At 46.8% G+C, this 106,236-nt stretch overlaps 3 protein-coding genes across 12 annotated transcripts; 1 reads left to right on the plus strand and 2 right to left on the minus strand.

Annotated features, from left to right (window-relative positions):
- Positions 1–14,551: 14,551 nt before the first annotated feature.
- On the minus strand, positions 14,552–20,699 carry LOC148005336 (uncharacterized). Its single transcript, XM_087555002.1, has 3 exons — positions 20,651–20,699; positions 19,521–19,937; positions 14,552–15,253 (listed from the first exon to the last, which is right to left on the minus strand). Exons 1-3 carry the CDS (start codon positions 20,697–20,699, stop codon positions 15,012–15,014), a joined length of 708 nt encoding a protein of 235 aa, XP_087411128.1. The 3' UTR covers positions 14,552–15,011.
- On the plus strand, positions 19,692–68,990 carry Plekhh1 (pleckstrin homology, MyTH4 and FERM domain containing H1). Its single transcript, NM_001395591.1, is given in 29 exon segments — positions 19,692–19,942; positions 30,266–30,426; positions 38,375–38,437; positions 39,386–39,535; positions 42,668–42,751; positions 44,831–44,912; positions 45,008–45,759; positions 48,991–49,069; positions 49,611–49,702; positions 51,358–51,508; positions 51,690–51,817; positions 53,537–53,647; positions 54,567–54,653; positions 54,953–55,114; positions 55,809–55,889; positions 56,197–56,379; positions 56,746–56,854; positions 57,640–57,752; positions 58,418–58,594; positions 58,921–59,018; positions 60,479–60,656; positions 61,120–61,275; positions 62,201–62,301; positions 62,931–63,072; positions 63,899–64,041; positions 64,123–64,252; positions 66,009–66,098; positions 66,341–66,487; positions 66,800–68,990. Coding segments are annotated over 28 exon segments (4,068 nt in total). The 5' UTR covers positions 19,692–19,942; positions 30,266–30,303; the 3' UTR covers positions 66,956–68,990.
- Positions 48,711–77,415, minus strand: Pigh (phosphatidylinositol glycan anchor biosynthesis, class H). Of its 10 annotated transcripts, none has more exons than XM_087553860.1 (5): positions 77,205–77,415; positions 72,723–72,932; positions 70,842–70,925; positions 64,441–64,473; positions 48,711–49,155 (listed from the first exon to the last, which is right to left on the minus strand). In XM_087553860.1, the coding sequence occupies exons 1-5, from the start codon at positions 77,382–77,384 to the stop codon at positions 49,033–49,035; spliced, it is 630 nt and encodes a 209-aa protein (XP_087409986.1). In that variant the 5' UTR covers positions 77,385–77,415; the 3' UTR covers positions 48,711–49,032.
- Between the last annotated feature and the right edge of the window lie 28,821 nt (positions 77,416–106,236).

Raw genomic sequence — 106,236 nt, forward strand, 5'->3', positions numbered from 1 at the left:
CACTGTGGGTATTATGAAGGTTCAGGCTACCAGAGATCCACACTTCACATGGTGTTGCATACCCGCTGTGTGCCCTCAATATGTTTCACACAAGTTAATCATTGAAGCAGGAAGCAGGCAGACCAGGTCGGTTTATTTGCTTTTTGTTTTGTTTTGTTTTTTTAATCATCATCTTCACTACCACTACCACCACCACCACCACCACCACCACCACCACCACCACCACCACCACCACCACCACCATCATCAACATCATCGTCATCATATTCATTATTGTTATTATTCTCATTTCTAAGATGGAGAAACCGAGGCCCGTGAAAAACTAGCATTTGCCTCAATCAAGGCCTGGGCCACCCAGGTTCGCAATTTGGTTTGTAAAGAGTAAATGAAATATGTTCTTTCAGAGGTCTTCTTGGGAGTTGCAAAACGATGGACGTCACAGTAAAAACAATAAAAGAACAGGAGCAAAAACCCTTGGCAATTTAGAATTCAGCAACCGGGAAATCAGCTCAATGTCCCTGAGTTCTGATCGGCTGCTCAACTGCTTGTGGATCCTGCAGGAAACAGGAATGAAATTTCCCTCTCAGGCATCAACCATGAGTCCTGGTGCAGGGTACTTCAGCCAAGAGGAACATACAATCTTGAAGGCCTATAATAACATGTGGGAAGGAAGGTTTTTTTGGATAGGTACGGTCTTGAATTCCTCATCCTGTGCCCACCTGCCCAATGCTGGGATTACTGGAAGGCCTCAACAGGTCTCCATGGAAGTGTCTGGATGTCCTTTTTTAAAAAAAATCAGAAAGAGCAGTCTTCCACAATTCTCACCATACCTGATGAGTGCCTGATCCCAGAGGTCTGGTGGTTGCTTCTTCACACATTTGTGTGCAAGTGTGGGCTTACCCCCCACCCTTGCACAAATGGGGTACTGGGAGAACTAAATTAAAAGCCTGCACACATGCAGTGTGGAAAAAGGGGGGTGGGAGAAATTTAAGGAGAGGGATGACTGTATTGGTCAGAGTTCTCTAGAGAATCAGAACTGGTAGAAAAACATATAGGGAATTTATTGGCTTGGCTTACAGGCTGTGGTCTAGCTAGTCCACAAATGGTTGTCTCCCAACAGAGGGTCCAAGAATCCAATAGTTGTTCAGTCCACAAGGCTGGCTGTCTCACCTGGTCTCAGTGTACATCAGGATCCAGTAGAAGTAGGCTCTAAAGCAGTGAGGAATGACTTTGCAGCAGGAGAGATGCGCGTGCCGGTGAGAGTGAGAGCAAGCAGGCAAAAAGCAAAGAGCTTCTTTTCCCCCTGACCTTTATCTAGGCTGCCACGAGAAGGCGTGGCCCAGTTTTATGGAGGGTCCTATAACCTCAAAAGAGACAACCAAGAAAAACCCCTCACAGGTGTGCTCAGCTGCTTGGGTTTTTGGTTAATCCCAGATGCTGTCAGGTTGGCAACCAAGAATATCCATCACGGGGTTGGGGATTTAGCTCAGTGGTAGAGCGCTTGCCTAGCAAGCGCAAGGCCCTGGTCCCCAGCTCTAGGGAAAAAAAAAATCCATCACAATGACCAAAGAAACTGTAACACTTACTTCCTTAAAAAAAAAACCCACAACCCATCCACCCCCCAAAAACCCAGAAACATGTGTTTGAGTTTTTGCCTAATTGTATGTGTGCTATATTCATGCCTCGTGCTCTCACACACACATGAGACCACAAAAGAACATCGGAACCCCTGGTACTTAGCTACGGACTGTTGTGAGTGGCCATGTGGGTGCAGGGAACCTGACCTAGGTCCTCTGCAAGAGCAGCAAGTGCTCTTAATGGCTGAAGCATCTCCTTAACCCCACTTACCCCATATTTATAATGCGCCAGAAGGACAGAAGTCTCGGAAGATCGAGGCAACACAAGTGTAAGGAAAGGATCCCAGACTTCATTCCTGGTCTTACCCCTCTCAAGACAGGGAACCAGGCTGCCCTTCTACTTTCTGAAGCTAACTGGATGGATCCCGTGTCTTCCCTTGATTGCCTAATGAGAGCACAGATCTCCATCGGTCTTCTGGCCCTAGCCAGGGTATTCAAGGCTCAACAAGGACACATCTTTAAAGTGGAGTGGGCAGTGTAGACCAGGGGCTTTAAGCCCATTCCCATACATACTCTGTTCTTCAGTAAGGACGGAGAGTGGAGCTGGGGATGAAACTGGGTGGTAGTGCCCGTGACTGCTATGTGTGAGTCTGGACTCCATCTAATACCATGGGGGCAAGCACTGGAGTTCAAGTACAAAGGATAGGCATTATCTTGGGCTCCTCACATCAGTAGAGGAAGTAGATAGCTGCGGGGTGGGAGTGATGAGAGCTATTGGCCTTCCTTATCTTCTGTGCAGTAGAGACGCTATCACCTACATTATGAATATGATGCAATAATCTAATGACATAATACGTGGGAAGTCCTGAACAGTCCAGCATAGATTTCCAACAACGGAAATTGTGTTCTGTTGGGAGGAAAGCAGGGAGAAGAACTACAAGCACTCACATGGGCTATATACACTGGGCCTTGTCAAGAAGACACAGACCACTCCGAACTCAGACAAGTCAGCCAGAAGTGATCTCCTTAAACCTAGCAGCAAGGTCAAGCTGATGGGGGGTATCCTCTACACCCCTTGCTGTAGAACAAACTCCTCGAGTCCTCATTGTGTTTGGCAGCCGTTTGGCTTTCTTCTGGGCTCTGGGAGGCAGCACTCTACAGAGGAAGGAAGGTGTTAGGAGCTGCAGGCAGCCAGCTCTGAATTCCCGGAAACTTAGCTATTGGGTCCGGTAGGTACAGTCCCTAGTGCCAGCAATATTTTTAGGGGCCCACAAAAATGCATTTTTTACAATAAAAAATGGATGCAAAAAATAAACTTTGAGGCCAAAGAAAATGTTTTCATGCAATATTAATATTTTCCTCCTTAGTCTGGAACAGGATGCCAATGGCAGGGTACAACGGAAGAGAGTCAGCGACTGAGACTTGGACTTAGCACCGTGCAATCTCTGTTCACCTCTCCCTCGGGCTTAGTGACATGATCAGGATTTTCCTCCCTTCTTTAAAAGGGATCATTTCCTCCTAGCAACAGTTTACACAGCTGACCTCTCTCTGGGCAGGGCAGCTATTTCTATCCCTCATTACATAAATGAGGAAATCAAATCTGAGAGAGGGTGTGTACTTTGACCCAGGTTACACTGCGAGTGAAAGCAGGATATAACTTGGGTCCTTCAGCATCCTAACCGTGATCTCTCCACCTGTTTATGAGAGATAAAACCACTCATAAACAGGACAGAGCAGTCTGCGGCAACAGGGAACCTAAAAATAGCATCTGTAGCAGTGAGTGGGTCCCCCGGCTTTTCTACCAAAGGATGCTGAGTCCTGTGTGCTGTGGTGTGGGGAGGAACTGGCGACGTGGGCCCAGCTGAAGGTAAGCACCATAAAATCATGGCCACAGTGACTCAAGTAAGCCCTGAGGGACCCTGAGAGAAACCAAGACCCAGCATCCATACAGACGGACAGTATCAGCCCCCTTTTGCTTCTTGTCTTAGAAAGCCAATGGAGCAGTGTGGTGAGCCGTACAGACATATATTTTTTACACACAATCCTGAAATATATATTCATATTCCTATTCATATTCCAGGGACACGACTGTCCTTGCCATGCAAGCCTGGGGAGCACAGTTTGGATCTCCAGGACGTCACGTAAGTGTGAAGGGCTTGCCTGTAATTTCAGCCCAAGAAGTCTGAGAGAATCTGATCTCCAGAACAAACAGCACGCAAGGCTGGCCAGGTCAGTGAGCTCTGAGTTCAAGTGAGAGACTTTTTGCCTCAGGAAATGAAGTAGAAGAAAATGATTCCTGAAATCAACCTGGGGCTTCCACATCCATAAGCAAATAGGTTCACCCATAAACATGCAAAAACATGCATACCCAAATGACACCACACATACACACATCAAAATTGGAGGGGGTGATGTCTTAATTAGAATTTTTGCGACATACCAGGCCTGAATTTGAACTCAGACTCCACATCCTAGTTGGATGTCTTAAGGCAGCTCATCTTGCTCCAACCATTTCTTCATCTGCAAAGTGGACATAGCAACAATACCCACCCTAGGATGTTATGTGCATAAGATGATACGTTAAAGATGCCTTGTACAGTACTGGGCACAAAGTACCTAATAGCACCAATACATCGCCATGGAAAATCCCTGCCATAGTCAAGAGTTATCTTTACACATCCTTTCTACCACCATGATGCAAAAATAAAAACGTTTTAAGTATCTATGTAGCCTCTCATATGTCTTGCATGCATTAAGTTCTTAGGCATATTTTCTGAAGGACATGGGATTTCTGCTTTTCCTACAAAGCAAACCACCCATAAAGGACTTACTCTTATCTCTAGCATAAGGAATGTTCTTGGTGAAGGGAATCAGAAAGATCTCTTTATGCTTGTTAAAGAGGACTAGTTCCCTGGCGGTTGCCGTCTGGAGAGATGTGGCTCAAGAGAGTAATTTCTGTGGAGATTGGCCTGCAGCCAGATAAGAAAGGGTCTGGGCACAGAACCTGGAGGCTAAGAAAGGAACACACAGTCTATGGAAGATGTGTGGTAGGAGAGAAGTGAGGCAGAAACAGAAAGAACATGTATTTGGATGGGCTTTCTGGGGAAACAAGTTAGGTGGTGGGGGAGCAGGTATATGGTTCTTTATTTCTATTGGGGTGCTTAATGAATGGGCATTTGCTTTATTTAATGTTGACAAAAGCTGATAGAATGATTGCCTCCACAAATAAGTCATAGAAACATTACCTATTTGAAAGAACAATACTGTTAATTACAAAAGTTAGTGGTAAAACTCAAGCAGTGGTTACTGGTCAAATCTACTTTGGTAGCTCTAAACTGTACTTGCTAATTTTTAAGCAAATGACAAATACCAGTTCAGCTTTCCTAACACTTCAGAGTCTACATAAACTTGATTCTGTGCAGAAGGCAGAGAGAATAGAGTGAGGTCATCAATAATTAACCCAAAGGCATAATTTTCCAAACAACTTTTAGTAACAGCTTATAACTGCGTGAGTGTCTACAGCTATACAAAACTCAAAGCGATCTATTTTTCTACCTGAGATCGAAACAAGATTTTTTTTCATATCTGAACATAATTCTTAGTATTGAGGTAAATCTGAATTCCCACGATACACCCTGCTTTAAGGAGGAAGTCTCCTATCTCACATCTATGTACATCTTTTTTTTTTTTTTTTGGTTCTTTTTTTCGGAGCTGGGGATCGAACCCAGGGCCTTGTGCTTCCTAGGCAAGCGCTCTACCACTGCGCTAAATCCCCAACCTCTATGTACATCTTTTAAAGGCTGCTGACAACTTCATGAAGTTCACAGGCCTGCAATGGGACCCTGCTATGGCTCACTGTATGAGAGTAAAAGGCACTCATTTATACAGTGTCCCTGCACGTGCAATATGAAACAGGACCCAAGAACCTACGTATATACACAAATCACTAAGGGCTCAGAAGTGAAGCTCACTTCTGAAAAACTCACTGTACTCTCCTTTAGACCAGAAGCTAAAAAACAGTGATGCAAAACAAAACACATGTATGAAAGCTCCTGCCCCAAGCAGTGAACTGTTTTGTTTTTTGTTTTGTTTTGTTTTGTTGTTTTTGTGACCCATAGTTTCTTTAATGAGTCAACTTCATTTCTTGTTCCTTCCTCTTGCTCTTTACCACAAAACCAAAAAACCAACCAACACCAAACCAACCAACCAATAATGGCAAAAGCTATATATACAGGGGCCTGCTTCCTGGCTCTTGGCCAAGGCTTCCAAATCTTGAACACAAAGAGAAGCTAAATGACAAGGTGGAGAGATTGTGTGATGTCAGCGGCCTGTGAGAGTGAACTGAGGAAGACTGTAAGGACACCGGAGCAAGAACCCACCCCAAAAGACAGACAGTAAGGACGGAGGGGGGCATTCCTCCTCCCACCCTTCTCTCATAGTCTTTCAAACTCTGAATAAGAAATGACTCAGCAGGAGCTCGAGACTGAGTTAACAGGTAAAGAAGTACAACCAGCAGGGCTTTAGCCGTCAATGAGTTTCTCTGCTCTTGCATTGGCAATGCCAATACGATTCCTGTTGGTGTCAGGCTTTTCTGTGAGCTTCTGTATTTGCTGGGTTTGAGCATCAATTTCATTGCCCATATCCAGAGCCATGTTCTTTAGGTCACCTAGGATGCTGCCCACTTGAGTCAGGTTCTCTTCCAACGCATCTTCCCTGGCATCATCAGTTATACGTGTAATGTATCCACCGCCGGCTGCTCCTGAAGGCTGCTGAGGCTGACCATTTGTTACCCGTCTTGGTTGCTTAGATTCTACATTGTTAGGTGAGTCGTCTCCACCATCTCCCCATGTTGCCAGATCAGACTCTGGTCACTGGGCTTGAGATGCACATAAAAGGAGAAAACATTCCCACCAACTGTCTTCCAACCTCTGTGCATCCTCGGTGTCCAACGCAAAAAAGTCAGTAAGGAAGTCCTTGAGTGTTTGTAAAGCCTCAGAGTAGTAAAAAGGGAAATGGTGGCCAGGTTCAAAGGCTCCTTGGGGGTGGGGGGGTTGGGGGTGGCATGCAGCTTAATCCCAGCACTTGAGAGACAGAGACAGGAGGATCTCCGTGAGTTTGAAGCTTGCATGGTCTACAGAGTGAGTTCCAGGACAGCCAGGGCTGCACAGAGAAACCCTGTCTCAAAGGACAAACAACAACAAAAACACAAACACAGAAACTAGCAAAAAAACATTAAGATCTGGGGACATAATCAAGGTGTGATCGTGGGGACTGGGATGGGCACTTTCACAGAGCTCAAAAATAATTCATCTTTCTACTTCGAGGGTGTGTTCCTGCCCCAGCCCTTGGAGGAATAAATAAATAAATATTTAAGAACAAAGGTGCTATAGATGCTGTGCAGGTTTGGGTGTGGGCATACATTTTCACCTGCTTCCGGTGAATACCAAGGTCGTTCTAACTATGTAGCCCAGACTGGCCTCCACCTGCCTCAGGGATTGACTACAGGTCTGCCTTCACTCTTGGGTACTTCGGGATATCCAGAAGTCAGGAAGTCATGTCCTCTGCTTTCCTTACTTTCTTTCTATTGTTAGAAAGAAAATATAGGGGGTTGGGGATTTAGCTCAGTGGTAGAGCGCTTGCCTAGGAAGCGCAAGGCCCTGGGTTCGGTCCCCAGCCCCGAGAAAAAAAAAATATAGTGGGTAATAACCATACACGCTGAGTCTGAAAATAAGTAAATCATGATTCAATGCTGTCCTGACTGGTTTTATGTGTCAACTTGACACTAGCTGGAGTTATCACAGAGAAAGGAGCCTCCTTTGAGGAAATGCCTCTATGAGACCCAGCATTTTCTCAGTTAGTGATCAAGTGGGGAGGGCTCCTTGTGGGTGGTACCATCCCTGGGCTGGTGGTCTTGGGTTCTATAAGAGAGCAAGCTGAGCAAGCCAGGGGAAGCAAGCCAGTAAGCAGCATCCCTCCATGGCCTCTGCATCAGCTCCTGCTTCCTGACCTGCTTGAGTTCCAGTCCTGACTTCCTTTGGTGATGAGCAGCAATGTGGAAGTGTAAGCTGAGTAAACCCTTTCCTCCCCAACTTGCTTCTTGGTCATGATGTTTGTGCAGGAATAGAGACCCTGACTAAGACGTATACCAACGTGAATTATTCATAAAGCATTAAAATATTAGTCACAACCTTGAAAATTAGTTCAGACTCAGAAGGCTAGCAGTAAATTAAGAAAGTATAAGTCAAAGCTAAAGAAGTAACAGAGGCTGGAGCTATAGCTCCGTTTATGAAGAGCTAGCCTAGCTTCACAAAGCCCTGCTTTGGTCCCCAGCACCACACAAAGTGGGAGCGGTGGCACATACCTTGTTACCTCAGTCCGGGAAACCCAAGTACTTTGAGAGGTAGAGACAAGAGGAAAATTTCAAGGTCCTTGGCTAAACAGCAAATTCAATGCCAGCTTCTAATAAAACTAGGTCTTAAATAATTAAAGAAAATATGATGTAACTGGGAAAACTGCAAAACAAGAATAGGAACACATTGAGACCACATCACTTTAGACTTCTAAGTGTGGGTTCAACTGGGAAGGCTGTAAATCTTTGGGAGGAGAAAGTTGACTTGAACACCTAAGAATCATGGGAGAGCTCCATTACACACACACACACACACACACACACACACACACACACACACACACACACTGTCTCTGTCTCCGTGTCTCTGTCTCTCTCTGTCTCTCTCTGTCTCTCTGTCTCTCCCCCCCCACCCTGAACTTCCATTCCAACTCTGCTGCTGTCCTTTCTGACCCAGCAGTCAATCCAGATGCTAGGCATATTTAACAGAATTTCTATCCTAGAGATTAAAAACTGAACTCTAAGCTGGTCACCTCCCCTTTGTGCCTCCCTTTGCCAGGATACAGGGAGAGCAATCGTCTGAGGAGGGACAAAGGAGTATTGTTAGGGGAGCCTGGTTATGAGAGGGCTTTGCAACTAAAAGCTTTTCGGCTGCTGTCTAAGACTTCTCCCCCCCAGGGGACACTGTGTGCTTGTCCCAACTTTACCATATCAGTTCAAAGGGAAATTTCAGCCAGACAGAGCGATTACAGAAAGGTATCTTGGGACTTGGCAACATTAATAGGCTAAGAATTTCTATCATGATATCTCATCCAAGCCCAGATTACCAGCTCTACCAGGTCCTGGGATGAGGTAGAACGGGATTTTTTTTTTTTTTTTTGAGAACTGCATCAAGAGATTTTCCCCTTAGGAGCTGGTTGAGAGCAGACTGGCCTGGGGCTCCAAGATACATGGATTGCATCATAAAAAGTAGGGTAAAACCTAGCTCTCTTCTTGTCCATGCTCTTCTAGAACTCAGTCACCTTAAGGAAAAGATGCATGATCCAACAGAGTCTGCCTTGTCTGGGAAATTAGTTCAGCTAAGACATTTCATTAGCTTCGGATGCTAGTTAATAAATACACATTTGCTGCCTGTTCTCTTTTGCTTCAGACTGTGCTGTGTTGAGGACTAGGCTCTAGAAATGTCTATTCAACATCCACCAATGTGTAGTACGTTTTACTAAAGATTTAGAGCCCACAGGTAGCAAAGATTTACACCTATGTATTAGGGCAGAGAAGAACCGCTACAAGATGGTTTGTAACTTAGTCCAGCTCCAAGAGAATTCAAATTCTCCACCTGCTGTGTAGTGAGGAGCCTGAGGTTACGGCTTCTATCACAGGGCTGACTCCATAGGCAGGCTGTATCTGTACCACACATAAACTCTCTGATTTGAGCTCACAGTTGACCAGCATCTACACATCTCCCTTTCCCTCAAAACACTATGGCTCCTTTTTCTGGCTCCCATCTCAGGTCTAGGTCAGACACAGTCTTCACAAAGGGGTGTGGGAAAGGACGGTAACATCTTTGGTAGGATTTTTCCCCTTCTCTATAGGCCTGAGCAGTGATGGCCAATATATAGAGGTATGGCTTCCCCCATAGAAGAGCAGGGGGAGGTCTGGGATTAGGGAAGGGAAAACTTGGGGTTTCTAGGGACTCAGAGGAAGAGTAAAGTGGGGAGGACCTTTCATAATGAATATGTTTAGAAGATAGCCTAGAAAGAGAACTGCTATCCATTTGGGGTACCCTCCTGCAACCCCAGCATTTAAGAGTGGAGGAAAGAGAATCACCTTAGGTTTGAGACCTTGTCTGCAGGAGGAGGTCCTCACAGTGTGGGAATGCATTCGTGTAATCCTAGTTGGAAACAGGATGGTGAGGATTCAAGGCCAGAACTGGGAGCTAGCTCATGAAGGAGAAAAAAAGCACCCAAAACAAAAAACAACCAACAATAACAAAACCCGACTAGCCTGCTACATATACACCTAATGACCTTAGTTTGGGCCTCCAGAACTGTAATCCTGGAGGCCCCACAGGAAACAGGAAGCAGAGACAGGAGAGCCTCCAGAAGCTTGACAGTCAGCTACTCCAAGCTACTCCAGCAGACAAACCCAAAGTCTGCTCTGACCTACACATGTGCTCCATGACATGTGTGCACCTGTACCTACGTATAAAAAATGCACACACATGCATATTATACAGATGAAAAAAATCATTAAAATATTTTAAAGGAATTTAAAACCAGCCCTGGAGACATTCCAGGTTACATACTAGGTTACATAAAACTGTATCTCAAAACAAAAACCTCAAGACAAATGCCTCGTTCAATGGTTTGTGATGACCCCTCGTTTGCCATAGGATGTATGAGAGACTGTTAATATTTCTTCATGTTCTCTCTTTTTCACCATTTAGATCTAAACTGGCATCCTCAACATACGCTAGAACTTGTGGGCTCCAATCCCTACCATAACTGATGATTGAGCTTGACTGTACCCCGGTGCTAAGATCAAAGGAAGGACCATCGTGGGATCAGGGGGACAGTTAGGAGTAAGGGTGAGTATGGATGATAATGGACTGGCGAGAAGAGACAGAAGGGACGTGGGCTCAGGACTTCCTCCTCCAAACCTCCAGCTATGCTTCTCCCCTGAATACTCTAGGCCAGGCCTCTGGGCCACACCCAGCCAGCCAGCACAAGCTTCCTTCTTTTCTCGAGTGCAGAAAGTGGCTGAAAACAGCCTTTCACTGGTAGGATATGAGATGGGCTTGGACTAGAAATAAAAGCCCAATGTAACTCTGTCCCTAGACTTGTGTCTGCTTATTTAATACTTGGGCAACGGCCAGACCACAAGAACACAGTGTATAATAGGAGCCCGGTAATGCTCTTGTGGTCATAGTTTAATTGCTTTGAAGAGATAATAGGAGACCCACACAATAATAGAGTCATGTGAGTCCCCTCTGACCTAAAATTGATTCCTAACTCCCCCAGATCCCTGCTGCCATATTCCTCTCCAGGATCTTATCCAGCTGGAGACGGGATCTAAAGGGCTGGCACTAACCCCGAGGGGTGGGGCCACATTTGCTTTCGGACAGGGAACTGTGGCTTTATTGAATTGCTTGTCAACTTCCCCTAATCTCAGCTTTCTCCCTTTCTCATGAGATCAATACTTTTTAAACATTTTAGTAGCTTTTATTAGAAAATGATTCATGCTTCTTGTAAAAATGTTTGAATAATATAGAAAAGAACAAAACAGAAACTCAAAAGAAAACATATTGAAATTCTTTACCCAAGGATAAATCATTCTGTGTGTGTGGGGGGGCTCCATATATGTTCATACATCATATTCTACATACTTTTTATCATGTTTGCTTTAATTCAGTTCTTTGGGAATCTCATATAATGTATTTTGACAGTATTTGTTCCCATTCCCAGCTCCCCTCCTTCCAACTCACCCAACTTCATTTTCTTTCTGGCTTAAAACAACCTTTTTTACATCTATTTACTCCATTTCTTGTGTATGAATATTTTCCCTGCATGCATGTCTATGTACCACATGCAGGCCCAATACCCTGAGAGGTCAGAAAAGGGTGCTGAATTCCCAGGACCTGGAGTTATAATGTTTAGAGCCAACATTTGGTTGCTGGGAAATGAACCCTGGTCCTCTACTAGAGCAATTAACACTGCGAACCATTCTTCCAGGCCTTCTCTTTTTCTAGTCTATATACTTTTTAAAAAGTTGTTTTACACAGCATCAAGCAATGACTATATTTCCATTTCAATAAATATCGTCCATCGCCTTAAAGTTTAATAATGTGTGGTGTTTGTTTTGTAGTTGAATCACCATATAAGAATGCTTATTTACTAAGGTTTGCATCCTCCCCCCATCCCTTTATTCTCTTCTCATTGCTGTTCTAACTACTGAGGACATCTCTCATTCTTTTCTTAACAAGAGGGGGTTGGGGATTTAGCTCAGTGGTAGAGCGCTTGCCTAGGAAGCGCAAGGCCCTGGGTTCGATCCCCAGCTCCGAAAAAAAAAATCTTAACAAGATGTGGTGATCTGAATATGAATGGCTGCTGTAGGCTTGAATGTTTGAATGGTCCTCGGGTAGAACTGTTTGGTAAGGATAAGGAGGTGTGGTCATGCTGGAGAAGGTGTGTCACTCTGGTGGTGGGCTTTGAGTTTTCAAAAGACTCGCTCCATTCTTTTTGTGCTCTCTGCCTCCTGCTTGCAGCTTTGAGACGTTAACTCTCAGCTGTCCCTACTACTACAATGCTTTTTCTTTGCCGTTGCAGGCTCTAACCCTCTGAAACCATAAGTCCAATTAAACGGTTTCTTTTATAAGTTGTCTTTTCACGGTGTTTTATCACAGCAATAGAAACGAAATGCATGATCTATGAGAAATATTCAGTGCCCAAGAAAGGGCATAGAGATCACACACTGACACACCAGCAAAAGCTGAGGTTTGGGGTAAAGACCCTAGGGGAAATCGTCATCTTCCTTTTATAGAGTTTCTGGTCTTATATTTATGACTACACTTGTACATTACTATTTGACCGGCATGAGTGGCAAATGTATTTCAGGAACCTTATTTTCAGCATCACAGTGAGTTTATTTCTCAAAAGTTTTGCTTCTCAAATGAATCGCAACTTTCGCAAGAGTGTCTTTCGTTTCTGGAGAGCCTGGGTCCATAAAAGTATAAACTCTATGTCCAGGAAACCTGTGCTTTCAGGATCAGAACATTCCAGAAGCCACCTGAGTGTTTCCCCAATGGAACACAGAGCAATAAGGAGTACTTGAAAGAGGCAACGGCTTGGGGTCATCCCAAGAGCAGTGCCATCCTAGGACAACTCTTCTGCTCCACCTACACCCACCCTCCCTCTGTAAGTCTGAAGTCTGTGAGCCACCTACTTGATTTCTCTGGTTGGGCTGCCTTGAAAGGGAAGCAGTGGCTTCTCTCTGGACCTGAACTAAGAAGTTCAGAGTCTAGACATCTAAAAATTCCATGTTTAATTTTTTAAAAAAAGTTTTAGAAGGGGTTGGGGATTTGGCTCAGTGGTAGAGCGCTTGCCTAGCAAGCGCAAGGCCCTGGGTTTGGTCCCCAGCTCCGAGAAAAAAAAAAGTTTTAGAGATTTATTTTCGTGTGTGTGTGTGTGTGTGTGTGTGTGTGTGTGTGTGTGTGTGTGCATGTTTGTCTCTGTGTAGGTATGTGCACATGTGTGCAGGTGCCTGTGCAGGCAATGGGTATCAGATACCTCTGGAGCTGGAGTCACACGTGTTTGTGAGCCACCCGATGTGGGTGCTGGGAACTGAACTTGGTTCTCTTTGAGAATGGACTGCACTCTTAACTGAAGCATCTCTCCAGCCCCCAAATCCCCTTTTTAAAGTAACATTGCACGTGCCCTGCCCATAAATTCCAAAAAAGCTCATTTCCGCCCATGCCTCCAGAGGCGTGAAGCTAGGAACTCTCATCCCAGCTCTGCATCCCGTGCAGTTATTGCTAGATGAGTAAAGATGGCGTCTCGGTGTGCGCTGAGGGGAGAGAAGGTTCCTTCCATCTTTGCAAGTGACACCCTCGTCTCTCCCTGGCAGCCAGTGCTGGAGTTTGAACCCAGGCCCTGCCACATGCTAAGTAAGTGCTCTATCCCGGAACTACACCCCCAGCCTTACCCTTAGTGTCTCAGTATCACTAAGTTCCCCTGCTCCTCTGAGATTACATAATGGTGAATAGAAGGAGCTGGGTCTCACCTAGAGTAAGTGCTGTGGGTTGCCTGTTCAATCCCTGCCGGTCTGTAGAAAAACAAGAATGGGAACATAACTTAGTGAAGAGTTGAAAGTCTTCACTTTGGGCTAGGGATGTGGTTGGGTTGGCAAAGTGCCTTTCTAGCATGTACAAAGCTCTGCTTTCAGTTTCTAGGACCACACAATTGAAGTAGCACTCAGGAGGTACATGCGGGATAATAAAAGTCCAAAGTCATTCTCTGCTACACAGTGATTTTGAGCCCAACCTGGGCTACACAAGACCCTTTCTTTAAAAAAGTTCCTTTTTAAGTGGAGATTACAGTTACTAACATCTATGTTTGAAGGTTGATCAAAGCACACAGTGGTCAAATCAAAAGAGAACTGATCTGGCCCTTGACCTGCCTGGGAGTCAGAATGCTGGAGCTCTGGGTCCTTTGGGAAAGCAAACGGGCCACCATGGCCACTAGATGGCACTGGGAGATAGCCTCTCATATCTCTCTGGGTCACGCCTAGAAGAGGGAGGACAGGTTAGATGTGAGTTGACCACTAGAAATGGCAGACAGTGTCCAGGAAGGCACGAGGCTGGTGAGTGGAGAACGCAACAGCTTAAGTGTTAAGCCAATAAAGGAGATAGCCTCTCTGTTCTTTTCTAACCAAACCAGAGTGACCAGACCTATTGTTCCCTGAAGTAGGCCCCAGCAGTGACCAAAGGCATGCTCAGCCTTTGGAATAGTCAGGCACAGCAGGGCCTGAGTCCTGGTTTGACTGCATTTCTGCTACCTTAGTCTACTCTGCTCACGAAACGGAGGTAAAAACAGCTCCAGGCACAGAGAATTGTGAGAACTAAGATCACTCCTTTGTAAGTGTTTTCTTTATTTTTCTTCTTAAGGTTCTCATTCAAACGCTTTATAAACTGCTCAGCAGATGCCTGGGAGAACATGCTCACCCCTCAGTGTTAAATATGTATTTCTCGATGAGAAAATCAGAGCAAGCCCTGGAGTGGCTGGCTGTGTCCCGGGTATGATTAGTGATGTTGCCTTTATTCCCAGGTGGACATTCTGACACTAGCCAGAAGCGGGCTTTGTCCTCCTCCCCAACCCTGGCCCTCCTTAAGTGTCCATCATCTATCAATGAGGACGGGAACCATAGAAGCTGGCCTTGGTTTCACAGATTAACAGAGGCATGAGAACCTGGGAGACCGTCCTCAGATCATAACAAAGAGACTGAGCAAGCACTAGTGTGCACACCCTGTGGGCTGTGTAGGCCCCCACACACCAGATCATAGGGCTCTTCCTATTAGAGCAAACAAGGGCTCAGAGGAGGGCCAGCCAGGGAGCCTGGTGAAGTCCGTCAAGATCCAGCTGTTTGGGACTGGTCTCTGCTCCGCACTTCCCGTTTCCTGGCTTCCAGTGGAACTGCAGCAGACAAGACTCGAACATAAAAGTCAGACCCCGAGTTTCCCAGACCTCTAGTCCAGATGAGCTTATGGAAGAAGACGTGGAGTCAGGTTGGTGAGGTAGAGGGTCGGACCTCTTCAGCTTGTGCCTGTCATGGGCTGAACAGATCACAATGTCAGAGCTAAGCTAAGAGCTAGAGCAGCAATTTCAACTCTAACCAGGATGCCAGAATTTACATGCTGTCACCTGAAAACTTGTAGATTTGACATTGCCATATACTTACCACAGAAAAGGAGCCAAAGGCCATACGACTAGCTCTGTAACTGACTTGAATTTTCTTGGCTTCTTTCCCAGGGTTTCTCCCAGCATGGAGAACCTGCCACCCACTTAGAACAGCTCATCCCTTCCTGAGTTGATCTGAGCAGGCCTTTGTTTTTATCTTCGATGAGAGATGAGAGAAAAACAGGCCACGTAAAACTGCAATACAAGCCCTGGGATGATCTAGAACTGGCTAGATATGCCTGGTCCTCATTTTCTACAGTCCACAACTCAGCTTATTTTTCCCTTTCTTCTGTTCTCATCGCACTGAGCCGCCCCTGCCTGGCTCCTTCTTGCCCACAGCTGCACTGGGCAGATCATTTTGCATTGACATAATGTTGTAATTATATCCGTTCTACCCTGTGTTTCCATCTGGGGCTGCTATTCTCTGAGGCAATCACAGAAATGTCAGAATATGATGTCTGGTCTACTAGTCAATACAGACACCCGACGAGCCCTGAGAAAGAGAAAACACAGCATCCTATGCACCCCCAGGTCTGCTGATTCAAAAGGCCATTGGTGGGACCTGGAATCTAGGGTTTTAATCAGTGCTCTCAGAATGTTATAATGTGAAGTCAGATTGGAAATCTGTCTATCAACTCTTCAGGGTCTTCCTTGGCCAGAGTCCCTTTCCATCCCATCCTGTCTTGTTTCCTTTAGCATCGTGGCAATCCTTTCTGCCTTTATTCCTTCAGGATCGCTTTTCATTGAAGAACAATTCCTACATGCTTATAATACGCCAGACACTAGGACAGGCCTTTGATCTCCACCATTTTAGGAAATGACTGACTCCTGTTTTACAGAGGAAAAGGCCTGACTTCCCCATCCTCTGTCTGGCTCCCTCTGACTCCGCAGATCATGTAGCTATGTGTGGTCCATCCTGCATCCTCTGGACTAGCCAGGAGTCTAGGGTAGACATATGGTGCTCTAAAGTCTATCTTCTGAACAGCAGGTAGTTAAGACATGTATTGGCGAGCAGCTGGATGGGCAGGTGGGAGAACAGGGAATACTAGAAGTGGGGACACCTTTTGCTCATCTGCCTTCAACATTCATTCATTCATTCATTCATTCATCCTCAACCCCACCTCCAGACCTTCCATCGGACACTTCTCTGCATGTCCAATCACTGTTCATCTAGGCCACCTTAAGACGATGACCCCAATCTTGGCTCAACTCCATAATTCCCTAGCTGCCCCCAAAGGTTCAGCAGTAAATGACCTCTTGACTTCCCTAAGGACTACTATGCTCTACCCCTGGCTATGAGGCAGAGGTTAGACTAGGACTATCCCTACTTCCCCATTCCTAGAAACCTGGGTTTCTCCCTGCTTTCTCCTCTGCTTATCCCTCTCTAATCTTCTAAAAGCAGTGGGCAGAAGGAAGGCTGCATTGATTCGAGCAGGTATTAGTGAATGGAGGGGGCCTGGTTCTTTGCAGCCCAGGACCTGCTCAGAGAAAACAGGCAGTCTCAGGAGAACATGACTTGCTAATCACTCTGTAATTCTAGAGTTCTGGAGTTCTCCTGTTTCTCCATCCAGGAGAGACGGGAATTGCAGTCCTGTAACAAAGGGGCTCTTTAAGAGCAGATAGCGGTCTTGACCATTTTTATATCCCCCTACCCCAGACTTTACTAGAGCGTCTGGGAAACATTTGACCTCCAGAAAATATTTGTTCAAAGATCAAATAACAAAAGCTGCCATAGATAGGTCTCCTGCTAAATGCCAGCTTCCATATTGTCTCATTTAATTCTTTCAGATTTCTTTTTAAAGATTGTATTTATTTACTTCATGTATGTGAGTACACTGTAGCTATCTTCAGACACATCAGAAGAGGGGATCAGATCTCATTACAGATGGTTGTGAGCCACCATGTGGTTGCTGGGAATTGAATTCAGGACCTCGGGAAGAGCAGTCAGTGCTCTTAACTGCTGAGCCATCTCTCCAGCCCCTCAGATTTATTTTTAATTTCTATTTATGTATACGTATGTTTATGTCTGCCTGGGTACACCACGTGTATGGGTGCCCAAGGAGGTCAGAAAAGGGTGTTAGATCCCCCCAAAGCTGAAGTTTCAGGCAGCTGTGAGACACCATAGAATGTGGGTGATGGGAACTGAATTCAAGTACTCTGGAAGGACTGCACGCACTCTTGAGCTGGGAGACATCTCTCCAGCTACTCCCTCAGCTAATTCTTCCTAAAGAACCTATTGCTAACAACACTTTCCAAAGGAAAAATTAACCCAGGAAATCCAGCAACATCTGGGAAGTCACATGACCCCTAAAGTGACAAAGTAGGGACTTGAACTGGTCTCTTTGGTGACCGGTTCCCCTTATTCCCACAGTGCTGTCTGGGAACCCGGGACCAGACTAAGACACTATTATACCTACTCTGTATGGTTAGTCAGCGTTCCAGCCTCAGCTTTCTAGTGTGTGTATACAAACAGACTCCTCCTCTACCCCAGAAGTGAGGTTAGCATCTGAGATGGTCTAGTCATGAATCTGTACTCCAGAACTTGGCTACATAAACACTTCAAAGGCCATGGAAATATGTATCCAACACTAACTAGGTCTTAATGTGCTTGAGAGAAATAATCTTTCCTGGGTGAAATAAGTGGTTTTCACGGCACAGAATCAGCAAGGAAGATTATCTGGGCCCTGCTGCCTTTGCATGAAGCAGATAAGGTCAACTGTTGGCCTGCCTTTAAGTAGGGTAGGTAACTATTTTGTGCCTGCTTGCTGGTACATGAACATTTGGCTGATTTGGTCTTGGCCATTTAACATAAAGGAATGTATAAGCGGTCATTTGTCAATGGCCTCTGCTCATGCCAATAGGAGAACTCTACCACCAACAAGGGTCCAAATTGGTTCAGACCGGATTTCATCCTCACTTCCCAAAGGTTCCCTAAGGGATCCTTGAAGCCAAGGCATGCGGTGACCTTCTTCCCACCTCAGGTGTCTGAACGCCAGAAACAATCACAAGCTAATGACCTAAAGTTTCAGTTTGTTATTACAAATGTAAGTGGATAATACATCATACTTAGTGTCTATGAATGATAAGGTCAGGAGTAAAAAGCAAGCTGGGTGGGGCGGCACACATCTTTAGTCCTGGCATTCTGGAGGCAGCGGCCGGCAGAACTCTGTGGGTTCAAGGCCAGGCTCATCTACAAGGTGGGTTACAGACCAGCAAGGGAGGGAGATACATGGTGTGATCCCATCTGGGAGTAGGGGGAGGGGGGGAGTAAAAAGAAGCGCTGCTTAATTAGTGTTAAAAGGTGATTGTGAATACATACATATGGATATAGACAAATGCATATGAACACAAATATTTATATGAGTATGCATAATTTACATGACAATAGTTGTATTTGGGTGGCGCTGGTCTGCCAAAAAGTGAGAAAGACTTGGTGTCCATTCTTAGCCGTCTGTATTTGAAATTCATACTATGCTCTTGATTACCTCGAGCATATTTAAAGTGTAGGGATGAGTCTCTGCTTTACAAAACCCAGAGGTCTTGCCCGTAAAGGCACTTGGCGTCCTACCCACCCAGTTTAACTGCCTTCCTTAGTGCCCGAGCTTTCAAAACTGTGCATGAGAATGCCTGAGGAGGTTTGCTCCAGGGGCAATTCCCCTCTCCACTCCCACTCCCAGATTCAGATTTAAACCTGGGGTGGGGCTGGGGATTTTTCTTTGTGAGTGCTTGGAGTGAATATTCTAGGCCCGTGGTGTTTTGTTTCAGTACAGTCTATGGAATTGGGAAAGGCAGCCCCCCCCCCCCCGCCCTCCCCGGCCATCATCTCTCTTTTTGTGCTGGGAATCAAACCCAGAACCCGGGGCTCCTTCCTTCTTAACTAAAATTCATCTGCATCTTCTTCAGCCCCATCCCCTAACCAAATATCTATTAGTGTCCCACGCCCTCTGGAGGTGTAATTATTATTGTGCGAGTTAGGTATTGCAAACAAGGGCTCTTTGCCCTCTGGCTCCCTGACTGTCGCCTTTAAAATAAGTTAAGACATACACAAACAAACAAGGTCTCCTGGAACTGTAGTGACACGCTCCCCTTTCTCTCTTAACTCCAGTACAGACTGCTCCCAATAACGAGGTGGGACGTTCTTACAGGTGGCTAGACACTCGCTTGGACCTCCTTCGGGGGAGGAAGGATCCGGTCTAGTGAGCATCCCGCGGGGGTCCCACGCTGTCTGGGGGTCGCAGCGCGCAGCCAGCCCTCCGGGCGGCCCCGGCCGCGCCCCGCGGTGGGAGGCTGCGGCTGCTGAGGTCATTTCCTGTGCCTGGCCGCGAGCTGCCCGCCGAGCGCGGTGCGGACACAGCGGGCGCGGCGCTGCACCCTGCGCTGGGGCGGGCTTTGTGCGGAGCTCCGGGGAACTTCCAGGCTCCGGCCTCGGCCCGCCACGCCCACCGCGACCCCTGCTGCGGAGGAGCGGAGACCCGGCGGCCTCCCGGCACTCGGGGAGAGCCACTGCGGGGCAGAGGCGCGCGTGGCGGCCGGGGTCGCGGCGGGACTCCCGGCAGCTCACTCAGGTGAGCCGGGCGGGTCGGGAGGGCTGGGGGTGTGCCGCCGGGAGAGGGCGTTCGGCTGGGCGAACGAGGCTGACTCCTCGCGGCTGGGAGAGCGACTCTGGAGCAGGTGCCTCTTTACCTGGGAGCCGCGGGACGGGCGCAGGCAACCCGGAGCTCCTTGATACCAGCACTGGGAGGCGGTGACTGCCCCTCCCGCAGTAGGTACTGGCGTTTGGGGCCGGCTTGATCCAGTTGCTCCTGGGAAGGTCTCTGGGATGTACGTGCAGGCTTCCTTCCACCCCAGGGCTCTCTGCTCAACCCTTCCGCTCCCCTCAGCACCTCGTTCTAGGTTGTTAATGTGACTTCTGAATGTCTCTCCTAGGAGTCTTGAGTCAGGCTGAAAACTCTTACTGACACGTCTGGCCAAGCAGAAAAGAGCACAGGTTGGGCTCTGAGTGATATCAGGGGCTTTGGGGCTTAGCAGTCTTAGGAATATGCCTCCCCCGGAGGGTGGCAAGACCCTCCTGTGGAAATAGAATGTTCTCCCTGTTGCTCCTTCAGCATACTTCCTCCCTGTCAGGATCTTCATCAGCTTCTACTGTAAATCCAGCTCATAAAACTTACTGACACTTGATAAATTCCGGGTTCCAGGAGAATGCTCGAAAGATCGTTATTTGAATTTCAAACTTTGCCCTCAATGTAGTAGCTATCAATTCCTCAGCACCAAACTTTCCGGATTGTCTTGTTCTGGACACTGTGTGGTGGAAATAGTCGACATTCAGTTTAACAATCTATTCACCTTTCCCTGCGAAGGAGGAAACTAGGACTCAGAAAACTTGTGTCTTGCCCAAGGTTATAGTGAAAGACCGTAAAGGTCACGGAGAGACAGAACTCAAACCTAAGCCTTCTAGATTCCAAATGTGATACTGTCCATTGCCTTCCTAGCTGCCTACAGGACTTACTCAGAGTTTGGCTTGTGATATAGTTCACTTTGTGGTTCCAAACTTAGGGAAATGAACAATTAGCCTAAAATAATGTGCTGCCCTTCTGACTGAAATGATCATCAGCAATAGAAGTGTGTCCCTCTCATGCTACTCTTCATGGTGTATTTTTTTCTCTACACTCTATTTTTCTCCATTTGTCTCTTTCTCCTTCCCCTTTATTTCCTTTCTGAGTCTCTCAACAGTCCTCCTGCCTCAGCCTGTCTAGTGCTGGTGACACCCCCACACCCAGCTCATCTCCTAATTCTATTCCTGATCTCTACAAGGCTGCGTATAATGTTTAGGTGCTGGAATTCCCTCCCTCACTGCACACGGGTGCTGAGCCACCATCTGTAGTCTATGGATGGACCAATAATCTGTCTAACCCTGTCTGACCCTCTACCAGTAGCTGGCTCCAGCGTGGTGGTCCGTCCCTATAATCAGCATACTTGGGAGGGTAAGGAAGTCGGGAATACAGATTCAAAGTCGACTGTGTAGCAAGTTCCAGGCCTGCCTAGGCTACATAATAAGACACTGAGTGAACACCAAAAGCTGGAGTCTGATTTGAAGAACAGGCACTTACTGTTGACTGAGGTATGAATTAGGAGAGCCCCCAGGGAGTGCGCTATACAATGTACATTACTTAATCCTCTGATCCCATTTCCAGGACTGTCCTTCAGATATATGCTAATACATATAAAACGAGGCACAGACATCCAATATTCATTGTCGTGATGCTTATTTTAGCAAAAGGTTGGAAAGCACTCAAATGCCCATCGACGAGGGATTCTTAAATAAGATCACATAATAGCCTCACAATAGGATGCACTAAGGTTCTTGAACAGCCGGGAGGCACACCGTAAGGATGTATGCTGAGGAGAAGAGCTCTGAGTTCTGCTGTTAAGTACAGTGGATCTAGTGTGTCAGGCTGTAGACATGGCTCAGCAGTTACTTACTGCTTACTGCTCTTGCAGGGGATCTGAGTTTGGTTCCCAGCATCTTCATCCATGGTAACTCCAACTCCATTCCATCTGCCCTCCCTCTGGTCTCTGAGGGCACCAACACAAGCAAACACACACATTATATATCCATCCATCCATACATTGTACGGGTATAGCGCATATATGTGTGTGTGTGTGTGTTTGTGTGTGTGTGTGTGTGTGTGTGTGTGTGTGTGTGTGTGTATATGTTATGCTTGTACTCTGGCCAGGCAGTGATGGTACATGCTTTTAGTCCCAGCACATGGAAGACAGACACAGGCAGATCTCTGTAGATCTCTGTGAGTTCAAGGCCAGCCTGATCTACAGTGAGTTTCAGAACAGCCAGGACTGTTATACAGAGAAACCCTGTCTTGTTTATGTACTGTGGAAAGCTCTAAAAAAAAAATAATAATAATAGCTGTTGAAGTTCAGTGGTGGGAAGAAGCTTTACTGTGTACCTCCTTACACTCCTTTTTTAATACTGAAAAATTATAATAAGACATTGTGATTATTTAAAAGTACTGGCATCCCACGTGAACCGCATAACCTCATATGTCTGGGGAACATTAGCTGTCAGTTATTGAGTGCTTATAAACTCAGCAGGGGTCAGCCTTAGATAATACTCTTAAAATTTCAAGGAATTTCTGTGCAGCGTCTCCCCAACTCCTCCCCCGCTCCCTGTCCATAGTACAGGTATAGCAGAACCCTGGCCCTCACACATACTAAGTACACAGAACCCTGGGATAGCTACCCACCCCACCCCTGGGTTATCCTAGAGCTCGTCCCTCCTAGCTCTGGTTCTCAGGCACTGGGAATACAGGACATCACACCCAGATGACGTTACCTTTGTTTGTTTGAGGCAGTCTCACTCCATAGCACAGGCTGTCCTGGAATTTGAGGCTGTTTCCCTGTTTTAGCCTCCTAAGTGCTGGGGTTACAGTTGTGAACTACCCTGCCCAGCTTGGATTTGATGTTCTGACGGTCATAAAGATAGCTGAATGTTGACGGCTTCATAGGTCTCACCCGGTATCACTGCTCTTGCTTTCAAACACTGCTGTCAGTTTCAGCGTGGAACCGGGGACCAGAGGAGTCAAGCACATGGACTGTTTAGTGTGTGACCCAGTATCCAGACCCAGGTTGTTTGGTCTGAGCTTGGGATCTTCAGAGCTCTGCTGCTTCTCTTTCTTTTGATCCTTCGGTTCTCAGGGGATAGGGCATGTGTGCTCCTGCCTTCCCGCATCTCCTCCAATGCGGTCTGAAGGATGGGATGAGGTAGAGTATTTGTTGGTGTTCAGAGAGAGGTGCTGAGATCAGAGGGATCCCTGTGCTTGTTCACCATCCGCCCAGATGCATCAGAAGGAGGCGGGGTGGTCTTCCTTTCCCACAGTTGGCTTTTAAGAGAGTAGCACTCAGATTAGGTGAGAGCCCATCCCTAGAAATGAAAGTCACACGGGGCCCTAATGTCCCCACATTCCAGAAATGCATCACTCTCCTCCTCATCTCCCTTCCTTTCTCTTCTTCCTCTTTGTTTCATCCTCCTCCTTTCTTCCTTCTTTCTCCCTCGTCCCCCTACCCTTTCTCCTTTTCGGAAATTTCTTACTAGCGAACCCTCTGCCTCAGCCTCCAGAGTGCTGGAATTACACATGTGCGCCACCAACCCTGGCCTTCCTCACCTTCTGCTAATGTTATTGGAAGTGTTGTGCGGTCCTGGGTCTGCAGTAACCAGACTTGAAGGCTTGAAAGATAGACCATCTTTAACAGCCTTACTGCTCACATAGGAGTCACCGTAAGTTAGCCAAATTAAGTTAAATGTCAGCATTTTGTCTATTTCTGGCTAAATTCATCTGAGCAATCTCATAGCAAATTTGTGTTTTCCCTGATACGGACTGAGTCCAAAGTCACCAAACTGGTCTTGTGTCTTTTCTCCACTACCCTTTCTACTAACCCCAGCCCTTGCCTACAGCGTTGCCCCTGTGGGGCCTCTATGACACCATGTCCAGGATGCTGGGAATGCAGAGCTTCAGGACAGCAGGTAGGGCCCTGCAGATCATCTGGTCTATGTCATGCATTCAGCCTTTTGGGCCCTAGTAACAGCAAGAGGAAGAACAGGTTTCAGACAAGTGGACATGGGATGATGAAGTTGTTGCTGACTGGAGGACACAGGAATTTATTGTATGAGTCTCCTCACTTCTTGTGTGTGTTGTAGCTTCCCAACAAAACTGTGGAGAAGGAAGAAAAAACAAACAAAATCCAACAGTGCTGGGTCTGTTTCCAGCTCATTAAGCTACATCCCCCTCAGTCTGTCTGGTTGACTTCTTTGGCTGTTGTACGTTTGTTCTAAGCTGGCCAGGTACCACTGATGTCTACTGTCACTGAAGCATCCTTGCAGAAAGAGCAAGGCTGTCGGTGTTGGGACAGCATTGATTCTTGGTTCAGTCCTGTTCTTCCCTGTTGGTCTCTGAAGGGATCACATGTGCATGTTACCTCTCGTGTTCACTGTGAACAATTATATTTGCTCTCTCACAAGTTCACATGTTGCGGTGCTTTGAAAAGTTAAGAACTGGGGTTTGGGTTGATTAAGCTTTAGCCACAGAGCCTGAGAACCTGGGTTTGAACTCCGGCATTCTTATTTTAAAAACAACAACAAGTACAACAACAACAACAACAACAACAGGGTGTGGCCACATACCTGAAATCCCAGCTCTGGGGAGGCTGAGACATGAGAATCCCAGGAACCTGTTGGCCAGTGAGCTCCATGTTCAGTGGAAGACCTGGTCTCAAAAAACAGAAACAAACTCATAAGTAAATAAAATGGAGGGGCTGGGGATTTAGCTCAGTGGTAGAGCGCTTACCTAGGAAGCGCAAGGCCCTGGGTTCGGTCCCCAGCTCCGAAAAAAAAAAAAGAACCAAAAAATAAATAAATAAGTAAGTAAATAAATAAATAAATAAATAAATAAAATGGAGAGTGTTGAGGACAACACTTGATATTGATCTCTGGCTTTGACATTTGTGTACGTACACACACACACACACACACACACACACACACACACACACACACACACACACACAGCATTTCTTAAATGCCAGGTATTCCTTTCTGTTTATCCTTGGATGTTTTTTTGTGTGGTACACCTACAAGACTTAGGAGGCAGAGTTTGTTGGCATCTTCCCTTCACTTCTCCTGCTTTATAGCCGTAGGCCCTACCACCTGCTTCAGCCTGAAGAGCCTCCAGGCCTTTGACTTGGCAGTGGATACCCCTTACTCTAGATCTGACTTCAAACCTTTAAATCACTTCACGTGCCAAGGCACGCCTAACTGGAGCCCCAGCCTTCTCAGGGCCTGTCAGCATCCCCAAAGAGGGGAGAAGGATTAACCAGATCACTTGCTAGTCTACAACTATGAAGTCATGGAGATTCAATGGAGAAAGCACTCCCTGGAATCTAAGGGAATCTCTGCAGCAGTTTGAACAATCAAAAGAAGGACGTAAGTGTTTAAATCAAACTCAAGTCACCAAATTCCCAGTGTCCTACCTCTCAACCTGTAGCCTTTTTTTTTTTTAGGTGTGTTAGTCCTTAGCCCTGCACCAGAGAACAAGACTCCCCCTGTCCCAGCCTCAGATCTACCACTTTTCCTGTTTATGGGATGAAAAACACGCTTCCCCAAGGACAAGGAGACTCAGAACGTGGAGCTTCCCAGTCTTCTCCCAGCCCTCCTAGACTCTGTTTGTCTTTACAGCGGTGAGATCTTAGCTCAGATAAGCTCAAGGTTTGTTTTTGTCTTTTGTCTTCCTGCTTGTTCCAGTCGGTCCCAGTCTTTTGAAGTGGGACTGGCTCGGAGGTCACAATGTCCCTATTGTCTAGAATGACACTTCTGGGCTTAGGTCATGTGTCCAGTGTTTAGAGGATCCCAGAGCCGAAAGAATCAGACAATAGACCTATCAGTGGCTCAATTGTTCTGCTCTTCTCTCCGGGGCTGCGGACAGGTGAGTGTCTGTGTTTATTGAGGCTTGTGGTAGCAGAATATTGGAGCCCCAGACGCCTTGGAAAATCTGGGCTATAGGTTTACCTTAGTTCTAAGGCTTCTGAAAGACATTTGACAATTCTAACACTTTGTCCTATGCTTTGCGCAATCAGGAATAGAATGCCTGCCACCTGATGTGCCACTGGCCCACTCAAACTCAATGCCTCAAGTACACTAGGCAAGCAGGTGTACTACTTCTGACCTGTACCCGCTGTGCCACCAGTCTCTTTTTCTTTTTCTTATTTTATTTTGATTTTGAATGGGTTTTGGAATCAGAACTCCAGTGCACTTCTCGTAGAAGTTGTTCACGTTCTTCCTCAGTGACTTTCTGTGTATGGACAATAGTGTCTTATAGGTTCTAGGTTGACCTGAAGTGACTGCTGTACACTAAGGATTCAAGAAGTCCTTATTTGTAAAGCCTAACTGGAGAGGCCTAGCACCACTTACCACAGTGTCACACACTTTTAGTGCCAGCACTCTAGAGACAGAGGCAAAGGGAGGCAGAGCTCTGTGAGTTCAAGGCCAGCCTTCTCTACATAGCAAGTTCCAGAATAGCCAGGGCTACACCGTGAGACCCTGTCTCAAAGACAACAAACCAAACCACAATGGGAGAGATCTATTAATCACAGTCAAGTGTGAAGGGAGAAACAATGTTGTCAATTCACCACGGAAGAAGCTCACAATTGCTGCTGGGTACTGTTACTACCTGGCCACAGCACAGGAAGTAACTGGGTAGAGGCCTCATGGCTCCTGAAGACTGAGAGAAGCTCTCAAAGCACAACACGTTTTATTATAGAAATTAACAAGCATATTTTCAAGTAGAAAGAGTAGTATAACAAACTTCCATAGACCTATCACCCAGCTTCCCAGATCATCAGCAGTTAGAGGTGAGGTATAGCTGAGAGGCAGGGAGGTCACCTAGCATTCCTGAACCTCTAGAACATATGAAATCCTGAGTTTGATTTCCCGCAACAAACACAAACACACATCTGTTAAATTTATTTTTTATTTTTGTCTTTTGAGACAGGGTTTCTTTGTATAGCCCTGATTGTCCTGAAACTCTGTAGACTAGGCTGGCATGGAACTCTTACTGCTTCTGCCTCACAAGTGCTGGGATTTAAGGTGAACACCACTACTGTCCGTCATCAAAATATGTATTCCTCTCTGTTATAAACATAACTTCCTCAGTCCATATGTTGCTTATCTGTATGCTGTATTCCAGGGCTGACCATTTGGTACTGGACAGCAGTTTTCTCTCCCTGGGGAAGACTATTTCTCCAGCTCTCGGGATGTCTAGGGTTGAGGCCTTATGAGCTTCCCCTTTCTGTGTTAGGGTGTCTGCTGCTGTTGTCCTTGTTCAGGTCACGGTTGTATACTTTTTAACTTTTTATTTTATGTGTGGGTGTTTGGCCTGCATGTGAGTCTGCACGGCATTCACGTCACCCCGTGCCTCTGTCGCTAAGCTCAGGCATCGGCAAAGGGCAGAAGGAGGACTTGGATCCCCTGGAGCTGGAGTTACAGATAGTTAGGGGTCGCCACGTGGATGCTGGGAATTAAATCCAGGTCCTCCAGAAAAACAGTCAGTGTTCTTAACTGCTGAGCCATCTCTTCAGCCCAAATTGTCACTATTCTGACAGATCTTACTTGACATGTTTTTACCTCACACTGTCACCATAAGATATTTTATCATTTTCCCTACAGATCATATGTAATGCTTAACCCGGTAACATTAAAGAATACTATCAACAGAACTGTCAACAGAACTATTAACAGGTTTTGTTTTGCTTTGTTTTTTCTTATCTAAACTACAGGTAAGGGGCTTTTGGGTAAATACTCCTGGCTAGGGTTGTGAAAGGCTTTCACTAGAGGCTGGAGCAAAACATCTAGAAGTCTTCTGGCTTGCGTCTTATGACATGAAGGGTGAGAGTTTGTTCCCAGTCAGGATGATCTGATGACAATTGGCAAGGCCCCAGCTAAACAGAAAATTGTCAAGGAATAGCAGAGCATGTTTCCTGTCCACTCTCAGCCCGTTCAACATCAACAGAGGTAGAGGACCAAAGCAGGAACCAGAGCTCTGCTTCCAGGTAGCCATGCAGCTCACTTTAGAGGAATCCACGGTTTTCATAAACACCAAGGCTCTCACCTCTACTATGCTCAGCCTCTTACCCTGCTCCTATTTGTCCAACATATGGGTGGCACATGTGGTGTGATGGAAAACTTCAAGGCAGAGACCTCTGCTTCTTCAGTGGCCGAGCCTAGAATGGGATCTGACAGTATGGCAGTTGAGGAGACAGTTAAATGAAAAACAAGGGAGGGGGTGGGGATTTAGCTCAGTGGTAGAACGCTTGCCTAGCAAGCGCAAGGCCCTGGGTTCGGTCCTCAGCTCCGGGGAGGAAAAAAAAAAGAAAAACAAGGGGGCCCTGTTCGTATCCAGTTGGAATAGCTACCATCTAGAAAGCAGGTGACAGCAAATGCTGGCAAGGATGTGGAGAAAGAGGGAGTCACTGCTAAAAGGAATGTAAACGTAATCTAGTACAGTATAGCAATTACCATGGAAGTTTCTCCAGAAATTAAAAACCAGGAAGGAGTTCATGAACCTCCACCCTAACTGGGGAGCTATGGACAATAGATGGCTTCCTAGGGGAGAGTCAGTTTTCTTTGAGGGTGTGGCCTGGTAGGTGCCTCATGCTCTGGTGGGTGGCACCACACCTAGAAGTATATGGACACCACGCATTGCAGTCACGTTATTTTTTTAAATGCCATAAAAAATTAAGAGTATAACTTCCAAATGACTCAGCTGTGCTACTCCTGGGCATATTCCCAAAGGACTCCCTGTCCTACCAACTCGGTGGGACACTCGACAAGCTTGCTCATCCATGTCACCATCTTACTGTTCATTATACAAAGCAAAGGGAGCCCACCTGTAAGTTCAACCGTGGGTATGGAAATGTGGTGTATGCCAAATGGAGGTTTGTTCAGCTGTAAATAAAAATGTAACCGTGAAATCTTTAGAAAAACCGATAAATCTGGAAATGGTTTTATTAAGCAAGGTGACCTGGTCTCAGAAAGTCTCTACCTCTACCTCTTCTTACCTCACACGTGGATCTTTTTTTTTTTTCTTTTTTCTTTTTTTCGGAGCTGGGGACCGAACCCAGGGCCTTGCGCTTGCTAGGCAAGCGCTCTACCACTGAGCTAAATCCCCAACCCTGTCACACGTGGATCTTAACTTTCAGTGTGTGTGTGTGTGTGTGTGTGTGTGTGTGTGTGTGTGTGTGTGTGTGTGTGTGTATGTGTCTGTGTGTGTGTGTCTGTGTGTGTGTCTGTGTGTCTGTGTATATGTGTCTGTGTGTATGTGTCTGTGTGTGTGTGTAGGTTTTGAGCAAGGGTGGGTATAGGTTCTAGAGCCCTGCCATCCAAGTTGAGTAGCCTTCATTTCATCCCAACAGCTGTGACTATTTACAAGTGACCTCCCCCACCCCCATGGTGCTTGTTGACTGTTGAAGTTCCCACATAGAAGGAAGGGTTGGGAAGAGCCATTGGGCCCTCCCCTGAGATTCCTGAAGCTTCCCTCTCACCTCCTGCCCTCACTTCACATGACCTTGTGGGATAGAGTATATAAACTGGAATGTTAGAGTGAGGAGATACCATCTATGCTCCTATAGGGAGGTTGTCACCCATGCTGGGGTGAAAAGGCTTTGTAGTCTCCCACATTCCTGTAAGTACCCTTCACCTGTGTTCTGTAAGTAAGCCTGATAAATTCATTGATTTCCCAGGCTGGACTTCGGTGGGATTATGTTTGATTTGCTGTTGGTGCTGTATGAGGAAGAAGTTGGTGTTTGTTTACATCTTCCCAAGTTGAGAGTTGAGCAACAGTTGGGAAACTAGAAAGGGAACAAGAGAGGGAAGAGTGGTGCTGAGAAGGTGGTGTGGGCAAGAGTGCATGTGACAGGAAATAGAAGAAGGTGCCTGTTGGGCCAAGTGGGGCATCGGGTTGGAGGAGGAGAGTGGACAAAAGCAACTTCTATCTGAAAATACCACAATAAAACCTAATGCTTTGCATACTAATTAAGAGAATTTAAAGCCTGGAACTCTTTATAAGGTTCATTTACCAAAATATAAAAACAGACAACAATCAGAAGAAAGCGGGTTCTTCTTAAGGTGTCTTAAGTTTTGTTCTGAAGCTGCTCAGCCCTCTGGTCCTATCTCTGGATGCCCTGGCTGAGAGAAGGGGGACACAGTAGGGAGAGTTGGAACTACCTCTCCTCCTCACCTGTTGTCTCTGCCCTTTGCTCCCCTTTTCTCCTTCCCTCACGTTGCTCCTCCTCCTCCTCCTCAGACTCTCTTTTCTTTCCATTCTCAGTGTGCTGGATCTTGGAACTCCTGGGAGTATTTGGAATCATGGCAGAAGTCAAGGTGGAGGTGGTTGGCATAGACTGGCAGAAGCGCTGCCTTTCCCTGGAGACACAGCTTTTCCGCTTCCGCCTGCAGGCCAGCAAGATAAGGGAGCTGCTGGCTGACAAGGTGAGTCTCTGGAGAGGAGGCTGTCCCTTCCTCACATCAGGGCGGGGCGGACAGAACACACTCTCTCTCTTGCTCACTCAGTTACTCCCTCGATCGCTAAGATTCTGCTATATTTTTCACGAAAAATGGAAACTCAAAAGCTGTCATGTGGCATTTCTCCTGACTCTGCCACCTCAGGTGTCACATAGGAACGAATGGCACAGTTGAGCTGGGCATGGCGTGGCCCAGTTTAAATCTCAGCACTCAGGAAGCAGAGGCCGTCAGAGCTCTGAGTTCAAAGCCTCTTCCCTCTTCCAAGGATTCAAGGTCAACCTGGGCTATGTAGTGAGATGGTCAGAAACAATTAAAATTTAAAAACAATATGGTCTTCTTGGTTCTCTGTCACTTAGCGTGCTAGTGGCTTATCATTCTCATCCTCATTTCTCTTGCTGGTACTACTGCTGTTAACACTTTACCCTCATTTTGGGCTGGATGACTCTTTAAGAGAACAATGGGAATCCCCACCCTCTGCCCATCCCTTATTATCAGAAGAGCCTGATTTTCTGGGGACAGCAAACAAGCTTTGGAAAAAGACAAGCCTGGCTCTGTGAACTTCCACCTCTCAGGCCCAGGGCAGTATTATACCTCTGAGTTATTTTGAGACTTGTAACAGATAACTTATGTAAGAGTTCAGACACAAATTAAGTAATGTGAACAGGTGTGTTATCTTTATAAGCTTAGGTAGGCTGGTCTGCAAAACTGAGCACTGTTGTCACATTTCTCTGGGAAGGTACATTCACGTGGCTGACTCTCACAAGTATCTCCTGTTTAGAGAGTGGAGCCCTGCAGTTAAAATGTATTTGTGTGGGGGCTGGGGATTTAGCTCAGTGGTAGAGCGCTTACCTAGGAAGCACAAGGCCCTGGGTTCGGTCCCCAGCTCCGAAAAAAAGAACCAAAAAAAAATGTATTTGTGTGGGTACACAGCAGGTGAATGACTCAACTAACTGCTCTCTTGATGGTTCTGATTACAGTATCAGAGTGCTTAGCTAATCCTTTCTTGGTACAAAGGTAAAGCTCAGCTCACCCCTTATAAGTACACGGAGCCTTGATTAGTAAAGCTGGAAAGAAAGGAACGAATGACCTGTTCCTTTTGGTGTTCCTGCAACCTGGGGTTTGGGAAAGCAAGTGGGTCAAGTCACTTCCCACAGCTGAGGCGTGGCCTCGGACTAGATTGGATTTGAACTCTTGAACGTGGGGTCTGCTGGCATTGCTTTCTTAGTTCAGAAGGCATAGGGTTCCTGTAGTGGGTATGGCCACCTCAGGGAAAGGGTAGTGGGTCTGAGGATGGCGTGGTCAGAACCCCTGTGTCGGAGTCACCTTGCAGCTTGCTTGTTTAGGGTGTCTGTTCTTGGATTGCTCAGTCTTCTTACCCTAAGTCTTCGGGGTGCTGTTAATATCTGGTTAACGGGCTCCTAGAAAATGGCTTTGTCAGTATGAAGTTTGAGGACCTTGCTTTTGTGGTGTTGGTGGAGGGAGTAAGGTAAAGAAACTGTAAGGGGGGCTCTGCTCAGCCAAGTGGGCTGAGGCATATCCCAGGGGAAGACTTCTAAAATAAAAATACAACAAGGAATTAGCATCAGATAAAACAAAGTAGAGGACCTCGAATGGAGCCCATAGGAACTCTGAGGGGATGAGAGATAAGCAGCACTTATCTTGGAGAAACAAGACTTCAGTACAGGTCACACAGGAGTTCCCAGGAATCAGAATTAGTGAAGATGAGTGTAAAACCCAAGTGACCAGTGCCTAGGGGTAATCTATAGTTAGTAGGGATTCACATGTGCAAGAGACAGCTGCACTTCTGACAATACAGCCATGGACAAGAGACTATAAATTAATTTACTAAAAACTACTAATCGTAGAATAAAGAAATTGAAAACTCGAGACAAGAATAACACTGTAGGGCTGGAGAGATGGCTCAGTGGTTAAGAGCACACTGGCTGCTCTTCCAGAGGTCCTGAGTTCAAACCCCAGCAGCCACACGGTGGCTCACAACCATCTGTAATGAGATCCGATGCCCTCTTCTGTTGTGTCTAGTGTGTGAAATAAATAAATCTTAAAAAAAAAAACAAAAAACAAAACAAAACCCAAAGTTCTAGATCAGGGTTCTGGCCCTCATTTAAAAAAAAAAGAATAACACTGTTTCAAAAAGACCAGCTGACTTTAAAAGCCAGCTAGAACTTTGAGAAAGTCTCCTGGTTGAAATTAGCTTTTCAGTGGATAGAATATATACCAGGTTGGGCACCATAAGATGGATTGTGTGTCTATTACTAGGAATAAAATCTAGTGCCTCCCGTGTGGCCGTATGGCAGGTAGGCGCTCTCCCAGAAGGTATGAATACACACACACACACACACACACACACACACACACACACACACACGATACAGCATGATGTGACTGCAGGATGCTGAGAACGTGTACATTCCAAATCACACTCCCTAAGAGCCATGGAGGAGAGGGAGTATTTGAAAAGCTAATGCCTAAAAACACTGCAAACTTGAGAAAAGAGGTGAAGCTGCAGATTCAGAGAACACAAGGAATGAGAACAGGATACAAGACTTAAACCTCTTTGTCTTCTGTTTTTAGCTACTTAACAGTGTGGCTGCTGTAAGAACCAAACGGCGGCTTAGACCAGACACACCAAATGGTGGCTTAGACCAGACACATGCTTGTGTCTGTCAAGTGTGGCTTCCCAGACAGCAGCAGTCTAGCCCTGAGCTGGGCGACAGTTTACCCTGGTGCCCCTGGTCTCACTCTCCTTCTAAGTGTATAATCCAGAGGTTGCCTGTATCCCTTCTGCCCAGATCCCACTGGCCAAATCTTAGTCACATGGTCATGCTCAGCATCAAAGAAAGCTGGGAACCCAGGACCCCATACGTGCTGCACAAGCACTCTACCACTGAGTTACCATCTCAGTAATCAGCTGTCTTTGAGTCTGGAATAATGAAAGTGATAATGAGTAGAAATAAGTTATACGCTAACTCAGATCATAGAGTGAGGAAATGGAATAAAACGTCTCCTGGATACAGATGGTAAATAGGAAAGGAAGGGGGATTATAAGCCAGGTATGGTAGACAGTGCCTGTAATCCCAGCAGCACTCAGGAGGAATTCACCTCCTGATTTTCTTGCAGAAGGGTCATGGCAAGGTCAAGTTAGGCTACATGAGATTTTGGCTCAAAAAACAAAAGGAGAGAGGACCTACAGAAGGGACAAATACAGTGGTAGAAATAAATCTAAATATATCAGTCACAGGTGACATATAAGAACTATATGATATATGAAAGTAGGAAATGGTCTAGTTAGGTGCTAGCATCTGCCTGTGATCACAGCACTGGGGAGATTGATGGAGTGTTCTAAAGCCACCAAGGACATCAACTAGAACCCCAAACCTTTGCCTTTACTTGTACTGTTTTGTCCAGTGTGTAAGAAAGGTAGTAGGGCACGGACTTTAGGGTGTTGGGAATCAGGCCCAGGGCTTTGTCCGAGGTAAGCAATGTTTTATTTCTCTGAGTTACACCCCCAGCTTTTGGGGAATTTTGAGACAGTCTCACAGGGCCCAGGCTGGCCTTCAATTTCTAAGTAGCCAAAAATAACCTTGAACGTGTGCTTCTGCCCCCACTTCCTAAGTGCTGGGGTTATAGGCATGCACTCCCACACCTGGCTTGAGCCCCCTTTTCAGGACAGTTGAGACCCAGGTCTCAGCTCAGGTCTTCTCAGGTAGCTCTGGGCATGGCCGCACTGGGTGCAGGAGAGTGCCTGCTACTCCACTACTGTGAGGTTGGTATTTCACAGTGCTGCCATGTGTCACAAGTTCTTGTGGACATGAGGCGTTGAATACCAATCTGGTGCCAAGTGCTTTTCGTCAGATTGCTAGAGCCAAGTCCTAGGGAGCTTGTGAGTCTTAACTGCAGCTGGTGAAAGTGGATCCTTGACAGCTGGGTAAACCCGACACCCTGGCTGGCAGGTCCTGAGAAACCCACACACTAAGAGGAGAGCTGAGGACAAGCTCTTAGGAATCCCTCTTCGGGGAGGAACCAGAAGCAGAGTGGCTTGCCCATAGAGCCTGAGTTCCCAGGAGAGGAAAGGAGGTGTGGAGAGGCAGCAGCGGCATCAGTGAAAGGAGAGCTCACACTTAAGAAGTGATGCATCAGCCTGATTACACCTGCGAAAGTGCAGAAAATCTGTCTTCATAAAAACAAACATAAAATTCCTCCTCATTCAAGGCCAGTATTGCTAATTGAGTGCAACAGAAGACACACAGATGGCCATGGTGCATGCCTGTGCATGTCGCCTTTAATCTAGCACTCAGGAGGCTGAGGCAGGAGGATCGTGAATTTGAGAATAGCATGGACTACATAAGTAGAGTCTCTGTGTCACAAACCAAAATAAAAATGCTTTTAAAATTTATTTTACTTTACATTTATGTGTGTGTGTTTTGCCTACATGTATGTATGTGCCCGCAGAGGTTAGAAGAGGATCTTGGATCCCCTAGAACTGGAGTTATAGAGAGTTGTGAGCCACCATGTGGGTGCTGAGAATCAAACCCAGGTCCTCTGCAAGAGCAGCAAATGCTTTTAACTTCTGAGCCATGTCTCTGGTCCCTCAAAAGTTCCTTTTCAAAAAGGGAGGGCTGGAGAGATGGCTCCAGGGTTAAGAGCACTTGCTACTCTTGCAGAGGACCTGAATTCAGTTCCCAGTAGACATGTCTGGCAGCCTGTAACTCCAGATCCAGATCTGACACCCTCTTTGGGTTCCACAAGCACCAAGCATGCATGTTGTGTGCACACATATACTTATCAACTCATGCATTCACATAAACAATAAAGCCTTCAATAAAGGGGGAAACCAGTTCTATATGTTTAAAATCATTCAGTGTTCAGAAGCTAGTTTTGGGACCTCTTCCTTCCCCCAAAAAGAGGCATAGAAGTGAGTGCAGAGTTCTCAGGAGCTCCAAGTGTCCTGAAAAGCTGATCGCAGGGAGGGTTTGCAACCATCAGCAGCTGAGGGACAGAGCTGCTTGCTAGTGGCTGACAGGGGGCCACTGGCTCTGGATGGCCTTACAGGGTTTCTCTGGTGTAGACCAGGCTGGCCTCGAACTCAGAAATCTGCCTGCCTCTGCCTCCTTAGTGCTGGGATTAAAGGCATGCACCACCACCACAGACCGGCTAAGACAAATTTTTCCATGTGACAAAATTAGAAAATGTGAGACAATAATTGTGGACGGTCATAAATGTGAATTATTTCCCAAGGCAAGCCTATGGCTTTTGAGCCACAGAACAGATGTTAGAGCTACTGTCTAACCGTCTGGGAAAGTTGTTGAGGAGCCAAGACCTTCCTGTTCAACATTTCATTGTACTCTTAGCGTACTCACAGTTTTACATTGTAAAACTAAAGATTTTATGGGTGGGGCAGCCACTTCTGTCCCTGTAGTATAGTTCTGTGCGGTGAGAAACTGGCTGAAGGTCAGGGAGCCCCAGACCGGCCTAGGACCGTGTGGTTTGACCTAAGTGATACTTAGTTTGGCACAACATCCCTCTCTCCTAGATGAGCTGAGTGAGTAATTTGTTCATGGTGACTCAATTCAGTAGAAGGGAAGAAGTGCACTTGGCCTTGGCCCTTCTCACCGGTTGGGAGACCTGTGCGTATAACTTTGAGTTTTACCTGGACCTTTGCAGGAGCATCCCCCAACTGCTCCTCAGATGCAGTGTCTACCAAGTAGCTGTGTCTTCTAGACCCACGGGAAGGCAGCCTCAGAAAAGAGACTCTCGGGGCCTCAGACAGGACCTGTGGCTCTGCTGTGACCTTCCCTGACCCACACCAGCACAGCTTCTCTTCTTCCCTTCCCACCTTTGCTCAAGGAAAGCAGAACTGTAGCTGAGGTGTGCCTGTGAAAAGACACAGGGGATTGCTTACTGTTTCTAACGTCAAGCCAACGTCCAGGCTGAGGGAGACAGGGTTACATTTCTGGAGAAGTCAACTCCTCAGTGAACAGCAGCTGGATCAGTGCTGGCGTTTGGAAAACAAAGGGCTCTGAGCCTACCCACCCGCAAAGAGAAGGGTGGGGTGTGTCTCTCACGCATGAACAATGTAGGTGTGTTGCCCTGGGGCAGGAGAGAGAGAGAAAGCAGCTAGCGCCATCTCAGGGAAGGCACAGGACCTTTGACATGAGAGCGTATGAATTAATGGTAAGTGGTTCGTCAGCACACAGAGGTGCAGCTGAGGAACCTATGCTGCACACTAGGCTGTGGGCGTGTGGGGACTGCAAAGGGATGTCCTGTAGGCCATGGGCTGTACCTTAGGCTGCAGCTTAGAGCTTGTCCCTGAAGAGCCCCTGCATAAGATTTCAGAATTAGCCTTTAACCCCAGCCCTCAGGAGGCAGAGGCGGCCAGGTCTCTGTGTAAATCCCATGCGAGATAAGTGCTTTACCACTGACCACCTCCAGCCAGCAAAGCAGGTAGGTGACTAGGTAGGTAGATGGCTTTGTTTTTTAAATTACACAATGTATCTGTATAGGTGCACATGTCATAGCCCATGTGTGGAGGTCAGAGGACAACTTTGTGGAGCCAACTCTCTCCTACCTTTATGTGGGATCAGAGATGAGCTCAGACCCCAGGCTTGCACAGCAAACATCCTCCATCTGCTGAGCCGTCTGGCTGGCCCAGTATATATTTTATTTGTTTGTTTTGGTTTGCTTATTTATTTATTTATTTACTTACTTACTTACTTACTTACTTACTTATTAAGACATGATCTTATGTGGCCCAAGCTGTCAAGAATTTTGTATGTGCTAGTCCTGGATTTTTTTTATCTTTCTGTCCCCGCCTCTCAGGGCTGTTACTGCAAGTGTACACTGCTATGCCCTGTGCAAGATAGAATTTTAAAAATACATGCTATTATTTTGTGTGTGTGCATCTGTCTGTATGTCTGTGTGTCCATCATGCGTGTATGTGGTGAGAATACAGTTTTCAGGGTTTGTCTCTTATCCTTTTCCTTCCCACCTCTGCACTTGCTGGCTTGTTCCTGGCCAGGTCTGTCTCTGCCTCCCAATGGACCCCGTCTCATGGTAGAAGTGCTGGGATCACAGATTTGAGCCATCTCATCTGTTTCCAGAGATAGAATCAGATTGTCAGCAAATGCTTACCTAGCAGGTGCTTTTACCTACTTAGCCAGAAATCTTTTTAATTTAGGAGTTGATGGATCATCATACCCCTGAGTTTCCTTTGATCCTCAGCACACACACAAACTTACAAATACTTGAGTGTCTTTTTTGTTCGTTTGTTTGTTTCCTGCTCCCATTCCCCATGATCTTATGCTGTAGCTCTAACTGCCCTGGAACTTGCTATGTAGACCAGACTGGCCATGGAGTCACAGAAATGCACCTGCCTCTGCCTCCGAATGCTGGGACTAAAGGTGTGCACTATCATGTCTGGCCTTTTTCTAGTCCTTTAAAATTAGTGAAGTCAAGTAAGAGGATACTAATGAATGCCACTACCCCAGCTGGTCAGACACTTGGAGTGGAGGAAGCATTCCCTTACACTGGCAGAAAGTGGACATGATCTGTGCTGGCACATGGGCAGACAGCAGTGTGGCCTATCCATCACCCAGTGCAGAGAAAAAAGAGGCAATAGAGAGGAGACCAAGGCAGGGTTGGAGTGGCAGTGTTCAGGAAAAATTACAGTGACCTGCTATCCTACATGGTGGCTTTTTGTCCTACAATGATGACAGCAGCCATACTACTTCATCTGCTGAGAATTGCCGTGGAAAGTCTCTAGCCTGACAACCTGGAGCCATTTCCACAGGCAGTTGAAGTCTGACCCAAGTATGATGTCTGTGCACCTGAGTGCCCTTATACCACTGTCATCATCAGGACCTGGTACCAATCTCTCTCCTCCCTCTGCCTTGAACAGATGCAGGAGCTGGAGCAGAGGCTGCTGGAGGCTGAGCAGAGAGCTGAAAATGCAGAAACTCAGGTAACTGTGTGGGGGAGTGCTGGGGAAAATGATCTTCCTTTCCCATGGCCACATGGGCACACGCTTAAGAAGAACCTCCAGTCATAGGCGGGGCTCAAACCCGTCGAGGCACTAGGATCTTCTGTGCTGACAAGGAAGGAGACGAGGGTAGTGAATGGGTGTGTTAGTCCAAACTGGCCTCGCTGTGCTGAGGGAAACTGCAGTCCGTGTTTGTCATGTCCTTGTGACTGGTACACAATTAACGTGGAGCCTGCTTCCCCTGTCATTCAGGAATAATCCACACTGAAGGACATTTCACTGTCTTTTAGCGGGATCTTACACCGGCGTGTACAACCTATGGGGTCTGCATGTATCCCAGAACAACACAACACATGTGTAGGTGACACTGTCATGTTACAGTGTCAGTGTATGGACACTCCTGCCTGGAACGCACAGCCTTCTTGGTTGCCATTGGAGAGAATTCACTGGGTACCCATGTACCAGATTTTTAAAGACTTCAGAGCAATACAGAGAGTTGAAGGTCATTCAGGGTCACAGAGCAGGACCCTGCCTCAAAACAACAACACTGTAAATACGTTAGCCCAGGAGTATGTGCTGTTTCTACTTGCAGTTGGCTGGTTAGATGAATGGCAGGGCCCTGTCCAACTCTGAGAGAGTTAGGAAATCTGAGCACATGGATGTCCTGTGAGGAGCAAATATCTCTGCCCCAGTGGGGTGGGAGCTGCTCAGCCCCCGATGTAACTGGTTTTCAGAGCAGCCGGAATGAGTTCTCAGTCCTCAGTCCTCAGTCCCTTCTTCGGCACAGATTAAGGCATCACTGGTCATTTCATTAATTGGCCCAGATTCCCCTGAAGTATCAAGGGGTTAGCCCATTCCCTATCATATTAGCCACTGCACATGGTTCACGAGCGGTCTGAAACCTTATGGGCACTCGTTGGTGCTTTTCAGGTGGGTGTGATGGAAGAAAAGATAAAGCTGTCCAACCTGAAGAGTGTGGACTCCACAGGCAGCTTGCACCAAAAGTACCAAGAATTGCTGAAAGCCATGCAAGGCAAAGATGAGCTCATCGGCCAGCTGCAGGCACAGCTGGAGAAGCAGGTAGGGGTTAATGTGGGCCAATGTGAGGCAGAGCCTGTTTCCCCTCTCAGCATCTGCATCAGTTGGCCTCGGTGTCCCTAGGCCCTGTGCTTGAGCCCTGGGGTGGTGGGGAAACCTTCCTTTCATGAGACTCTTCTTTTACATGGCAGTCATTAGCGTCTTCTTCATCTGTTCATTAGAAGCTAGGGGAATATAGAGGAAGTAGACCTGAGGGGAATGTCACCTCTGCTGCTTGCTGCTCTCTAGGGAAATTAACTGACTCACACCTTGGAGGTTACGAAGCCTCTGAGGTTTGGGGAGTAATTACCCCTAGGTATCTGTGGTATCAGACTTGTGGTTAGGACTTGCTAAGGAGATCTTTTCCTTCTCTGTGGTGGCCTTGTGCCAGGCCATCATGTGCTACTTGATACTTGGCTGTAGTGAGACTGAAATGGTGTAGGACTGGATTGTCCACAGATGGTTGGCCAAAGTTTCTCAATGAACCTGGACAGGCAGAGAACAGAGTTGTCACTGAAAATGGAGACTCCGCATGAGTACATGGGAGCCTAACAGACCACTGTCCAGTATTGAAGCAAGTTGGCCTTCTTGCTCCTAGGGGCTTCCAGAGCCCCTTTGGCCCTTCCTTTTGCTACTTTTGCTACTTCCTGTGCACAGACTTCCCCTTCATGGTCTTTTAAGCACCATCATGGAGCCCAGTCTGGCTCTGAACTCATCTTCCTGCCTCTACCTTCCGAGTTCTGGGGTTATGGACATGTGGCCCCATGTCTTTTCCATTCCAGTTCCGTCTCCTTTGTCACTGGTCTTATCTACCCAGCTTTGCCCTGGTGCCATATTGCCATCCATTCCCCATAACAAGCCCAAGGATAGAGTGGAGGCTTTGACTTATCTGCATGTGTATTTGCTGTAAAGGTTCCAGCAGATTCAAGCAGTTCCTTCAGTCATCGTGGGTGAGTGGAAATTGTCAGTACTCACTGAACAGTCCCTGACTGGATGTGCCTTTTATGCACTGATTTTAGAGATGTTTTTTCCTCTGAGTGACTCAGAGTTGGAAGAAGTGGCAGGCAGCATTCTGATGGTTGGTGGGGCAGAATGGCTTGCTCCCAGGTGAGGCTGAAAATGTCTACAATTATAATCAGTAGGGAAATTATAACTGATGTTAGAGAACTGAAGTCTGCCTGCTCTTTGTACAAAGCCAAAGGCCTTACTTGTTTTCTGGCTTTGCAAGTCATATACTCAGTGTGGCAACTGCCCAGTTCTGCTGTTAGAGTGTGAAATAAAACGTGATGATCTGTAAATGAGTGGGTGTGGCTGTGTTCCAATAAATCTTTGTCTATAAAAATGTGTAGGACACAAACAGGTGGCAGACTTTCCTTTGGCCTCAGGGATACTGTTTACCAGCCTTGAACTAGGTGTCCTTTAAGGTCCTTCCAGGTCTGAATCGCTGATCTGACATTCCCAGCTCCTCTTCACAGCCTTCTGGTTTGGAGTCTGTCTGTCATCTGAGTGTCAGGCACTTTGCACTAGGAGTTTAAGGAGAGTCATTTCTGCTCAGTTCTGAACAGCTCACGTGCTTCATGCTGTTCCGGTCTGGAAGTAGTTCTCTTTGCGAGCTAGCTGATACCTGTGGTGCAGCACTGCACTCTGCACTCTTACTTCAACTTGGAATGGCCCAACAAGAGGGGCCATCTTACCTTTCATTTTAGAGTGTATATTTGAGCCCAGGGAGATAGGCTCAGTGCCTTATAGCAGGAAAGCTTCGTGTAGAACCAGACCTGTTATTTCATTCTGGGCTTCCTCGTAAGCTCTGCCCAGCTCTGACCCTCAGACTCACACTCTCGTTCATGGTGGTCATGGGCGTGTGCTCTCCCATGGAGCTCAGTTTTCACTGTAATGTGGTGGAGTTAGACTCAGGCTGGCCTCAAACCCAGAAATCAGACAGGCTGCCTCCCTAGTGTTGAACAAAAGGCCTGGCTACATGAACACCTTTTCGATCATTGATTATTTTGAGAAATACTACTTCTATGCGCATTTATCTCTTAATGTATGGTATAGTAAAAAAAAAAATTAAAAACAATAAAACCTACAAAACTACACTCCCAACTCCATCCAGAAGGGACTAAAATGCTAAGTGACCTTTGCCCTCTCTCCCCAGTGTTCATTCCCACCCTCTCTGGTCTTTGTGTATCAGACTGTCGTTTTGTGGTTGTGCCATGCTTACTGAAGTAAGTCCGTTGGTGGGCACTCGGGCTCGCTCGGGCTTTGGATTTCCTGTGTTGTGTTGTTTTCTCAAGTAGTATTTCAGTGAGCGCTTCCATGGCTCGTTAGGCCAGGGATGTGTATGCACGAAATGTCGGCAGATGTTGTCTAGCTGTCTCCACAAAGGTCTTGCCAGTTTGTGTGAGAGTTGCTCCCAGTATTGTTGACATTGGGGGTAATATCAAAGTAGTCTGATAGAGGGAAGTGATGTCCCCTGCATCTGTATGCCTAAAGTCATGGCTGAGCTTCACCCCTTCATGGGTTCTTTCTTTGTTGACTCTGTTCAGACCCTTTGCGTGTTTATTTGACTGTTTGTGGGAATACCCCTTTGTGTGTTGTTTTTGTTACAGATCCTTCTTAGCTAGGTCTTTTGTTTTGTTTGGAAAACGGGTCTCTGTATTTGCCCAGGCTGGTCTTGAACCTGTGTTTAACTGCTCTTCCCACCTCGGCCTTGTGTACAGTTGAGTGCACACTGCCCACCACCATGGCCGCCTTCCACTGGTGTTTCAGTTTCTTCAGCTGCTTTTCTTTTGTCACACAGTAATTTATAGTGATGATACAGGATGATAGTGACTTACTAGTTTTTTCTTCCGTGGGTTTTTAGAATTTATATTATGCTTAGGAAAAAGCCCTTCCTAAGTTAACTTTTGTTTTAATCAGGATTTTGTTGTATAGTTCAGTCTGATTTTGGGATCCACCTGCCTCAGCTCCTAAGTACTGAGGTTGTAAGTGTGTGGGTATCATGCCCAAGAAGAATGTGTTTTAAAAAGTGTAATGTAATTAGTTTTCTCTGCTGCAGCGCCATGTCCCATCACTGTGCTTCTCTTGGCTTCCCTCCTCCCTTGCTGTCACTAACCAAAGGCTGTCTCTTTGCAGAAGCAGACAAGAGCTGAAGAAGCCAAAATTGTTCAAGAAAAAGCTGCAAAGATCAAGGAATGGGTGACAGTAAAGTTAGCAGAGGTGAGTTAAAACCTCGGCCTGAGGGCCTCCTGGGCCTGCCTCTGCCCAGCTAACCTGGCCCTGCCTCTGCCCAGCTAACCTGGCCCTGCCTCTGCCCAGCTAACCTGGCCCTGCCTCTGCCCAGCTAACCTGGCCCTGCCTCTGCCCAGCTAACCTGGCCCTGCCTCTGCCCAGCTAACCTGGCCCTGCCTCTGCCCAGCTAACCTGGCCCTGCCTCTGCCCAGCTAGCCGGCCTGCGCCTGCCCTGATTCTGTTTATCAGAGTCCTGCCAGGCTTTGCTTCAGACACAGCCAGCTCCACTTTCCCCTTCTCCACTTTGTCTTTCTAATCACTTCCCTTTTCCTTTTGTCTGGGTCACCCTTCCTGAAGCCTTCCAGCCAACCCCTGGGTTGAGGCTGGGAAAAGGGATCAGTAGCTAGAAGTTCCAGAATCCTCTCAGCTGCTTTTCTGTGAGCACACTCACAGTGCCATTTATTCTTTGTCTTACTTCTTTTTAAAAATATTGTAACGCATGGGCTGCAGAGATGGCTCAGTGGTTAAGAGCGGGCACCGCTCTTATCGTGGGCCTGAGTTCAGTTCCAAGGACCTAAGTTGAGCACAACTGCTTATACCTCCAGCTCCAGGGGCTCACACACATGCACACACACAAACCAAAAATAAATCTTATTTTAAAAGAAATTGTGGTCAGCCTTGATGTGGCAGCGCACACTTTTAATCCCAGCACGTGGGAGGCAGAAATCTGTGAGTTTAAGACCAGCCTGGGCTACACAGTGAAACCCTGACTCAAAAAATGTGTGGTAAAGTATACACAAACTTTGCCATTTTAACTGTTCATTAAGTATCCAATGCAGAGGTGCTGAACACACACACACACACACACACACACACACACACACACACACACACACACACACACAATATAGCATATTGTGTGTGCGTCATCACCATCCATTTCCAAAACTTCTCACGCACCTCCAGTTCTCTCCTCTCACAGACCTCTTACCTCTCTCTCTGTAGACTTCATCATTCATTACAACTGGGTTAGGAGGCCAGGACTAGACACTTAGAGCATTTCTAGCAAGCAGACAGGGCTCTTTTTAAACTGTGAGTTCTTGGGGACAAAATAAATACCTCCCAAACCCACTATCTGGCCCTTGCTGCAAAGAGTTCAAGAAAAGTGTGTTGGGTTTAATTTAATAGAAAATTCAGTGGTTAAGAGCTCTTCCAGAGGTCCTGATGAGTTCAAACCCCACAACCACATGATGGCTCACAACCATCTGTAGTGAGATCTGATGCCCTCTTCTGGTGTGTCTGAAGACAGTGATAGTGTACTTATAATAAATAAATAAATCTTTTAAAAAAAAATAGTCACCACAGGGATAGAACTCACAAATACCATAGGGAGAGAATCAAAGTGGATTTGAGAAGTGCACATCCCATGTAACTACTTAGCTAGAAAGTGAACATGGGTCCAGCTAAATTGGTACATGGGAATATTATATAAATCCGTTAAGCAGGAGAATCTGGTAAGAATCTCCCGCTCCTCCTGTGGGGAGGGAACAGCGTGCTTGTGAAAGGGCAAGGCCGGAAGTGTCAGGGGCTGACAGCTGCCATCAGGAGTAGCAGCTTCAGCATCGTTTCAGCAGCTCGCTGAAGTAGATTGTTTTCTGTGCGTGTGTTATATTTTCACAAATTTAAAAAGAGGAAAGAACGAAAATTGCCAGTTCCAGGACAGCTAGGCTACAAACACACAAAAAACAAAAATCCAAGTCATGGTGTGTATACACACACACACACACACACACACAGAGAGAGAGAGAGAGAGAGAGAGAGAGAGAGAGAGAGAGAGAGAATGAGAGAGAGAATGAATGAGAATGAGAGAGAATGAGAATGAGTGTGCAGGGGTTATGAAATGATATCACGTACTATTTTTCAAAGATTTGGACTTTTAGGCTTTTGGATTATGTGCATGAACAGAGATTGGGCATTGCTTCCTTATTGCTAGGTATTAAACTGTGGCCTCCAGCTCAGGGCATGTGCTCTGCTGAGTGACACAGCCCTCATTTTCTTTTTGCCCAGCTTGAAATGGAGAATCAACACCTGAAGACCTGTAATCAGCAGCTAGTGGAGCAGGTGGCAGCCCTTCAGGATGCTCTTGAGGGTAAGTGGACCAGCTGGGAATTTGTATGCACCCCAAGAGGTGGGACAGAGGAAAGACGTTCTCAGCGGATATCCCTGGTCTTGCCTCGTCCACAGATCTTCGTATGACACCTTCAGAGGAGCTGCTAGGTGTTCCAGAGGGGACCCCAGAGGGGGATCCTGTCCCTTCAGGGCCCAGTGCCCAGCCTGTGGAGCAGGACAGTAATCCCAATACCCAAATTTCGAAGGTGGCTGTGCCTACGCCTCTGGGCACCCTGCAGAGCAAGGACTTTCTGTCAGAAGCCAGAAGTCCCGAGGATTTGAGTTTCAGCATGGCCCATCCTGGAGACATTGCAGAGGCCAAGACACTTCAATCTCATCTTCAGAGAGAGGGCTCTCCCAGTCAGCCGTTCATGAAGCCTGGCAGCCCCAGATGTGGGTCAGCCTCTTACAGGGAGGGTCTGATCACTGCTCAGGGAGGGACATTCCCTGGGACCAAGATCTCTGCCAGGGAAGGTGGCCCGGGTAGTAGCTTGACCCTGCCAAAGGTGCGGGCTCCCAGCATCCCCCGGGACAGCTTTCAAGTGGCCAAAAGGCACCACAGTCAGCCCCAGGTGGGCCCTGGGCATGTTAACCATGTGGTAAGCATTGAGATTGGGGCCCTGTCAGCCCTCCACTCATCTGGCCTCCCCAAGTCTGAAGCCAGAGCTAAAGTCCGGGAAGAAGCCGAGAAGATGGAGATGGAGGAACTGCCTCCAATGGGCAAGAAGGGAGAAAGAGAGAGCCTGAAGCCCCGCAGAGGTGAACTGGAGGGAGTGGAACCGGAGAACAAGCCGCCGACGCCCCCACTGCACCGGTTTCCATCCTGGGTAAGTGACTTCATCAGGGAAGAGCCAACCATAGGCATGGTTTTCTCTGAGAGTATCCAGGGCCCAGCATGAGATAAGGCTCATTCTCACAGCAGTGGTGGTGAGGCTGGCAGGCAGGCCTGCCTGACCCACTCACCTAGGCAGAGCAGAGCCAGAGTCTGGCATGACATGTGCCCATGCCAAACCGGATGTTCCGTGTGTCTTCTCATTCACCTGATTCTGAGGCGACACATTCGAGAGTGAAGAGCTGTGCCCAAGGTCAAGCCACTGTGCTGAATTTCTACCTGTGAGCCTAGGCAAGTCTCCTATCTCCAAAGTGGGGGGTGTGATTGCTAATAGGGTTTATTTATTTATTTACACTGAATTTGGGGGAGAGGTGTCATGTGCCACCGTTCCCAGGTAAAGGTCAGGACAAAACTTACAGGAGTCAGTTTTCTCCTTTTCACTGTACAGATTCTGGGAGTCAAATTCAAGTTGTCGGGCTTGGTGGCAAGGGCCTTTACCCACTGAGCTATCTGGCTGCTCCTACTAATAGAGTTCCTAGGGGGATTGAATGTATATTGAGGGGCTAGAGAGATGGTTCAGCTCTTCCAAAAGACCCAGGTTTGAGTCCCTGCACCCCTATGGTCCTAGCTCACAACTGTCTGCAACTACAGTTTCAGGAGATCAGATGACCTCTTCTGGTCTCCTCAGGCACCAAGTGCACACACAGACATGCAGACAAACCTCCCTACATATTAAAGTCAGTTAATTAAAGTGTGTGTTAAACAAGTGCCTGTAAGTGGTTAGTGTCTTCCATTGCTATTTTTGTCCCTGAGCCTTCGCTTCCTTATAGGTGACATTTTACACAGTGACATGGTGTCTAGGTGGAGGTGGGATCCAGATAAAATGAGGCTGACCATACACTGATACAGGGTGAAGATGGGGACAGGGTTCTTTCCACTGGTCTGCTTCTCTGTCTGACGTCCGTGATAGAAGGTTAGAATAAAACCAGGGAGAGTGGGTATTACTAGTTCGCGGGTTGCTGAGAGGTTGACACAAAGGCCTAGCGCAGAGCCTGACCTTACCCTGAACGTACCCTCGTCTTCATAAGGGATAGGTGTTGTCTCCTTTGATTGAGAGGAAACTACCCCAGATCAGGCTGTTAGTGAAGGAAGAGGCTTTCAGTAGCTGTGCGTCTGTCTTGTGCACAACCCCAGCCCTCAGCAGTGACTACAGGCCAGCTCTCTGGGTGCTACAAGAGCACCTCGAGATTCAAGTCATGAGTGTTGAGCAAGGTTGGAAGTCGGGACAGTAGGTGACAAAGTGTGGCATCCCAGGTAGCTAGACCAGACTTTAAGTGCTGGCTGCCGGCCCCTGCTGTTCATTGCAATCTTGTTCTGCAGCCCTGAAGCTAGATGGGGACAAGGGAACAGTTAGACAGAGGTGCTGAAAGAGAGTCTGTTCAGTAGGTGTTTTCTGAAAGAACTGTTGTTCATGTCTGCCATTTTACCAGAAAGTAGCTACTCACTGTGGTGGTTAACAGTGGGTTTTACATTTTGCCCAGACATGTTAAGTGAGTATACACATGTGTATGAGAGAGTGAAAGAGCAAGAAAGAAGAAAAAAGAGGACAAATAAATGAGAAGCTTTAGCCAGGTGAACGCTGAGGGCGAGAGAAGGAGCCCAGGAGTCTAGGCCAGCCTGGCAACACAATGACACCTCCTCAGATAGCCCAGAGCACAGAAGCCCCAAGTGCAGCCCTTTTCAGCTGCACTCAGGAGTGACGGTGTTAAGGCTCACTGTTGGTCTTTCCAATGACCCCCCACTTCATCTGGCACCCAGGAACCCCAGTTTCCAGCAGTGCGGTATAAGGAGAGGCTGTCTCCTATTTTCAGTTGCCTTTGTAACTTGCTTCTGAGGAAAGAGCTGCCAGCTCATCACGGTTCCTAGCTAAGCTTAGACATCCCCTCGGGCAGGGCCAGCAGCAGTGGCCACCAGCAAAGTCTGGAATTCAGAGAAGAACATCCTCGTCCAAGTGATTGAGGGCACAGTACACCTTCTTTTGCAGTGATCCTTTGACAACTGTGAGGGAAACACTCAGTGACCTTTGTCCAACAGGGCTGTCTTTTGTTTGACCTTCCCCCAACTTAGAGTTTCATTTCCTTTATGAAGTAAGAGCCTGTCCTTGGTGCAAGTCCCTGCATGATCTATGAGCAGAGATCTATACCCAGCTAGTGCTCACCCTTGATGTAGCTGTCCTGCCTGATGCAGTCTGCTGTCCTCCACCGGTCTTGCCACAGCTCTGGTTACCTCAGCAAATCACTCTACATTACCCCCAACTGCCCCCTCTTAGGCCACACCCCAGTATTCATCCCTGCCTCTTAGTTGCTTCTCTGGTCCAGCATGTCAGACTTTCCGGTCAGCTCCTGTGACTCAGCAGTCACCTGAGAGGGGGTTTGCATTCCCTGTAGGGGTAGTGGAGCAAACAGCTTGGAGCAGCCTGGAAAGGGCCTTCTAGGCTGTTGGAGCAAAACTCTGAGTCAGCTTCGGACTCAGAGGCCTGTATAGTTAGTATAGTGTATAGAATTTTCTGCAGAAATGCTTTAGTATAGGGATCCGGAGCCCTGTGGGACTGCAGCAGCTTTGCAGTTAGCCTTGGAAGATATATATATATATATATATATATATATATATATATATATATATATATATATATATATGTGTGTGTGTGTGTGTGTGTGTGTGTGTGTGTGTGTGTGTGTAGGAAGCTAATGCACCCTAGTCCTGAACAGCTGAATTACAAAATTGTATCTATCTCCCTGTGGCTCTCCCTTCTCACTGTCAACACACTTAACCTCTGGGGTTGACACCCGGGGACCCAGGGGTCTCTAAAACAGGCCAGAATCCAAGGAGAGATCAAGGGAAGGGGTGGAGGCCAGGGGCATGGATATCTGTTGGGTATGGATTATGTCCTGCTTATATTACACATTTATTTGTATTTATGCATTATATTATACATTAATGACTTAATTTTAAGAGTTTTAGCAGGCTCTTAAAAACTCAGTATTTTAGAGCTGAGAAATTAAGGCTTAGAAATGAAGACATTTGTTTAAAATACCTTAGCCAGTAACCAGCTCTTCGGGAGTGGTGAACCCAGTTCTGCCTACCACCCAAGTCATGTCTTCCCTCCACTTTCTTGGAAGGGCTGAGGTGAGCATAGTCCCTGACCATCTGGGACTTTTTCTTTCAGGAGCGCAGGATCTATGCGATGGCCACATCAGGCATGCAGCTGTCAGATGTGTCGTCCCGAAATACTGCTTCCTGTTTCGGTGAGTACAAGTGGTGTGTGGAGGCCTACAGATCTCCTTATGGGCCTGGCCCCCGTTCCCTGGGTGCAGCAGGCATGGAGGACTGCCTGGAAACAGAAAGCGGGTTGTTCAGTTTCTCATTAGCAAAGAAGATCCTCAAGTTTCACCTCCTGACTCTTAGTGTTTCCCTCCTGCAGGGCTGGCCTGGGGGTGGTTGGGTGGGTGGGAGAGCCCTGAACCCCGTGGTTCAGATGGGCACTGTCCACTGGCTCAGGAGTCACTGAGCACCATAGCATCTGCAGTGACAGGGGTGTGTTTGCAACTCACTTCAGCAAGAGTGGGACATGGAGAGGAAATGGTTAAGGGTGATGCCTGGGTTCTGTGGTGATGCCTGGGTTCTGTGGTGATGCCTGGGTTCTTTGTCCTTGGGGATCCTAAGCCAAGGGAAGTCACAGGAACAAAAGTAGGAAGAGGAGATATTCAGGCGTTTGCCCAGTTGCCTCCCTGAGCTTCTGGCTCAGTTGAGCCTCCTGGGTTCATCACCTCCCTCTTTTCCCCTCAGCATCAGGACCGCCTGCCCTTGCATTCCCTGGAGCTTTCTCTGGCCTTATTTATAAGAATGTCACTGTGCCTGTCTACACAGCACTGAAGGGGGTAAGCAACTGCCTTGAAAAAAGGGGCCCCTAATCCCAGGGCAGTGCTCGCCTTGGCTGGAGGGTCAGGCAGCTTCATGAGGTGATCGTGGTGATCGCAGTCAGGGAGCCCAGCCTCCCTTGTGTGGTTGTTTTCTTGAGTTTATTCAGTTCACTGCAGTTCCAAGCCAGGCAGGAACGAGAGCACTGCCCACCCATCCTTTTGTCATATTTGATAATTTATGATAAAGATTCATCATGTAACTGCAACATGACATTTTCATTTTTGCCAGTGGCTTTTGTTTGTTTTTGCAGTGCCTGAGCTAGAACACATCTCCTCTTGCTAGGCGGACCCCATACCACAGAGCTACACTCCCAGCGCTTACTCATTTTTAAATCATATTAGTAATATTAGTAATGCTTTCAAAGCTTTTCCTTAGATGAATAAAACCACAGAGGTTTCTCTCACATTGCTTTCCCCAATTCCTGACCTCAGAGCTAACACTCAGTGCGTGATGTTTACTCTGCAAGGCCTTCTGTTGCAATTGCAGCTGATCTGCAGATAGCACATGTGACCTGTGCTCTCTCCTTACTTCCGTTTCTCTCCACTCCACTCTCCTCCTGCCATACATGCAGACAGACACACGCACACACGGGATCCTGTACACTAACGTCACTTACTCACCTGACTGAGTCCGCCTGGCCTTCCATGTTTTCTGTGTATTATCTGCAGAGTAGACACTTTACCTTAGGTCTCCCTCCACTGACTTACAGTAGATTGTAACCATGTATTTTTTTTTAAATAAATATTGCAATGGGTGTCACTGCACCACACGTGTTTCCATCAGAAGACAATTCTAACGAGAGATAGAATTGTTGGGCAGGTTCTATGAAAGCTTTAGATTCTGATAGGTTCTGCCAAATTGCTTTCTAAAAGTGCTCCGTGGGCCGGAGATGTACTCTGCGATAGCACACTTGCCTAGAAAGAGTGGGGTTCTGTGTTCTACCTTCAGGACTACCCAGCCCCCCACCCCACCCTCCAAAAAAAAAAAAAAAAAGGACAAAAGGGGGAAAGATGAAGCTAGCAAGTGGACAAACACTTCCAAATGCCGTGTCACAATAGGGTGTTTTTTGTTTGTTGGGCTTTGTTAGTTGGTTTGAGACTGGGTCTCACTGTGTATCCCCAGCTGGCCTCACCCGGTAGAGCCAGGCTCACCTCTTTGGAAATCTGCCTACCTCTGCCTCCTGGGTGCTGAAATTAAAGCCGTGTGCCACCATGAGTGTGCCACCATGAGTGTACCGCCACGGAGAGCACTAGAGTATTGCTTGGCTGTGCTCCTGCTGCACTCTTAGTACACTGAAAGGTCTCCCCCTGTCTCAGTGTCCTGTACTACACTTGACTTGCAGTATGGCTCTCTAACCTCCTAGTGAAGAGATCGCAGCTCTCTGGGGTAGGGAGTGGAGATCCAGAGAGCAGCATGGAGGTAAGACCATAGGAGTGAGGTCAGAAAAGGACTTTGCATTGCTTGGGACTACCATCTGGTCAGCAGTGGCTCAGCTGGGTGATGGCCTCATGTTTCCCCAGACAGACTGTGTAGACATACCAAAGTAGATACAGCTGTTGTGTGGAAGAGGGCTTGTTTCGAAGCTGTAGTTGGGGAGGCTCCTCTCTTGCAGAAAGCCACACAGATCAGCAACGTGCCTTTTGTGGATGAGTCCTCTGGGTCCGATGATGACTGCGGCTCTCAAGCGAGTTTCCGGATGTCAGTCCCTTGCTCTGAGTATAGGAAGACCAGTGGACTAGGCAGCCCCCGGGCCATCAAGAGAGGTACAGAGAAGGGGAGGGACTCCGTTTTTCTTGCCTGTTCTCTGCCTGGGGTCTCTAACAGTTTAACCCTCAGTTCCAGACTTGGGATCCCAGTGGGTAATGAAGGCCTTGCATCTCTGGCCCTGGGTGGAAGGGGTGTGGGATCCCAGCTTTGATTCCTGACTCCTTTTCCTCTGGCTAGGGGTCTCCATGTCCTCACTGAGCTCCGAGGGGGACTATGCCATCCCTCCTGATGCCTGCTCCCTGGACAGTGACTACTCAGAACCTGAGCACAAACTCCAGCGCACTTCAGCGTACTCCACTGACGGGGTGAGCACAGTACACGTGTGGGGGTGAGGGGGTGAGCACAGTACATGTGTGGGATGGGGAGGGGGTGAGCACAGTACATGTGTGGGGTGGGGAGGGGGTGAGCACAGTACATGTGTGGGATGGGGAGGGGGTGAGCACAGTACATGTGTGGGTGGGGAGGGGGTGAGCACAGTACATGTGTGGGGTGGGGAGGGGGTGAGCACAGTACATGTATGGGATGGGGAGGGGGTGAGCACAGTACATGTGTGGGTGGGGAGGGGGTGAGCACAGTACATGTGTGGGATGGGGAGGGGGTGAGCACAGTACATGTGTGGGTGGGGAGGGGGTGAGCACAGTACATGTGTGGGGTGGGGAAGGGGTGAGCACAGTACATGTGTGGGGTGGGGAGGGGGTGAGCATGTGACAGTACATGTGTGGGGTGGGGAAGGGGTGAGCACAGTACATGTGTGGGGTGGGGAGGGGTGAGCATGTGACAGTACATGTGTGGGGTGGGGAGGGGGTGAGCACAGTACATGTGTGGGTGGGGAGGGGGTGAGCTCAGTACATGTGTGGGATGGGGAGGGAGTGAGCATGTGACAGTACATGTGTGGGGTGGGGAGGGGGTGAGCACAGTACATGTGTGGGATGGGGAAGGGCGCTAGGAGGGGTGAGACTGAGCAGAGGTTGCCTGGGCCTCAGTGCCCATGAAGGCAGCAGAGAGCGAGGGGAAGAACCCAGAGAAAGTAGGGAGAAGGAGGCTCGAGTGGGTTTCAGAGACAGCTGTGCACAGACTCCAAGATGAAGAAAGACAGAGTTCAAGCCCAGGAATTTCTCAAAACCCATGACGGTTTGCACCTGTTACCCTCTTTAATCTCCATCCTGACCCTCAGGTGCTGGCATGAGCTAACAGTTAAGGTTCAGCAGTCAGGTGGCTGCCTCAGGCCCTCCTGTCTTCTCTGCCTCATGGTCGTCATGGTTCCTGCTGTGTTTTATGGATGTGCCTGTGGCTAGAGACCTGCCTGCTTTCTCCCATCTCTGATGCCTCAAATGGCCTTCCTCCTCTCTGCTGGTCTGTGAGGACTAGCCTTTCAGTTAGAGCAGTGATTCTTCTCAACTTGTGGGTCTCAACCCCATGGGAGTCAAGCAACCCTTTCACAGGGATTACATATCAGACATCCTGAATATCAGGGATTTTACAATTCACAACAGTAGCAAAACTATGGTTATAAAGTAGCAACAAAAATAATTGTATGGTTTGGGGCCAGCACAGCATGAGCTGTATTGAAAGGTCCCAGCACTAGGAGGGTTGGAACCTCATTGACGTAGGTGAGGTGGGATGCTACTCTTCCCTGAAGCCAGCTTCTCTGGCCAGCTCCTCTGCTGCTGACAGCCCCTGGTGTGCCACCGTCTCACGGCGACTGGGTGGCCTTCCCCAGTCCTCACTGAGATCTCACGGTAGTACTGCCTTACCTTATTTATTCAGTTCTCTCTGGATCTCACAGGAGCACGGCGCCTGGAAATACTCATTAGACACACAATGACAGAGGTGGCCTAGACCATTTTGTCTTGAGTGGTGTCGGCAGCCTTCTGTGACTTTCCCCTTTCCCTCCTTGTCTTTTTCTCCTCAGGGTCCTCATCCGACTTCTTCCCGTTTGCCCCCTCTCCTCCTTGCCTTTAACCGCTCAGGAGCCTCATGCGACTCCCTTTTGTCCCCTCTTCTCTTCTTGCTTTCTACTTCAGGAGACACTGGAAAAGTCAGGCTACCTGCTGAAAATGGGGAGCCGGGTGAAGACCTGGAAGAGGCGCTGGTTTGTCCTGAGACAGGGACAAATTCTATACTACAAGTCTCCGGTGAGTCCCCCCTCAGGACCATGACCACGGAACCACACAAGCACAGCCCAGACCCAGAACCGTATAAGGGACTAAAGGGAAGGCAGTGTGGCTTGAGGCCTGGCAGGTAGAAGACTTGACGGCCTGACTGGCCTTTGCAGGTGCCGAGCCACACAGGAGACTCTGAGGTAGTCACCTGTTCTCAAAATGAGCTGAGGGACTATCAAAGCAGTCCTAGGCCAGCTGGTTAGGGATTTCCTCTTCCTTCAGAACTGATTTCCTCGTATGCCTAGCCTTGTAAAAGGTTGTTCCCAGGCTGCCCTTACCTCTTCTGGATTGTTCTAACAGAAAAGTTCATTGTTTCCCCTTCTTCCTCCACGGTCTGGAATTGAGGAGCCTTGGATATTGAGAACAGGTTGGCAGACCCAATCATAATGTTTTTATAAAGAGGAAAAAAGGATCTGTCTCTCGAGAAACTGATTGCTTAGTAGACATTGTTTCTAGCATGCCCACATTAAGGATTCTGAGCCTATATACCTCGGTGAGAAACATGCCACTATCAATTAGTAATGTCTAATAATCCTGGATAATAGTGATGTATGCGTCCTTTGACTAAGCCTCTTGCCGCGGCCCACTAAAGAGCTGCGACTAGGGACGTGTCACTGCACATATTTTGGTCAAAGGACTAGGAGGACTTTATAGATGGGTTTCTGATCCCATTTTAAAGTCTGCTTTTTGAGATCCTTTAAGGCCTACGTTAGAGGGTTTCATGTTCCTAATTACGGTTTTATTTTGCTAGAATAAAAATCTAGAACAAGTCACTCATTGTACCATAGCGTGGGACTCTCTTTTTCCTTCAAGCCTGTGACCTGGAGTAAGAAATGGTGATCTGAGAAGCCTCCAACTCCAATGCTCTCCTCTTTACTCCTTCCTTTCACAGAATGACGTCATTCGGAAACCTCAAGGTCAAGTGGATCTGAACTCTCATTGCCAGATTGTCCGAGGGGAAGAAGCACAGACATTTCAGGTGAGCCTGCTTGTAGCAGCATAGACTGCATGGTGTTGGGCTCAGGTATGGCTGTGACTGAGGCAAAGATGAGGCCAAACAAAACATGAGTGGATGATGTCACACCACGAGAAGGATGTACTCTTAGGTTGTGAGCATGAGAAAGAAGAGACAGAATGAGAGATAAAAGGAAGGGAAGAAAGTCAGGGACGATAGGAAGGGGAGAGAACAGGTGGTCAGTGGGGAGGCCAGCATGTCGAAGGATCTGTGCCTTCAGACTGTTGCTAGCTTTAACCCCTACCCCCAACCCACACCCACAGCTCATCTCTGGAAACAAAATCTACTACCTAACAGCAGAGTCCCCCAGCCTCCTGGAAGAATGGATCCGGGTCCTACAGAGCCTGCTGAAGGTGCAGGTCACTGGCCCTCCAGCCCTGCATCAAGGGGGCACCAAGCCTACTGTGAAGGGCTGGCTGACGAAGGTACAAGTGGAACTAGGAGGGAGGTAATAAGAGCCCGATATGGGAGTGCCCAGAGATGGTAGGCTCCATTCTCTAAGAACTACATCCCAGTGCTTAGTGGGTTGGCCCCCAAATATGATTTGAACATACAAAATAATGGTGGTGATTCTGGAAACAGAGATGGGGGCTATCAGAACACTTACTCTCAAGACGGAAGGAAAAGAAATGTTTTTACTAAATGTTTAGGACATTAGTCGTGGCCCCCCACAGTATAACTAGCTGTGTCGGGATGAAAGGGGAGTTAACTAGGGAGCGCATTAACAGGCTGAACACTTAGGGACAGTGGCTGAGCTCAGCCAGCAGGCGCTTGCTCAGACTTTCCTGAGCCTCTGCTTCCCATCAGTCAGTCTGCCGTTCTTCCGTTCTTCCGTTCTTCTGTGTGAGAGCGCAGTTGCTGTTCCCTGGTGATTCACACCACCAGGGGCCCTTTTTTTACCTTGCGAGGCATCCTTACAACTCTGCCTCTGCCAGCTAGAATATTCTGATTTCCAGGATAATCTTTCACTGGCCGGTCATAGGTCCTGGGTGGCCCGACAGTGGCAGTGGCTGGGTTACGTAATGTAGCAGTTTCACTGTGAGAGGAGACCTGATTTTGGCAACCTTCCCTTGGCCTGTCTTGGCCAGCCCTGGTCTAGAGAAGTCACTTTACTTACAGGTAAAGCATGGCCACTCCAAGCTGGTCTGGTGTGCCCTTGTTGGGAAAACCTTCTACTACTACCGGAGCCACGAGGACAAGGTATGAGCTTCCTAACAGTGCCACCTCCAAGCTGCATAGCTGCATGTCACTGACACAGTCCCCAGCTTACCTTCAGCAAATGCAAAGACTGGCTGTCCAGCTCCCTCCCGGGCACACGGCCAGCATCATGGCCATGTAGTCCGCTGGACTTTCTAAAGCAGTCTTCTGCCATGCTGCCTCTTCTGTCTCCTCACCTAACTGCCTTCTGTCCACATGTATGATCTCCAGCCCCACACAGCCTAAGCATTCGAAAAGGAGACTTCCTTCTCCATCTGTTTTCCTATTCATGGAAGGCTCATGTCCACAGAGACCCCTGGGCTGCCTACCTGTTCGGGACGCTCATATAGAGGAAGTAGATCGATCCTGCGACTCAGACGAAGACTATGAGGCTGGAGGAACTGGACGCTTGCTGTCCTCTCACTGCACACTGGTGATCCACCCACCAGAGCACAGCCCCACCTACCTCCTCATAGGCACCAAGCATGAAAAGGTAAGGGAGGAGCTTGACCTGTATTCTGACTCCCCTTCTCTCCCCTGAGCTTTCCAAATTCAAGTTCTATTTCCTCCCGGCATCCGTCTCTTCATCATGCACCATGACAGAGCTTCTACTTTGAAACTTGGGTTTACCTGATCCTGTCTCTCTCTTTGGAGGGGTGATCTTGACTTAATGCCAGCCAAACTAATGAAAGCCCGCCTCCCCCAACACACCCACGCCCCAAGACAGGGTCTCACATAGCCTGAGAATCAAACCCAGAGCCTTACACGTTAGACGAGTGTTCTGTTTCTGAGCTGCATCCCCTGCCCCAAAGCCCTCCTCCTACCACATTACATCTGAGTGTTTTCTGTCATCTCCCAGGACACATGGCTTTACCACCTCACAGTGGCTGCAGGTGGCAGCAGTGCCAAGGTGGGCACTGTCTATGAGCAGCTCATTGGGAAACTGATGGACGGTGAGGGCAACCCAGGTAAGGAAAGAAGGAGTGGCCATCGGTGCCTGGGCAGCAGGGACCTGGCAGGGCTCTAATCGGAAGAGAAGCAGAGAGCACTGTTACACATAAGCTGCGCTGAGCGTGCCTGAGGGAAGTCCCATCGCACGCTCCAGTGTTGCTCTCTCCATGTCTGGTCACAACACTGAGGAAACCACTGTGCGTGAGGGAGTCTGTCTGGGAAACAGACTTCCCAGAAGCCTAGGTGAATGTTTACTCTGTTTAATCGGTAGCTTTGCTAGCTATGCAGAAGACATGGGGGTAGGGGGTCGAGTGGGAGGCAGCTGGTTAATCTACAGTTGAGTTTGTTAATAAGTGAAGCTTCAATTTGGATCAGACCAACCCAAGCCTGGGATGTTGGGAGTCCTTATTTTGCTACTAATCCTCAGGGTCCTCGTGGACCAACCTGAGGTGTCTTTTCTACTGCTCTCAGGGTAGGTGTGTTTCAGGCTGACGCATCTGTTCCTCCAGCCTGAAACTGGAGGGAAGGCTGTCCCTGCGTGTGTGTACTCACAGCTGTGTTCACTTAACCTTTGCGGCTCCTCGGCAGTGCTTTGGCCGCCTTCCTCCTTAGCTGTATGGGAGTGTGCAACTTGCAAAACACTGACATGGCCTCCAGCCTGTAGATGATCAACCCAGCAAAACCCACGTTTCCCATAGCATTAAGCCACAGTCTTCCCTGCAAGTCTGAGCTGGGACTGGTAGGTAGGAAGTGAGTTTTCCCTGTAGTGATTGCATTGCTCTCTGGTCCATGCTTTGTGCAGACTCCCCGCTCTGGAGGCACCCCATGCTGTGCTACAGCCAAGAAGGGCTGTGTGCTTCCCTCACCACGCTGCCCTCCGAGGCTCTACAGACGGAGGCCCTCAAGCTCTTCAAGGTAATATGGGAGTGGAGCCTGGTGATTTGGGTGCCCAAGCTCAGCCTGGCACAACTTGACCCCATCACAGCACAGGAGAACTCTGCTTACAGGGTGGCCCCAGGGTTGTGGGGAGGAAGAGAAAGTCCCACATGGTTCCCTTTATGGCTCCTTTACGGCAGGAACATAACCCTTCTGCAACCCAGGAAGAAGCTCTGGGGCTCTAGGAATTACCAGCAAAAGCTCTCCCTTGAGGAGCTGCCACCAACCTCAAGTAACAATAGAAGGGCCAGTTTGCACTACTCTGGACACCAGAGACCTGACCTAGTTTACAGTCTCTGTGTCCATTCGCATATTCTGGCCTAAAAAAAAAAAAGAATTTGCTAAGGGGCTAGTGTGGTGCTAAATGCTCAAAATCCATCCCAGGAGGCAGAGGCAGGACTTGGAGTTAAATGCCAGTCTGAGCTACATTGTGCTACCCTGTCTGGTAATGGCAAACTTATGTAATAGAAGCATTTAAAGAAGGTGTATGTAATTCTGACCCTACAGTAAGTAGCCCCTTTCAGCCTCACATGCAGAAACAGTCGCTCCCTCTGGAGAAGGCTGGTCATTAGTGAACTCGAGTCTTGAGGCTCTGAAGTACCATTGCATGTCACAAGAATAACCCACTGCCATCCTCCTTCCAGTCCTGCCAGCTCTTCATCAATGTGCCAGTGGAAGCCGCCTCGGTGGACTACCACGTGTCGCTGGCTCAGACAGCACTGCAGGTCTGCCTCGTTCACCCCGAGCTACAGAGTGAGATCTACTGCCAGCTCATGAAGCAGATCAGTCGCCGCCCACCTCAGAAGTACTCTCTCATGCAGGTGAGCATGCGCTGGGATTTAACTGGCTGGAGCCATTTGTAAGAGCTGGTTAGGGGGTAGAGAAGGAGGGAGCAGGTGCCTGGGCAGGTGTTCTCCCGTCCTAAACAGTGGGCAGCTTTTGTGCAGCAAGTTGCTTGAGCATGGTTGCCTGATGTGTGCGTGCTCACAGTGTGACTACCATTCTGGGCAATGCCTGGCCAAGGCAGCTATCCCAGTGCCTGTCAGGGGGGTTGAGGTTCTGGTTGGGGGAAAACAGTGTAGGTTCTGTAGCTCAAAACTGCAATGGCAGGAACCCACCACTGACCACACTGCCTGTTCCATGGCAGTGCTGGCAGCTCCTGGCTCTGTGTGCCCCACTCTTCCTGCCTCAGCACCACTTCCTCTGGTATGTCAAACAGCAGCTTCAACGCCATGCAGATCCCAGGTGAGTGAGAGCATTCTCTCTGTCACTACCACACTATTGACAGGCATGATTCAAAGGGATGAGGGGGAGGAAGAGGTTGAACTAACTGCATCTCCCCTCAGAGCTGCTCAGGGTTGAGAGACTCACTGTGTACACCTGAGCAGGTGGAGACTTTAGCTTTGAACACCAATCTCTGTGTGCTTGGGTATTTGGGGGACATTCTCATGGAATGGCCATGCTATCCCACATTATCCCCAAATGTTTATTTCCTCTTCTTCTGGCTGTAAGAAAATACCCGAGTATAGGGGTAGGGAAGAGCTCAGCTAGGGCAGACACCAGGCCCTGGCTTAGATCCCTAGTATAGGTTTTAAGAAGGGATGGAGGGAGGGAGGAAAGGTAATAGTATCTTTTATTTGCCTGAAGTGACTGTCATCTCCCAGGCTTGCTGCCTCTGTCAGCTAACCTAGGCCTAGTCCTGGAAGCTTCTAGCCTCCTTGCCATCTTTTCTAGGCCTGGAATGTTTTCAGCCTCTGAAAGTTGCTACAGAATACACTCACCCCTTCCTAGCTCCTTCTGAGCTCTGGCTGGTTGGTTCACATTGGCCATTCTGGCTCTAACTCCTCTCCAAGCTGACTGATTCAGTCTGGCTTCTCTCTCCCTGCCTCTCCTGAATTGCTTGACTTTGGGAATACGTTCTAGTCCTCTGGCTCCTTCTCGTTCTCTGGCTCATTCTGTCTTCACCCGTGTCTAGCTTGTTCTCTCACTGCAACCTGTCTCTGTGAAACTCCCTGTAAAATCGCCTCCTCCTCTTCCTCTCTGCACTGCTCTCTCCAGTGGCTTCTCTTTCCTCTCTCTTCTCCTGAGAGCTGGGCATATCCTATTCTGATGTGTCATGTCTGCCACTCAGTTAGACATCACTTTCAAGCCTGGGTGCTTCCTTATACAAATTAACTTTACCTTCATTGTTTTCGATTAAAGGTGTGTGCAAAGGGTGTGCCTATATTCCATCAAGAAGGATTAAAGGCTGGTGCTAAGGGCTAAGCCACCACTAGAAACAAGGCTTTATAGTAAATAGCACAATCTTGGGGTTCACAATGTGATCAAATATCCTGCAAGAAGGAAAGGAAGGAAGGAAGGAAGCCAGCCAGCCAGCCAGCCAGCCAGCCAGCCATGGCAGCCATGTGCTGCGAATAATAGGTCCACAGTGACAAATGCACCAGGTGAGGGGGCTCAGTAGGTAAAGGAGATTTGCTGCCAAGGCTGACGACTCCCAGGACCCACACGGTAGGAGAGAACAGCTCCCACAAGTTATCCTCTAACCTCCACAAGTGTACTCCCTCCCCAAATAAAAATGTAATGACATCCCATGCTAGTTTTCAGGTCCACACAACCAGTCCAGTTAGCTTTTATCCTGGCTCGGTGTGGTATATACCACAGGGTGCCAAGAGGAAGGAATTCCCAATATTTCCTTCTGTTTTCAGAAGTGAAACTGGTCAGTATGCCATATACTGCCAGCGAGCTGTGGAGCGAACCCTGCAGACAGGAGAACGGGAGGCCAGACCATCGCGGATGGAAGTGGTGTCCATCTTGCTTCGGAACCCCTTCCATCACTCCTTGCCCTTCAGCATCCCTGTGCACTTTGCCAATGGGACTTACCAGGTAGGAGGTTGAGCACGTGCCTGTCCCAGGTCTGTCCATATCACTGTCCAGAGAACACTTCTGGCTGCTGCTAAACCTTGTAGGCTTTCAGATTTAGCCTAGATTCGAGGTGGGAATGGCATTCGTAGTGTGTGAAAGGAGAAACGAGTTTGAATCCAAAGTATGGAACTACTTGGTGCCTTGCAGTTAGGTCTCCTGAACCCATCATGGGAACAGGGAAGCTGAGACATTGGACCAGAAAAGCCTGAGATAAAACTCCCAGAATACTGACTACAAAAGAGTAACTAGGCCTCTGTCCGGTTCCAGTTTAGTGGGCAGGCTCAGGTTCTTCTGAATGGGATGTGGCTTTGACATCTTGCCCCCACCCTTGTACCTCTCCACGCTGTGTTCAGACCCTTCCGTGATCCCCTGTGACAGTTCCTCAGGAGGTTTGCTGGTTCAGGGTTCCTCTCCCCATCCCCAGGTGGTTGGTTTTGATGGCTCCTCCACAGTTGATGAGTTCCTCCAGCGGCTGAACCAGGAGACAGGCATGAGAAAGCCATCCCAGTCTGGCTTTGCCCTCTTCACAGATGATCCTTCGGGCAGGGACCTGGAGCACTGTCTCCAAGGGCGTGTCAAGGTAAACGTCCCACTCTTCCTCTTAGCTCAGAGATACAGGTGGTGGGTCAGAGCCCGTCCCGTGTGCGCGCCTAACTCTTCAGAGCCCTGAGTGGCACTGAAACCAAGATGCTATCTCCAGGCCAACATTTCAGTGACATCCTAAAATGTATTATCTATGCAGGCCTCGACCCTGGAGACAAATCCTCACAGTCCTGTCTCCCTCACAGGACTGTGCAGCATCCGGGGCAGAGCCTCTTAGCCCAGGGTAAAGATGAGGGAGCTCGGCCAAGCTTGTCCCCATGCTGTCTGCCCTCTTAGGTCAGCAGCTGTGCTGACAACCAGGGGGTGGGACTATCACCTAGCTTTTCCTCTGTCTGCCCATGCTTACAGACAGATGCTCATGGATGCTGAGTTTGGGGCGGGGTCCTCGGTTGGTCTGTTCAGTGGTCTGGGGTGTTAAGTGTTTGTGGGAATGGATGGGCGCATCTGGCTCCAGCATCTGCTTTCTTCCTTATCCTGGAACAAAGGGCTAGTCTTTAACAGTGCATGGAAAAACTGCCACATACCCTCCTAGTAAATGTATGGGTATCTGTAAGGCTTTGGTCAGAGCAGGCTTTGGGTGTATTTATTGAAAGGGGAATGTGGTGAGTGAAATAAAAATGGAGCCACGATGCCATGGACTTTGACTGGGGCCTGCCTAGTCTGGTCCCTCAGATGCTAGTCTTCACAAAGCCAGTTTGGCAGCGATCATTTCTTGCAGTGCTAACTACATCCATGGTGCTCTCCAGCTCCTTATCTGAAAGGGAATTGGTAGGCACTTCCCATCCTTGCAGCCTGAGACCTCACAGGGCAGCCGTCTAAAGCAGAGCGTCACTCGGCTTGGCCGGACCTCATCCCCACCCCAGCCCCGGGGCCTTGCTGACACTCCTCTTTTCCTCTTTAAGATCTGCGATGCCATCTCCAAGTGGGAGCAAACGCTGAAGGAGCTGCATCCCGGAAAGTCTGAGGGTGGGACACGAGTTGTGAAGCTGATGTACAAGAACAGGTCCTGAGAGCTGCTGAGGGTGGGGTGGGCATGAGGGCTTCTGATCGCTCCCTCAGGAGATGGTGACAGTACAGGTGTTCTGTTGGCACTCTCTAGACTGCCATGTGCACACGGGTATGTATGCATACGTGCCACAAAAGCATACTGAGGCCAGGGGATGCTGTACATTACCCTCTGAGAGTACAGATTTGAATAAGCACGAAATATTTAAAGCTAAGGAATAAAAATTTCCCGTATATCAACTTCAGGACACACACAGGTACTTTCTACCAATTTAAGTAAGAGACATTTGTCCCAGTATGCCTCTAGGCAAATATTTTCCATTAGTCTCTTGGGAGTCTTAGTTCATCCAGACCTCTAATAAACTGTGTAGAGGCACCATAATCTTCATGCAAAGTCCATGTGTAGTGGTGGTGTGTTCAGGACTAACCATCTGTTCCTCTGCGTGAGACCTGCATGCCCACATCTAGGTTAGGCTTGGCTACAAATTTCGTGGGTAGTAGAAAAGAGGCTTACAAATGGTGTAAACAGTTATCCTCACTTGAGGGGTCAAGAGAAAGAGTCAGGGAAAGCCTTATTTTTGTTCAGGGTGCCAGCTGAGATCTGGTTTTTCACTGTCTTCACTATAGGCTATACTTTCGAAGTCAAGTAAAAGGGGAGACAGAGAGAGAGCGGCTGCTACTTGCCTTCCAAACCAGTGGCGAAATAGTGGCAGGAAGATTTCCAGTCACCAAGGAACTGGCCCTCGAAATGGCTGCCTTGATGGCGCAGGTAGGTTTCTTCCTGTTGAAAACACCATGAAACCTGATGGAAGACTGCAGATCCTGGGGCAGCAGGGAGGGGCTCTGTTGTACGGAGGCAGTGACCTCCTTACTCACTGCACATGGATGCTGTGTGCAGGGGAGACAACAGGGAACTGAAAGCCTGGGCTTATGTCCCGGCCTCCCTCCAATATGAGAACTTGGTCAAGTTGCTTTGGTGCTTCAGTTTATTTCTGTGTATTTGAAGAACACAACTCCCTTCCTGCCGCCATCCAGGGTATGTGCATGGGCATGCATTTGAATGGCTCCCCTTCGTCTTTCATATAGAAGGCTCTCTGCCAGGGGTATCCATGGCTCCTACAGATGCAGTCAGGTGTGGTGGCACACACCTATAATCTCAGCATTTGGAGAGCTAAGGCAGAGTTGGCACAAGTTCAAGGCCAGTCCGGGTGGCAGGCCAGCCTGGGCTGCACGGTGGTCTTCATAGTTATAGTCATCAGTGTGAATTGTCTGCAGCAAGTCACAAGCAGCATTCCAGATGTATCTGCGTACTTTCCATCCCCACTTAGGACAGGGTTGACATTCAGAGTTTAAATAACTTGAACAAAGTTCAAGGGGCTGATGCCTGAGCCGGTGACACCAAGCCCTCTTCTGTCCTCCAGTCTGTAAGCCCTTCCATCTTCTAGGACCTTCAGGATGGTTCTCTAATGTCTATGAAACATGGGGTTAATTCTTGCCATTGTTATCTGATAAGGCAGTGATTCGGTAAGGGGCTTGTCCACTTCTCGAACAGCACAACCACCCAGACTCACGACTGCTATCTCTTTCCACCTCAGGTGGAGTATGGGGACTTGGAGAAACCTACGCTGCCAGGCCCTGGGGGTACACCTCCGGCCAAAGCCCAGCATCTCCTCCAGCAGGTCCTTGACAGGTTTTACCCAAGGCACTATCGAAATGGAGCACCCCCTGAGCAGCTGAGGTGGGCTGGAGGAAACCTGTGGGGAAGCCTGGGAGCTGTAATGAAAACAGGCAGGCACTTCACTAGCATGTCTTTCTACAGGCACCTGGCAGACATGATGGCCACCAAGTGGGCAGCATTACAAGGCTGCTCCCCTCCTGAGTGCATCCGCATCTACCTGACTGTGGCTCGGAAATGGCCTCTCTTTGGTGCTAAGCTCTTTGCTGCTCAGGTGAGTGACAGGAAAAGGAATTACCCAGACCCTCAGATGCTGTTTTCCCTGGAGTTTCTCTCCCCTCTGTCTGGTCATAAGCCCATCGGTCCAGTCTGCAGCCCCCTCCTCCTCACTGTCTCCTTGTCCATTTCTGACCAGACCCTGGTCCACAGTTGAGTTATCACTCATTGTTTATCTTCACTGACCTGTGTTCCTTTACGGGCTTGCCAGTGCTTCTCCTGCAAAGACAAGTTCAACTAAGTCACACATGAAGATTCAGACTGAAAAGACAATGTGACCCAAACAAACTCATCTTGCCTCACTACCCAAAAGCCCAGAGGTAGACAGACATGGACCACCCAAGGGAATCAGACTATGCAGACAGTAGTTATTTTCACCTCTGCATTGAAGGCCAGGAGGCAAACAGTAATTTCAGTTGGAGGTTTCCATCAGTAGGTGTCTGGTATGCATGGACTCTACAGTTAATCACAGACATTACCTGTGACCAGACATCATAATCAGACATTGAGACTGGAACCATATCCTGATCACTGAAGCTATAAGTAAGAAAATGGACGTTCAGTCATCTATCTAGCAGAGATAGATAGGCTGTTGAAAGCATGGTATTTCTATTCCAGCTGTTGAGTTATAGAAGGCTGGAAAGAAGGCTCAGCAGGTGAGCATTTGCTGCTTTCCATGGGACCTGGGTTTGATTCCTAGCACCCATGTGGTGGCTCACAGCCATCTGTAATTCTAGTCAGAGGCAATCCAGTGTCCTCTTCTGGCCTCCTTGGATACAGGCACACACGTGGTACTCAAACACACATGCAGGCAAAACAACCTACACATTAAAAGTAAATTTAAAAACAAATGTTTTTAAAGAAATGAACAAACAGCCCCTTGCTTTCAAGAGGCTTTCTAACTTGAGGGAACAGAGCAGTGGAGGTGTTGGGCACAGTCACAGTGTGTTCTTCATTCTCATGCTCCTGTCTTCAGTCTTAGCACCATTAGCCTCTGTTTAATTTTGAGAATATGCTGGGGACTTTGCACATGAATACTTTCTGCCCCTAAACTGTACCTCCAATCAAGAGTATGAGCATGCGTTTGTCGGGAGGAGGGGGATGAAGGTGGGAGGGAGGGGGGGAGGAGGGAGGAGGGGGAGGGGGATGGAGGTGGGAGTGAAGTAAAAGTGCAGTACTACTGTAATAGAAAGCCGCTGGCCTGGAAAGCTGGGAAAGCTTCACACAAGGGTCTCAGTTTGTCTCCTTCCCCCAGGCTCTTGGGTAGCAGAGAGACCTTCTGGAGTACCTCACTGTAGCCCTGACAGAAACACCCAGGAAATGGCTACCAAATAGTCACAAACTCACTGAAAGGACCTAAGGCCCATCTCACTTAATTCTTGTTATCCTATTTCTTTTATAGTTCATAGGAAGTTGGTTAAAGCAAGATGTATTTGCTTGTGAGAGTTTGAGGTACAGGAGAAAATACCTACCAACTAAGCTACACACCCAGCCCCTAGTTCAGCTTGTCTTCTGACCACAGAGCTCTCCATCCTGTTCTGACAGGTGTGACTCCCTCTACCTTTTCAATGTTGGGTGGCAGAGACCCAAGGCCAATGCCTCCTGCCAATCCCTGATGCTACAGAAATGCACTTTTCTGTGTTTTCCACCATGACAGGACTGTCCATCAGACTCTGGGTGGACCCCTCTTCCTCAGAGTGTGCTTACATTCAGAATCTCTAACTGTGGGTGGGTCTGACACGCTTTTTCTGCAGCCTGCCCAGCCGTTGTCTTCTAAGGAGAACACTCCGGTGTGGATTGCTGTGAATGAGGATGGTGTTAGTATCCTGGACCAACGCACTATGGTATGAGAGGAAAGGGCTGGTTCCAATCCTTTTTAGTCTTAAGCTCTCTACTCTGGTCGGAGGTCTGAACTACGTGGCCATGGTTCCTCTCTTCGGCTCTTGCCGAGTAGTGCTGTCTTATAGTCTGAGCACAACTTACATACATCAAGATTTAGCTCTCTAAATTATCATCACCTTGGGGTTCTCCTTCCCTGTGTCTAAAAGAAAGAGTTTCCCCTGAACTGGACTGGCTCCTCCCACAGCAGGTGAACATCACTTATCCCTACTCTTCAGTGACAACGTTCGGTGGCTGCAGGGACGACTTCATGCTTGTGATTAGATCCATTCCAGACCAGAACTCTGGAAAAACCCGTATTGACAAGTTGACCTTCCGAATGCCTGCTCCCAAGGTGGGTCTGACAACTACTGTAACAGTTTGCTCTGGCCTGGTGTGGTGTGATGTAAGCTTGATACTTAGAAAACTCTGGACAGCATCCCCAAGGGTTCAGGTGGAATAGCATATCCATCTTTCTATTGAGCTGGACTTGTGGGAACTATCTGATCCAGCAACTGCTGTCCCTCCTGGCCTCAGGAGGGTACAGTGCATCTCAGACTCTCTAGGCCAACAGCAACTAAAGCCCAGGTACTCAATGTTAGAGCCAGTGAAAAACCAGCATTCAAGATAAAGCTAGTTTAATCCTTCACTTTCCTGATCTCCTTAGATTACAGACACTACCTTAGTGATGGCCAGCTACATGAACCACTGTTCTGCAACTGTGAACCTATCAGCCAAGCTCCCTGCAGCCCGCCAGCCCAGAGACCTGGATGGACAGTTTTTTGCTTCTGTTTCCTGCACTAAGGGGTCAGCTTTGCTGTGAACGTTTCTCCTTCCCATACCCTTAAACCACCCCTGGTGCCTCTGGGATTAGATTATATCCTGGAGCATACTACTGTGATGGGTCTAATGGCCCCTCCTCAAACTGTTCTGTGAAATGTATATTTCAGGGTCTCTTGAAACCTTTGTGACCGTTAGGTGCCTTATCTTTCAAGGCCTAATGTTTTAAGATTCAGACCCAACATCAAAACCACTATTTCTTTAACAAGAATACTGACTCCGGATGCTACCTGATTCTAGATTAAGACAGGGATGGCCCGCAGTTACCAGGGCAATGGTACTGTATTTGGGGCTTCTGCACTGATACTCAGGGAAGCTCATCTTTTTATATTGTACATGGTCTTTACGTGGGGACTTATACTTGAAGTTTTCTGAACATCCCTGAATAAAATAGGACTAAAGTTCCTAATTCACCTAAACTCTGGCAAAAGCCTACAAATCTCTAAAATTGAATTTCTTTCCCAAATGGGAAAAACACTGGGGCAGCAGCTCTAATATTTTCAGGACAGCACAGTGTTCTGTTAAGAGTAAAGCCCTCTCTCTCACACTGGACTAGCACAGGTAGGGACAGAGCCACACCCTTCCTGTGTCATTTTAAGGCTCTGCAAAGCTTGGTGACGGCTGTGCTCACTCCTGAAGGACAAGGTGGTCATCGTCTCCCTGCACTCTTAAAGACCACACACATGAATTTTGCTTGTTGCTGCTCTCAGAGGCCACCAGAACAAGGTGTCAGGAACAATAAAGACCTTTCCATTATTGGAAGGCCTGGATTGCTCACCAAGACTTTTGGTAGATGGCTTCTTGAAATCATTTGGAAGCACAGGGCATGTATATGATATCTGCCCTAGTAACATGTGGAAACAGAAGTTTCTTCCAACTTTGCCTTCCTGAGAATATTCTAACCCCTCTCAACTCAAATCTAGCTGATTTTGATGAAGATGATCTTTATTTTACCTCCCCACAAAATAAAAAAAAAGTTCATACTTTGGTTTTCCAACATATAAAAAAATAAGCTTTATTGTATAGCTTTCAGACAGTTTATCATTTTTCAGTAACATGGACTAGGGAATAGGAAGAATATCAAGAAATAAGCCTTTAACCTAACAATGTGTGTGTTGTACACCACAAGAAACTGCAAGGCCAAAAATTAGTTTGTCCGAATGCCTCAGCTGCTGTAGTCTTTCATCCTTTGAACTGACAAGCCTGACTTTAAAAGGGCACAAGAGTCTGCCTCTTAAAGGAGCGTGGCTCGAAAGCCAGGCAGCTTTATAACCGTTTCTGTTTGCACCCCAACTCCCACCCCAGAATTTGGGGTTGTAGTGGAGACAGGTCTACCTCAAGTCACATCACTATAGGCTCCTGGACAGCTCCTTCAAGGCTGGCTGAAAGGCAGAGAATTCAGTTCTAGGTTTACATCCAAGGGCCTTGAAGCCAGTAAGGATGCAGTCTGCTCTTAGGTTGTTTGTGCTTTGTAAACAGAACTCCAGCTAATGCAACTATTTGTACTAGACTTGAAGGTCAGAGACTTGAAGGTCAGATCTGTTGCTGCTCCCCTCCCCACCCCCCTAGTCCCCCCTTCTCTCTTGCTCTCTTTGAGACAGGGTTTCACTGTGCAGCCTTAGCTGTCCTGGAACTCCCTATGTAGACCAGGCTAGCCTAAAACTCAGAGATCTACCTGCCTCTGCCTCTGCCTCTGCCTCTGCCTCTGCCTCCCAAGTGCTGAGATTAATGGCAAATGCCGCCTAATCCAGCTCCTTTTCTCCTTCCTGATCTTTAGAATCTAAGGAACCACCTTTGAAACAAAGGCTTCTGTAAACTGGCTTCTTCATCCTTTAATGTGACAGTCTCAAGTCTGGGAACCAACATGTAATCTCTCATTTTTCATCTAAGCCCTCTTAGCCAAGCAGCTTTTGAGCAATAGAAAATATTAAGTAACAGAAAGGTACTAATATGCTTGACACCCATGGCTGAAATGCTGTGTATTATGTCTGTCAATAAAAAGCTGTCAGTGAACCAGACCATGACTGTGTGTTGTACATGTTTATTACCTTGGGGTTTGAGACAGTCTCATCATGTAGCCCAGGCTGGCCTCAAACTTTTCAATCTTCCTGTTGACACCTTCTGAGAGCTGGGATTACAGGCATCCACACCATTCCTACCTAAACTGTGGATTAAGGAGTCACTGTCCTGCACAGATCACAGGAGCTAGGTGGACAGAGGCTAGCCCTTTGTAAGGCATTTTATTCCTGCTAATTCATACATAAAAACGTGACTTATTTTTCCCTAGCTTTTCAATAAGAGTCTATACAGATGGAATTATATTTTTCTTGTGAAATCTGGTACATCTTAATACTCCACAGATTTTAACACAAACATGAAGGTACTTAAAATTTTCTTTCTGGACAATACATTTTTGGGGGTGGGGGAATCCTCACTATGTAACCCAGAATGGCCTTAAACTCAAGAGATCACCTGCTTCTGCCTCTTGAATGTTGGGACTAAAGGCATGTGGCACTATGACTGGCCTTCTTTTGACAAGTCAAAATCCTTAAGGTCTCCCCTTGATCAGTAATATAGATAAAACCTATACCGGGAACATTATGACACACACATCATGAACATGAATCAAGTTCCAGCCCCTCTTCTGTGGTTCTGAGATCTACTCGTTTTGATTCCCAGGACCGTGTCTGTCCGATGGTTTTGACAGTACAGAGAGTAAACCAGCTACTGTGGTTGAGGAGTCCTCTCCATAAAGATACTGGCGATTGAATGCTGAGAGTCATAGGCTTGTTGGCGTGGCTTTCTGGTGTGCCAGAATCTCCTGGCAGCTTCTGTAGATTTCAATCAAGCAGTCCAACCGGGGCTTGGCGCTCTGGATTCCAAGGGGAGAGATGCAGAGCCAGGGGAGTGTGAGAAGAATGCACCTGCACCCTCCACCTCTCATACACCACAGCTCCAAATGTCAGCTGTGCGCTCAGACACAAGGGCGGGCGAGCGGGTGAGGACCTGCTGGGAGGTCTCTAAATCCGGCCTTTGTGTGGGGGTGTGGGTGTGCAGGGGAGAAGGGGAGAAGGGGAGATAAAAAGAGGTTTTGGTGTGGTTTGGTTTGGTTTCTAGGCAGGGTTTCTCTGTGTAGCCCTGGCTGTCCTGTAACTTATTTTGCAGATCAGGCTGCCTCTGCCTCCTGAATGCTGGTATTACAAGCATGCAATCACATGACAGTGAGACAGATCATGTCAGAAAATGTTACAAGTTGTGAAAGAAGCATCAGAGACAAGATGTACATTCTGAAAAGATCTTGTATTATAAAATGTAATGCAACTAAAATTAAAAGACAACCCACAGAATAGGAAAACTGTATGAATGTCCATTTAATAAATGTTTACTATGCAAAATAACCCAAAATTATTACAAATACATAACTGATCTCTAGGTTCTATCATTGAGCAGAGAAGATTGATAGTTTACATGTTTTACCATAGTGGTTTTTATTGAAAGATCAAAACAAGATAATCTAGACATTATTTAAAACCTAGCAATAACACAGCTAAGTAAGCTGATACTTTAAGTATAATGGCTGTGACAGACAAGACATTATTTATATTATTACCCTCAACCTTAAGATATCAAGGTAAAATTATAGGTGAACAGAACTGAAGTACAAGAATGTGATTTGTAGGTAGAAGTGGTTATATGATTGGGAACTGTCTTCTCTAAAATCTAAAAAAAAAACCCTTTTACTCAAATTGGTTGTCAGACATTGCCAGTACTCTGACAACAGAAGTTCGTGTCCTACTGCACTTTCTGACTTAAGGGTAAGCAGAAAGAAAAGGCAGGCTTTCGGGAGAAAGGGAGAGCATGGTACTCACCTGGAAGACAGGCACTACTTGGGATATCTCATGTGGTTTCCCTGGATCCTTCAGTAAAATGCAGAGGTAGTAAATGACCTTCTGCTGTAAGAAAAGAAACCAGACAGAGACCTCAGTGAAACTCATCTTGTTCCTTTTTTCTTCAGAGGCAGACTAAAGAGTCCTTTTCGTAAAGTATCTCTTGTGTAGTAAAATATCTGACAACTTCTGAAACAGAAGAAAAGTATATTTTTGCAATGGGGGGCATGGTGGTGGTGGCACACACCTTTAATCCTAGCACTTGGGAGGCAAAGGCAGGGGGATCTCTGTGAGTTCCACGATAGCCAGGGCTTCACAGTGAAACCCTGACTGGAAAAAAAAAGGAACTTTCATTTCTTATTTTATATATAAAAAATATTTTTGTTTGTTTTTCTTGAGACAGGGTCTAATGAAATAGTCATGGCTAGCCTGGAACTCCCTTTGTAGACCAGGCTGGACTCATTAAGAGAGCTCTACCTGCCTCTGCCTCTGCCTCCCAAGTGCTAGGATGAAAGGGACAAGCCACCATGGCAGCAAGAGATCATCACTGTGTTGTAATGTGCTCACAAATAGAAACATCAGAGCTAGATTAAGGTAGTTACTCAAAACTATCCAGTCAGAATGGCCACTCTGAAGCCACGGGGCCTCACTTAGGGGTTATACTTTATCAACTACACTTTTATGCCACATATCCACTACAAAACAAGAAAAAACATGATGGAGTCGAAACTAGAACAGCAATTAGCTTTCTCTCTTCCTTCATAATTTCATGTATGCATTTACCTCCATTTTGTCCTTTAATAGATCACCCCCCCTCCAAAAAACAAAAACAAAAACAAAAAGAAAAAACGTTCCTTTGAACCAGAAGTTCATAGGACCAAGGCAGGTGGCTGCTTGAGACTAGGTTGGACCTGGGCAACACAGTAAGTCCTCGTGCCCTAGAGGAAGAAAGCAACAAGTAAACAAACATGTCTGAGCTGCAAGACAAATGGTGAAATGGTGACTGTATCCATGACAACCTGCTACTTCTCCAAAACAGTCATGCTTTACATATCTGCTATGTGTTTTAAGTAGGTGTGTACTCCTACTTGAAAGAGAAAAGCCTGGTAGCCAGGCATGGTGACATAATCCCAGTACTCAGGCGGCAGGAGCAGGTAGATCTCTGAGTTTGAGACCAGCCTGGTTTACAGAGTGAGAGGAGGTGGGCAGCTAAGGAGACAGCTCGCCAGGTCAGAGTGCTCGCCGTTCTCCCACAGGCCTGGAGTCAGTGCCCAGCACCCATGCAGGGCAGCTCACAACCACCTGTGACACCATTTTCAGGGCTCTGACATCCTCTTCTGGCCTCAGCAGGATATACATACAGACACACATGCATAAGCAGAAACAAAACCAAAAAAACTTAAATTAACAAGCAAAGAGAGATTAGCTGCAGGAGGATGGGAAGTTCAATGCCAGCATAACTATACAATGAGACCCTGACTCAAGTAAAGCAGCAGCAGTGTTGCACTTGGCAGCAACCTTAAGCATCTCGTATTTATTACACACCATCAGTGGGATGTCTGAGTGATTAAACTGTACCATCTAAGCCTAAGTGTGTGCTGTGATGTCTGTACAACCAGCAAACTCGTGAACAACACATTCCTTGCAACATACCCCATCACTGAGGAAAGCATGACTATAAAGAAACTTTTACTTCAATGTAAGTTTCTTTTCTACAGCTCACAGGCATGCCAGCCAAAAACTACCTGTATTGGAACAGAGGCACCGTAAGTTTAGTTCTGTGACAATGACTTTTTTTTTAATTAGGACTCAATTTAGGTTGCAGCACACCTCATGGGCTGACTGCCTCCTCTGGACACTTACCATGTAAATAGCCTCATTAATGATAATATCCTTGACCTTGTTCATCTCTATGAAGGTGGTACTTTCTTTGCCCGATGCATAGGACGAAGTCATCTGGATGCCAAGTGAGTCGATGATTAATAGAGTCTCCTGATCAATCTTCACAAAGTGGAGGTAACCAAGCAGGCCTAAGATAGTGATGAAGATGGCGGCAGAGAGGATCATGCTATTCTGAAGAGAGAGCCAGACACAGGCAGTAAGATCACCAAATGCTCCTCTGCGTATACCTATGCTATTCAGCAAGTTAACTGGACAATGAGGGGAAAGGCCTCTGCTGGGTGGCTATTCTGTGAGGAGAACAGATGAGGGAACATGCATGAAGGGGACATTATCTTCACTTGAGCTCTTAAAGTGTGAGAGAGGCACGTCGTGAAAGGGGATCCAGACTACTACTGAATAGGTCCGGGAAGCTCCCAGCGAAGCATCTGCCATCACATCCATCAGAAAATTTTCTTCCCCAAATTACAACTTAAAGGCCAGATGCTCCCTCCCTCTCATACTCCCCCTGCAAAACATGGAGCACAGAATTACAGACAGAGCAACAATGGAGTGCTTAGCACAGCAGCAGATACTATTTCTTGACTGATTAAATAGCCACTTGTTTTTTTCTAATAGAACTTGGAATGAATTGTGATTGGATCAGGAGTGGTCACATGCTGCGAGGAGACATGCAGGCCGGAGGACTACAGAAGAGGCCGATATATCAATTATGTTCTTAAAGGTTAATAGGAGGAACACTGGAGAAAGGAAAGGGGGGGGTTAAGATTAAAGCATACAGGAATAGCATATACAGCGGGACTTAACTGGTGCAGAGGTCATTTATTAGTGGTTAGTGCTTTCTGATGGGTGTGGTCTGCCACAAAGACAGCTAAGCTCTCACTGTGTGAGAGGAGCCAGGGCCAAAGAAGACTTTCACTTGAACTCTGCAATCTTTGAACCTCAATTCTTTCTGCATTAATAAAGCCCCTTATCATTTTGATCTCCTTTCGTTCTGGGCTACAGCTGTGACTAAAATGAATGTTAAGGGGTAAAAAGTGTTAGGTAGACTGAAGATGTACCTTAGTGGTAGAGCATTTGTCTAGCATGAACAAAGTCTTGTTTGATCGTGCACGTGCTCACACACACACACACACACACACACACACACACACACACACACACAGCTACATATGCCCTTGTGTCTAAGGCACGTTTATAACCTTTTAACACTTCTGAACTGAACCGTGGGATGTTTTGTTTTGTTTCTTTTATCTGGTCTCTTGCACCTTTTTACTCCTCTGACTCTCCACAAGAAAAGGGAATCACAGACCTAGTGTCTCAGGTTCCTATTCCTGTGACAGAACACCATGACCAAAAGCAACATGAGGAGGAGAGGGTTTATTTCAGCTTACAGTGTACTCACATACATAAATAAATAAATCTTTAAAAACAAACACCAAAGCAAAAACAACAAAAAACAAACCATGAATCTTAACAAGTGAGGTCAACCACACACCTTTGCTCACCCATTCTGAACAGAGAATGGTCTTTAACATTTTTCACAAGGTTAACCAAAGAACAAAAAGAAGCAGGTGCAGTGGCTCACATTAATCCAAGCACCCAGGAGGCAGAGGCAGGTGGATCTGGACTATACACTGAGCTCCAGGCCAGACAAGGCTACACAGGCCACACAGTGAGGCCCTGTCTCAAAACAAACAAACAAACAAACAGCAGGCCAGAGAGATGGCTCAGCGGTTAAGAGCACTGGCCGTTCTTCCTGAGGTCCTGAGTTCAAATCCCAGCATCCACGTGGAGGTTCACAACTGTCCATACCTCCAGTTCCAGGTGACCTGATACCCTCTTCTCACTTCCTTGGGCACCAGGCATGTATGTGCTGCACAGACAAATATACAGACAAGACACCCATATACATAACATAACACAAGGACAAAAGAATATGGGACAGAGATCCACAAAGCCTAAGATATTAATTTGGCCTTTTGAAGAAAAAGCTTGCTGACTTCTGTTCAGATAATTATTTCTGGCTGGTAAATAGGAGTCAGAACTGGGCCTCTGATGACCCAGAAACATCTCCTTTTGGCTAATTAACTTCAGGTGTGGGGCAGTGTCTTGTAAGCAATCCAAACTGAATAAGCACTATGGAAGAAAGCCAAGGTTTATCAGATGCAAGATTGATAGGGAAAAAAAGGCTAGAATACTGTGTTACTGACTGTTAAGAGTCAAATGGAGGAGAAAGGGAAGAGGGAAGGAGGGAAAAAGGATGGAGGGGAGAAGAAAAGAGGGGGACAGAAAGACAGATCAGAGCACACGGCTGGTCCATGAAGACTTCCAAGGAAGCAGGCCCCAACTGGTGCAGAGAAGATGGTACACGCTGATGGGCACACTCTGCTCAAAGGGCTAATATACTGCAGAATGGAATAATGTTAACAAAACTGATCAAAGCAGAGGGGGTCAGGGGGTCAGTGAATGCTTAGGGGATTTTACCCATCAGCCTCTGTCAAGATAATCTGCCTCAAAGTCTGTTTTCCTGGTCAACATTCTAAGGTGGCACACTACTCAGCCGAGTCAGGTTAAGCCACAGTTGAAGGACTCCTTTGAGAGTTCTTCCCACTATTCATCACTTCCATGAAGATTTGGAGTAGGAGAACGATCTGAACCTTTGCACACAGAGCCCTGGGGGAGTCTTGGAGTAACGTAAGGGAACACAATTACTTCTGCATTTGGGGGACATTTGGGTGTCCATGCAGGAGAGTACAATAGGGAACTGACAGAACAGCTATGAGCAGGGTGTGGTGCACACACCTGTAATACCAGCCCTTCCCTGGGAGGGGCTGAGACAGGAGGATGCAGTGTAAGGACTAAACTACATAGCAAGACCCTGTATCTCCAAACCAAACAACAAGTAACAAATGCGACTGCCTGAGATCTGGAGACCAAAGTATGGCGGAAAGGGATTTCAAAGTCAGGCAGCTCTAGTTTGGAAGCCCAGGTTTGTCACTTTATCAAAGTCAAGACTGTATTACTCTTTCTGAACATTTCCCCCATCTAGGGGTGAAATAAGAAATTCAGGGAAACAGCTGGCCTTCTGGGTATTTAATAAATATCAGTTCCTGCTTACAGATAACCGCACAGGTATCTGGAACACAGGCTGGAATTAACATTCAACTGGGCATGGTGATGAATCCCTTTAATAACAGCACTCGGGAGGCAGTAACCGCTGAATCCCTGTGAGTTCTAGGCCAGCCTGGTTTACACAGTGAGTTCAAGAACAGTCAAGGCTACATGGTGAAACCTTAACTCATACCTCCTCCCCCAAAAGAATAAAAATCCAAGTATCTTACAAATTTGGGGGAAGGGCTAGGTCAGTTTAATAACTTCAACTGACCTGTGAGGAAACTTTTAAATATGAATTGGTAAAAATTAGGAGTCTTTTTAAAATACTGTTTATTTGTGTTTGGTTGGTTGGTTTTTTGAGACAGGGTTTCACTGGGTAGCTCTGGTTTGTTCTGGAGCTGATAATGTAGACTGGTGTAGACCAAGCTAGCCCTGAATTCACAGAGATGCTCTTTCCTCTGCTTCCCTAATGCTGGGATTAAAGGTGGCCCACCACACCAGCCCATACCATTGACTGTGTAGAAGTCAGAGGACAACTTTGTGAATCTGTTCCTTCCTTCCATCATGTGGGTTCTGGGGATTCACCTTAGGTGGTCCAGTTTGGCAGTAGGTGCCTTTACCTGCTGAACCATTCCTCAGACCCTAAATTAGGGGACTTAATTTCATCTATGTCTATGCACATTATTAATTATACTCTGCCATGCACTTGGATGGCATAAAAGTGATTGGACCAGGTGTGATGACACACCCCTTTGGGAGGCAAAGGCAGGCTCTACATGGAGGCTTCCAGGCCAGTCAGACTACATTTACTGAGACCCTACCGAAATTATTGATGATGATGATGATGATAATAGAATGCGGTTCAGAAAAAGATTAAAAAGTCTGGAAACTGAGCATAGAAAACACTCGTGTCTTAAATCTGGCAACTCTTTAGAAAATGCACTTAAATTGAGGAAGGGTTGGGAGAGGGGAGGTAGTTGATGTGGGCTTGAGAAACAGATATTAGGAGGAGATATTATAGTGTACAGTTGTGGAGGCATAAACCTTTCTGGAATTCTGTCGTATGCCCGCTATCCGTTGGCAGTGTTAGCCTGTAAGGAGTGATGGGAGGAGGATGCTCTGAGTTCTCTAAGGAGGTATGTTCCATGAATGAGCATGGCAAGTGGTCCACTGTGGTGGAAGGTTTAGATGCACAAACTTCTTGGGGAGGGAAGGCAGTCCGGCCGCGGAACGGCGTCCCAGATCCAGGGAGTCCCCTCCCTCCCGGATCCACAGGTGAGTCCCAAGACCTTTCCAAGCAGCCTGCACCGGCCGAGCGCCGGCCTTTACCTCGCACAGGGTGAAGAGCCCGTAGGCCGCCAGCCACACCGTACAGGTGACAGCGGTGAGCGACCACAGCGACAGCCGAGCCGAGCTGAGGCCGAATTCGCGGCAGTACGGTGAATAGTAGCGGCGCCGCAGGGCCAGGCGGCCGCCGCAGATATCGGAGAAGCTCTTCTCGTCCTCCATGGCCGCACACGCCGGCCCGTCGTGCCGCTCTAGCCTACACAGAGGCTGGAAGTCTCGCAGGCTCCCGACTGTTCCGGAAGTGGCTCAACCCGGCCCTCCAAACGCTCCGCGCAGCCGTAGTCGCTCACTGAGAGCCGGCCTGGGGCTTGGAACTAGTTCTGCCAGTTCGTCCTTAGCCAAAACTCCCCAGAATCGCAGCACCAGTTTTGGACAGATTAATATTTCTGTTCACTCGACTGACTCATTTATGTTGTTATGCCAGAATGACCAACAAAAAATTGTCTGCAGGTATATTCATTCATTCATTCATTCATTCATTCATTCACGCATTCATTTCCCTGCGAAGGGATTTTAGGTACTGAAGATTTCTGGCCCCATCTAGCTTCTTTTCTAGTAGGAAAAACGATATAGACGTAACCTAATAGTATTATTGACAAAAACGTTCAGAGCTTCAGTGAGAAGGACTGGGCAACTAAGTAAAGGTCTTCATCACTAACCTACAAGGGCCACATTGTTCGGTGGGGAGTTGGGGGAGAAAATCTCCAAAAAGAAGAACCAGGAAAAAGCAAAGCTTGGAGGCTGGAACCAGTTTCAGTCACAGGAATCAAAAAACTATCGAGGCTAGAATGCATACCGGGAAAGAAGGTAGGCAGAAGATTCAGTTTTGAGTTGGACAGATGGCTTAACTATTCAAGAGTATGTTGACCCTAAAGATGGCAGGAGAAAAAAACACCACTGTACTGACTGGTTTTATGTGTCAGCTTGACACAAGCTGAAGTAATCACAGAGAAAGGAGCCTCCCTTGAGGAAATGTCTCCATGAGACCCAGCCGTAAGGCATTTTCTCCACTAGTGATCAAGGGGGAGGACCCAGCCCATTGTGGGTGGTGCCATCCCTGGGCTGGTGGTCTTGGGTTCTATAAAAGAGCAAGCTGAGCAAGCCAGGGGAAGCAAGCCAGTAAGAAACATCCCTCCATGGCCTCTGCATCAGCTCCTGCTTCCTGACCTGCTTGAGATCCAGTCCTGACTTCCTTTGGTGATGAGCAGCAATGTGGAAGTTAAGCTGAATAAACCCTTTCCTCCCCAACTTGCTTCTTGGTGGTGATGTTTGTGCAGGAATAGAAACCCTGACTAAGACAACCACTCAAATCATCGTGGCCAAATTAAAGCAAGCTTTTAAAATTCACTACACAGGCTGCCTCCTCCTGAGATGGGTTTCAACTTTGGATGTAAAGACAGGCTTTTATAGCTCAGGGGTAGGAAGGTTTCCAAATGGGGGATTTGTCTGGTAAAATAGGGTTACAGGAGCAGAACAAGTATAGCAAGTAAGTCCCTTCTGGAAAAAAGACACACAAGGTAGTCTTGTAACCTTTTGAAACAAAGGTTGCAAGATGGTTATAAACAACTTTTTCGAAACAAAGACATGATTACATTCCTGGAACAGGCAGTACAGAACCATTTGTAGTTAAGGTTACAGGTGGGGCATAGTTCAATCCTTGAGAAACAGGTTTCACCCTAAACAAGAATGAACCTAGTTTGTCTTTAAAATGACTTTCAAGCCTAACATGGAGGCAGGCAGGTTCTTCAAGTACTTACTCAGTGAGGAGAGAGAATTGGGGGAACCACTACGAGACCCTCTTTGCCACACTTTCTAAAGTTTTGGTTAAAAGAACCAGACCATGTATTTGCATAGATGGAGTGCTACTGTGGCAGTTCATAGAAGCAATCTTATTTCTGATGATGGGTGATTATTTATTTCTACTGTTGAATTTATTCTTAGAACTTGAATCACTATAAATATGAATAACGGAGAAGCAAATGTAATCAAATAATTCCGCTGGCGACTCCGCAGGCCCAGACTGGGTTCTTAAAATCTTTTTTATGGAGCTCTTGCTTTAGTATTCGCTTAGACTTAGATTTCGTAGTTCTGAGAATACTGTGTTAGGAGCCTTCCAGGGGGCTCTGCACGTAAAGCAACCTGCCTCCAAGGCTAATGACTTGAGTTCGATCCATGGAACCTACGTGGTGGAAGGAGAGAACCAACCCCCACAAGGTGTCCTCTGACTGTCACAAGTTGACCAGCTGTGACATGCCTGTACCCACGCTAATAAATAATACTCACACAAATAATTTTATAAAGGAATGCTGTCTTTTTTTTTTTTTTTTTTTTCGGAGCTGGGGACCGAACCCAGGGCCTTGCGCTTCCTAGGTAAGCGCTCTACCACTGAGCTAAATCCCCAGCCCCAGGAATGCTGTCTTATAGCTTTTATTCTATTTGATTTTGGTGGAAGGGTATTTTGCAACAAGATTTCACTCTATAGCCCAACCTGGCCTCCAACTTGTGATCCTTCAGTCTCAGCTTTTTCTGAAACACTGGACATATGTTAATGGCCCATGTGAAAAGGTTACAGGCTACCATGTATATAAAGCCCAATTAAGAGTCCTTACTGGCCAGTGACCATGAGCGGCCTCAGAAAAAAACTCTTAGTAAGGGGTATACATAGCATTTTAAAAGGCAAGCCCCATGATGACATCAAGTGTAGGTCAGAGAACTGGCAGCAATTGCTTGGGTTATACATTCAGGTTATGCATTTGGACCATGGTCAGGGTCATGGTAAGGTCCTAAACGTGTTTGCCAAGGTAAAGATGACGTGTTTAGGGAGCAAACATAAAATGGGCCTAGGGTAAGATCAGAACAAGATGATATTGTCTTAATCACTTCAATTTTGCATTTTAAGATATATGTAAGCATCCTAGTTACTTTTCTATTGTTGTGACGAAATACCATGAGCAAGGCAAGTTATAGAAGAAAGTATTTAATTGGGGCTTACAGCTCCAGAGGGTTAAAGTTCATGACCATCATGGAGGGAGTGTGGTGGCAGATGGACAGGCATAACTGCTGCAGTAGTTAAAAGCTTACATCTGATCAGTGATCACAAAGGAAAGAGAAAGTACCAACTGGAAGGGTGTGGGTTTCTGAAATGTCAAAGCCAGCCCCCAACGATACATCTCCAACAAAGCCACACCTCCTAATCCTTCCCAGATAGTTCCACCCACTAGAGACCAAGTATAGAAACATATGAGTCTATGGGAGCCACTCTCATTGACAACACCACAGTAAGGAAAGTCTAACATCCATTTAATCTCACTGTTGGTTTTGTTAATTGTCTATATAATTTAAATTGAGATTTTTCTGGCTCTCAGAGGCATGTGTGTGTACATGTGTGCGTACATGCATGTACAGTTGTGGTGGTGATTGAACCTAGCTAAATTCTCAAGCATGCTGGTGTTTTGTTTTTGGTGTTTGTTTTGGGAATATGGGATTAAGAAAGCTGTGGCCTTATTTAAATGTTATGTCAAGACTCTTCTGTCACTATTGTGTCAAGGAAACAGGTTCCTACAACATTATCACCAAGGTAGAGGTAGAAAGAAGCCCGGCCCCCTCACTTGGCCTCTACTGATGCCTGGTTGGTAAGGTGCTGTTGGTACTCAGTGGCTGGGGTGAAAGTCCTTGATGTCCCCCTAGTGGCTAGGTGGGGCAAATCCTTAGCCCTAGTGAAAGTAAAGTTTGGGTCTCTCAGCCTTTGCTGACCGCTAAAAGTGAAAGCCACACTTTTTCCTGTGGTATTTGGCAGGAGTAGTTATTGTCTGGAGTTTTCTCTCTTTCTAGGCCACTCCTTTGTTTGCCCTTTGGCAGCAAGAGGCAGGTTTTCTTCTGTGCATTTTGTGTGTGCATATCTACTGATGTCACCACGTTGCTCTTTCTCTTGTGTCTGGTTTGGGGTACACAAGGAAAAAGCAAAGTCATGAAATAAATCACTTCATCACTCCCCAGGCCCAGGATCCCTAGCCAGTCTGCAGGGGTGAAAGGGTATGATGTCTTTTCAGTTATCCGTCACAAAGAAGATCACATACTTCCAATATCACAGGTTATACATTACCATTTCAAAATGTCATAGTGAGGAAATACTGGACCAGAGCAAAACCAGAAACCAGCTGGGCAAACTCTAAACTCTGTATCTCCATATCTGATATCCGACTCCTTCCAGCTTTGTTGACTGCAACACAATTTTTTCTCTTGGGTTGGTCCCATTCCCTCCCTGTTAGCAGCTTTCCTCAGCAGCTATCCCATGGCTCTGGCATCTCTAACATGTTGGAGTCTCCAAGGCAACTTCAACTCCTTAGATTTTTGTTCCAGTATCTGGGACCCACACATGAGCTTCTGGGCTCCTCCAAAATGCTTGAGTCACTTCTCCAGCTCTGCCCTCTGTAGCACTCTAGACTCTGACTGACTCCACTCCACTGCTGCTGCTGTTCTTGTTGGTCATCCCATGGCACTGGCATCTCCAATACATTGGGGTCTTCTGCTTCAACTGGGCTGCACATTCATCATAGCCACTCACAGGCTCTCTTCATGGTGCCAAGCCTCAGCTTCTTTGCATGACCCCCTTGGTCCTGGGCCTTCAACTGCCACTGAGGCTGTACTTTCACCAATGGCACTTTTCACAGTGCCAAACCTCAGCTGTTCTCCATGTCCCCTTTATGCCTTCAAAACAAGTGCCACCTAGGTGACATTACCAAGTCCAGCTGCCAGCACAAGGTACAGCCTTGGCTATCTCTGGAACACAGCTTCTTTGTGCTCACAGAAAATTCAGAAGATTTCACCTCAGTGATTCTGGTCCCTATTTAACCACTGCTAATTCTTTAGCTCCAGAAAACCAGCATCAATTGTCCCCATAGTCCCCTTCTATTCTTGACTCTAAAGCCAGAGCCACATGGCCAAAACCGCTGAGTTCTGCTGCTTGCTGGGGCTGGAACATGGCCCCTTCAATTACATCATCAAGAGCTTTCTGTTTTCTATAGTTTCTTCACTGCCTAAACTTGGCTGTCCTGGAACTTGCTCTGTGAACTGACCTTGAACTCAGAGATCTGCCTGCTTCTGTCTCCTGAGTGCTAGGATTAAAGCCATGTATCACGACACCTGGAGATAAGCTTTTCTTTGATTCCTTTTTTACAAGATCTTTATAAACATGGCCACTGTCCCTCAAGATCCCGATCAAAAGTCTGTGTCAGGCTGGAGAGATAGCTCAGTAGTTAAGAGCACTGACTGCTCTTCCAGAGGTCCTGAGTTCAAATTCCAGCAACCATATGGTGGCTCACAACCATCTGTAATGAGATCTGATGCCCTTTTCTGGTGTGTCTGAAGACAGCCACAGTGTACTTACATATAATAAATAAATAAATCTTAAAAAAAAAAAGTCTGTGTCTTCCAGCCTCAAGATCTAGACTGCAGGTGACCTCTCCATTTCTGGATTGAGGTTCATTCCAGATGTAGTCAAGTTGACAACTGAGAATGGCCATCAATTCACACTGTGTGAATTTGACACACAATTGTATCTCCTTGTGTCCAATTGAAAACAGTAGCCAACGAGGTCATAATAACACCTAGCATGATATACCCATCCTTTGTTCAGCTGCAAGTTTAAACAATAAGTTTAGCTGGGTGGGGTCTTGCCTGGAAGTCACCACCCCTTTAATGACATTTGATATCTTTGAACACTGGATCGAGCTCCATTCTACTTCCTGCTGACTCTTTAATCTCTGATCCACACATTTTGTATTTTTCCTTCCTCAGTTTGCTACATCTGATCAGAACACTCTTCATAAGGGTGAACCACAGGACAGAGTCTTTGCTAGGGTGTTTTGATTTTCTTTATCAATACAATTAATCTTAATTTCTTTAGCACCAAGCAAACACTCCACACAAGGGCAAAAAGCTACTTTTTTTTTTCACCAAAACATCACAAGAACAGTTTCTAGGCAACATACCAATTTTTTTTTACTTCTGAAACCTCTTGAGCCAGTCTCCTACAGTTAAAATCACCCTCAATACCACTGTCTTCCATGGTTCTAATAGTATGGCCCATTAAGCTCCACTTAAAGCATTCCACTGCTTTCTAAAGTTCCCAAATCCACATTCCACCAAACAAAAGCATGGTCAGGCCGATCACAACAACACCCTACTCAGGCGGCAAAGGCAGGCAGATCTCTGAGGGCTCGAGGCCATTCATCCTTGCCTACACAATGAGCTCTAGGACAGCTGGAACCATATAAAGAGACCTTGCCTCACACAAAACAAACAAATGAAAACAGTGTTTATCAGAGAGATGACTCAGCCTGAACAAAAGCATGAGGAGCCTTCTGGGTGGGCATGATGGTCCACCTATAATTCCAGAATGCCAGAGACCAGGAATCACCAGAGCAAACTGACTACCTATACTAGTCAAGTTGGTGAACTTATACTAGTCAAGTTGGTGAACTCCAGATCCAAGTGGGAGATCCTTTGTCAATCTATTAGGTGGAAAACAATGAGAAAAACACCTGACATTAACATGGGGATTCTACACATACATGCACACACGCCAATTCCAGTTCACCTGCACATATACTTATGTATACACTTACACATATACCACACACTCGGGGAGGGGGGAGGTGGGTTGGAGAAGGCCAGGGGTGAGAAGAGGAAAACCAGAAAGTACAGAAACCAGAGCTCTTCTCCATGGTGCCACAACCCCACCTTGTGGCCTTCCACAATAGTGACACTTGATAGTTTCAATGTAATTCAAAGACCAACATCTGGCTTTTGTGTGGAAGGTTTCTCTCTCTTTGTGATATCAGGATGTCTTTCACTTTTATACACGAAAGGGCTAGGCCTCCTCTTGGTTTCTTTGTGTTTTTTTGGTTGGCTGGTTGCTTTTGTGAGGCTGGGAATTGAACTTAGGGATTTGTGCATGCTAAGTGAGTTATCTACAACTGAATGACAGCTCCGGCCCTTACAAGCTTCTAAACCACATAAGCCAAAGTTAGAGGAAATTTTATTTAAAAAGATGAACCTAGCCTGGCTTGGTGGCTCACACCTGAAATCCCAGCACCAGGGAGGTGGAGTCAGTCAGGATCAGAAGTTCAAGGCCAGACTGAACTATGTAGTGAGGCTGTCTCATAAAATAAAAGCCCAAACAGACAAAAGGACGTGTGGGTCTAGATCTAAGAGACAAGTAGATCGGAACACTTTGCTACCCTGCTGATAATAACAGACAGTGCCCAACAGCCCACGTTCGGCCATTCACCTTCTAGGAGAAAATTAAAGAGCCAAATTAATGCTCAAAAGCAAAAAAAGGAGATTTATTACACAGAGGGACAAAGAGATCCAGTGACACTACCCCCTAATGGCCGCCACACCCAGTCCATCTCCATGGTCCCCACGTGAAAGTGAAGCTTAAGAAGAAAGCAGGGCATATGTAGTCTGGCCAAGGTGTGGCCCCTCAGCCACCACAGTCTCAGCTCCAGGTCTCTCCTGCAAGGCCATCAGACAGGTTGTAAATCCTTCTCCTGTGACAAATTCCCTCCTCTGGTTCCCATCATGACCTCTACATTTTCTTCCAGCAAAAGATTCCTGGGGAAATCTCATTTCTCAGAGGTCCATGCTCTGGTAGCTTGACCGTCAAAGAGAGGAGCATGTGTGTCTCTTTAGAACATTCATCCCTGCCAGACAGACGGCTTACACTTTCAGCTCAATTTTATGAGCTCATTCTGCAGCCTGGGCTGGTCTGGAACTTGCTCTGTAGAGTAGGCAGGCTCAAACTCACAGAGATTCACCTAACTCTGCCCCCCAGGTACTGAACCAAGCCCACAGAAAGATAGAATTTTTTTTTCAGTTTTGGTTTGCAGCTCCAGCTGTCCTGGAACTCACTCTGTAGACCAGGCTGGCTTCAAACTCACAGAGACCTGCCTGCCTCTGCCTCCTGAGCACGTGAGCCACCATGCCTAGCATAGAATTCTGAACACCAACTTCTCTGTCTCTCAAAGCATGTTTGAGTCACCCAAAGAACTTTAAAAACCTGGGTCCACCCCACCATTAAAAATGAGAAAGATTTCGGGGCTGGAGAGATGGCTCAGTGGTTAAGAGCACCGACTGCTCTTCCTGAGGTCCCGAGTTCAAATCCCAGCAACCACATGGTGGCTCACAACCATCTGTAATGAGATCTGATGCCCTCTTCTGGTGTGTCTGAAGGCAGCTACAGTGTACTCATATACATAAAATAAAATCTTAAAAAAAATGAGAAAGATTTGGACATAAGTATTTTCTAAAACTCCCAAGTTCCAATTAAGGAGCTGCCAGGGTCGAGCTCGGCCAGGAGGAAATCTTTTCCTTGGCCAGCCTCAGTATTTAGACTCTAGAGGGTAGAAACCTAAGAGTTAACTGACCACAGAGCGAGTAACACTGGGAAGAGTTATTTACACTGTGTGTGTGTGTGGGGGGGGGGGTAGTTCTGTTGTAGAGTGTCCACCAGAGAAGAATACAGGACACAGGCTTAAGCCAATAGGAAGTTTTTATTAGCTGTCTGGTGACTGCATTGAAAGTTCAGGATCCCAGCATAACCTTTCTCAGGGTGAGCTTTTCAACCCCCAAAACATATCCTGAGGTGACAGACTTCAGTTATTAAAAACCACCACAAAACAGGACTGCAGAAGCCAAAAGCAAGGTCAGTACACTTAGAGACTTTGATGGATAGGGTCTTTGTTTTCATTTTGGCAGATAGTGCCCTCTCCTTGCTGGGTTTTATGGACTAAATAGTACTTTAATCATGGAGTCAGTTGGGCTAAGGTCTGGGGGCCTGTGGTTGCTCAGTCACGAGAAACTTTCTGAAGAGCCAGATGAAAGCATAGCAGTAATGACCGAAGGGTGGGGCATTCTGCACCTGAGTGAAAAACCACTAGAAGGTTCTCTTGAGCTTTTTGGTGCAAATAAATAAATAAATAAATAAATAATCAAACAAACAAACAAACAAACAAACAAACAAAAATCATTCTTTCTGGTGCTGAGTGGATCTTTCCTAGTCAGGAAATTCTCCTTTTTGTGTTGTGTGTATGAGTGATTGCCTGCATGTGTACCATGTACACATGATGTCTCTGAAGGCCAGAGGAAGGTGTTGGACCCCTGGAACTCAAGGTGTGAAGCAAGCACCATGTGGTGGTGGAGACCTAATGAAGAGCAGGAAGTGTTCTTAACCACATTTGCTGCTAAGTTCCAGAATGGAGATGCCAGAGTCCAGGGGTCAGTGACTGATGATGGACCGTTTCTTTGGGTCTTCTTTAATTTTATTTTATGCATATAAGTGGTCTTATATTTGGCTGGTGCCCATGGAGATCAGAAGATCCCCTAGAACTGGAATTACAAACTGTCATGGGTACTGGGAATTGAACCCAGGTCTTCTGCAAGAGCAACCAGTGCTCTTACCAATGGATTCTGTCATTTTTAAGACCACTAAGCCTGGCACCTATTTCTTCCACTATGCTTTCCAAACACAAAACACACGTGTGCCTAAATGTGGCAGTGTGGGGCAAGGAATCTCTCACGGTCCAACAAACGATTTAGTTCTGATATTATCCAGAAGTATGAAATCTCAGAAGTTGGCAATGGTAGTGTACATCTTCAATTCCAACACTTGGGAGGCAGAGGCAGGCAGGTCTTTGTGAGCTTGAGGCTAGAGTACTCTATAGAGTAAATTCCAGGACATCCAAGACTACACAGAGAAACCCTGTCTCAACCCGCCACCCTCCACCCCCACCAGGAAAAAAAGTTCCCAGCAGTCGAGAACCTAGTTCCACAGGACTACCTCATGCTTAAGATTCCAGGGGCAAGCCTGAGCTTCCAGAACTTCCAACTAGTCAGCTATAAGTTAATGTTCCTTGAACCTCTTCCTGGGGTTGATTAATTTGACAGAGAAGACCCCAGAACTCAGGGCGACAATTAACTTTTGCTTACTGGTTTATTATGAACAATAGTTTCATTCATGAGGAAAGAATTTTACAAAGAAGGAAGGTTTATTATAAAAAGCAACATAGACAGCAGAGAGAAGTAAAGGCCCTCCTGTTGGGAATTGGTTCTAATGTGTGTCCTAATTTGCTCCCAAAAGCTGTTCTTCCGGACCTGAGGGTCCCTGCCCACAGTTGGCTTTGATTGATAATAAAGAATTGCTATACAGTCAATGGCTGGGCAGGGAGACAGGGCAGGACTTTTAGATTGCCCAAGCAAGGGGTGGAGAGAGAGAAGAGGAGAATGGCCACAACTTGGAGGCAGAGGGATCAGATTTAAGAGCTGCAGAAGAGAAACCATCCAGCAACGTAGGTGGAAAGGGAATGTGGCCCTATGGGGGGGGGGGCTGTCCAAAAGGTAATGGGGCAGCAAAGATAAAAATATAGATTTATTTAGGTGTTAAGCCAGAAATACTGAAGGGAAGTGTGTGCTAGTTGTGTGGAGGTTTAGAAGTGCCTAGGCATTGAGCTGGTCAAAACATATCAAAATTGGCTGGCTAGCTGGCGTTTGTGTGTCTCTCGGAGAGCTCCTGGGTAGGTGCAGCATGCTGGTGTGATCCCGGAGCCAAAGCAGTTTAACTAATTCACTGCTACATCCTCCTGCCTCCGGCCCTGCTACTTCTCAAGCTGGAGCCCTGGCAATGGACTGTGTGCAGTGCCATGTTAGTTTTGGCTGTCAAGATGCACTGGACACTGAGCACATCTTTAAGCCCCAGTAAGATTATAGAGATATTTCACCACTTTGAAACTGTACAGTGACAAGATGTGACAAGATGTTCCTGAGAGAGATCTACCCCGTGAAGCCAGAATGAGACGTCCTCAGATGGGGTGAGAAATTCTATTGGATGTCAACACAACCAATATTATCAACACAAAGACTAAAACTCATGAGTAGACAGGGAAAGCATTCTCGCTTCTGTATTGTATCCTTTTAAAAAACAAACATATTTCTACCTGGTAATTGTTTGTACTTTGATACCAGTATTTTTTAAATTTTTATTATTGTTTTGGTATTATTCCTATAATAGTTTTTCCTTTCCTTCTTTTTTTTTTCTTTTCATTCTTTTGTTTTGCTTTGATTTTCAAGACAGGGTTTCTCTGTGTAGCCCTAGTTGTCCTGAAACTTGCTCTGTAGACCAGGCTGACCCTGAACTCACAGAGGTCCACCTGCCTCTGCCCCCTGAGTGCTGGGATCAGAGGCTGTGGCACTGCTCTGAGAGCTTTTCGTACTCTAGCTTGGGGTACATAATTGCCTTCCATTTATTAAATGCTAGGTCATTGGTTGAACATCACTGCTCTTACTATCGTATGGTGTATCCAACTGCCTGGATATACTTCTATTCTGCAACAACATTTTCTGACTAAACCCTGGGGACTGTGCCTCCCAGTGCAGACCCCAGGTTCCCCTGGCTCTTTCCTGTCACCCTTTTAGTCTGTTCTTCTAGCCCATCTCCATTCTTTTATGACACCAGCCGATGCACAGAAACACTCTACCAGGGACCCCACAGTCACCAGTCACTCTTGGCTAGAACCCTGAGTGGGCAACAGCAACCAAAGAACGATCACCCAAAGAGACCAGACCTTAGCCAGAAACACTTCAAAGCTTTAAGTCCGGATGCCTACATCCCAGTGCAGAAACACAAATACAAACACACGACATAATACACTTCCTCCAGAGGCCCCGGGGAAAGCCATTCGCTGAAGCACAAGACAAGGACTTCAAAAAGCAAGTGTGAATGTGTTCAAGGTCCTTAAAAAAAGACATGGACAAATGCCTAAAGGAAGGCTTTGAAAACAAACAGTTGAATGAAATAATAAAACATATTCAAGTCATTAAAGTGGTATTTAAGAAAGAAATAAAATCAATAAAGAAAACTCAACCGGAAATAAAACTGGATCTGAAAAACCGGGGATGTCAAACAAAAACCTCAGAGATCGGGGCACCAATCGATGGTCATCAGAGAAGTTTCTTGCAGGAGATGGGAATTAACACTGAGGCCACGGCCAGACAATGCAGGTGGTAAGAGACGAGCATTCGAATAGGATGTCTTCATCAGAACTCCGCCCCCAAGCTCAGGCGTCTATTCCAAAGAGTAGGAGAAAGGACGCTAAGAGCCCGAGGTGATAGATGAACCCACTTGATCCTCTTGAACTCCCCGAAACCAGGACAGCCCAGGTCCAAGCCAGACCGCGTCCAGCACTAAGAGGGGTAAGTTGACACGAGGTCCCATCTCTAATCTCAAACCAAAATCCCATTTGGAATTGATTCCTGCAGGCAGAAGGGAGTTTTCTCCAGTGAAGTGCGACAGAACACACTGGGTTTATCAATCACACCCACGCCCAGAAGTAGTTGGCCAACCCAAAAGGAACTCCATGTTTTTGTGTCTTTTGTTTCTTAAAAATTCGTTTCATGATTATAACGGATGCTAAAGGTGCATTTGTATGTTTTAAGATGTGATGAGATAAATTGTTAAAAAAAAAAAAGCAAACTGGACGCTTGAAGTATTTTTAAAAGTAATTTGTCCTTTGGCTGGAAGCGATGCTTCTGTGGTTAAAAGTGCTTACTGCTCTTCCAGAAAGCCTGAGTTCAGTTCCCAGCACCCATATGAGGCTGCTGCCTGTAACTCCAGTTCCAGGGGGCACTGACACCTTCTTCTGGCTTCCATGGGTTCCCACACATGTGTGATAAATACATATATACACATAAAAATGTTTTATTTAAAAAAGCAAGGGCTTTTTTATTCCTAAGGTATAATATGACTGTCCAAATTTTTTATGTAAAAGCGTTAGATTCAGAGGAGTGGCTGAGGTGTTGCTCTGAAGGAGCAAAGAGAAGGGCTGGTTTATACAAAGGAATGTCTTGTCAGGGCTCCCACTCTCTTTGCTATGCATTGATGGTTGGTATCAGCCACAGGATGGGGTAGGAGGTAGAGGGTGAAGGGTGGTTGGCTCAGTGGTAGAGCACTTGCTCATCTCCTGCACCGCAGGGTGAAAAAGGAAAGTTGAGAAGAGGTGGCAGAAGGGACTTCCTGGAGGCTGTTTACCTTGGCAATGGCGGCAGGAACATTCTCCCGGCAAGTGCTGCCAAGTTCAGTGTGTGATTATTCCAGGAACACAGAGTACCTGGGCAACCCCATCTGGAAGACAGCAACCAAGACTTTATTTTGATCGTAGGTCCTATTAACCACTTGGGACTTTATTTGAAGATTCAAGTAAGATGTTTCTGAAGTGAGTGCAGAAGGTGTGACAGGCGGGACCCAAAGTTTATTCTCAGACACTGACCCAGAGACCTTTGTTGCTGTGCTGGCCAATGGTTAATATGTTTTTGCAACACCCTCTCTTGTCTCTCCTGTAAGAACTGAGATACTTCTGGTTATAGACCCTTAAACTTGTGATAACAGGGAGGAGGTACCTGGATAGGAGTTGTCCCAGGACTAAGTGGGCGATAAAATTAGAACCAAGGCCCCAGTGGACCTTGCTTAAAACCAAGCCACCAGAAGACTGCACATGCACACACACAGAATTGCTGCTGAGTATAATGTGTCTGGAGTTTTTAGCCTCCTGTTGGCTGCTGAGACACAGGCCAGACACCAGTGTCCCTCAAAGGCAGTGACCAGGTCACAAAGTCTAAGTGTCAGGATGTAAGACAAGAGAGGAGAATCACATAATTTTTGGTTTCATTTTGCTTTTTACTATTGTTTGTTTGTTTTAGGGACCCTCAGGAAAGTCTATGTAAGTTGACCTCATTCTTCTGGAGAGGTGGCTCAGTGGTTAAGAGCACTTGCTGATCTTCACAAGGACCCAAGTTCCCTATATCCACATTAGTGGCTCACAGCCACTTGTAACTCCAGCTCCAGGAGATCCGACGCCCTCTTCTGGCTTCCTCCGGTACATGCACATGTGGCAAGCACACATATGGCACAAACTCATACACACACACACACACACACACACACACACACACACACACACACATACACACACACATAAATAAATACACATAAAAAAACACATAAAAATAGGTGGCTGGAGAGATGCCTCAACAATTACGGCTCCTGCTCTTCCCAAGAGTCTGAGTTCAAATCCTAGTACCCATGTCAGGTGGCTTACAACCTAGTAACTCTAGTTCCAGGGGATCCAACAGCTACTCCTGACCTCCCAGGCACTACTCTCATGCACACATATCCACTGAAGACATACCTGTCATAGAATGAATCTTTAAGAGACAGAGAGGGAGAGGGAGAGGGGGAGGGGGAGGGCGGGGAGGGGAGAGGGAGAGGGAGAGGGAGAGGGAGAGGGAGAGGGAGAGGGAGAGAGAGAGAGAGAGAGAGAGAGAGAGAGAGAGAGAGAGAGAGAGAGAGAGAGATTAGGTCATTGGGGATTGTAAACCAATCACTCTGCAAAGGCAGTTCCAACCATAGGTTCACCAGCACCAATCCCCGTGCTCTTCCCCTGTGCTTCTACTCTTCCTAACAATAGGAATCTGGAGTCCTCAACAGATCCCTTTAACCCAAGAAAACTAGTTTCTCCTCGTCCTCATCTGCTTTCTATTGCTATGATAACATTTTCTGACCAAAAGCAAATCAGGGGAGAAAGAGTTTCTAGACCTACACATCCACATCACAGTTTATCATTGAAGGAATCGGGGCAGGAATTCAAGGGAGGAACCTGGAGTCTAGAAGGTCAAAGAGAAATGGTGCTCACTGACGGGCTCTCTCAGCTTGCCTTTTTTTTTTTTTTTTTTTTTTCGGAGCTGGGGACCGAACCCAGGGCCTTGCGCTTCCTAGGTAAGCGCTCTACCACTGAGCTAAATCCCCAGCCCCTCAGCTTGCTTTTTTATTCAACCTAGGAGCACCTGCCAGGAAGATGTCACAGTCCACAGATCTCACAGCAATCATTAATTTAAAACAAAACAAACAACCCTTCCCCCCCCACCCCCCCACCCCAATGTGGTGGTTTGTATATGCTTAGCCCAAGGAGTGGCACTATTTAGAGGTGTGGACTTGTTAGAGTAGACGTGTCACTATGGGTGTTGGCTTTAAGACTCTTGTCTTAACTTCCTAGAAGCCAGTCTTCCACTAGCAGCCTTCTGGTGAAGATGTGGAACTCTCACCTCTGCCTGCACCATGCCTGCCTGGACACTGCCATGCTCCCACTTGATGATAATGGACTGAACCTCTGAACCTGTAAGCCATCCCCAATTAAATGTTGCCTTTATGAGTTGCCTTGGTCATGGTGTCTGTTCACAGCAGTAAAACACCCACAGACTTGCCTATAGGGCAATCTGGTAGTTATTTCCTCAACTGAGGGTTCCTCTTCCCAGATAAGATTAGTTTATGCCAAGTTGTTAAAAAGCTAGTCAGCACTGGTTCCCACAGCAGGGTTCTAGGATGCTGACTGGTAAGAAGTGTTACCCTTTGCCAGTCTTTTGTCAGAGGTCCCAGATCTCAGCTACAGCAGTTCCAGGGGAAGCATTGCTCCAATCTGTGGAAGCCTCATTTGGACAGGAAAGTTGAGGTCATTCCGAGTAATGTTTGTCCAGAGATTTAGCAAGTTACAACTCTATGGACAATAATTTTTTAGTCATGAAATGTGTTTGGAATGTAGGAGGTTGATGATCAAGAGATGAGCTAGAGAAATGGCTCAGTAGTTAAGAGTCTTGAGTGGTCTTCCAAAGGCCCTGAGTTCAATTCCCAGCAACTACATGGTGGCTCACAACTCTCTGTAACTCCAGTTTCAGGGAATCTGACACCTTCACATAGACATACATGCAGGCAAGGTACCAATGCACCATATATATTTGTGTGTGTGTGTGTGTGTGTGTGTGTGTGTGTGTGAGTGTGTGATTTTTCTCTCTTGAAATATGTTCTGTAAGTCTTTTATCTGGAGTACAGGAGGTTTGAATTCAAGAGGACTTGTCTGAAGTAATTCAACATTTCCAAACATACAACTAGTCTCAAGGGCTCTTACAGACACTAACGTTATCATTCAAGATGGTGCTGGAAAGCCTGGGAAAGTTGGGCTGGTGAGCCAGCTCAGTGGATAAAGGTGCTTAGTACGAAAGCCAGATAATTTGAGTTTGATCCCATGGTGGAAAGATTGAACATACTCCTGAAAGTTGTCACCTGACCTCCACAAGTACGTGGGACACTGTGCCCACATTGACACACACACACACACACACACACACACACACACACACATACACACACACACTAAAAATAGTAAAAATGATGATAATAATAATATTTTTATATATGTATTTTGAAATAAGGTTTCTCTCTAAATATCCATACCTTGCTGTCCAAGCACTCTAGATGTGGACCAGTTTGAACTTAGAGATCCTCCTGCTTCTGCCTTCTAAGTGCTAGGATTAAAGGTATATTGTACCATGCGTGGCTGTTACTTTTTATTTTATGTAGTTGTGTGAGTGCCTACATATATGTTTGTGTGCCATCCGTAAGCCTGGTGACATGAAAAGGTCTCCAAGTCCCATGGAGTTGGAGTTACAGCTGGTTGTGAGCCACCCTGTGGATGCTGGGAACTGAATCCATGTCTTCTGCAAAAGCAGCATTCACTCCGAACCGCTGAGCCATTCTTAACGGCTGAACCGCCTTTCTAGCTCCAGGTTTAAAAAGATGTTTTTAAATACGAAATAGTTCATAAATTTGCACAGGGGTCACGTTAACCTTATATGTATCAGTCCTATTTTAGTGTGTGTGCTGCCATTTTGAGCTCTAAATTTCATTTTTAAGAAAACTGAGAAAGTAACCGAAGACCCCATTTGTTTTATTTTATTTTACTAATTGCTGTTTTTGAGACAGGGTCGTGCTATATAGCTCAGACTAGAACAGGGCCTCAGACTCCATGATAGAAGGAGCACCATTCGGGCTGTAAAACTCACCACGTAGACTGCAACACCTGTCAAACATGAAAACAAAGATCTAATCCATCAAAGTCCATAGTTCTGGGAAAATCTCCAAATGTACTAACCTTGCATTTTGGCTTCTGTAGTTCCACTTCTGGCTAACTGTTCTTGCTAACTGAAGTGTGTCAACCCAGAACACGGTTTGTGTGCTTAAAAGCTCATCCTGAGAAAGGCTCAGGGCTATACTAGGATCCTGACCACTCAGCGTGGTCACCAGCCAGCTAAGAAAGACTTTCTATTGGCTTAAACCCATGTCTGAGCAATCTTCTCTGGTAAAAACCCCACAATGAGACTAGCCTTGAACTTAGGATCCTCCAGCCTCTGCCTCCTGAGTGTTGGAATTAGTTTATACCTGGCAGGACCCCACTTCTGATACCTAAAGATAACAACAACAAAAAAGTACTAGAGAAGAATTTGAGGAAAAAGGAGGAGGTTAATTTTAGTTTGAATATTTATTTACTCCCTTGCTTGCAGCACTGAAGATTGAACCTAGGATTTCATGGATGCTAGGCAAATGCTCTACCATGCATATAGGTTTTTAAATAGCAGCTTGCAGTTGGGGAGATGGAGCAAAGCATGGGGACCAGAGTTTTGGAACCCTACATTAAAGCCAGTCATGGCAGTGTGGCACCTCTGTGATCCCAATGCTGTGGGGATGGAGGCCTTTGGGGCAGGCTAATACCAGTGTCTTCAAAAACCATGAGCTCGTAGAGCGCTTGCCTAGGAAGCGCAAGGCCCTGGGTTCGGTCCCTAGCTCCGAAAAAAAAAAGAACCAAAAAAAAAAAAAAACCAAAAAAACAAAAAAACCATGAGCTCCAGTTTCAGTGAGAGACCTTCTCTCAAAAAGTAAGATGGAGAGCAAGTAAAGAAGATGGATAGGGGCTGGGGATTTAGCTCAGTGGTAGAGCGCTTACCTAGGAAGCGCAAGGCCCTGGGTTCGGTCCCCAGCTCCGGAAAAAAAAGAACCAAAAAAAAAAAAAAAAAAAAAAAAAAAAAAAAAAAAAAGAAGATGGGTAGCTTTGATCTCTGGCATCTGCACATGCATGGATGCACGCGCGCGCGCGCGCACACACACACACACACACACACACACACACACACACACACACACCAGGGTCTGGCTTGTGTAGAAAACGTTTCTGCACTGTCAGCAAACAGAGATACAGCACCTGGGGAACAACAGTCCTGATTGACATTTAAATTTGACTTCGAGCAGCAAAAAGAGCTTCAGGAAGCTGGTTACCTCAGGGTTTCGAGAAGAACTTACCTGAGCAAAGGCTGCAAGTTTTAGTCTGTGGTTCCTCTAGAACACTGTGTGTGACCTCTCACTGGCAGATGGCCATTGAACTGAGACCCACTTAGCCACCTTGACCCTTCTTGAAGATTTAGCTCTTGTAAGCTTTCATGCTGCAAATGGACAGATAGACTAACAGAGGTACAAGGTGAGGTCTGGCAATGTCTAAGTACAGGAACTTTTATTTCTATGGTACTGAGTTGTCAGCCTCCTGGCAGCGGCTCTGAACTCTTGTCTGTCTGTCTGTCTGTCTGTCTGTCTATCTATCTATCTATCTATCTATCTATCTATCTATCTATCTATCTATCTATCTGTTGGGTTCCCAGAATCACCGAAGAACGATACCCCAGATTCAAATAGTATACAAAAGCAAAGAGTCTTTACCTAGCTGAATTTCCTGAATACAGGAGCCTCCCCGCTTGGGAATGGGGACCCCTGGTAGACTCTCAGGCCCAGCCTTTATCATCAGTTAGGGGAACTCCAGGGAGGGCATGTGCCCTCTTACCTGGATTGGTTAGCGCTCTCTATGAGTCTGACTGACACTCTAATTGGTTAGGCTCTGGAGACTTCCCAGGGGGCTGCTGATTCATTCCAGCCACCTATTCTTACTTCAGGCCAGATGACGAGGATTGCCTGCCCGTGGCTGTGGTTGGCTGATCACAGGTTCCTGGAATTGGGTTCTCATGCTTTGGCAAACAGAAACTTAGCCCTAATCTCCCAAACTGCCAGTTTGCAGCCTGTCATGGAGTCAGCCTGGCTCTGGCTAATTCAATCCTTCCTTCCTATCTATCTATCTATCTATCTATCTATCTATCTATCTATCTATCCATCTATCCATCTATCTATAACCTATCTCTACTTACCTCCCCATCTCTATCTCTATATACACCATATATGTATTGGCTGGTTTTGTGTTTCAACTTGACATGGAGTCATTGGAGAGGAAGGAGCCTCAGTTGAGGAAATGCTTCCATGGGATTGAGCTATAAGGAATTTTTTTCAAGTAGTGATCGATCAGAGATGGCCAAGCCCATTGTGGGTGGTGCCATCTCTGAGCTTGTTCTCTAAAATGCTAGATTCTATGAGAAAGCAGGCTGAGCAAGCTGGGGGAAGCAAGCCAGTAAGCAGCACCCCTCCATGCCCTCTGCATCAGCCCCTGCCTCCAGGATCCTACCCTGTTTGAGTTCCTGTCTTGACTTCCTTCAGCAATGTGGAAGGATAAGCTAATGAACCTTTCCTCCCCAACTCACTTTGGTCTTGGTGTTTCATTGCAGCAATAGAAAACGGAACTAAACCATTTTGATGCAAGTCTTTACTGTTTAGTTCAGGCTGGCTTCAGCATTGCAGCAATTCTTTGGCCTCTGCCTACTGAGTGCTGGAATTTATAAGTGTGAGCCACCTTTCCTGGCTTAGGATGCTCTCATTTACTCCTGTGAATGTGGCTATCAGCAACAGGCAACTCTGTCCTGTAGCCTGCTGGCACACCTTAGATCCCAACATGTCCCCAAAGGCTACGAGCTAACAGATTGGTTGCCAGCTGACGGGGAAGTGATTGAATCTTTGAGCTCATTAATGGTTTCATTATTTGACTCCATATGCAGTCCTTAGCACATTTCCTCACATATATCATGAGCACATGCATGTGTGGGTGTGTACACATGTGTGAACACACACAATAACAAATAATTTTTTCATCTCGTTTATCAGTCAACTATTTAGTTATTCCCAGAAAAGAAACCCATAGCAAAAATCAAATTAAATGTTTTAATGTATATTATATAGAGGTGTTTTGATTATTATAAAGATGGCTGAGAAGGCCTAGGTACTCGCTGAGAAGCCTGACGACCTGTGCTTGATCTTCAAGATTTGCATGGCAAAAGGAGAGGACCAACTCCATCTAAGAGAGCCTGACTTCAGGCTGACCTCAGGTTAACTAACAGGCCAGTACCTAACGCCAGTTTCCAGGCTACTCCCTAACAAACCTGCACCTCCAGGTTACAAGCCCGCCCCTGTCACTTCACTTCCTGACCACCATCAGGGGAAAAACAGAAGTTAAGTTTATTATTTGGCTCCCAGCACCTGTCAATATGTTAAAGGCCATAATGCACCCCCACAATCAAATGTGTACCAGGTAGATACCCTCGTCTTGCCTCTATAAAGACCTGCTTGAAACTGAACTAGGGGCTGCTCCCTCCCGTTCTGTTTTATCAAACTGCCGGCGGTGTGGCCCAAGCTTATAAATAAAGACCCGAGTGCGATGGCAGCAGAATCCGCTCCTAATTGGTCTTTTAGGGCTCGGGAGTGCTTCATGGCCAACCCTAAGACCCACAGAGAGAGAGGAGAGAACTCTTACAAGTTACCTTCTTACCTACTCAGGAAATGGATACATAGACACATTTACAAACAATAAATGTAACAGAGAAAACGGGGAGAGACAGGGAGAGGGAGAGAGAGAATATGTTTTTTAAACCTCAGATGTGACAGAGTCAGTCCTGGAATATTCAGCCATATAGATCTGATTGCTAAATTCTTTTGTAAAGTACCATTTAAAAGCCACTTATTTTATGTGTATGACTTTTGCCCACTGGTCTGTATGTACACCACATGCCTGCCAGGTGCTCATGGAAGCCAGAAGAGTGGATTGGATCCCCTGGAACTGGAGTTACAGACAGTTGTAGCCACGATGTGGGTGCTGGGAACAGAACCCAAACCCTTTTAGAGAGCAGCCAGCGTGCCTAACCGCTGACTCATCTCCCTAGTCCCAAGAGTGAGAAAGAGGTACTTTTAGTGGATGTGAACCGGTAAATAAGTGAAAGAGGTACACACAAGTTGTAAGTTTAAAGGTGGTGTTATTGCTTAAAAACGAACATTTTTAGAAGAGGAGAGCTGAAGCAGCAGGCTGTGTTCACCCTCCCAGGGTAGTAAGGGGCTCAGCCTGGCTCGGATCTCTCCACCAGAGCAATGCTACACTGAAGGGTCCAAAGACGTCTCTGGATGCAATTGACATTGGAGAAAACAAAACAAACAAATTGAGCATCTAAAAAAAAAAAATATCAGGGGTTGGGGATTTAGCTCAGTGGTAGAGCGCTTGCCTAGGAAGCGCAAGGCCCTGGGTTCGGACCCCAGCTCCAAAAAAAAAATAAAATAAAATAAAAAAAAATAAATAAAATAAAAAAAATATCAGGAACGGAAAGCATTTCCCAGGATGCTGGAGATAAAAATCAAAGCCCACATGGCCTGTCATGAGAGTGTCTGGGGGCGGGGTTTGATGCTGAAGCACTGCAGTTTGTAGCAGTAGGCCCAGGAGGAACCTACCACTTTCTTTGAAAAACCATTGGCATTGGACGGAGACTTAAGTTAGTTAAAACTGAAGGAGGCGTGGCTATTACAATTTATAGCTGTCCTTGAATGAACAATGCTTAACAAGGGCCATTGGGACTTTAAAGCTACAGGTCTAAGTGTGATAGAAGACACAGAGCTCCCATCTCTATGTGTCCGTCTCTGTCTCAGTGGCAATGTCTCTCCCTCTCCACTCTCCACTTCCACTCTCCACTCTCCACTCTCCACTCCCTCCACTACTCCCTGCACTCTTTCCCTCCACTCTCCTCCTCCACTCTTCTCCCCCATCCCCCTTCCCTCTCCCTCCCCTCTCCTCTTTCTTTTCTACCCTTCTTTCTCTTCTATCTAGTGTTAGAGGGTGAAAGGGTGGGGGTATAAAGGGTGGGGAAAGAACCTACGAAGTAGCGAATCCAGCTCTATGCTGGCTTGCAGGTTATACCATATGGGTCCTATGCCTTTGCAGACCAAGAAATAAAAACAAAGACCCTTTTTTGAGATATCAGCAAAGAAAGCAAAATTCATAGTGTTGACAAAGACTACAAGTGTCAGCCAAGAAAAAGATGAAAATCCACACAGATTTTATGAATGCTTTTTGTTTTGTTTTTTAATAGACACTCAAAATATTTTGCAGGAAAAAAAAAAAGCTGAATGTACGATAAGGCAAATAAACTACCTGAATGCCTACCGTCCCTGGAACCTAGACACTGTTTCACATTCACTCACATGGAAATGCCATCAGAAGTAATCAAAGCCATATTACTGTAGGGGGAGGGGCTGATAATTAAAATTCTGTTTCCTAATTGTCTCTTGATTGGCTCAATAAAGATGGCAGAAGTTAATCAATGGGCAAAGATAGAGTGGTGGGTTTTCCGGGTCCCAAGAGGAGAGGAGAGAGAGAGAAAGGCCTTTTCAGCCAGGCTGTGGAGTGGAGAAGAGGGACATCATATAAGAGGGACATCTATGGTCTGGAGGCTATTAGATCCGGTGGTGACTGGATGAATTCCAGCCTAGGATAGCCGATGAGTTTAGGACAATAGATTCCACACCTATCGGTTTTGTCATCTGGATGATTCTAAATATAAGTTTGGTGTTTTCCATCTGTGATGACTCAGTTGGGCAAGAGAGAGCGCAACCGCAGGGAGGTGGTTGGCAGTCAGCAGAGCCAACCACCGAGGGCAGGGTCGTCCGTGTGTGGTAGCTCTAGGTGTTCTCAGGAGGAACGGGTGCTGTACTTGGGAATATAGGCAGTGGCTTTTCTTGGAGCAAGCCAGGATCTCGGGAAAGCATTAGCTAGCTGTGAGGGATGACTAGATGGCAGGCGAGTGGCTGATAGTCCCAGAGCCTAGCCTGAACAAGAGTGGTTTTAAAATTACACCCAACATATTACAAAAGATAATCCCCTGTTTTTGGTTGCTACGTGGGATAAAGAGTGACAGGGATTGGCTTGTATTTTGTGGTGTTTTGGATGAAAATGACTACCACCCTCCAGGCTTATAGGTTTGAACACTTAGTCTCCAGTGTTGGGAAGGATTAGGAGGTGTGGCCTTGTTGGAAGAAGTGTGTCACTGGGGCGGGCTTTGAGGCTTCAAAAGCCCAAACCTTTCTGAGTTTTCTCTGCCTCATATGTATGGATCAGATGTAAGCACTCAGCCACTGCTGCAGCACCATGCCTGCCTGCCTGCCGACTGCCATGACAGTCAGAAACTCTAGTCCTCTGAAAACCGTAAGCCCCAAATAAACTCTTATTTCTAGAAGTCGCCTTAGTCATGAAGTCTTACCACAGAAATAGAAAAGTAACTAACACATGTTTAAAAAATAATAAAAAACTTTAGCGGAGATTGGCCTGCTTGTGTTAGGGTGTCTTCCTGGAGGGGCTAAAACCAAGCCCACGTGGGTTTTGTTCAGCAGAGCCTTCCAGGCATCTGAAACACTTTACTCCTCGCTTTAAACATGGAGGGATGATGTTTGTTGTTAAATATTCTTTTTTTTTTTTTTTTTGGTTCTTTTTTTCGGAGCTGGGGACCGAACCCAGGGCCTTGCGCTTCCTAGGCAAGTGCTCTACCACTGAGCTAAATCCCCAACCCTGTTGTTAAATATTCTTATTCTAGGCCAATTTCCATCACATAAACCTATGTACCTGAGATCAGTAAAGTAACTCTCTCTCTCTCTCTCTCTCTCTCTCTCTCTCTCTCTCTCTCTCTCTCCCTCCCCCCCCCCCCTCACTGTTTCTCTGTGTAGCCCTGGCTATCCTGGAACTCACTCTGTAGACCAGGCTAGCCTTGAACCTAGAGATCTGCCTGTCTCTGTCCCCTAATGCTGAGATTAAAGGTGTGTGCCTCTGAGCCATCTCTCCAGCCCCAGGTGTATGGTTTTTAAATGAAAGGCTAATGCCAACGAGGACTATTTGTGTTGGTTTATTTCACCACCAATTTTCATTACCAGCACAACGTCCAGAGTAAATCAAAACTCTACTAACGGGTGCAGCCCAAATGATCCAAATGATCTGGGATAAGGTATTTTATGACTGACACGGACGAACCTGCCATCAAATAGCCACCCGACCCTGTTCAAACTCAAAGTACTAGTCCTGTGTCTGTTCAGTCCCAGTGTCCTGAGACTGAAAGCCACGTACCAGAAGACTGAAATGGACAGTCTGACAGTGGAGGACTGGAGTGGGGCTCTATGCATGTTCTCATTCCTTACCATGAGCTTGGCAATCAGCACCAGGGCCTTGGGGTAGCTCTCCCATCTGGCCTGCCCCCTGTGATAGAAGCAGCACAGGAGCAAGCAAACTGGGGATAAGAACATCTTGAGAAACCACAACCTTAGCTCTTGAGATTCACAAAAAATGAAAAATACTGGACGACTAGGTTGGTAAGGGTTGAATATGGGTCATAGGCCCACCTGCTTTGGGATGATATCCTTCCCCTCACCGCAATTCTGTGGCTGCTCATCATCTGCTGGGAGAAGCTTGGGAATAGCACCAACCATAAGCATAAACTACCGCTTCCTGTGGAGATGGGCTTTGTGGAAAAAGAGCTTGCTCTCCCCCTCCAAAGAGGTCTTATGTATCCCCAGGCTGGCTTCACACCCCCTAAGTAGACAAGGATAATCTTGCATTTCTTTGTCCTAAATTTGTTTTTATTTATGCTTTCCCGAATGACCATCTGTGCGTACCCTGTACATGGCCCTCAGAGGCCAGAGGATGATTTCAGAGTCCCTTCCAGCAGAGTTACAGATGATTTTTAGATACCGTGTGGGTGCTAGGACTCAAACCTGGACTTTGGGAAGAGCAGCCAGTGCTGTTAACTGCGGAGCCATCTCTCTAGTCAGGATCTTAAACTTTGCATCTTCCTAGCTCCACCTCTCAGATGCTGGGAGTCCAGGCACGTGCTACTGGGTCTTGGCTTACACAATACTAGGGACCAACTCCAGGGCTTCATACTTGCTACTCTACAGCCAAGGCACATTGCCAGTCCCAGATATTTGTACTGCTTGAAGATTTTGCTTTTATATTTATGAATGTCTGTCTGGGTGCGTCTCGGTGCACCACAAACATGCCTGCTACCCATGGAAGCTGGAGGATCTTCTGGATGGCTGGTCATAAACCACCATGTGGATGCTAAGCCTTCCCCCCTAAACGTCTGCAAGAACGGCAAATGCTCTTACCCACTAAGACGCCTCTCCAGCATCTACACTTTTATTCTTTATTTTATTTTGGTCTTTCAAGACAGGGTTTCTCTATGTAGTCCAGGCTGTCCTGGAACTCACTCTGTAGACCAGGCTGGCCTCAAACCCAGAGATCCACCTGCTTTTGCCTCCTGGGTGCTGGGATTAAAGGTGTGTGTCACCTCTCAGCTTTTATTTTTATTTTTTAACATGCTATGGATTCTTTGTGAATTCTACATCATGTACCCCAATCCCATTCATCTCCCTAACACTTTGTATCCACCCTCTTCCCTTGCAACTGCCTCCTCCCCAATAAAAGAAAAGAAAAAAACAACAATAAGAGGAAAGTACATCTTGTGGAAGCTGTAGTGTGTCACAGTGTGTCACACAGTGTGCCCTTTTGTCCACACTTCTTTACTTGCGAATGTTCATTGCAATGAGTCATTGGTCTGTTTTGAGGACTCTGGCTTCTGCTACTCTATCAGTACTGAATCCTCACTGACCACCCAGCAATTTTTATTTTATGTGCATGAGTGTTTTGTTTGTATGTATGTGAGTGCACTGTGGTATCTGGAACAAGAGTTATAGATGGTTGTAAGACACTGACTGAGTGTTGGGAACCAACCTGAGTTCCCTGCAAGAGTAGCAAGTGCTCTTAACCATTGAATTATCTCTCTGCCCCAGCCCCCACATAACTTTAAAATAAGCTGCCTTCTTCACCTCCACCCTTTACTTTTGACTTAGTTGGCCTGCTGTAAATGAGTAACTGGATTTGAACTTGGGCCTGAGTGTGGTGACAGTCCCAAGGGTGTTTCAAGAGTCAAGCTCAAGGGTCTGGTGTGGTAGTTCACCTATAACCCAGAACTCAGGAGACAGAGACAGGACTGTTGAAAATTCAAGGTTTGCCTGGGCTACATAGTAAGGCTGTGTCTCAACAAAACAAAACACAAAAGAATCAAGAACAAAAAGCCAAACTTCAGGACCAAAGGAGCTATGAGCTAGGAAAAAAGAATATATGCCTGTCGAAGGGAAGATTATGAACCACCATTTTGAAACTAGGAACTGAATCTGAATCCTTTGGAAAATAGACAAATCCTTAAGTGCTGAACCATGTCTCCAGTCTGAGTCACCCATTTCATAAAGCCACTCTTGTGACCATAAAGCTACTGTTTTAACTGCGGTTGCCCATTTGGAGTATAAGGGTCAAGACTGAAGGATTCTACATCTTGTTTATACAAGTAAAACACTGCCTTCTGCCAGCACACCTGATGTGATTGATTTGTGCCAATAAAGAATTACACCTGTAAAGTATCAAATCAAAGGAAAAACACAGGACACCAGACATGCCTTTCCCCTGGGACATATAAAATCGAGCCCACCAAGACTAAGAAGATCAAGTCAGAAGATTGACTTATTCCTTGGGTGCTCGTTGGGATGGTTGAGTCTTGATTGTCGACTTGATATAATAATGGAGTCACCTGGGGATGGAATCTCAATGAGGAATGATCTGGATTGGGTTAGCCTGTGAGGATGCCTATAAGGCATCTTCTTAACTGGGCTAATTGAGGTGGGTGACCCTATCTTGAATGTCAGCAGCACCATTTCATGGCTGAATCCAGGAGTGAGTGAGGCAGAGAGAGGGAGCTGGGCACTCACATTCACATCCTCTTATTCATTGTTCTCACTTGACTGTAGGTAAAATGTTAGCCTTCCCCACAATGATGGACTGAAACCTGGAATTGTAAGCCAAATAATGCCTTTCTTGCTTAGGTTGTTTTTGTCAGGGCATTTTATCACGGAACAAGAAAGACAACTAAGACATTAATCGTGATTCATAAGCCTCGTCCAGGAAAGTTACCAGAGCAAAAGACCTCCACATTGACCCAGGGCTTCAACTCAAGGGCACTGTGCCCTGCCTGGACACTTGGACACATGGAGACCATTTCAAAATGACACCCAACACTGTCTACCACCAGGAGTTGCATTTGGCAACTCAGTGTCCTACACATGTCCAGGTTGCTAAATCTTATCTGGTCCTGTGTGGTGGCTTTTTCTGGTATGAAGCGGGGAACTCCTGGTTTCCTTGGAGACTCAGTAATGTCATGTGATGTTTTTCTGGAAGCTGTCTGAGAGGATGTTTTGCTGAGAATAGGCACATGGAAGCTGTCTGGTGAAAGGCCATGTGATGTTTTTCTGGAAGGGACACTTGAGAAGATACATGGTGTTTGGAAAGGGTATAAGTATGACCCAACGGACAGTGGACAACATTCTGACCCTGGTTCAGCTTGCTGGTCTTCACTGAGGACACTGGCGTTGGTTCATCTTGCTTTCTTTGCTGATCTTCTCTTGTGACTTCGTAGAGAAGAGCACACCAAAGAACTTCTGGAGGTGTTCTGGGTGCTTCAACAGACTCATACCAATCGGTAGAGCCTTTCAATTGCTTTTAGACCAACTTCAAGTCTCAACTTCTAGTGTTGCTTCAGACCAGAGAAACTTTAATTCCCTTCTGCTTACTGTATAAGCCTACTTATAGGCTCTATTTTTTTAAAGATTTATTTATTTATCTTATGTATATGAGTATACTTCAGACACACCGGAAGAGGGCATCGGATCCCATTACAGATGGTCGTGAGCGACCATGTGGTTGCTGGGATTTGAACTCAGGACCTCTGGAAGAGCAGTCAGTGCTCTTAACCACTGAGCCATCTCTCCAGCCCCTAGGCTCTAATTTTTATCACACTACACTGGCAATTCCCAGAAGTCCCCTGTCGACCACATTCAAAGATCACGAGAAATTGTCCTGGCAAGACTTTTACACGTCTTTAATCACTTGTTCATTTATCTCCCCTAACTTCTCTCTTCTTGGGAGCTCAATACGTGCTGCATCTACCATCCGGCCCTCTGCCTCTCATCTTAACTCTTCGCATCAGTTTTGAACCTCGGGAAGAAATCCCCACATGGCTTGCGCAAAATCTGGATGTTCTCTTCTATCCTTAAAAACAATTGGGCACTATCTGTAACATATATTTTCTACCATCCCACTTTAAGCTCCGGGCAAACCATGCTACCAGCACCCTCCCGGGAGTCACCCTGGATCCAAGGATGAAACATACACATTAACTTTTTTTTTTCTTTATTTTTTCGGGGCTGAGGACCAAACCCAGGGCCTTGCGCTTGCTAGGCAAGCGCTCTACCACTGAGCTAAATCCCCAACCCCTACATTAACTAATTTTTAATATGCTTTAGCTCAGTGTCTGGGCCCTTCTAAGCCTTCCTCAGCTATCAGGCCCTTCTTTTCACTCCCAGCTCAGCGTCTCTAAATCTTCCCTCAGCTTATTTTCCTGTTTCTAATCTCCCACCTGCTACCTCAGGCTCAGTCAGAGAAGCAGCCAATGGCCACTCTACCCAAGATCTCACATGGCTGGTGGCTCTTTCTCCCTCGGAATCATGGCAAACCCTTTTCTCTCTCCTCTATCTGCTAGCCTACCTTCAGTAACCTGGAAGTCCTGCCTATTCTTCCCAACCATTGGCTGCTAGCAACTTTATTGATTGATCGAGAACCAATAGGAAAACAGGACCTTCAGTGTTCATTCGAAGATTCCTGATCAAAGCATCAGAACCATCCCTACAGGGCATGGTTGTCTACATTTTAAATCTTAACACTTGGGGAGTCCTAGGCAGGAGGATTGCTGCAAATTTGAGACTGACTATGCTACATATTGAATTCCAAGCTCTGACTAGGAA

The sequence above is a fragment of the Rattus norvegicus genome, chromosome 6 (assembly GCF_021556685.1).
Source record: "Rattus norvegicus strain SHRSP/BbbUtx chromosome 6, alternate assembly SHRSP_T2T, whole genome shotgun sequence".
NCBI lineage: Eukaryota > Metazoa > Chordata > Mammalia > Rodentia > Muridae > Rattus > Rattus norvegicus.

Excerpts from the sequence above, each read along its gene's own strand:
- LOC148005336 (XM_087555002.1), bottom strand. The coding sequence starts at position 20,699 with ATGTCGACTATTTCCACCACACAGTGTCCAGAACAAGACAATCCGGAA. Across the intron at positions 19,938-20,650 it reads AGAACAAGACAATCCGGAAA|TGAGCTGCCGGGAGTCCCGC; the intron begins GTTTGGTGCTGA and ends GGCTCACCTGAG. Across the intron at positions 15,254-19,520 it reads AAGCGAGTGTCTAGCCACCT|CCCATGACAGGCACAAGCTG; the intron begins GTAAGAACGTCC and ends TGATCTGTTCAG.
- Pigh (XM_087553856.1), bottom strand. The coding sequence starts at position 77,384 with ATGGAGGACGAGAAGAGCTTCTCCGATATCTGCGGCGGCCGCCTGGCC. Across the intron at positions 64,474-70,841 it reads AAGTAGTGCCTGTCTTCCAG|GAGAAGCACTGGCAAGCCCG; the intron begins GTGAGTACCATG and ends TTGTCTTTGCAG. Across the intron at positions 63,774-64,440 it reads AAGCCCGTAAAGGAACACAG|ACATTAGAGAACCATCCTGA; the intron begins GTCAGTGAAGAT and ends CATGTTTCATAG.